The sequence below is a fragment of the Zingiber officinale genome, chromosome 1A (genome assembly GCF_018446385.1).
Source record: "Zingiber officinale cultivar Zhangliang chromosome 1A, Zo_v1.1, whole genome shotgun sequence".
Taxonomy (NCBI): Eukaryota; Viridiplantae; Streptophyta; class Magnoliopsida; order Zingiberales; family Zingiberaceae; genus Zingiber; species Zingiber officinale.
In genome coordinates, this window is record NC_055987.1 from 166421462 (window position 1) to 166565640 (window position 144179).

Consider the following 144179-nt stretch of genomic DNA (forward strand, 5'->3'; position numbering starts at 1 on the left):
AAGTGGCATCACTTGTTTGTTTGAAATGTATGAACAAAGACACGATTTCTCTAAGATGTTAGGAAGTCTTGATTGCATGCATTGGGCTGGCAAAATTGTCCGGTCATGTAGATGACATAGAACACACCAAACGATCATGGCTACTCAACAATTGTGCTTGAGACGGTCGAATTTGTTGATTTGTAGATATGACATGCCTTTTTTAGAGTTACTGGGTCTCATAATGATAGTGTTGGGACCGATGTGCCCACTAGAGGGGGTGAATAGAGTTTTGTCGCGCTTGCGTCGGTTTGCTTCGTCTTGTTGTTGTGCAGCAGAATACTCGAAGACAAACACTCACAATGCTAACACCTAGGATTTACTTGGTATCCATCTCAAGAAGAGTGACTAATCTAAGGATCCACACATGACACGCTATCTTCACTAATGAAAACCTCCTTCTCGGTCGCAGCCGGAGGCGGAGAAGCCTCGTACAAACTCACACACAACAACACAACTCACATAAGAAGAAAATACAAGATATAAATGAAATACACCCTTCTTCTTGCTTACTTGTTGCTTGTTGTTGCCTCTTGAACCTTGGGAATGCACCCAAGCGCCTTCAAGAACTGATGGTGAAGATCGGAAGAAGCTCGCGTGAAAATCGCTGAAGATCATAGGAGAAGAACGCAAAGTTCTACGGAGAAAACGCTCCGCAACGGCTATATCCTGTGCTCCCAATCGATTGAAATCAACCCCAATCGATTGCCACGTCAGCTCCGCACAATCCCAACCGTCCATCACCTGCATCCTGCGTAACGGTCATTTCCCAATCGATCGACTGATCGATTGGGACTGCCTGAATTGATCACTCGATTGATTCAGCACCTTTCTGTGCTCTCGCGTCCGCGTGAGAGCTTTTGCTGCCCAATCGATCGACCGATCGATTGGGAAAGTCTCTGTGCTCGCGATTTCATATCCCAATTGATCAACCGATCGATTGGGCCTTCCCATAATCGCAGCATAGTCCAAATCGATCGACCGATCGATTTGGACCCTGTTCAATCGATCGCCCGATCGATTGAACACTCTGAACTTGACTCAAACTCAAGTCCAAAGTCTCAAACCCAACTTCCGGTCAACCGTGACCTGTTGGGTCTCCATGCCTAGCATTTGGCCACACCCGACCAACCTCGAACTAGCCTTCTACCTCCTCCATCAGCCTTGCGTCCCTCGAATATCTCCCCATCCTTCATGCCTTTCCTTCAGGAGCTTCCTTCGGCCTCATCCTAGTTGTCGGGTCTTCCTTGCCAAGTCATACCAGGACTTACCTTGTCAAGACCACATGCTTGGACTTTCCAATTGTCTGGCTCCTCACCAGGACTTTCTCTTTTGCCAAGATCACACTTGGACTTCCCAACTGCCTGACTCCTCACCAGGACTTTCTCCTGCCTAGCTCCTCACTAGGACTTTCCATTGTCTGACTCCTCACCAGGACTATCTCCTTTGCCAAGATCGCACTTGGACTTTCCAACTGCCTAACTCCTCACCAAGACTTTCTCCTGCCTAGCTCCTCACTAGGAATTTCCCGTTGTCTGGCTCCTCACCAGGACTTTCCAAATGCCTAACATCCAGTTATGACTTTCCCAGTTAAGTCTCCTGTCAATCTTGACCTACTTGACTTGTATTTTCATCAACCTGGTCAACCCTTTGACCATCTTCATAACCGGACGATTTCTCCAGCAATCTCCTTATATTGTCAAATATCAAAACTCAAATCCTGACTCAAGCTTGACTTAACTCAAGCTTAGTCAAACTAGTCAACCTTGACCTAGGGAAATTGCCCCGACAGATATCAATGTGCTTAATGAATCACCTAATTTTAATGACATCTTGAATCGAAATGCACAAAATATTTATTTTTATCATGAATGGTACATAATATACAAAAGGGTACTACTTAACAAATGATATATATTCAGAATGGGTCACTTTCGTCAAAAGTTTTTCCTCCCCCTAGGATCCGAAAAGAATGAAATTTAAGGAAAGACAAGAGACTGCAAAAAAATATGTCAAGCAGGCATTTGAGGTGCTTCAAGCTGGTTGGGCAATTATAAGAGGTCTAGGGTGACATTAGTGTTGGAGCAATCCCAACGGTCCGTGCGACCATGTGTTTTGATATTTGGGCAAAGGGTTTAAGTTAGGTTCACCCTTGTATTTGATATGTGTATTTGAGTTGTACAGGTTTACAGGATACACATGTGACTCAAGTTGATGACTTCGGGTACGGTGAAGGATGGAGCATCCGAGGGACCGTGGACAAGGTAGCGAGTGTTGGTGCAACCTTAGGTCAAGGTTGACCTGGTTGACCTGACTCGAGTTGACCTGACTCGAGTTGTATTTTGATGTTTGACTTAGGAAGATTGTTGGTGCAACCTTAGGTCAAGGTTGACCTAGTTGAGTTGTATTTTGATGTTTGACACTCGTGGAAGAGTTGTATTCTTGATATGGGACAAGAATAGATGTTTGGGAGATTATTGGTGCAACCGTAGGTCAAGGTTGACCTGGTTGACCTGGTTGACCTGATTCGGGAAAAAGTCCAAGTATGGAGACTTGGCAACGGAAAAGTCCAAGCAGGGAGCTTGGCACTGAAAAAGTCCAAGTATGGAGACTTGGCACTGGAAAAGTCCAAGCAGGGAGACGCGAAAAGTCCAAGTATGCAGACTTGGCACGGAAAAGTCCAAGTATGGAGACTTGGAAAAGTCCAAGTATGGAGACTTGGCTGGAAAAGTCCAAGTATGGAGACTTGGCGGAGAAGTCCAAGCGGGAGCTTGGCACGAGGGAAAGTCCTAACTGGGATGTTAGGCGGTTGGAAAGTCCTGGTGAGTGAAGCGGGGGGAAAGTCCTAAGTGGGATGTTAGGCGGTGTGGAAAGTCCCGGTGAGTGAAGCGAGGCAGGTGAAAAGTCCTCACTGGATGCTAGGCAATGGGAAAGTCTTAAGCGGGATGTTAGGCGGTTGGAAAATCCTGTGGCACGGAGAAAGTCCTAACTGGGATGTTAGGCGGTGTGGAAAGTCCCGTGAGTGAAGCCGGGCAGAAAAATCCGGATGGATCAAGGGTGATCGGACATCCGTGTGGAGAAGTCTAAGTGGGTCAAAAGGATTGGCCGGACAATTAGCGGAAGTGCTAGCGGTCGAGGGAGTGACCGGATGCTAGGAATGATGTACCAACAGTCGAGGTTGACCGAATGTTGGTGTGGAAGCCTTAGGTCTAGGGTGAGAAGTTTCTGGTGACCGATCCGGTGATCTGCGTTTGCCCCGATCGGTCTGGTGATCGATCAGAATCAGATCAGTGGCTCACTGATTGTAATCTGATCGGTCTGGAGACCGATCAGGAGGCAACGCAACCTCGCGAGAAGAAAGCCGTGGATCGGTCTGCTGACCGATCCACCCATGGCCTGATCGGTCTGTGGACCGATCAGGGCTTCGATCGCGACACCTGATCGGTCTGGGGACCGATCAGGTGACAAACAGAAGCTTCATGCGCCTAGGCTGATCGGTCTGCAGACCGATCAGGGTTCTAGCCGTTGCGACGCAACGGCTAGTTTCTTCGCTGTCTTCTTCGCAGGTATAAAGGGGTCGAGGGCTGCTGCTGCACGACTACTTCTTCTTCTTCCTTCCTGTTGCGAAGTGCTGTTGTGCTTGAGCTTTGTTGAGCTCCTCCTTGTCGAAGCTTCGCGTGAGCTTCATTCCACGACTGGATCAGCTGCTGCTGAGTTGCTACTTCATCCGGGACCCCAGTCGACGAGAAGGCAAGCTACTGTGTTTACATTCCTGTTGTATTTTGTTCTTGCTATTCTCTTGTACTCTTAGCTTGCTGTTGCAAGTGATTGTGGCGAGGTTTCTCCACCCACAAGGAGTTTGATTTAGCCGGTTTTCCGGGGACTCATCCACCGACGGATTGATAGGCTTCGTCCACCTTACGGACACGCCGAGGAGTAGGAGTTTCATCTCCGAACCTCGTTACATCCTTGCGTAGAGGTTTGATTTCTTCTCCTGTTTTCTTTCTGCATTTAGTTTCCGCTGCGCTAACCCTAGTTTGTAGAAAGAAACACGAGCAATTGGGGTCGGCTATTCACACCCCCCTCTCTAGCCGTACGAAGAGATCCTAACAAGTGGTATCAGAGCAAAGGTTTGCTCTTCATCGGATTAACACCCGGGGAGCACGAGCTAGAGGATGGATCTACTCGGAGAAGATGTCACCATTCCACCATTCTACGAATGCGGTGACTTCGCGTATTGGAAGGTAAGGATGAAGTACTTTCTTATGACTAACATAATAAATTGGTTTTGTGTACAAGAAGGTTTTACTCCTCCGGTGGATAAGGAAGGAAAACCTCTTGAGAAGAAGGAGTGGACCAAAGAACAAATTCACAAATCCGAAATCAACGAAGTGGTAACGAGAATAATTGAATTTTCATTGCCTACTAACATCTTGTGTAAGATAGGTTACAACAATGCCAAGGAATTATGGGATAACTTGGCCAAGTATCATAAGGAGAGCTCCACTTCAAATCATGAAGAGGAGACAAGTGAGTCATCAAGTAGCTCACATCATGGAGGAGAGGAATTAGAAGTTGAGGGTTACTCAACATCTAAGGACGAAGAGGAGGAGAGTTCTTCTTCAAGTTCGGAGCAAGAAGAAGAAGCTTCTACCTCCGAAAGGGATGAAGAAGAGAGCTCGCATCCACCCTCAACCCTAGGTAACTCAAGCAATTTAAGTTCAATTAAATTACACATTATGTGCTTTGAGTGTAGGGAACATGGACATTACAAGAGTAAGTGTCCGAAGAGGGTAAGAAAGACTCCACCGGCGCCAAAGGTCAAGGAAGCCGGAGTCCCGAAACGCAAGGGCAAGGAGCACATCGTGTGCTTCCAATGCAAGCAAAGGGGACACTATAGGAGCCATTGTCCGAGGGGGAGGCAACCTCACAAGGGCAAGAGACCGGGCACATCGATAGGGGGAGCTAAGGCAAACCCTAAGGTAACCTCTAAGGTTCATTTTTGCAATTCTAATAAAATGCATGCTAGGAATTTTATTGCACTTGTCGATAATAACAAGCATGATAACCTTAGGAATCAATACATGTGCTTAGGAGCTAAACATGTGAGTCTAGATAAGGATAATTCTAGAAAGGCTAACCCTAGGATCAACCCATCTAAGGCTAAGGATAACCTAGGTAGGAATCCTAAATCAACTAGACATATGCCTAAGAATACCTCAAGGAAGAGTGATAAATCAAAAATTGAGGTATTAGAGAAGGAGAATCAAGTCTTGAAGTCAAGACTTGATACTTTGGAAAAGACTCTTAAGAACATGGAGAAGTCATCCCTAGGGTTTAAGGGTCAAAAACCAATGTCCAAGGACAAGAAAGGTATGGGTCACAAACCTAAGTCCCAAGTGGTCAAGCCCACCTATCATGATGTTCCATTCGATTATGGAACAAAACCTAGGGCTAGGAAGACCACCAAGGTCACAAGGGGAGTCACCCCTAGAGTTGATCTTGATGAGTCCCAAATGACCAAGGCTTCAAAGCCTAGGAGGGTCATTAGGAGGGTTGCTAGGGAAGTCATCCCTAGTGAATATTTAGTGAACCCAATGAGCTCACATAGATATTGGGTTCCTAGGAGCATCTTCTCTATCCCATAGATGGGTTAGAGAGTGTCAACTCCAATTAGAAGGGTAGTTAACCCAACTTTGAGGAAATTGACACTCAAGGAGCATTTTCAAGGTTTTGATAACCTTTGAAAATGAAAAAGAATTATTATTTACTCCTTGAAGAGTAAATTGTGCCATATTTGAAAAATATCGATTTTAATATTATTTAGCACAATTTAAGAAAACCTAGAGAAATACCATAATTGGGATTTTGGTTTTCTCTTAGGGATATATGGGCAATCTAGGGTTAGATTTTAAGTTAGCTAAGGCTGAGGATACTTAGATAGGGAATTTAGGTATTTTATTTGTGCTAACTTGCCATGATTGGTTGTCATATTCCATGCCATGACATCATATTTATTTTATTATCATTTGAAATGTCATGATAATGCTTAGGCTAGTTTATATGTCATGCTTTATTTAAGTTTTCAAACTTTATGCCATGACATCATGACATTGGCACATATTTTTACTTATGATATCATTATATGCCATGTCATCATCTCTTGCATTATAATCAATGAAATTGATTTGAGGACAAACATATAATTTGATATTGAGATCAAATTGGTGTTTAGAAAATGCATGAGAACTTAGCCTAAGTTGACCTTAACCCATATCTCACATCAAATTGACTTGAATGTGGTTTGATACACCTTAGATGTGTGTGAGATATTAGGATCATGAGTTAGGATCAAGGTGCATTGTCCTTGTACCTAGATGACCCTAATTCAAGAAATTAAGGATCATAGGGAAAGCTTGTGTACAAGTCATGTACATCTAGCCCTAAGATTATGGTCCTAAATTCAAATGGTTTTAAAAGCATTTTAAAATTGATTTGAAAAACCTTGATGAAGCTTTCCTAGTGATAGCATTCATCATTGAACATTGTGATACAAAGTTGAGTTAAACTTGAACTATTTCAAAGTTTTTGAACTTTGTATCAAGATTGAAAAATGGAAGTTATTTTCATAGAAAACTATTTTTCCATGATAGTATATGTTATGAGGAATGTATCCTCAAAATTTCACAATTTTTCGAATTTTCTGGAATTTTCTAGGAGTTTCTGAATTTCGGGAAGGAAATTTCAGAAATCTGCCTATCAGAGTCTGGATCGGTCTGGGGACCGATCCAGGTAAGTCCTGATCGGTCTGTGGACCGATCCAGTGAAGCATGGATCGGTCTGCAGACCGATCCAGTAAGAACCAGAGAGCTTGGTGCGATCTGGTGAAGGCCTGATCGGTCTGGGGACCGATCCATGGGGTTTCTGATCGGTCTGGGGACCGATCAGAGCGTGCCAGTTTCTGATTTTCAGCTGTTGGTCTGAAATTTCAGCTGGAAGTTGGGTTTTGTGGATTTCTAAAGGTTTGGAACTCACAAAGACATTGTTGGTGCAATGGTCAAGGGGGAGTTAACCTTTAGGGGGAGTTTTACCTAATTGTCAAGGGGGAGTTGACTGTTAGGGGGAGTTTTTACTCCTTAAGACTTTTGAGGATTAGTGATATGAGATTATCACTAAGCTGATTGTTGAGTTTAGTATCAAGGGGAAAATTAAGAGTTTCAATGAAATATATGGGACTTTCATTAGGAAGAAACTCTTGACCTTGATACCCTTTTTTTTTCCTTTTTGATGTGTGTCAAAAAGGGGAGAGTGTTCATTGGAGAATTATTGGAGAACCCAAGTTAGGTTATCGGGTTAACCTAAGCTAGGGAAAGAATGTCAAGGAATGTTCAAGAAAAGAACATTGGAATTCTTTTTGATGTGTGTCAAAAAGGGGGAGAATTATTGGAGAACCCAAGTTAGGTTATCGGGTTAACCTAAGGGGAGAATGTCCAGAGAATGTTCAAGGAAAGAACATTGGACATTGGAAGATGGTTGGAAAACCTAAGTTAGGTTATCGGGTTAACCTAACTTGATTATGGGTTTTGTCAAACATCAAAAAGGGGGAGATTGTTGGTGCAACCTTAGGTCAAGGTTGACCTGGTTGACCTGGTTGACCTGACTCGAGTTGTATTTTGATGTTTGACTTAGGAAGATTGTTGGTGCAACCTTAGGTCAAGGTTGACCTAGTTGAGTTGTATTTTGATGTTTGACACTCGTGGAAGAGTTGTATTCTTGATATGGGACAAGAATAGATGTTTGGGAGATTATTGGTGCAACCGTAGGTCAAGGTTGACCTGGTTGACCTGATTCGGGAAAAAGTCCAAGTATGGAGACTTGGCAACGGAAAAGTCCAAGCAGGGAGCTTGGCACTGGAAAAGTCCAAGTATGGAGACTTGGCACTGGAAAAGTCCAAGCAGGGAGCTTGGCACGCGAAAAGTCCAAGTATGGAGACTTGGCATGAGAAAAGTCCAAGTATGGAGACTTGGCACTGGAAAAGTCCAAGTATGGAGACTTGGCACTGGAAAAGTCCAAGTATAGAGACTTGGCACGGAGAAGTCCAAGCAGGGAGCTTGGCACGAGGGAAAGTCCTAACTGGGATGTTAGGCAGTTGGAAAGTCCTGGTGAGTGAAGCCAGGCAGTAGGAAAGTCCTAACTGGGATGTTAGGCAGTGTGGAAAGTCCTGGTGAGTGAAGCCAGGCAGTGGAAAAGTCCTAACTGGGATACTAGGCAATGGGAAAGTCCTAACTGGGATGTTAGGCAGTTGGAAAGTCCTGGTGAGTGAAGCCAGGCAGTGAGAAAGTCCTAACTGGGATGTTAGGCAGTGTAGAAAGTCCTGGTGAGTGAAGCCGGGCAAGGGAAAAATCCAGATGGATCAAGGGTGATCGGACATCTGGTGTGGAGAAGTCTAAGTGGGTCAAAAGGATTAACCGGACAATTAGCGGGAAGTGCTAGCAGGTCAAGGGAGTGACCGGATGCTAGGAATGATGTACCAACAGGTCAAGGTTGATCGAATGTTGGTGTGGAAGCCTTAGGTCTAGGGCTGAGAAGTTTGGATCGGTCTGGTGACCGATCCAGTGATACTGCGTTTGCCCTGATCGGTCTGGTGATCGATCAGAATCAAATCAGTGGCTCACTGATTGTAATCTGATCGGTCTGGAGACCGATCAGGAGGCAACGCAACCTCGCGAGAAGAAAGCCGTGGATCAGTCTGCTGACCGATCCACCCATGGCCTGATCAGTCGGCAAGACCGATCAAGCATAAGCCTGATCGGTCTGTGGACCGATCAGGGCTTCGATCGCGACACTTGATCGGTCTGGGGACCGATCAGGTGACAAACAGGAGCTTCATGCGCCTAGGCTGATCGGTCTGCAGACCGATCAGGGTTCTAGCCGTTGCAACGCAACGGCTAGTTTCTTCGCTGTCTTCTTCGCAGGTATAAAGGGGTCGAGGGCTGCTACTGCACGACTACTTCTTCTTCTTCCTTCCTGTTGCGAAGTGCTGTTGTGCTTGAGCTTTGTTGAGCTCCTCCTTGTCGAAGCTTCGCGTGAGCTTCATTCCACGACTGGATCAGCCGCTGGCTTCTGTCCGTGAAGTTGCTACTTCATCCGGGACCCTAGTCGACGAGAAGGCAAGCTACTGTGTTTACATTCCTGTTGTATTTTGTTCTTGCTATTCTCTTGTACTCTTAGCTTGCTGTTGCAAGTGATTGTGGCGAGGTTTCTCCACCCACAAGGAGTTTGATTTAGCCGGTTTTCCGGGGACTCATCCACCGACGGATTGATAGTCTTCGTCCACCTTACGGACACGCCGAGGAGTAGGAGTTTCATCTCCGAACCTCGTTACATCCTTGCGTAGAGGTTTGATTTCTTCTCCTGTTTTCTTTCTGCATTTAGTTTCCGCTGCGCTAACCCTAGTTTGTAGAAAGAAACGCGAGCAATTGGGGTCGGCTATTCACACCCCCCCTCTCTAGCCGTACGAAGAGATCCTAACAGCGAGGACAAGGGCCAAGGGAAGCGACTTCGAGGCATACGCGAAAGATGACATTGGGACGAGCCGCGAGCTTGAATGCATCCGAGGGACGAGAGCCAAAGGAAGTAGGCTTGAAGGCAAGAGGTCAAGGCTGCACAGAAGCATCAAGTGAGTCATAAGGGTGAGAGTACGAGTGCACGAGAGATTGTATTGGAGTAAAATCCTAGTTTTAGGGTTTTACTGTAGCGTACTATAGCAGTACTGTAGTGCTACTGTAGCAGTCGACCGCACAGTCGACTGGGTACGAACAGAATGGTGCCAAAACATGCAGTCGACTGCAAGTTTTAGCAGTCTACTGCAAGTTTTAGCAGTCGACTGGCATCGAGTCGTTGGGATGTAACGGTCGAATTTCCACAGAGGGCAGTCGACTACATGTTTTGGCAGTCGACTGCATGTTTTGGCAGTCGACTGGTAGGCGTGGTTTTCAACCCGCGACCTATATAACCAAAGCTTGGGAGCTTGGTTATAGTTGACGAAATAGAGGTGGTTAATCTCTATTAGTAGTCTACATGTGCCCTAGCTTGTAAAGAGTCCTTGGTGAGAGTTGTGGTGAGGTTTCTCCACCCATAAGAAGCTACGTGAGCTAGCCGGAGGTCTTCCGGGGAGTAATCCACCGACGGATAGGGATCGTCCACGTCAAGAACACGCCGTGGAGTAGGAGCTTTATCTCCGAACCACGTAAATGATCGTGTAGTTTGGTTTGCATTCTTTCTTGTATTTAGTTTAATTTCCTTTAGCTTGTTTGTTTTATATATTCCGCTCCGCATACTAACAAGTGTAGGAAGATCAATCGATTTGGGGACATCGTCTATCCAACCCCTTCAAGTCGGTCATCGATCCCTTACAATTAGTTCATGGATAAATACAAAGAAATAATGTATACGTGCATTATTTTTTACACAATATGATTGTGGAGGACAAAGGTCATGCAATATTGATTTGGGATTGCAAAGAACAATATACTATCACAACGAATTAAGGCTCAACCATTGAATTTGCTGAATACATTCGAAGAAATTCTAAGTTATGTGATATTCAGGTGTATCATTAGTTTTGTCACGATTTGGTTGAACACTTCTTGAAAATATATCGTTGTGATGGGTGAATGACTAATTTTAATCTATGAAATATTTAGTTATTTCAATTTTAAATTTGTGAAACATTTGTATTTGTATGTTATTCTATTTGTTTAAAATTGATATGTCCTATATTGTACTGTTTTGTTTAAATAGAATATTAATATTAAATTAATTATATTGAATAATTATATGTAGATAAATATTAAGTAAACAAAATCATAACAAATTATAGATGAAATATATTAAATTTAATTAAAAAATATAATTAATTTTATTAAAATATAAAATTAGATTTAAATTAATTAAATAACAAACTCATAAATATTTGGTTGGTAAGATATTTGATTATGAAATTTAGGATATTTAAGAGTGAGATATTTGATAGTGTGACCCATAAATATTCAGTTTATGGTTTATTTTATTTGAAGAGTGAGATATATTTGATTGATAATAAAAATCACAGATATTTGGTAGAAATATTTGCTCTCATTGTAGATGCTCTTAGTGTTTAAGTTTTTTGTTTGCTTTAGAATTTAGATAGTTTACTATTAAATGCAAATAAATAAATTTGTTCATGATGATCAAATAAAAATAAGGATGAGTATTCGGTTAAAAATTAAATTGATAGAACTTGCAACCTAATTAATCAAATCTTTTTTTTTCAACAAATTCAACATATCAAACTTTGCTACTAAATATGAATAAATCATACCGATTTAAAATCGCTTACTTCGATCGACTACTAAATTAATCAAACTATTATTATTAGTCAATTGATAATGCCATAATTCGATTGCTATTAGACAGTCGAGTCAATTCAATTTATCAATCAATCAATCGATTTGTACGGTGGTTGTCCAGTTCAATTATAATAGTTGATAACTCACCACATAACAATTGATTGATATCAATTCGATTTAATCAATTTATTTGAATTGAACAAATCAAAACTATACTAATAGAATCTTTTTTGGACAAATTGAACGGATCTAGAGACAGATATAGGAATTAAAAGTGGATTGAGTTGATTCTGAGTTGGCCGAGTTTGTCAAGGATGTCGTAGAAGAGGTACAAGTTCACTTAGTACAAGTGCGTTGTCATCTCATCTTTTCCTATATTTTATCAAATTTTAATTTTTTATTGAATGTATATTTTATTATTATTGATGAAATTATTCCCTGACATTAAAAAGCGTACCACTGATAGTGAGATAGAGGTAGTCGGTAAGTATATATATATATATATATATATATATATATATATATATATAATAATGGTTGGCTTTGCATCGTATTTAACCAAATAGGAAGTTGTTGGCACCAAATCGAAACATACCTATATAAAAACTTTTTGTCCTCGATCAGTTGTGTAGATTTTTTTTTTTTTAAAAAAAGAAAAATTAGTCATATTATTGAATCCAAAATTAATTCTTAGAAATACAGAGTATAAGGTCTTATATAGTTTAGATAAGAAACCATAAACTCTAAATATAAAAGGAAAAAAATATCAAATTGCCCTAAAAAATATAAACAAATTAATATATATAATCTAACAAGTTGGTTAACAAATATCCTTTGCTCTTGCCCATCCCAATTCCCTTTCTTTTCCACATGATTGAATTGACTGCTTATCGATTGCTTGTTCATTGACAGGATAATCTAGAAATTTAAATTAAAGAAGGCTTAAATTTAATATAATAAATTATCGGAGGCGCCTCCGCCATGAGAGGCGCCCATGGTGGTCGCCCACTGTGGGTGTGTAGGGTAACCCTGCACTATATATATGTACACACGCACAAGAATGATACCCTACATACTCTTATCTGAGCGATGGTGACTGGTGAGCGACATCCAACGTGGATGATAGGAAGCAACCAAATTTTTTTTTTGTCCGCTCTCATCTGCATGCAACTATCTTTTCTCTCCTACATGTAAGGTGATATTTTTTTTTATAAACCAACACTGAGGTAGAACTGATTTTTAAAGACCAACTCCAAAATGTTGCTCTTTAAAGACTAACATCAGCACGTTGGTGTTGGTTTGCGCAAACCAATACCAATGTGGTGCAAACCATCACCAATAGTGGTGTTGGTTTATGCCAATCAACACTAGTACGTAAACTAGAACCAGCAGTGGTACTGGTCTTCTGTTGGTGTCGATCTTTAGTGCTAATTTTTAAAGACCGACACAAAAAATGGTGCTAGTTTACGCAAACCACCACCAAGGTGGAGCAAACTAGAGCCTCAATTTGGGTTGAGCTGTCCTGCCAAATAATTTAAGTGGATTGGGTTAAAATTTTATTTGAAGAGCCTATTTGATAGTGTGACCCATAAATATTCAGTTTATGGTTTATTTTATTTGAAGAGTGAGATATATTTGATTGATAATAAAAATCACAGATATTTGGTAGAAATATTTACTCTCATTGTAGATGCTCTTAGTGTTTAAGTTTTTTGTTTGCTTTAGAATTTAGATAGTTTACTATTAAATGCAAATAAATAAATTTGTTCATGATGATCAAAATAAAAATAAGGATGAGTATTCGGTTAAAAATTAAATTGATAGAACTTGCAACCTAATTAATCAAATCTTTTTTTTTCAACAAATTCAACATATCAAACTTTGCTACTAAATATGAATAAATCATACCGATATAAAATCGCTTACTTCGATCGACTACTAAATTAATCAAACTATTATTATTAGTCAATTGATAATGCCATAATTCGATTGCTATTAGACAGTCGAGTCAATTCAATTTATCAATCAATCAATCGATTTGTACGGTGGTTGTCCAGTTCAATTATAATAGTTGATAACTCACCACATAACAATTGATTGATATCAATTCGATTTAATCAATTTATTTGAATTGAACAAATCAAAACTATACTAATAGAATCTTTTTTGGACAAATTGAACGGATCTAGAGACAGATATAGGAATTAAAAGTGGATTGAGTTGATTCTGAGTTGGCCGAGTTTGTCAAGGATGTCGTAGAAGAGGTACAAGTTCACTTAGTACAAGTGCGTTGTCATCTCATCTTTTCCTATATTTTATCAAATTTTAATTTTTTATTGAATGTATATTTTATTATTATTGATGAAATTATTCCCTGACATTAAAAAGCGTACCACTGATAGTGAGATAGAGGTATATATATATATAATAATGGTTGGCTTTGCATCGTATTTAACCAAATAGGAAGTTGTTGGCACCAAATCGAAACATACCTATAAAAACTTTTTGTCCTCGATCAGTTGTGTAGATTTTTTTTTTTAAAAAAAAGAAAAATTAGTCATATTATTGAATCCAAAATTAATTCTTAGAAATACAGAGTATAAGGTCTTATATAGTTTAGATAAGAAACCATAAACTCTAAATATAAAAGGAAAAAAATATCAAATTACCCTAAAAAACATAAACAAATTAATATATATAATCTAACAAGTTGGTTAACAAATATCCTTTGCTCTTGCCCATCCCAATTCCCTTTCTTTTCCACATGATTGAATTGACTGCTTATCGATTGCTTGTTCATTGACAGGATAATCTAGAAATTTAAATTAAAGAAGGCTTAAATTTAATATAATAAATTATCGGAGGCGCCTCCGCCATGAGAGGCGCCCATGGTGGTCGCCCACTGTGGGTGTGTAGGGTAACCCTGCACTATATATATGTACACACGCACAAGAATGATACCCTACATACTCTTACCTGAGCGATGGTGACTGGTGAGCGACATCCAACGTGGATGATAGGAAGCAACCAAATTTTTTTTTTTTTCCGCTCTCATCTGCATGCAACTATCTTTTCTCTCCTACATGTAAGGTGATATTTTTTTTTATAAACCAACACTGAGGTAGAACTGATTTTTAAAGACCAACTCCAAAATGTTGCTCTTTAAAGACTAACATCAGCACGTTGGTGTTGGTTTGCGCAAACCAATACCAATGTGGTGCAAACCATCACCAATAGTGGTGTTGGTTTATGCCAATCAACACTAGTACGTAAACTAGAACCAGCAGTGGTACTGGTCTTCTGTTGGTGTCGATCTTTAGTGCTAATTTTTAAAGACCGACACCAAAAATGGTGCTAGTTTACGCAAACCACCACCAAGGTGGAGCAAACTAGAGCCTCAATTTGGGTTGAGCTGTCCTGCCAAATAATTTAAGTGGATTGGGTTAAAATTTTATCAACCCAAGTCCACCGTGAGTTGACCCGCCTAGGCCTGCGACCCATGCAGATCAGCCTACGATGACCTTTGGTTGGCTCGCGGGTTGAAAAACATATGTAAGCCAAGTTTTATGTCAATTTATTATCTTTCTTTATTCTAATTTTGAATTAAAAAAATACTTTTCATCAAACATAAGTGTTAGAACCCCAAGGTAGTTTTGATATGGTCAACCAAGTTCAATTAGGTTCTGTTGTGTTTGATCCTTATGTCTAATTGTGCAAGAGGGCGCAGCTAGCGAGAAGGACGGTACAGAAGAGAGCCAACGGGCTCGGAGCGTCCAATGGACGAGGTGCTGCGGAAGAGTACATCGATGGATGAGAAGAACGTGTGCGACGTTCGAGGAACAAAAAGATGGGGAGAAAGTCTACTACTCGAGAAGAAGGTCGAAAGATGAATCCGGATGAGCCCAATTCCGGATGGACGAAATCACCAAGGTGATCGGAGTAGCGGAAGAGGCAATGGAGAGCTGCGGAGCTACTGGAGGCGCCCTCAATTTGGTTGGAGGCACCTCCACGCCTTTTTATGGGAAGGCACCTTCAACCACCCATGGAAGGCGCCTTCAACTCTTTGAAGGCACCTTAGACTGGGCAAAATTAACCGTTAACGAAGATAAAATCTTATCTTTGCTTGCCTCGTTGGAGGTGCCTTTCACCTTATTGGAGGCGTCTTTCAACCTCGGATAGGATTTTTCAGGGGCTATAAAAAGACCCCTTGACTTAGGAAATAGTCAACAACTCAAGTATTCATTTCCTAGTAACTTTCTGAGCGTTCAACGAGTGTAAGATGCTTCTCAGCCTTCACTGAATAAGATCTTTTAGTGCTTTCTTTTACCTTGGATTAAGAACCACTTAGGTTGTAACCAAGTAACTTTCTGTGCCTCTTTATTTTATTAGTTGTTAAACTGCTTTAAGTTAATTGTGTTACTAATCTTATTTGAAAGATCGAGAAAGGTCCATTTGTAATTTACATGCAATTCACCCCTCTGACCTCTCCTCTTGTTGGCTCCACGAGTCCTAACAATAAGTACTCATTTATGTCTACTTATATTTAAAATACTTATTTCTGGATACATTTGATAGATGAAACTTATCTGAAGTAAAACGTTGAATATATGAAATATTTTTTATTTTTTTTTAAAAAAATTGATGGGTCCATGGGTTGACTTGCCTAACCTGTAACCTGTCTTGGATTGGATTGAGGATTTCCCAATCTGCCAAGATAATGGATCATCCTGTCCAGCCTCACCAAATGACTGACCGACAACGAGTAGACTCACCCCACCTCGAGTTGGCCCGTTTACCGCTCTGCTGCAAACAAGCACCAATATTGGTGTTGGTCTTTAAAGATTAACATATTAGAGCTGGTGTTTAAAGATAAACCTCACCAATAACGGTCTATTTTTTTTTAACAACGCTTTTAGTGAAAAGCGTTATTTTATTATTTTCTTATTAATAGACAACGCTTTTCTAAAAACCGTTGTCTATTAATGATTTTTACGGGTTAAAGATAACGCTCCGTAAAAAGTGTTGTCTATTAGATTTTTTTTAGTGTCTACGACTACGTTTTTTAAAAAATATTGTCTATTATTAAGTTCTCATCTAAATCTTGATTAATACAAACGGTTGGATCTAAGTAAGAGTAGAAAACCCTAAACCGTTGGCCGGCCCGCTTGTCGCCGCTAGCTTGTTGCAAAACATTCTCCAGGTCATCTCCGTCATGTTCGTCAGCCACCTCGGCGAGCTCGCTCTCTTCGGCGCCTCCATGGCCACATCCTTCGCCGGTGTTACTAGCTTCAGCTTCTTGGTACGTCAAGTAGTATTTTCAATCCATGCCTCCGCTCTTCTACATGTTTACATTTCGCGTCTGATTGATTAGGAAAACCAGTTCACCGACTCAATCATTCCATTCTTCAATCTTGTTTTAATCTTTTACTGATTTCCATGGCAATCCCTATATCACAGTTTTGTGAAAACGATGAGATCTCTCATCCATCATTTTGGTTTTGCCCAAATCGGGTAAAAATCAAATCACTCCTTGCCAAAGATTACCTATCCATCCATAACTGCAAAACCCTAGTGCCCTCATGCGCACTAAACCCATGAGCAAGAACAATTTGGGTGGTTGGAGTGAGTTTGATTGTTGGAAATTAGTTTTCCTAACCAATAAAAAGGAGTAGAGATATATGCACTATCTACATTGCAAGAAAATTATCGTAAATGATGGAGGAAACCACAAGTATCTCGGATCAATGCACAATCAAATGAGGGCACTGGCTCGTGTATGAGCATGGTTCATGGGTGTGAATGGCTAAATGCAATGCTTACTCAACTATGTGTGAACATTAATTCTCATTGAACCAACATGAAAGGGAAAAGGAATTGTGTAAGGGACATCCAATGGATGTCAGTTGGTTTTATTCTAAATGAGACAAGAAAATAGGATTCTTCGTGCTTATTCATCTTTTGATTTTCCAACCATTGGAGTAAACAGATTCTTCGTGAACTTATGCTCAAACTACTCTTATGATCTTTTGCCTTTTGATATCTTGCTCTGCAAGAAGTGATATCCTGCTCTGCAAGAAGCGATACGGTAGAGTTCTGCTTTTGTAGTTGCCTTCTTTTATATTGTAATTGATGTCTTATTCTTCATAGCTGGGAATGAGTACAGCGTTGGATACTATGTGTGGGCAAGCTTTTGGAGCAAAGCAGTACCATATGCTGGGCATACACATGCAGAGACACAGGCTCAATTCTTAGTCTGTTTGGTCAAGATCCAGAAATAGCTGCAGAAGTTGGAGCCTATTCTCGATGGATGATTCCCACCCTTTTCGCGTATGGCCTCATACAGTGTCATAACAGGTTCCTCCAGACACAGAACATTGTGTTCCCAATGATGCTGATTACAAGTGTTACCGCTCTGTTGGATCTAATTAAACGTTGTTAACTTCTCAACGTTTTTTAAAAAGTGTTGTCTATTTATGCAAGATTTTGGCAAGCTTTAAGTCTATCAAGCATGTTAAACTAAAAATTCTACAAGCTTTCTTTAGGAAGTTGGCAATTTTCCACTATTAGTTAAACTCATATTCTAATCGTCTCAGTGTTTCAAAATTAGTTAACTGTTTTCTTTTCTTCTGAATTAACTTTGGGCACAATGTTTGAATCTCCAGTTTATTGCCTATGATTATTGAACCTACAAAGTAGTAAATAACTAATGGAAAAATGAATTATTTTTTGAAATGTGATTATTGTACTTGCAAACCAGTAAATATCACTGAAAAACATTCTTATTTCATTACAATTTCAAATTGTCTTCTAAATTATTCTATTTGCAATTGCAGTGTTTTCTACTTGCTTCTCTCGTGTCATTTGTGTGGGCACTGGGAACAATATAGCATGGTTGTCAATATTGGTATCAATATCAGGCATTCAAAAAACTTAGGTATCAGCTATATTGTGTCTTGTGTCTTTTAATTGCATTTCGTATAATATTGTGTAATTAAATCTTTAATTATATATCAGTGATATTTATTATTTGATAAATTTTTAATCTAGATCAATTCATTGTTAAAGACTTCTGTTGCTGCTTCATTTTTTTACTCAGGTCATGGCTTTTGCTAGCCAGAACTGTTACTTGTATAGGTCGCATTAATAAACGTCCATTCTTTTAACCCAGAACTATTCTGGGGTCCCAAACCTATCCGTAGTTAATCCAGCTTGTCCTCAGGTTTATGTTTTCTTTTCATTTCTACCCTTTCTGAGCCTGCCATTGGTTGAGCTGGGTTAAACTCAAATGATGGAGTTACGCTGAGGAAACGTTTGATTAGGTTACAAATAACTAAATCATAGTTGAAGGTCCAGTTATAGAAATGCTGGTGGTTCTAATTAAATAAGGTATCACATTTAGTGAATACACCATATTAAATTGGATAGTGTCCACAGCATATTTGGCTATAGTACAATAGACAACCCAAAGCTTCCAAATACTGTGTTAAATTTGTTAAACAAACCATCCTTACTAAATCCCAAAAATTTGTTTAGTTGGAGCCAATAAACTAGTTTGAATCTCTGCTAGGGATACTCAAAGCAGAGTAGCAAACAGAACATTTGAGTCCTAAATTTAAAGGCATTGGACATGATATAAAAGAATTATCATAGAGATATTATGTTTTTTACCTTCTATCTGTATGAGACATATTGTCTTACGTAAAATTCTGCAGCATTTGTGGATGTTTCTCCAGAAGAACTATTTCACAATGAACGTTCCTTTATGAATGAGGTATCAAAGGCAAGCCCAATGGAGACTCAATCAGCTAAGGAAGTAAGTATGCAATGCTAGGAATAAGCTATGTTGTATTTCAGTATTATTGTTAATTTATTACTGAATTATTATCTTGTGTCTATTGAAGATACAAACGAATGGAACTGTAAAACAGAATGCAAGTTCTTCAACCGAACAACCTTATTATCGTAAGTGACATTGGATGATTTTTTTTGAACTGCATTTTAGAATGCAGTTTGAAGAAACGTTGCCTTTCTGCAAGCCAAACTTTCTTTCTGCAAGCTTTATTTATGCAGTTTGAAGAAACGTTGCATTTCTGCAACAACAGTGCTTTTTGCAAGAAAGCGTTTGCAGAGAAGAAAGCGTTTCATTTCTGCAAGCTTTCTTTATGCAGTTTGAAGAAACGTTGCATTTCTACAAGCTTTCTTTCTTTCTACACGCATTTCATTTCTGAGTAATGAGTTTTTGTTCATTTATAGAAAATAGCTAGTAGAAGTAATTTTTTGGTTCAAACTATTGACTGTAATTTTTTGTTTATATTTCAGGCCAACTGTTCAATCTGTTCAAAGCTCACAAAGATCCTAGACAAAATCCAATTGCTTATTCATGTAATAGATTGAGAAAGACAAGCTACTTCTTCTGTATTGTGGTAGTAATTACTGTACTGTTTTGTCCCGTTCTCAAGCCGATAATAATTTTTGAGTGTAGCTAGTAGAAATAAACAGATTGTTGGCTTCGAGGTCGGCTAGTTATTTTATGCTCTTTTGTTTTATATGTGAATATCACTAATGTCATAATTCTATTATTTTGGTATGAGTTTGAAATCATTAGCTAAGTTGATTATATGTAAAATTCGAATCTAGACATGGTACAAGAAAAATAATAGTTCTGTGATTATAAAAATAATAATTTTTAAATAATTTTTTATTATTTTTTTCTTTAAAACGACAACGCTTTTAAAGCGTTGAAAAAAGTGTTGTCTTTGTAAAAAATAACAACGCTTTTAAAGCGTTGTAATAGTGTTGTCTTTGCAAAATATGACTACGCTTTTAAAGCGTTGCAAAAGCGTTGTCTTTTCTACCAAAAACAACGCTTTAAAAGCGTTGCAAAAGCGTTGTCTTTGATACAAACGACAACGCTTTAAAAGTGTTGTCGTTGAGCAGACTTTTAACAACAGTGCCTTTAACAACGCTTTTTCAGGCACAAAGACAACGCTTTAAAAGCGTTGTCTATTAGCTTTTTTCTTGTAGTGGTGAGAGAAAAATATGATGAAAGAGAATGATGAGAGAGAATGTATGATAAGAGAGAAAGTGTGATGAGAAAGAATGAAGAGAGAGAAAGTGTGATGAGAAAAAAATGAGAAAAGAGAGTGGGATAGAAGAGAGCAAGATGAGAGAAGATGAGAGATAAAATATGATGGGAGAGAATGAAGAGATAGAAAATGTAATGAGAAAAAATGAGGGGAGAGAGAGTGTGTGATGAGAGAGATTGAGGAGAGAGAAAGTATGATGAGAGAGAAAGTGTGATGAGAAAAAAAAAGAACAGTGAGTGTGATGGGAGAGATTGAGAAGAGAGAAAGTATGATGAGAGAAAAAGTGTGTTGAGGAAAAAAAAAAGGAGGGAGTGTGACAAGAGAGATTGAGGAGAGAGAAAGTGTGATGAGAGCGAAAGTATGATGAGAAAAAAAAAGAGAAAAGAGAGTGTGATTGGAGAGATTGAAGAGAGAGAAAGTATGATGAGAAAAAAGGAAGAGAGTGTGATGGAAGAGATTGAGGAGAGAGAAATTATGATGAGAGAGAAAGTATAATGAGAAAAAAGGGGAAAGAGAGTGTGGTAGGAGAGAGAAAGTGTGTGATAAAATGATGAGAGAGAAAATATGATGAGAGAGAACAAGGAGAGAGAAGTGATATGAAGAAAAAATAAATAAATAAATTTTGATATTTGATATTAAGGGAGAAAATTTTAGTTTTAAGTCAAGGGTATTTTTGGAATAAGAGAATATTTTGATTGATGAAAATAGGGTAATGACTCATTGAAGGGGAGGTACATGGGAATGAGCTATTACTCAATTTCAAGGATTCATTCCCTTATTTGTATTCCTATTCCTATAATCCAAACATTAACAATGGTAATTAATGATTCTCATTCTCATTCCCCACTCCTATTCCCCTAAACCAAACGTCCCCTTAATTTCGTTATATTTCATCCTTGCTCTTCCTTGGCATCCTTGGAGTAGATATTGCGGCAAGCTCTTGTTCTCCCCCTCCAGTTCCATAAATTTTCAACCATAAGGTTGGGCTATAGCCCAAGACAGCCCCTCTTTGGATCCATCCATGAAGGGACCGAAAATTACTATTAACACTGCATAAATCGTACTGATATAAAATTCATTATTTTGATCTACTACTAAATTAATTGAGCTTTTTTAAGTAGTCGATTGATGATGTTAAGTCAACTGTTATTAGACACTTGAGTTAGTTTATTTTATCAATCAATCAATTAAATTATATGATCGTTGTCTTGTTCAAGTATAATCATTTATCTTCTTCGTGTTAATCATAGGACGGATTAATCATAGGATGGATTGACGAAGATGTTAGGAAGAAACGTATTCATCTTTATCATCATTAATCGAACTTATTAGCTTAAGTTGAATAGCTGATAACAACTAAAAATATATATATAATTGTCAATAGCTTATAACATAGCAGTCGAATGATATAAATTAAATTTAATTGGTTTAATTGAATTCAAATTTTAAAATTTAAATCGAACCCAATAAATTATTTTTTTTAAAAAAAAAATCCAATTAATTTGGTGATACAAGGCATCTCTATATGTGTTAATCTTGGTTGATTTTGTTCACCTGCCAATAACATGACACTTGACTACTACCTTTATCAACTAAAGAAAAGTAAATTAGATTGTTTACCGTTGACTTTTAATTAAGCAGCAAGTGCCTTTGTCACCGTTCGATTATTTCCGATTTGTTGCAGCCAATCATTTCAAATTTGGTTGTGAAAATTTACACTTTTATTTTATTTATTTCACAAAGAAATATCTATCAAATTCAAAACTCTCCACAAAATTCTTTATTTATTTGTTTTATTTTAAGAGCCGATGGAATAATACGCAATGACATTTTTTTTAAATATAAAGATTAAAAAAATTAATTTAAAATTTATTAAAGAAATTCAGGACTGCTATAAATTGACATACGATATAAATTTATTATGACCATATTCCGAGCCAAATAGCCTCCGCGCACGCAGACAACACAACCCCTGCTATAGTCCCCCCACCCCACCCTTCTCCTCTTCGGCCCTCGCCCCAAATCTCCCAACCCCTGCCGTTGCCGCAATAAACCGAACACTTCCATCGCATCCGATCCCTAGAGAACGATCGATCGATCGATCGATCCTTCTATCTCTTCCACCTCCATGATTCCTGCTGCCGATCTCCACGACTCCATCTCCTCCTCCTCGGCCTTATCTTCGGCCTCGACATCGGGCCCCTGCCTGGAGCCCTGGCGGCCCGCAGCCGCATCGACCTCGGCGGCACCGGCGGATGCCCCCGTCCCCAGCTCTCGAGACGCCAGCGGCGGCGATGCCGTCGCAGTGGAGCGGCGCGGCGACCACTCCGCCGTCTGCCGTTGGACAATCCCGCACTTCCCCCGAGCCAAGGCGCGCGCTCTCTGGAGCCGTTACTTCGAGGTGGGCGACTACGACTGCCGCCTCCTCGTCTACCCGCGCGGCGACTCGCAGGCGCTCCCCGGCTACCTCTCTCTCTACCTCCAGATTGTCGACCCCCGCGGCGGCGGCTCCTCCTCCTCCGGGAATAAGTGGGACTGCTTCGCCAGCTACCGCCTCGCGGTGTGCAACCACCTCGATGACTCCAAATCCGTCTCGCGCGACTCCTGGCACCGGTTCTCCTCCAAGAAGAAGTCGCACGGCTGGTGCGACTTCGCTCCTTGCTCCGGCGTCCTCGATCTGAGATCCGGGTTTCTCCTTCCGTCATCGGATTCCCTCGTCGTCACCGCCGACATACTGCTACTCCACGAGACCGTCGCCTTCAGCCGTGACCATGAGCCGCAGCCCACCCCGGCTGACGTTCTTGGCGGAAAGTTCTCCTGGAAGGTCCATAACTTTAGCCTCTTCCTCGATATGATTAAGACGCAGAAAATCATGAGCCCCGTGTTCCCGGCCGGCGATTGCAACCTCAGGATCAGTGTCTACCAGAGCTCCGTCGCGGGGGTCGACCACCTCTCTATGTGTCTCGAGAGCAAGGATACAGAGAAGACTGCCAATAACGTGGTCACTCCTGCTGCTCCTGCTCCTGATCGTAGCTGCTGGTGTCTCTTTCGAATGTCGGCCCTGAACCAGCGGCCTGGGTTGAACCATGTGCACCGTGACTCCTATGGACGCTTTGCTGCGGACAATAAAGCCGGTGACAACACCAGCTTGGGGTGGAACGACTACATGCGTATGGAGGACTTCGTCAGTGCAGATGCTGGATTCATTGTCGATGACACTGCTGTGTTCAGCACATCTTTTCATGTCATTAGGGAATCGAGCAGCTTCACAAAGAACTCTGGGTCTCTAGTAGGCATCAGTGGGGGTAGGGGGGTGGCAAAGAAGTTGGATGGGCATTTCGGCAAATTCACATGGAGGATTGAAAACTTCACAAGGCTCAAAGACCTGCTTAAGAAGCGCAAGATCACGGGGCTCTGCATTAAGAGTAGGAAGTTTCAGGTTGGCAATAGGGACTGCCGTCTGATTATTTATCCTAGGGGTAAGCTCTTTCTATAATGCTCTTTTCCCTTGTGGAGTTCTATCAGCTTCTCATTTTATGATACTGAGGTCCAATTTGGTATCCTCTTATTCAGAAGTGAGGCTTTTTTTCCTGGTTGTGCAGCATATTTACTTCTTTCTCCCAAATAACTATCATTTTGTTCTGTGATAGTTTGGCCTCTCTATGTTGTGGGTGCAATTTGTGTATTATTGTCCTTCTGGTAATGGTCTCATTTTGCTGCTAAATATTGTTATTCTTCGCTAGTTACCCTTCTGGTAGTAATAAGTTACTTGTCTGTCAGTTTCTATTAATATGTAATGCAACGTAATGCTGACACCATCTAGGTCTTTTTAGACGCTTATTAGTTTCTGGCATATGCCAATTTGGATCATTTCTATTTAATTGATGCATATACAATGGTGGAAAGTGCACTTGCTGATCATGTTCACCTTTGTTTTCTTTACATCCACAATGGGCATCAGGGCAGTCTCAACCACCATGCCACCTCTCTGTATTTCTGGAGGTCACAGATTCCCGCAGCACTACAAGTGATTGGAGCTGCTTTGTGAGTCACCGGCTGTCAGTTGTCAATCAGAAAATGGAGGAAAAATCTGTCACGAAGGAGTCACAGAATCGCTACTCAAAGGCTGCAAAAGACTGGGGTTGGCGTGAGTTTGTGACTTTAACCAGTCTCTTTGATCAGGATTCTGGGTTTCTTCTTCAGGACACTGTTGTTTTCTCTGCTGAGGTTCTTATATTGAAGGAAACTTCTATAATACAAGAATTTGGTGTATCAGACTCTGATTCACAGAATGTGCTTGCAACATCTCAAGTTGATGCTATATGCAAGAGAGGATCATTCACATGGAGGGTGGAAAGTTTTTTGTCGTTTAAGGAGATCATGGAAACACGCAAGATTTTTAGCAAATTTTTTCAAGCTGGGGGTTGTGAGCTCCGAATAGGTACATTGTGAATCTAGGTTTCTCAATAGGCGCACTTGGTTTCATTTTACTGAGTCATGTTGCATTTTTTGCCCCTTTGATCACATTGCAGGTGTCTATGAATCCTTTGACACTATTTGTATATACTTGGAGAGTGATCAGTCATCTGGAACTGACCCTGACAAAAATTTTTGGGTTCAGTACAGAATGGCTATTGTTAACCAGAAAAATCCTGCAAAGACTGTGTGGAAGGAGTCTTCGATCTGCACCAAAACTTGGAACAATTCTGTCCTGCAGTTTATGAAGGTTTCAGATTTACTGGAATCAGATGCAGGATTTCTTGTTCGTGACACTGTTGTATTCATTTGTGAGATCACTGATTGCTGCCCCTGGTTTGAGTTTTCTGATCTCGAGGTAAGACTGAATTCGGGAATGCACTTCAACTGTGATAAAGTGGGACTTGTTCATCTACCATGATTATGTGTCTTTCTGACATTAAAGTGGAGCACACTACCTCTTTCTATGTTTGCTATACTTTGTGCAAGCAACAATCTGTTAATGTCTCAAACTTCCTAATGGACTGGGTTTTCTAAATGGCTATCTAGTGAGATCAAGTTGAATTAGAAATAGCAAATACCCTTGTCATCAAATCAGAAACAAAATCTACCAGTAAAACTGCAAAATTTACTATCTTAAAGTTTTCTTTTGTTGCATATTCGGAAGTCCAACTTTTACAAGGAACTACTGTGGCTGGGTGAGTTTTGAAATAGGTTTACAAAATGTGAAAATGATCATTTTCATATTCTTAGGCAATTGATGATAACCATTAAAGCTTTTAGTAAATATTAATGTCAGCGATGTGCTTAATATGATGGATATATGTCAATTTAATGCTAATCACATTAATTATTTGTACTTGTTTCTACTTTCTGCTAACATTCTTAACCATATTTTTTGCTAAAATCACCATGTTTTGTCAGAATATTATCTGTGTTCGGATTTTGCTTTCCTATGTGATCTGTTTATGATTGGAAACTGTGTAAGATGTAAAATGAATTTCTAGCATTTGCATAGATTTTTTTTATATTTTTTGCCCTGTCTTATGTTAGGTTAACTGTAGACTTATGTACACTTTGCTGATATTCGGACTATTCATCTATCCCCTTTGGAAACCCATCTCACAAGTATTGACACTTGATCATGCACGAGTCCACCCTTGTTGAATACTTCTACCTAGACCTAGTGACATAGTAGTTCACAACAATAATGCTTATTGAAATTCATCTACCATGTGTTGCATGGACAAATTGTAATTACAGATGTTGATATATGACATTGTTCTGTTTACCTAATATTTTTGTAGTAAAGCATGTACATGAGCTTATCTAGATTGTGCACTTGCATATGCTCCATCAGGCTTCTGACTTCATTTTGTCAGGTTTTGGCCTCAGAAGATGAGCAGGATGCATTATCAACAGACGCTGATGATCTTATTGAGTCTGAAGATAGCGAATGTATTAGTGGAGATGAAGAAGACGTGTTCAGAAATCTTCTTTCACGAGCAGGTTTCCATCTGACATACGGAGATAACCCTTCCCAACCCCAGGTTACTTTCAGGGAAAAGCTTCTCATGGATGCTGGTGCAATCGCTGGATTTCTGTCTGGTCTGCGTGTTTATCTTGATAACCCTGCTAAAGTCAAGCGCTTGCTTCTTCCTACCAAAATATCTTCAGGTGGCTGCAGTAATAAGGATGCTTCAAAGGGTGATGCCAATTCTCCAAGCTTGATTAATTTGTTGATGGGTGTTAAAGTTTTGCAACAAGCTATCATTGACTTACTCCTAGATATTATGGTGGAGTGTTGTCAACCATCAGAAGTGAGAACTGGGTATGATTCTTCTGAAGCAAGCTCAAAAAATTCTCCTAGTTCTAATGAAGCTAGCAGTCCACCAGAACCCAGTGGTGATAATGAATTGTCAACAGAATATGCAACATGTGACTTTTATGAGAGATTGGGACATGAGGTTGAAGAAATCAAAACCACTTATGGAGTACAAAGCTCATTATTGAAAACATATGAGAGACACAAAAGTAACCAGGACCAATCCATCTCTCCCCCTGAGACTTCTGCTGGCGATCAACCAGCAGATGATCTATTTATTGAAGTTCCTAAGGTAGTATCTTAATCACATCTGTAAGCTCTAAAAGCACTCAGGTTTATATTCTTTATTAATGTACTATACTGTTAAATTCTTTTTAGACAAAATGGCCAGAGCAATCCGAGGAGCTTTTGGAATTGATTGTTAATTCACTGAACACCCTTGACAGTGCTGTGCCTCAAGGTTGTCCTGAACCACGAAGGCATCCTCAAACAGTCCACAAGATTATTCTTGTGCTTGATAAAGCTCCAAAGCATCTTCAACCTGATTTAATTGCTCTTGTGCCCAAGCTGGTTGATCCTTCTGAACATTCTATAGCTGCTTGTGCACTTCTAGACCATCTTCGGAAGCCAGATGCTGATGACTCGCTATGGTTACTGGTATTGTTCATTTCTTCATGGTCATGTTCATGCTAATTATATTCTTATTCTCTCTCATAATCTATGGACTTCTAGCTAGTTTTTTGGAGAGAAAATTTTACTTTACACAAATGTGGTCTTTTCTTTTTCTATTTTTCCTCTAATATTTCATCTTCTTTTTAGGTTTTTCGTGCTCTATTTCAGTTGGAGTTTGACAATGAGTTGGTGGAGCATATCCTATATCAGGTTTTTGAGCTGTTGACTGACTCCAATGATGAGCCTCTTGTAGCAGCAATGGGTTTTATTTTTAAAGCTGCATTGCAATGTCAACATCTTCCTCGAGCCGTATGCATTTTGTTTCTTACATAGTTTGGTTAATCTCCACATGCTCTATAACATTAAATACAAATGATAGACCCATTTTGATTTTCTTTTTTCCATGTAGGTCGAAACATTCCGTTTAAGACTTAAAAGCCTTGGTACTGAAGTTCCACAATGTGTGCTGGATTTTCTGGCACAAACTGTGCATAGTCATATTGACTTAGCTGAAGCCATTTTAAGTGGCATCGACTCTGATAGTGAGTTTGATGATAATTGCACCACATCTTATAGTTCTTATTCCTCTGTGGAAAATAGCCTTTCGCCTGATGGGCATGTGAGGAATGATCAGGTTGTTCATGGATGTCATCATCACACCGATGTTTACATTTTGGTAGAGATGTTATCCATACCTAGATTGTTTGTTGAAGCTTCGCAGGTTTTTGAAAGAGCTTTAACTCGAGGAGCCGTGGGGTTGCAATCAGTTGCTCTGGTCTTAGAAAGGCGTCATTCGCAGAGATTGAATGCCAAATCTAGGTCTGTTGTGGATGATTCACAGAACAGGCAAGACTTAGTAGATGCAGACTTTAATTCATTGCCTGTCCAAGAAGATGACTTCACATCAGTTCTTTCTCTCGGCGAAGTATTATCTCTTTCCACTGATACAAGAGTCCAGGACTTTGTGAGGATGCTTTATGCGATAATGTTTAAGATTTATGCTGACGAGCATTACCGATTTAGGATGTTGAAGGGGCTTGTAGAACGTGCGACAAATATGCCCAATAATTGCCACACAGTTGATATAGATATGGATGTCTTGATATTTCTTGTCAGGGAGGAAGATGGAATAGCTAGACCAGTTTTAAACATGTTACGTGAGGTTGCTGAAGCTGCCCAAGTTGACCGTGCCAACCTTTGGCATCAGATATGTGCTGTTGAGGATGAAAATATTCATCTTCGGGAGGAAAAGCAAGATGAAATTGTTAACTTTACTAATGAAAAAGCTTTTTTGTCACAAAAGCTAAATGAATCAGAGGCAACCAACAATCGTCTTAAGGTCTGTTCTTTTTTACTTACTGGCCTACATTCAGTTGTAGACCCATTTATTTGCCCTCTGATTAATTTGTTGGTTATTTTCTTCAATGACAGGCTGAGTTGAAAGCTGAATTAGAGCAATTTGCCCATGAAAGAAAGGAACTAAATGAGCAGCTATTGGAAGTTGAGAATCAATTGGAATGGCTTCGATCGGAGAAAGATGAGGAAATTGCAAAGCTCTCTGCTGACAGGAGAGTTCTTCAGGAACACCTTCATGATGCCGAGGCACAACTGTCACAACTAAAAGCCAGGAAGCGTGATGAGTTAAAGGTACTGAATGTTTGGTTCAGAAAGATAAAACTTTCATTTTTCAATATTTTTACTTGGCAGTTGCTTTTGGCTCATCTTTCAGATATTTAGAGTGCTTTGCTAATTTTATGAATTATTGAATTTTTACTCTCCTTTACGAACAACATTTTGCGACATCAAACCCACCGTGAATATCCATTGATACTTGAGTTGCCAGAAGTTTGTTCTTCTTTCATTATTTTTGCAGACATTACTATTAAAGTTTTTAGCATTGGTAAAACTATACTTTGTCGAGTACGAGGAGTATTCATCAAGTGTTATTAGTTGAAGTTCTATTGCTTCAATGATGAACCATTGAGATTACTCTCCAGATGACAGGCTTCAGCACATCTTTCTTTGCATAAATAAAGCATTTGATCAACCGATAGAGACATGGAGTTGTCTTTGTGTAGATGGTTACAGATGCTAATGTGTTGTTACACAAATCAGAGTTGCGCTATTTACCTAATAAGACCAGACTTTCAGTTATGGAACATAGTATAGGCTTAAGTCTTAGTGTTTCAATTTGGTTTTGTCATAAGAATATCAAATATAGGTATTATTTATTGAATAAGACAATGGGGGATATGGTAAAGTACCTCTAAATTTTAAAAGAAAGTTATACAAAACCTTAATTAGACCTGTTATATTATATGAAGTTGAATGTTGGGTTATGACTCGAGCATAGAACAGAAGATGAAAGTTGCAGAGTTGAGAATGTTAAGGTGGGTGTGTGGACATACAAGAATGAACAGAATAAGATGAGAGCATTTGAGAGAAGGTCGGAATTTCATCTATTGAGGGAAAACTCCAAGAGACGTTTAAGATGGTACGGGCATGTACTTAGACGACCAATAAATGCTTCATTTAGGTGATGTGAAACTATGACAAACACGCATATCAAACAAGGAAGAGGAAGACTAAAAAAGACTTGGTTAGCAACAATAAAATAATATAAAAAATTTATTTAAGTATAGATGATGATTTAATAGGAGATAGAGCTCAATAGCGTAAAAGGATCCCTATAGCCGACCCCATCTAGTGGGATGAAGCTCGATTGTTGTTTTGGTATAGTGGGGGATAAGTATTGAGAAATGAAATATAGCCGACCCCATCTAATGGGATAAAGCTTGATTGTTGTTTTGATATAGTGGGGGATAAGTATTGAGAAATGAAAGAAGAATTTGCAGCTAACTATTTGTTAACTTAGAATTTTATGATACTCTTAGGTGTCGTGGCACATTTTAGAAAAAAAACTAGAAATTATATCAATGATAAAGGACATATGGATTATGTAATTATTGATTTTAATGCTACTGTGGTGCAAAAAAAATGATTTTTTATATTACTTCATGTTTGCATAAAATGTTCACTCTATAAACAGAAAATGAAAAACTGAATGTCATCTTGGTGTATGTTATTCACATGTGATCTTGTGCTATTAGATGAAAGTATAAATAAAAGAAACTGGAAACTTGAATTGTTAAAGAAATTTTGATTAAAAATTTTAAGTAGAATGAAGAAATTTAGTTTCAATTTTCAACAATAAAAGAAGTGCGAGAGAATTGTTAATATGGATGGATAGGAAGTCTCTGTTTACTTGAGTTTTAAATAGTTTCATCTCAGATCTATTATTTAATAAGGGGAAATCAATGAAGCTATTATTGAGAGGATACAGTGGTGAAACATAGATTTTTGGATTTTATTTTGGTGACCATTATGTGCCCCTTATAATTAAAAAACCTATAAGACTGATATAGACAACTATGCTCTACTGGTTAGAATATTAGATAGTTAGAGAAAAAAAACGTCAAAATTTAGTATAATAAGGGTGATAATGTTAAAATGAATGTGCACGGTTAGTTACCCGCTGCTATTGAAAAACAATTAGATGTAACTCTATTATATGGTAAAATAAGCTAAAAAAAATGAAAAAAAAAATGGTTGCTATATACATGTTCAAAGATGAGCAATGGATTATAAATTGAATACTCCAAATCAAAGGAAAACTCTAGCTAAAGTTATTTAAAAGATCTAATATGTTACTAATGATATAATGTTACATAAATTAATGATAGGATAAGATCCATATAGAAAATAATTGGGATTTGTAAGATCACTTGAAAAATATAAGCATCATCTTATTTTAAAAAATTTATACTATATTGTCTCAATTGTTATTTTGATCTACTTTCTTTGCATAAGCTACTAGATACTTTTCATATTATATTTACTAAAGCATCATCAAGACGTGTTTGTCCAAAGTATTTAACACAATAATATTCAAATCAATTAACTCAAACATGTTTTTACTATATTTTGCTTATTACAAAATTTTAATTGTGCTCAAATCCCTGCATTTCCTCGTCATAAGATTTAAATTTCTTATATTGCCTGTAGTATTTTGTAGATCCAAAGCAAGGCAGTGGTACTAGTTATAAAAAAATAACTCGATGTAATGATTGATGCAGAAAGTAGTCAAGGAGAAGAATGCCCTTGCTGAAAGATTAAAAAGTGCAGAAGCTGCACGTAAAAAAATTGATGAAGAATTAAAGCGTAATGCTACAGAGGCAGGGATTAGGGAGGAAATCAGGCAATCACTTGAAGATGAAGTGCGGAGATTAACAGAAACTGTTGGGCAAACTGAGGAAGAGAAAAGGGAGAAAGAAGAACAAGTTGCACGATGTGAAGCATATATTGATGGAATGGAAGCAAAGCTGCAAGCGTGCCAGGTTTGTTTCTTTGTTTTAATTTCTTTACAAGTTTTAAGGATTTTGGTCCATGCTGCAGTATAGTTAATGACCTGCCCTCCTCTAAGATCTATATATTCTGATATTGTTGGATTTATGCAGGCTTAATAATTTGATTTTCTTTGTTTACTAGATACCCGTGAAGTCACTTTTGATTTATAAGATAACATTTATTATAAATACAGCTTGACATGATTGGTTCATTGAAGTCTATTTATAACTTTTGTTATCACAAATTATCAAGCATGCATAATTATGGTTAGCAGAAAAGAACAAGAGTGACAAAAGTGAGGTTGTTGTAATTTGCGTGGTTGCGGATGTGAATGTCTATTTATGAACCAAAAAATTAAAATGCTAAAGCAACCAGTTGTAAGTTTAATAGGCAAGCAATTAAATGAGAGGAAATATGTTACGATGGTAATATGGTAAAGATAATGAACAGATTCTATAGTTAGACAAGTTGAATCAATCAGATTTATATGTCCTAGTAATTGAGACTCATGGTTTTTTAGTGCTTCATTCTGCTTTAAAATTCTTAGATTTAATATACTTAACATATTGTGTTTATAGAAAAAGTTTTTCAAGAGTGAAGGTGACACACCATGTCATTCTATGTATAGAGATATTAAATAGTTAATCAATCCTATCAGTAAACTTTAGGGAAAGGTGGTTAAGAGAAGAATATAAGATGAAACAAAAAAATTGAAATCAAGCTTGTTTTATGCTTGGAAGATTAACTATAGATCTTATTATTTAATAAAATAACAATTTATAATTTTCGTATTGATTTAGAAGAAAAGCTATGGTTTGAATCCCTAGATAGTTGTGAGGAAATAACTAAGGTATGACACGTTCAAGGAAACCATTTTGAGAGCTCCAGAAATATTTGGAATAGTGCACAATCTATTTTACAGACAATATGCGTTCAGGTACTTCAACAAGTACTTGTGACGTATGCAACTTCTGTACAAAAGTATTTACAACTCCTTTTTGATACCAAAGAATACACAACAACAACTAAATCTTATCCTACTGGACGAGGCCGGCTTATGATACCAAAGAATGATCATGTAAATTTCTTGGAGGGAGTAAATCAAGCTTTGGTCCTTGGGAATCCAAATTTTCTCATACTCACTAATTAGAATTCATTTCCCCCTTATATTTTAATGAATTTACTTGTTTTTTTCCACTGTATATATTCCCATAATGGTAATGTTTCTCTAAAATAAAACTTTGTTGTTTGACACTTTGGACTGACCATCCCTTTGAAGTGACTGTCAGAAGAGCATCAATGTTTAATGATATCGATGTAGAAGTGAGTTTCTGTAAATTGTAAGTTTTTTCTTGATCTAGGTCCTAAGATATGTGATGCATATGCCATTCCAAAATGATTTATTAGCCTGCTTGCAAGTCATTTCTAGTAGTTCCACTTTGAAAAACCAGACCAGCTCCTTTAACGTGAATGAAAAATCATTGTTGCATTTCTAGTATCCGTTTAGTGAGGTTAGTTCCAAATTAGTATTTCTAGATTGAGTTTTATCATGAGTCAATATATATCTGTGTAATAATTGTTTCATTAATTAGTACAATCTAATATTTTCCCTATATTCCCAACTTCTACAAATACATATAATGTGCAAAAGAAATTCATGATATGCAATGGCACTGGCTTTCTCCAGTGGAAAAACTTGTAGCCAACTAGCCATTATATGTATATCTGAAGTAGTTGTTGGATGTTAAACCTATCAGATAGGAAACTCAACAATTTTCAATTTAAAGTGTCTTAAGTAATGCCTCAAGAAAAAAATAGGAAGAAATAATAGATGGTGTCCTTGTGATTGTAGCCATATCTGAATTGAATTAACTTGTTATGCCATCAAAAACAGTTAAGCAACTAGCTTACTTATCTATAAGTTAGAATGTGAAATTCAACAGCGGAAAAATCTATGGATTGATGTATTTTCTCTTTCTACTATTATTAGTCTTCTCTTGTTGATCTTAAAATGAAACTTACATATCTATAAGTTAGAATGTGAAAAGTGAAATTCAACAGCGAAAAAATTTATGGATAGATGTATTTTCTCTTTCTACTATTATTATTTCTGTCTTGTTGATCTTAAAATGAAACCGGTAGTGTTCATGTAAAAGAGCTACATGGCTTTTTCCTTGCACATTTATTTTCTTCGCATTGTCTTGCTGGAGTTAATGTCCATAAAAAATTATGCAATCAAGAAGGAACTTCTATCTTTCTGTTCTCCCTTTAGTTGTATATTTCTTTTAATTAAAATTGTTTTTAACATAATTTGAAATTTTCTTGAACTCAAGGTTTGTTTTCTAAGTCCCATAGATGATTGTTTGGCAGCAATGTATACATTCACTCGAAGCTTCACTACAAGAAGAAATGTCACGCCATGCCCCACTTTATGGTGTGGGTGTGGAAACCTTGTCGATGAAAGAACTCGAGACACTTACCCGCATTCACGAAGATGGGCTTAGGCAGATCCGTGCCATTCAAAAGATAAAAACTAATGGCCATTCTTTGGCGGCTGGTCATCCTCTTTCACAAGCGCATGGCTTGTATTCTTCAGCTCCTCCAGTGCCAATTGGTATTCCTCCATCCATAATCCCTAATGGAGTAGGAGTCCACGGGAATGGGCATATCAATGGCGGTGTGGGGCCCTGGTATGGTCCCAGCTAAGAAGCAAAAGATGTCTTTGTTTAGCTACTTACCAGCTGTCAAATATTTGGTATGATAGCTTTATCCTCACTTAAAGGTCTTCTCCAATTTACCTTTTCATTTGAACTGGTAGAACTATCGGATCATACCTGATGCCAATTTGCTATCCTGTATAAATAAAAATAGAAGCAACAAGTTTAGTTTTGTAATAATTGAAAGTAAAAGCAAATCCGATGGAGCTAGCAGTTACAAATGAAATATTTCCTGTGTATTTCGTGTCGCAATCTCTATGATTCAGTTTTGCTGCTAGGCTTCTTTCCCTTTGAATGGCTCTTTACATGTCTCAATCTATTCTAATCAGCTAATTCCATGTTGGATGACCATGTTTACTAGAATTCCCTTCGTTGTAGCGACTGCATGAACACTTAAGACCCAGCAAACCCATGTATTGATAAATGATTAATACATGATTTCTTCTTGTCTTTCCAATCAAAGGATTGCCAAATATATGATTGGGATATCTATGCATGTTATAGTCGGTACTTTTGATGTCAAAATTAGGAACTAACTAAAGTTCAAGTATGGCTTTTGATATTTCCGACATTGTTTCTCTGACATTGGCTTTTGTTATTTGCTAGTGTTCTAAGTGCTTAATATTGGTTGCATCTTATGTGGCAATTACTTAGTAAGACCTGTTTTTGTCCCTTGTCCAAAAGTTCAGTCGATTTTTTTTTTTAATATTTTGCTCAAGATTAAAAAAAAATCTATATTATCATTTATTTATTGATGAAAATACTTTATAGAAAGCTAAACTAACTAGTTTCAATTTTCAAATAGATTATTCACATGTTCGTATACTTTAAAAGTCTGATGTTTCTTTTATTCTTCAATAAGCCATGGAAAAAAAGAAACCCGCAACAGCAAGCTGTTTAGGTATTGTAATTTAGTCCTTAACAGCATTTTATTTACATTGTACCCTTCGTAACTGTATAAATCTTTAGTTGAAAAATACAATCTGACCCGCAATTCATAACTTCACTCTTAATTATTACAATTTAGAACTTTATGTAATTTTTTTTTGTCTTTTCCATACTTTATTAACTAATAACATTAGAATTTTACATTTAGGATTTAGTAATATTATAATTTGATCCTTAAAGCTTTTAAATTTCCAAATTACCCTTTAAATTATTGCAAGATGACCCTTAAGTATTAATAGTTTTTTCTTTTTCCAATTAAATGTTTGTGATTCTCATAAATAATGGATAATTTTAAATATATTTACCAAGAAAATAAGAATAAATGTTAGTCAGTTTTTAGTTTTAAAAATAGTGGATGGTTAAGAGAGTATAAATTGATTAAAAAGAAGTTTAAATTGAATTAAAAAATAGAAAGAAAAAAAAACTGTTTGCTGGAATTGTAATGGTGATTGTTGGAGACAAGACAGATGGTCCAGGTCTGCATGATTTCTGTTCGACCGGCCCGTTATTCGGAGACCATGGTTCGGTTCAAAAACAAACGGTCGATAATTTGAACGTTAGAGAGTCAGTGCGTTGGTCCACTAAAACACTAACTTTATTGGCCTGTTGTTTTTTGCACTATGCATAATAAATTATTGAAAATTTCGCTTCGCCACTGGGAGTTTCCAACCGTTTCATTGCTCTCCTCCTATTCTTCATTAAATTATATTTTATCCTTTAATTAACCCTTGGTGGGAAAAGAATTTAGAGTCTAATTTACTTTAACTAATTAAATAAGTTAAATTATTTTATTTGAGTAGTCGAGTCGTTTCATTTAAATAGATGAAATCCATTAATTTTATATGTGTTTTTTTGAAAAATTATATATATAATGAAAAATACATTTTAGTTAAATTATTTTACTTTTTAGAATGAAGGATATTTTAGTTTAAAAAATGATATTTATTGGAATATTTTGGAATATAAAAATATTATTTAAACATTGACGTTGTCAAGGGTAAAATTGGAAATTACACATGGACGGGTAGAAATAGCGGCAGCAGCAGCACTTTGAGCTGTCCATTTTCGGTTTCTATTCTTCGCTTGCTCCACTACCTTCTCTAAGGGAGTGCGCCTCTCCCAATATCTCCTTGGATTGCGATCATCAGAGATCGAAAGATGTTTGATTGCTTAGTGGGCGGCAAATTCTCCGTCGGATGGTAATCTTGTGTCTCCTGTTCTTTTCTTCCTCTTATTTTGGGCGATACGGTTGCTCTGGCTCATTTTTCTTTCCGATCAAAAAAGAGATTTATTTGATGGTTGATTTGGCATTTGTTCGTGCAATGTTGGCCACGCTTGATCGCAGCAAGCACGCGGTGAAGCGTATAAGGCTGCGTATGGACGCGATCGTGAAGAAGAAGCAGGCCACGGTGAGGCTACTCAAGAAGGACGTCGCCGACCTCCTTGCCGCCGGACACGAGTCTAATGCCTTCGCCAGGGTATGCCTCTTCCAAGTTTCGTTTTCATCTTTTCCTTGATCAGCATCTTCCTCTCGTCTTTTGGAATTGGGGTATTAGTTGCTTTTTTGCTTAGTCGGTCGCATTTTTTCTGCTAAACAAGATGCAAAATTTTCACTGTGCTTGATGGAAGTTGTTTTATCGTCTATTGGAAATGATGGTTCAGTAGTGGTTTTAACTGAGTTGGTTGCGTTTTTCTTTTCACTGTGCTTGGTGGAAGTGATTTTCAAAATAATGGAATTACTAGGGTTTCACTGCTCAAAATCTGCCAATTTTTTGGTGAATAATTTTAGATGAATTTGTTTGAGTTTTTCTTGTTTTGTGTTGATTATTTCTTCTCCTACTGCGCGAAACAGATGGATGCACTCATATGTGATATAAACCGAGCATCTTGCTATGAAATGATTAATCGGTTTTGTGAGGTTGTCTTGAATCAGCTTCCAACCCTACAAAAGCTGAGGTACCAAGATAAATCTATTTTAGTTGTTATCTAGGATCATCAACATTGATAAATAGTTCTCTTTCTTATGATAGATTGTTGGGTATACTAATTCAAAGTGGATGAAGAGTTTACTTGTATGGTTATCTATTTTTTTCAATTCATCTGCAATGCATATAGTATGAGAAGAATGGTTCATTTACAAGCACAAATTCAAAAGAATATTATATGAGATTTTAAATCTGAGGATTTAACTGGAAGCTTTCGTGAGGATCATCTTTGAAGCTCTTGAAGATGACATCCTTGAAGTCATATCATATTTGTTCTTGAGCATAATTCATGGATTAATCAGCCTTTACTTCATGACTAGTCTCGCTATTCCTATGAGATTTTTGGATTCTTTATTTTTGTTTAGCAAAAGCAGAAATCTAATTAGGATCATAAATGAAAAAATCTAGAGCTGTCAATTTGGGTTTGGTCAGTTGAGTTGGCCCGTCCAACAATTTAAGTGGGTTGAAATTTTATCAACCCATTTAAAAACGAGCCTAAACTGGCTAGCCCGCGTGAGGTATGGTCCAGACTGGCCTGTGGTGGACTCAAGTTGGCTAGCAAACTGAGAAGGATTTTTTTTTTCCAAAACTTAAAACTAGAGTCAGGTCGGCCCATGGTGGGGCGGGTCGATTAGCCAAAATCCTTCATCTAGTGAGGTAGGGTGGGCTGACCTATCATCCTAGCAGACTTGGAAATTTCCAACCCACTCAACCCATGGTGGGTTGCGGGTTATATATATATTTATATATATATATATATAATTCATGGAATTTGATCATTTAATAAATAAACATTTCTAAAAAATCCCCAATAAAATTTTTAATTCTTGAATTCACACTTATACATATTAGTCAAGCAATTGACATAAAAAAAATCACAACTTTCACTTAAAACATATATCACCGTAATCCATAATCCATAATCCATAATCCATTCAAGCAATACATGTAAATGATCACCAAAATTCATAATCCACACCAAACAATAGTCCACATATCATTTATTACATAACCAAATAGTTCAAGAAAGTAATTAAAAATTAGAGTTCATAAAGTAGAAAGTTCAATGAAATTTATGAAACTAAACAAATAATACAATGTTTTATAATTTCATCAATCATAACATCATTCATATCAAATTCTTCTCCTCAATCTCCTTTCTCTTTCTCTACATCATTTGATCTATGCTTGGACAACGTTGTTTTAATAGTTACACTGTCTTCACTACCTTTATCTACATATAAAATACACAAAGATGAAGGTAATTAAAAATAAAATCACAATAAACTAATATATTAACTAAGTCAAGAACATAACTAAAAATTTGTAAACAAAATTACGAATAGCATAACCATGTAACCAATTGCGAGTGCAAATAAGAGCTTGCACTTTTTCAAGAAGAGTGCAACTTCTATACTTGGTAAGCACATGAGCACCAATGGAAAAAGCCAAAACATCACATGCACTTCAAGAACAATACCGATGCTTTTGATTCTTCCAATGCTCCAAAACATCTAAATCTTGATAATATGCAAATTCAAGTTTTGGCTTCTCCAAATAGAGTTCCAATTGAGATTTTCTAGCACTTGTAATATGTCATCATTTCCTACATTAATTGGAATAGTAGTGACAAGAAAATATAAATCAATTAGAGAATATAGGAAAAAAAATTAGAGTACTTACATCATCAAAGATTTTGTTAAACTCCTACACTTTGCTGAGGTGTATGTGTGGTAGAAGAAGATTGTGGTTGTGAAGAACTTAGTCTTTTTAGTATTAGAATATTAGTCAAAAAGCTTGTACAATTTTCTTGGCATTTAACACAATCACTTTCAACCTTAGAATAAAAAAATTGCAACATCAAAAGCTTTATTCATCGATCAACAAGCACCATGCTATATTTAGTCCAATACTTGTCAAACTTCTCCATCATTCTTTTACACATATAGCTTATCCTCATATTCATTTAATAAGTGTTCCTTTAACAAAACTTCAATCATCCAGACCTGCATAAAATACAAATTTGATGTAGGATAAGAAGAACTAGAGATCAAATTGGTAGTTCATATATTTTTTCTCTTTTCCACTCTTCACTTGAAGGACCATATTTATAATTATTGTCATTGAATTGAAGAGAAGCAAAAGCTTTTTTATATTTGATGGCACTATCCAACATTACATATGCTGAGTTACAACTAGTAGACACATCTAATTTCATGTCAATACTAGTATCAATGTTACCAATTGCCTATGCACATTTGTCAAACTTCTTCATCCTAGTCTTTGAACCTTGAACATACTTGACCGACTCTCTAATTTTATTCAAAGCTATAATAGCGATTTTCAAACCTTTTTGGACAATTAGATTCAATATATGAGCAGAGCAATGAATATGAAAAAACTCATCGTCACACAATAAATTGTCACATAAAAAGAGTTGCTCTTTCAAATGAACTTGCATGTTGTCATTAGTAGATGCATTAATATCAAAGAGAACTTTTTTGTAATCCCCCGTTCCTTAGAAAATGCAAACAATTTTTCAATTAATTTAACTCTTGAGTGTGGGGATGGCATATGAGAAAAACTAAGTATTAAACGATTGAATTTTCAATCATTATTAACAAATGGGCAGTCAAGTAAATATAACCTTCACTAGTGCACACCTGAAGCTAAACAAACTCTATTTTGAATAGTAGCCAAAACATACTTAAGTTTTTTTCTCCCTTGAATAGATTTGGTTAATATCGGAAACAAGAATATTTCTAGAATACAAGCAACATCAGTATTTACGCACTTCATCGAAGCTCTAATACCATCATACTCAACAAATGAAAATGATAAATCATGTTTAATGATTGCAGAAGCTAGTATACTCACGTAAAATCTTTTGGTCTATTTTCTTAGACCTCATCTTCCCATCTTGATCAAGAAGCATTTATCCTACATCATGGAACTTCAATTTGTCACAAGTTTTAAGATGACGCCACAATGTAGAAGTCTCATAATGTTACCTCCATATTTATACTGTTTTTACCTCCATTACATTTAGTTTTATCTATACTATGTCTATTAATTCCTTTGATTTTCTTAAAATGTATCCAAATATCAGAGGTTTCTCTTTTAGTTGACCCTTCATCGTTCTTAGTACTTTCCAATTCATCTAAATTAATAGTTTGATTTTGAGAAACAAAATTCATTTCAAAACCAATCTCTAATAAAAAAGGGAAAAAATAGGTTTCAGTTTCAGACAAAATCAATCAAACATAAAAAAATGATTGAATAAAGGACCATAAAAATGCCAAAATATTTTGTTATGCATCTAGTAATGACAACATTAAAAGTTGCTCTTTCAAATAAACCAATTATTGAATAAAGAACAATAACACAAATCTTGTAAATACTTTTTTACTTTAGCTTTATTGGAGCCCTCTTATACTTCAAGATGCAACATTATGTTGGATCGAAAAAAATTTAGATATCTCCACAATGGTATGATATTGTCCACTTTGGGCCTAAGCCCTCATGGTTTTGCTCTTGGGCTCTCTCCAAAAGGCCTCATACCAATGGAGATATCTTTTCTCTTATAAATTCATGATCTTTCCCATCTGTTTTCAATGTGGGACTATGTTTGCAACCTTACAACCCCAACAATCCCCCCTTCAAACAAAGGACTACAGGCTTTCCACGTCCGATCCTCGACCTACCAGGTCTTGCTGCCCCTCGGTCCACCCGACCTACTAGGACTTCCTTGCCTAGCCGCAACTAGGACTTCCTGCCTGGTGTCTGGTCCTCTTGATCCAAACATAGGAGCCCCGACTTTCTTTGTTCGAGGTCAATATTGTACCCACATGGCTCAATCAGACCATAACTCTTATGCACAGTCGGCGGTTAAACCTTTTGGCAGTACGGGCTCTGATACCAATTGATAGATCGGATGCGAGCGATAGAGGGGGGGGGTGAATATCGCGCTCTTTTTAAAACTTTTCTTTAACTTTAAAATCAGAATTGTGCAGCGGAAAATAAAAAATAGACAAATTCTTTTACTTCGTTCGGAGCCTAGCTCGACTCCTACTCGAAAGTCCGCGGTCCTTGACCACACCGATGGGCAATCACTATAACTCTTCTTTTTGAAATCCTTCGGAAAGAAGCAGATCGTACAGATACAAAAATATAAGATAGTAACAATCCTACTATATTATTTGTATTTAAATGCAATACGAGTAAAGTATACCGACAGTACTAATTGAAGGTTGAAGCACGGTCGGTATTTCCGGACGGAGTAGTTTGCACAGCTGATGATGACTTGTAGCACTATCCGTTTGTAGAGAAGAACTTTGAGATGATCAATAGTCAGTAGTATTCAACCTCAGACTTCGATCCTCCTTTTATAGGTGTACTGGACGTTCGGTCGACCGATCCCCCTGTTCGGTCGACTGAACACGCTTCCCTCCTTCCTGGTCGAAGTCTGACGCTGGCTCGATATTCTGCATTAACTGGTCTTTAATGGTTCGGTCGACTGATTCATCTTTTCGGTCGACCGATTCATCTTTTCGGTCGACCGAACAAGCTCTTTCCCTATTTGTCGAAATCTGCCGAGATCTTTATTTAATGCGCCTTTAATGTTGATTGGATCGGTCGACCGATCAATGGGTTCGGTCGACCGATCAATATAGTTTCCTTCTACTCTGATAGTTGTTGTCTGTGCTGAGTCATCAGGGTTCGGTCGACCGATCATAAGGTCCGGTCGACCGATCAAACTTTGATCTGACTCGGGTTGTTCTGGTCTGATTGGAAAACTGGTTTTGAATTCTTCTTGTTCGGTCGACCGATTCTCCGGTTCGGTCGACCGATCTAGCCGGCCCTACAAAACAGTGTCAGAAAGAAACTCCTACAAGACAGATGTTAGCACAGTAATAATATTATAATGCATGAGTAATATATAAAAGACAGTAGACCTGTCTTGATCTCAACTTAGAAACCTTCCCGGTTTCTTCAGTTGGATCAGCGACCTAAGGTTGTCCCCTTCGGGAACCCGACCTCACTGTCGCTCCTCCAGTTGTTTACCTCAACCTACCTGCCAAACTTAGATCCTCCAGATCTAGTTTGAACTTTTCACTTAGCTTTGATCGGCTCGTCAAGACTTTTCCTTTGATCTTTGGTCCTCCAGACCTCTCGATCGCACCGCCAAGCATCGGGTTCCCTCGACCCACTTGGACTTGCACCTGGGTTCCGCGATCTGCTAAGATTTCTCCTGCCTAGCCTCCAACTAGGTCTTTTTCTTGGTTGAGTAAACAGCTTGCACACTCAGTCAACTTGTTAGATCATAACAAGACTTAACTTGAACCTTTGACAACATCAAAACTTAGGTTTGATTCTGGTGCAACTTGCACCAACAATCTCCCCCTTTTTGATGTTTGCCAACCAAGGTTCGAAGTTAAGTTAAAATAAGCAAAAATTAAATAGACAAGCAATTTAATTTTTAATTCTCCCCCTGAGTTAAACAACTCCCCTTGAATTCACTATCTCTTCCCCTTTGACACACATCAAAAAATAGGGAAAGACATACAAACCAAGAATCAAGTAATAGTAAGATTTATTTAATAAAACCAATAATTTTGAAACTGTGAAAAAGTTAACACTGTTTAAAAATATAACAAGTTTTATAAAGAGAGTTAACCTTTTGTTTGTAAAAGAATTTCACTAACAACTCAGTGTAAAAAAAATTTCAAGGTTATAGTAATTTTTTAAAAGGTTACCAAGTTATAGAAAGACCTTTTAAGGAATGAAAAAATGATTTGAAGATAAGTGTTAAAAATCAAACAAAACATTTGAAAACATATCACAGAAAAATAATGATATTATTTTTTTTGTAAAGATTTTACTAACTATTTTTGAAAATAGCTCCCCCTAAAATTGATATTTATCCTAAAAGTCCAAGCATGGTTAGGCAAACTAAGGAAAAAAAAATCCTTATGATGAAATGTTCAACTGTTGTACAAGGCTAACTACCACAAGATAGTAACTATTGACTCAGGTTGGTCAATTTGAGTGTTTAGGACTAACTAGGTTTTTACTAGCTAGTTAACTCAAATTGATTCATGTATGTTGTTTAAAGCCCAGATTTATAGCAATGCACTGACATAAGCATCTGAAATCTTAGGCTAGGTCTTAAGCATCTCACCCAGTCTAAGTTATCAAGCAAGGGATCCTACTGTGCTTGTGAGATGCTGGCTCCTAGAACTATAGGAACATGCAATTCTACGGTAGAACCTAGGCTACTCTAGAAAATTAAAATATTTTGAAAACCAAAATTTTGAAGGAGGGATTTTTACAAAAATAATTTTGGAAAAATAAAATAAGTAATAATTTTCAAAAAGAAAAGAACCTATTCTATAAAATTTACCAAAAGACATTAGTAACTGAAAAGTACTTAAGACCAAACTTAGTCATAATCCAAGTCAATAGATACAAGTTATAAGTAATAAATCCTAAAATCACTCCTCCTCATCCTCATCATCTCGAAAATAGTCAAACATCCTCCGCTGTTCCTTTTCTAAAGCATCAGTACGATCCATCATCTCTTGATGAAAATCTGCAATTTGACCCTGAAGAGAGCTGTATTGATCATCCATCTTTGTCTCTAAGGAGTTAAATCGACTAAAAATATCATCACGAAGATGGGTAAAAAAGTCACTAGGCGGAGGAGGTGGTACATATGAACTGCTCTGAGTAAAGTCAAAGTAAGGTGTCATGGCAAATCCTGGATCAATAAATACCGGAGGAGGCACAGAGACTGGATCATCTTCGGCAATAGGTTCCTCGATAGCCGGTTGAACGTAATGTGGATGAGTCCGTTTATACACAAGGCCTTCGGCGCTAGTCTTAATCCCAGCCAAAGACAACTGCCTAATACCAACAAAATCGAAATCAGATAACTCAATTAGTTCACCACGGTGAACTCCGACCCCTAAAGAGGCAATATAGGCAGTGAGAACATGACACTGGATCATATAAACTTTATTCGAGGTGTTGTACCCCGAATAATAGATGATGGATCGGAATACCCAGTATCCTAAGTCAAAATCTAGTCTATGTCGCAATGCATACATCAGAAAAAAAATGAACTGGTCGTAAAACACCCTGATCTCTAGATGATAGGGGATGAATGCAAGAAACAACCATCTTATAAAAAACATTGTCTGTCGGACTAAGGGGTAAAGTAGACATCTTTTTAGGACGTGGCCCCTCAAAGAAGTCGACATACATAAGATCAAGAGTAAGATGTGAAAATGGAGCAGGTAATGGATCTGGATGAGAAGCACTAAAAAATATACGGTTCATCGAGGGTCGGATCCGTAGAAATCGAAGAAACATATCTAGATCAAACAACATCTCTCTGGTGGCTACTCTAGTCTTATAGTGATGATGATCAAGTTCACGAGATTATAAGCATGCCGACAGAAGACTTTAGGATTGTTACTATCGTATTGCATTTAAACTTTGATCTGACTCGGTATACTTTAGGGGTCGGAGTTCACCGTGGTGAACTAATTGAGTTATCTGATTTCGATCTTGTTGGTATTAAGCAGTTGTCTTTGGCTGGGATTAAGACTAGCGTCGCATGCCTTGTGTATAAACGGACTCATCCACATTACGTTCAATCGGCTATCGAGGAACCTATTGCCGAAGATGATCCGATTCCAGTCTCTGTGCCTCCTCCGGTATTTATTGATTCAGGATTTGCCATGACACCTTACTTTGACTTTGCTCAGAACAGTTCATATGCACCACTTCCTCCGCCTAGTGACATTTTTACTCGTATTCGTGATGATATTTTTAGTCGATTTAACACCTTAGAGACAAAGCTGGATGATAGTACAGCTCTCTTCAGGGTCAAATTGCAAATTTTTGTTAAGAGATGATGGATCGTACTGATGCTTTAGAAAAGGAGCAGTGGAGAATGTTTGACTATTTTCGATATGATGAGGATGAGGAGGAGTGATTTTAGGATTTATTACTTATAACTTATTGTATCTATTGACTTGGATTATGACTAAGTTTGATCTTAAGTACTTTTCAGTTACTAATGTCTTTTGGTAAATTTTATAGAATAGGTTCTTTTATTTTTGAAAATTATTACTTAGTTTATTTTTCCAAAATTATTTTTGTAAAAATCCCTCCAAAATTTTGGTTTTCAAAACTCTTTCAAAATATTTTAATTTTCTAGAGTAGCCTAGGTTCTACTGTAGAACTGCATGTTCCTATAGTTCTAGGAGCCAGCATCTCACAAGCACAGTAGGATCCCTTGCTTGATAACTTAGAATGGGTGAGATGCTTAGGACCTAGCCTAAGATTTCAGATGCTTATGTCAGTGCATCGCTATAAATCTGAGCTTTAAACAACATACATGAATCAATTTGAGTTAACTAGCTACTAAAAACCTAGTTAGTCCTATACACTCAAATTGACCAACCTGAGTCAATAGCTACTATCTTGTGGTAGTTAGCCTTGGACATTTCATCATAAGGATTTTTTTAGTTTGCCTAACCATGCTTGGACTTTTAGGATAAATATCAATTTTAGGGGGAGTTATTTTCAAAAATAGTTAGTAAAATCTTTAGAAAAAATGTATTTGAAAAACTTTTTCAAACACTTTTTATGTTTCGAAATTTTTTAAGTGTTCAAAATTATTATCTTTATTTTTTAAAACGTTTTCAGAAAATTTTTATTTTTCTGTGATGTGTTTTCAAATGTTTTGTTTGATTTTTAACACTTATCTTCAAATCATTTTTTCATTCCTTAAAAGGTTAACCTTTTAAGTGTTTGATTTTTAACACTTTCTATAACTTGGTAACCTTTTAAAAATTACTATAACCTTGAAATTTTTTTACAAACAAAAGGTTAACTCTCTTTATAAAACTTGTTATATTTTTAGACAGTGTTAACTTTTTCACAGTTTCAAAATTATTGTTTTTATTAAATAAATCTTACTATTACTTGATTCTTGGTTTGTTTGTCTTCCCCTATTTTTTGATGTGTGTCAAAGGGGGAGAGATAGTGAATTCAGGGGGAGTTGTTTAACTTAGGGGGAGAATTAATTTTTGATGCTTGTCTATTTAATTTTTGCTTATTTTAACTTAACTTCGAACCTTGGTTGTCAAATATCAAAAAGGAGGAGATTGTTGGTACAAGTTGCACCAGAATCAAACCTAAGTTTTGATGTTGTCAAAGGTTCAAGTTAAGTCATGTAATCTAACAAGTTGACTGAGTGTGCAGGATGTTTACTCAACCAAGAAAGACCTAGTTGGAGGGTACATGATTATAATTTGTTTTGTGGAAATTTTGTTTTAGATTTGGTTTTGATTTATAACTTAAATCTAGATTTTGTGAGTTGATAAAATTATTAATAATGTTTTCTAATTTATCAATTTTATTTTTTAAAACATTATTTAGTTTTTCTAGTTTTCTAAAATTTGATTTTGTATTTAATTTATAGTTTAGTTTTTATTTTTTAAATTTTTAGTTAAATTTTCTTTATTGTTAGTTAATTTTAGATTATTATTATTTTGATTTAAATTCAAATTATCTTGAATAAATAAATTTTGATTAACTAGATCTGGGTCTTGATTAAGGTTTAGGTTGTTTTGTTCAATTTTAGTTTTATTTGTAAGTAATGTTAAGTAATGTTAATGTAGGATTTTCATGCATTTTTAATTTCATAGTACAATTCAAACAAGAAGGATCTAAAGCATACAATTTTTCATGTAACATAAATTGTTTTACCTTAATTTCTCCCCCTGGATCCTTGGATCTTGTTTCTGGGCATTGAGATTTGTAGTGTCCCGTCTTTTTACACTTGAAACATTCGATGTGGTCTTTCGTTTTCCGGACTTTAGGCATCAGTTCCTTCTTTGCCTCTAGTTGTGCAGATCGATTCATCGGGCATTTACTTTTATAGTGTCCTTTTTCACTGCATTTAAAACATGTTATATGGACCTTGAATTTAGAATTGACAATTTTACCTTCTGAATCCTCATTAGGATTCTCCCCCTTGACCATTGCCATTTCAGATTCAGGCTCGTGCATTTGGTTGGACTCAGGTTTGGATTTGGACACTTGTTCTGACTTGAGTTCGGATCCATCAGCCTCCTCCTCAACCACTAGTGCGATGAAGTTGATTTGGTCTTGTTCTTCTAGATCTGGCTCTGAGGGTAGCTTTTCAGATTCGGACTCGGATTCGAACTCACTTTCGTCTTGATCTTCTAGCCTCGACGGAGTCTCGTGAAGCTCGATCAATTTGGTCCACATTTCGAATGCGTTCTTGTAATCTTCTAATTGACACAAAACATTATTAGGCAAAATATTAATTAAAATGTCTATTACCTTTGTTTTTGCTTCTGAGTTTTGAGAAGGTTGTCTCAGTACGATCCAGTTGTCGATATTGTTGCTTCCAACGAAGCATTCCATCATTTGCCTCCGGGAATTGAAATAGACTTGATCGTACGGTGGAGGGTCATAGATACTTCGCCCTTCTTGATATGACATTGGCATTCTTGCAATCAAAGAATTAAAAGAAAAATATTTCCAAGACTTTCGTCTTGGGATTAGTAGTGCGGGAAAAAGAGAATGAAAGAAAATTCAAAAAATAAATAAATGAAAGAAAAGTTTTAAAAAGGTGCTTTGAAAAACGGTTAAGTAATTTCAGAGCTAACGAGGCTCTGATACCAATTGTTGGATCAAAAAGAATTTAGATATCTCCACAATGGTATGATATTGTCCACTTTGGGCCTAAGCCCTCATGATTTTGCTCTTGGGCTCTCCCCAAAAGGCCTCATACCAATAAAGATATCTTTTCTCTTATAAACCCATGATCTTTCCCATGTGTTTTCAATGTTGGACTATGTTTGCAACCTTACAACCCCAACACATTACATTTAATATGTTGGGTTTTGAGGAAGGTTCTTGTCTTGAAATTTGAGATTCATCTATGGTAACTAGTGTAAAAAGGGATGAGCAAAATTCAGAATAGTAGATACCAAATTAAAGTGCAAGCAACACGTCGACAGTGTTGAGATGGGCCACTGGTGGGTAATGGTAGCGTGTGGTGGTGACTTGTGTCATGTGGTGTAGACGGCAAAGAAGTGATAATTGAGAAGAGATACAGCGTCGACTAGTCGGAGAAAACAGAAAAGAATTAGGATTTTGAGCCTTTGAGTTTTGAGAGAAAATAATAACCGAACAGCGGAACAAGGGAGATTTTGACTTGAAGGTCATTTTAAGTAGAGTCGTCATTTTAGATTGGCCCATCCCGCCCTGCCAAAGTGCCAAACAAGTTAAGCGAGTTGAGTTTTTATCAACCCATTTAAAAGCAAGCCTAAATCGGCCAACCCATTTAAAACCCACGATCCTAATTCTTTTCCCTTCTATGCGATTAGCCGATTTTGCCTCTCTTTTCAGTTGTCACTTCTTTGTAGTATGCACCACAACGTACTAGTCACCAAACGTCTCTTGGCACCCACTAATGGTATTGCTGGCCCATTGCTTACACTTTAATGCAGCATGTACTATTCTGATTTTTGCACATCTCCCTTCTAATGTTGCATCTTGAATCATAAGAGGTGTCTAATAAAGCTAAAGTAAAAAATATTTACAAGATTTGTGTTATGGTCCTTTATTCAATAATTAATTTATTTGAAAGAGTAACTTTTAATGTTGTCATTACTAGATGCATAACAAAACCTTTTGGCATTTTTATAGTCATTTATTCAATTATTTTTTTGTATTCAATTGATTTTTTTTGAAATTGAAACTTTTTTTTAATTACAGATTGGTTTTGAAATAAACTCTTCTTCTCAAAATCAAACTATTAACTAAGTACGACGAGGGGTCAACTAAAAGGTTTAGAGAAACTTCGTATATTTAGATGCATTTTAAGAAAATCAAAGGGATTGATAGACATAGATAAAACTAAATGTAATGGATTAAAAAATAGTATAAATATAGAGGTAACATTATGGGACTTCTACATTGTGGCGTCATCTTAAAACTTGTGACAAATTGAAGTTTCTTGATGTAAGACAAATACTTCTTGATCAAGATGGGAAGACGAAGTCTAAGAAAATAGACCAAAAGATTTTACGTGAGTTATTTATCATTTTCATTTGTTGAATATGATGGTATTAGAGGTTGGATGAAGTACGTAAATACTGATGTTGCTTGTATTTCTAGAAATACTTTTGTTTCTGATATTAACCAAATATACTCAAGGGAGAAAAAAAAATTTAAGTATATTTTGGCTACTATTCAAAATAGAGTTTGTTTAGCTTCAAGTGTACACTAGTAAGGGTTATATTGCTTAACTGTCCATTTGTTGATAATAATTGAAAATTGAATAGTCTAATACTTGGTTTTTCTTATATGTCTTGAGTTAAATTAGTTGCAAAATTGTTTGAATTTTTGAAGGAATGGGGAATTGAAGAAAAATAAATCTCTTTGACATTAATGCATCTAGTTATTCAACATGCAAGTTCATTTGAAAAAACAACTCTCTTTGCATGATAGTTTATTGTGTGACGATGAGTTTTTTTATATTTGTTGTTCTGCTCATATTTTGAATCCAATTGTCCAAGAAGGTTTGAAAATCACTATTCTAACTTTGAATAAAATTAGATAGTAGGTTAATTATGTTCAATGTTTAGAGACTAGGATGAAGAAGTTTGAAGGATGTGTACGAGCAGTTGGTAACATTTATACTAGTACCATCAGATATAAAAAAAGGTTTTGTTTCTCTTCAATTCAATGACAAGAATTATAAATATTATCCTTCAAGTGAAGAGTGAAAAAGACGGAGTACCTCATCTTCCCATCTTGATCAAGAAGCATCTGTCATACATCATGGAACTTCAATTTGTCACAAGTTTTAAGATGACGCCACAATGTAGAAATCCCATAATGTTACCTCCATATTTATACTGTTTTTTACATCCATTACATTTAGTTTTATCTATACTATGTCTATTAATTCCTTTGATTTTCTTAAAATGTATCCAAATATCATAGGTTTCTCTAGACCTTTTAGTTGACCCCACATCATTCTTAGTACTTTCCAATTCATCTAAATTAATAGTTTAACTTTAAGAAACAAAATTCATTTCAAAACCAATCTCTAATAAAAAAAGGAAAAAATAGGTTTTAGTTTCAGACAGATTCAATCAAACATAAAAAAAATGATTGAATAAAGGACCATAAAAATGCCAAAATATTTTGTTATGCATCTAGTAATGACAACATTAAAAGTTGCTCTTTCAAATAAACCAATTATTGAATAAAGAACAATAACACAAATCTTATAAATACTTTTTACTTTAGCTTAATTGGAGCCCTCTTATACTTCAAGATGCAACATTACATTTAATATGTTGGGTTTTGAGGAAGGTTCTTGTCTTGAAATTTGAGATTCATCGATGGTAACTAGTGTAAAAAGGGATGAGCAAAATTCAGAATAGTACATACCGAATTAAAGTGCAAGCATGTGGTGCGGACTGCAAAGAAGTGATAATTGAGAAGAGATACAGAGTCGGCTAGTCGTAGAAAATAGAAAAGAATTAGAACTTTGAGCCTTTGAGTCTTGAGAGAAAATAATAGCCGAACAGCGAAACAGGGGGGATTTTGACTTGAAGGTTATTTTAAGTAGAGTCATCATTTTAGATTGGCCCATCCCGCCCTGCCGAAGTGCCAAACAAGTTAAGCGAGTTGGGTTTTTATCAACCCATTTAAAAGCAGGCCTAAATGGGTCAACCCATTAAAAGCCACGACCCTAATTCTTTTCCCTTCTATGTGATTAGCCGATTTTGCCTCTCTTTTCAGTTGTCACTTCTTTGTAGTATGCACCACAACGTACTAGTCACCAGACGCCGCTAGCGCCCACCAATGGTATTGCTGGCCCACTGCTTACACTTTAATGCGGCATGTACTATTCTGATTTTTGCCCATCTCCCTTCTAATGTTGCATCTTGAAGCATAAGAGGTATCTAATAAAGCTAGAGTAAAAAATATTTACAAGATTTGTGTTATGGTCCTTTATTCAATAATTGGTTTATTTGGAAGAGTAACTTTTAATGTTGTCATTACTAGATGCATAACAAAACCTTTTGGCATTTTTATAGTCATTTATTCAATTATTTTTTGTATTCAATTGATTTTTTTCTAAAATTGAAACTTTTTTTTTTAATTACAGATTGGTTTTGAAATAAACTCTACTTCTCAAAATCAAACTATTAACTAATTACGATGAGGGATCAACTAAAAGGTTTAGATAAACTTCTTATATTTAGATGCATTTTAAGAAAATCAAAGGGATTGATAGACATAGATAAAATTAAATGTAATGGATTAAAAAACAGTATAAATATGGAGTAACATTATGGGACTTTTACATTGTGGCGTTGTCTTAAAACTTGTGACAAATTGAAGTTCCTTGATGTAGGACACATGTTTTTTGATTAAGATGGGAAGATGAGGTCTAAGAAATAGACCAAAAGATTTTACGTGAGTTATTTGCTTCTGCAATCATTAGACATGATTTAATCCATCTTGAATTGGGCCATGTTGGAGATTTCCCAGTCCACCAAGATGGTGGGCAAGCCCACCACCAGATAAGGTTTTTGGTTGGGCCAGCTCATCAAACAACTCTAAAGAGATCCACCTAGTCACACACATGAGAATTTACTAAAGTAAACATTTCAAGTGAAGGATTTTTCTTGCTACTCTATGCCTTTCATCTACATGATGATCTAATTGTGCTTTCCTTCATAGAGAATGCCTTTCATTTATGTGATGATCTAATTGTGCTTTCCTAAATAGAGAATGCCTTTCATTTATGTGATGATCTAATTGTGCTTTCCTAAATAGAGAATGCCCTCAAGGTGCAATGGAAGCAGTGTCAACTCTTATTTTTGCAGCGGCTAGATTCTCTGATTTGCCAGAACTATGTGATCTTAGGCGTATGTTTACAGATCGATATGGGAGTCATATGGAACCATTTGTGAATGCTCAGGTGATTGTCGCATGACCTTTTCTAATTACTTTATTGTTGTTATCAGATTTTTCTCATCATAGAGAATGATGTTTTCCAGTTTGTTGAGAAAATTCAAAAGAAGGCATTTCCCAACGAAAAAAAGATGCGTATGATGCAAAATATCGCAGAAGAGTTCTCTGTTAAATGGGATTCTTGGACATTTGAGCATAAATTATCGAGTTCTCCTGCAACCAAATATGTGAGTCACAAAAGATACTGTATTCAATTCGAGTTTCTATAAAAGAAAATATTGTTAATTCATTATCCTTCATTTCTTGAATACATTTGTTTTGAGCCGAATTACATTGGCTAAGAGTTTATTGTCTTAAATTCAGGAACAACCTGAGACAGTTGCACTGGATCCTGTGGATGATGCAACTCCACTAGTGCCCAATAAAGGCAGAAAGGAGGAGACTTCACCAACAAAAAATCGTGAACGTATGGCTTTTGTGCGGCGGCACAAGCAAATGGAGTTTAATGAGATTGAAAATGTCGAACCATATCTGACCAGTTCGGTGGTTCCTTCATGTGGTAATCAAATAAGCAATCAGAAGTATGACAATGTCGGTAGTTGGTACAATAAGGTAGCGAAGGATCGAAGAGGCTCTGAGAAGCAAGGAGTTTTCACAAAATCTCCAAATGAGAAACCAACAACTATCCCTTCGTACGGCAAATCAAATGGGAGCAAAAGTAATAGCCGAGTGATGGAGAATAGTGGAAATCGAAATGGCTCACAGAATGATCATGTCGAATGGATGGGTCATACCGAAAAGGGTAGAGATCCAAATGGATCTGTGGATCAGAAAAGTAGAACAACCAGAATGCTACCTCCACCTTATGTAAAGCCAAAAGTCAATAGTTTTGTTACTGCTGATCAAATGATAGAAAAACCGAGTTTTGCTTGCCCTGCCAAACCTTATGGCACTTGTGATGACCAGCAGAATGGAATCATTGGCGATATGGAAATGAAGCCTACTGCTTTGTGCAGGAAGTCACAGCATTTAGCAGTCAGTAATGCCAATGATAGAGTGTTCACTGAAATAAGTGATCAGATCATCTATGATGACAACTACAGAGCCGAAACCCCAAGAGAAAGAAGAGGAAAACATAAGAGCAGGCAAACTTCTGGTGTCGTCAGTGAGTACTGCAATGAGGGAAAAAAAATAAAGAGACATCAATATGAACCTATTGACGATCAAGCGGACGATAGAAGACACCACAAAAGTAGGCATGTTATTGCTGGTGCTAATCCTGATTACTATAATGATGGACGCCCTAGAGAATTTATTGAAAGTGAGAAGGCTGAAGGAAGAAGGCAAACAAGCAGGAAGAGTGCTAGCACCGTTGAGGACTACTATGGTGTGCGGAAGTCCAGAAATACACATTCATTCGAACCCTTTGACGATGGATTGGACATCCAAAAACAATTCAAAAGTAGATATGGTGCTGATAACTATGGTTATTACTATGATGATGGGAAAGCTTTCGACAATGAGATGGACAACCAAAAACGATATACAAGAAGGAATACCTACAATGAGTACTATAATGAGAACACTAGAGATGCACATCCAAGCGAACCCATTGATGAAAAGTTAGATAATAACCAGAGCCGACACAGAGGCAGGAAGGATTTCAGTAAAAATGGTGCTTACTACAGTAAGGAAAAGACCACAACAAGACAAGCAAGAGAACATTTTGATGGTCTGATGGATAACCGAAGGAGGCATTCAGGATGGAAGAGTTCTAGTATAACTAGTGAGTTTTATGAAGAGATGGGCACTGCCATAGAGCATGACAAACTTGATGTTAGAACACCAAGCAGGTCTGAAATGAGCCGAGGCAGACATAATGCTTCTATCTACAACGAGTACGATGATGAAGACAAAATTATGGATAAGCTCTTGATTCATTATAGCAGAAAAGGAACGCCAAAACACAAATCAAGGAGAAGCAGAACTCCGCTGAGGGATCATGTCCTCAGTTCTGAACGACCAAGAGTATCTGCGCCTATTGAAAGAGCAGTACCACTGTCACCTGAGCCAGTTAGACCTCCTGGAGATTCTAAGGTTCCTACTCCAGCTGCATCAATACAGCCAGACTCGCGAAGTCCTAATGGAAGACGAGTACATCCCAAACTACCGGAATATGATGACTTAGCTGCACGTTTTGCCTTCTTAAAGAAGTTATGAGACCTTCCTTGGAGTACCATTTGTGTAAGATTTTCATTTGAGATGCATAGTATTTTCTAGTCTGCAGTATCTGGCTTTGTTTCAAATATTTGTTAAAATTCACCATGCAGTATTAGAAGTTTCAGATTTTCTATTTGCTTTCTTGTAAATGATGATTATGATTAGTAAGCATTTGGATACGTCTATCAGGATCCCGTTTGGCGGCAAACAAATAATTCAGAGGTAATAAAAACTAAACTACATGATCCTGTGGCTCGATTGGTATTTTAAAATTCCCATTGGTAAATTATAACGTACGAGGGATTCTTATTCTCGATTTTTCTTCTTCTTACAATTGTGCTAACAAACACTTGTTAAGCTAATTGAAGAAAAAATCTCTTTTTTACTAGGCTGTTTTTTTCTTCAAATAATAGAAATCATAACGGACTTCTTTCAGGAATGGAACGAAAGTAAGACAATCTAATGGGCGGCAGCAATCAAAGTGGTGGGAATGATCAATTCAATCGATTCAAACTTGCATTAAAGCATGCAGAAACATATATCTACTCGTTAATAGGGTTTGACCAAGCACGTATTTGCATCCAAAAAGAGTCTCCCCGAGTGGAAGGGGGAGACCACGATCTACTTCTATGATTGTTTGAATCTAATAAATTGACAAATCAAACTAGACTTCCAGAGCAGCTTTGTGAGCCATGGTCTCCTTGTGTATCTGGTGGCAGCTCATCTCAACAAGGTCAAGTATATTTTCCAAAGCACACGATTCGCATGGGCCGGTCGATCCTCGGAACTAAGGCTTTTGATACAACTATGTCACATATTTGCTTCTCCGCCTCCTGAAACGCAGAAGATGCTTCAAATTAGGCACTAGATTTAAGAGCAAACTGTACCATTTTATCAAGGGAAAAAAAAACACTACATAGTGAAAACAAAGGTCACTTGGGTTTCATAAGGAAAAGAGAAATGATATGCTCAAGGAATATGGAGCACGAAAACCTCAAGGAATGACTCAACACTTCCTACGTGGAAAAACACAAGAAATAAAAAAAAAAACATTTCGTATTGCACAACCCAGCTTTTGCCTTAAATCCCGCGGCTTCTCCTTTCCCCTCCACCTGTGACGCGATTCTCGGCTCGACTTCTCCCTTCTCCTCCGCTATCGCTTGTGGAGGGATTTAGGGCTTTGAGAAGCTTCGAGGAGCTTCACAGCGTGGATGAGCTTGGAGCTTTGCCGCGTGGAGTAGAGGATGAGCTTCTGCTGGTGGAGGACGGCTTTAGGGCTTCACTTGTGGAGGACGGCTTTAGGGCTTTGCTGGGGTGGCGTCTTAGGGTTCGGTTGGCCGTCGTCGTGGGTGGAGGAAGAGGGAGAAGCAGTGATGGTGGAGGAGAAGGGAGAAGTCGAGTCGAGAATCGCATCGCAGGTGGAGGGGAAAGGAGAAGCTGCGGGATTTAGGGCAAAAGCTGGGATGTGCAATACGAAATGCTTTTTTTATTTCCTATTTTTTCCACGTAGGAAGTGATGAGTCATTCCTTGAGGTTTTCATGCTCCATATTCCTTTTACGAAAACCTCAAGGAATGACTCAGCACTTCCTACGTGGAAAATCACAGGAAATAAAAAAAGCATTTCGTATTGCACAACCCAGCTTTTGCCCTAAATCCCGCGGCTTCTCCTTTCCCCTCCACCTGCGACGCGATTCTCGGCTCGACTTCTCCCTTCTCCTCCACCGTCACTTGTGGAGGGATTTAGGGCTTTGAGAAGCTTCGAGGAGCTTCACGGCGTGGAGGAGCTTGGAGCTTCGCCGCGTGGAATAGAGGACGAGCTTCTGCTGGTGGAGGACGGAAAAGAGAAATGATATGCTCAAGGAATATGGAGCACGAAAACCTCAAGGAATGACTCAGCACTTCCTACGTGGAACAAACAGGAAATAAAAAAAACATTTCGTATTGCACAACCCAGCTTTTGCCCTAAATCCCGTGGCTTCTCCTTTCCCCTCCACCTGCGACGCGATTCTCGACTCGACTTCTCCCTTCTCCTCCATCGTCGCTGTTGGTTGCTACTCGGAAAACCTAGAGGTTCCACTGTACAAAAATTTTGTACAAAGGTCTGAACTTTTTCCTAGCTACCATGTGTTCTTTTAAATTAAATTTTGGATCGCCTGCGGAACTTAACACGTTTGATCCAAAACTTAATCTATTTGTTCTTTTAGATTTTGACTTGGATCTCCTGCGGAACTTAACACGTTCGACCCAAGTCACCTTAAGTTATTAATTCCATTAAATATTAATTTCCATAATTGGTTCCCAGTACTGACGTGGCGAGGCACACGGCCTTCTTGGATATGGGAGCAACCACCACCGACTAGACAAAACCTTTTATGGAAAGCTAATATTTAATTTCCTAAAATAACTTTAGGTTAATCGAAAAGAACAATCAAATCACAAGGATAAATAAAACAAAAGAACACAACATCGAAAAACATATTCGAAATACTAGAATCGTAAGCCTCTTGTATTTGGTATTATTTCCAAAAATAACTAGTATGATGCGAAAAGAAAAATTACTAGTTATACCTTTTAGAAAGACCTCTTGATCTTCTACCGTATTCCTCTTCTAACCTCGGACATTGTGTGGGCAACGATCTTCCGAGATGAGAACCACCTTTCCACCTTCCTTCTAGATTTCGGCCATAATAAACTCCTCCAAGGATAAAGAATTTCGGCCACCACCAATGTTCCAAGGGATGCTAGAGACGAGGCTTGCTTTCTCTCCTTCTTCTCCTTCCTTGATCCGGCCACAAACAAAAGCTCCACCAAGAGATAAGTTTCGGCCAACAAGAGGAGAGGAGAGAAAAAGGGTCGGCCACCAAAACCAAAGAGGAGAGGAAAGAAAAAGAATAGAAGTTCATCCAATGAAGGCTCCTCTACCTCCTCTTTTATAATCCTTGGTTTTGGCAAATAAGGAAACTTTAATAAAAACTTCCTTAATTCCTTTGCCATGAAAAAGAAAATTTAATTAATTAAAATCAAATTCCTCTTCTTAATCAACATAGCCGGCCACACAACAAACCTCCAATCAAAGGAAATTTAATTCAATCAAGAATTAAAACCTTCCTAATTTGTTTCCGGAAATTTATAAAAATTTCTCCAATAATTTAATCCCTTCATGATTGGTTTATAAAAAGGAAATTTAATAAATTAAAATCTTTCTTTTAAACATGTGGATAAGAAGAAAATTATTTCTAAAAATTAAAATCTCTTTTAATCTACAAATAAGGAAAGATATCAAATCTTTTCTTAATCTTTTGTAGAAACTAATAAAAGAGAATTATTTTTTAAACTTTCTTTTAAATCATGAACATGGTTAAAAGGAAAGTTTTTACCAAAATTAAAATCAACCTTTTAATCTACAAATAAGGAAAGAGATTTAGCTCTTCTCTTAATCTTTTGTAGAATCTTATAAAAGGAAAGATTTAAATTTTTAAACTCTCTTTTAAAACATGTTATCCACATAAGAAAAATTTTAAAAAATAAAAATCCTTTTTATTTTAATTTGGGTCGGCCACACCAAGCTTGAACCCAAGCTAGGGTCGGCCACCTTGAAGCACCCATGAACCTAACTTTGGTCGGCCCTAGCTTGGTCTCCAAGCTAGCTTGGCCGGCCCCTTATGGGATGGGTAAGAAGGTGGATATAGGTGAGTATAGTACTCTATAATTAAGAGGCTACGATAGGGACCGAGAGGAGGAATTGGTTTTGGTCTCCCGATAAAATTAAGCATCCCGTGTTCGCCCCGAACACACAACTTAATTTTATCAATAATAATTCATTCCACTAGAGAACTATTATTGAACTACCGCACCAATCTCAAATTACATTTTGGGCTCCTTCTTATTATGAGTGTGTCAGTCTCCCTATGTTTAAGATAACAAATGTCCACTAATTAAGTAAGTTACTGACAACTCACTTAATTAATATCTAGCTCCAAGAGTAGTACCACTCAACTTCATTGTCATGTCGGACTAAGTCCACCTGCAAGGTTTAACATGACAATCCTTATGAGCTCCTCTTGGGGACATTCTCAACCTAGATTACTAGGACACAGTTTCCTTCTATAATCAACAACACACACTATAAGTGATATCATTTCCCAACTTATCGGGCTTATTGATTTATCGAACTAAATCTCACTCATTGATAAATTAAAGAAATAAATATCAAATATATGTGCTTGTTATTATATTAGGATTAAGAGCACACACTTCCATAATAACTGAGGTCTTTGTTCCTTCATAAAGTCAGTATAAAAGGAACGACCTCAAATGGTCCTACTCAATACACTCTAAGTGTACTAGTGTAATTATATAGTTAAGATAAACTAATATCTAATTACACTACGACCTTCCAATGGTTTGTTCCTTTCCATCTTGGTCGTGAGCTACTGTTTATAATTTATAAGGTACTGATAACATGATCTTCTGTGTGTGACACCACACACCATGTTATCTACAATATAAATTAATTGAACAACTACATTTATCACAAATGTAGACATTTGACCAATGTGATTCTTATTTCTAGATAAATATTTTATACCAAAAGCTAGGCTTTTAGTATACATTCTAACAGTCGCTTGTGGAGGGATTTAGGGCTTTGAGAAGCTTCGAGGAGCTTCACAGTGTGGAGGAGTTTGGAGCTTCGCCGCGTGGAGTAGAGGACGAGCTTCTGCTGGTGGAGGATGGCTTTAGGGCTTCGCTTGTGGAGGACGACTTTAGGGTTTTGCTGGGGTGGCGTCTTAGGGTTAGGTTGGTCGTTGTCGTGGGTGGAGGAGGAGGGAGAAGCGGCGACGGTGGAGGAGAAGGGAGAAGTCGAGCCGAGAATCGCGTCGCAGGTGGAGGGGAAAGGAGAAGTCGCGGGATTTAGGGTAAAAGTTGGGTTGTGCAATACGAAATGCTTTTTTTATTTCTTGTTTTTTCCACGTAGGAAGTGCTGAGTCATGTCTTGAGGTTTTCGTGCTCCATATTCCTTGAGCATATCATTTCACAAACAAAGGTCACTTGGGTTTCATAAGGAAAAGAGAAATGATATGCTCAAGGTGTTGGTTGCTACTCGGAAAACCTAATGGTTCCACTGTACAAAAAATTTGTACAAAGGTCTGAACCTTTTCCTAGCTACCATGTGTTCTTTTAAATTAAACTTGGATCGCCTACGAAACTTAACACGTTTGATCCAAAGTTTAATTTATTTGTTCTTTTAGGTTTAGACTTGGATCTCCTGCGGAACTTAACACATTCGATCCAAATCACCTAGGTTATTAATTCCATTAAATATTAATTTCCAAAATTGGCTTCCAGGACTACATGGCGAGGCACATAGCCTTCTTGGATATGGGAACAACCACCACCGCATAGACAAAGCCTTTTAAGGAAAGCTAATATTTAATTTCCTTAAATAACTTTAGGTCAACCGAAAAGAACAATCAAATCACAAGGAAAAGAAAAACAAAAGAACACAACATCGAAAACAAATTCGAAATACTATAATTGCATGCCTCTTGTATTTGGTATTTTTACAAAGAAGTAAAACTAGTATGATGCGGAAATTAAATATTAGTATACATTTTCTTTTGCAAGTAAAAACCTCTAGGTCTTCTACCGTATTCCTCTTCTAACCTCGGACGTTGTGTGGGCAACGATCTTCCGAGATGAGAAACCACCAAAGCACCTTCTTCTCCTCCTTGCAAGGTTCGGCCACAACTAGAGCACCTCCAAGGATGAAGAGAAACCACCACCAATGCTCCAAGGGATGCAAGCTTTCTCTCCTTCTTCTCCAAGCTAGAATCCGGCCACACCTTGATCTCCAAGAGAGAAGAGAGTTTCGGCCACAAGGATGGAGAGAAGAGAAAGGGAAGAGCCAACCACACCAAGGAAGAAAAGAGGGAGAAAATAATAGAGGTTATTCACCTTGAAGGCACCCAAAACCCCCTCTTTTATAATCCTTGGCTTTGGCAAATAAGGAAATTTAATTACAATAAAATTTCCTTAACTTTCCTTGACATGAATTAATTAAGAAAAATTAAATAAAATTTCCTAATTGATTATATCATGGTCGGCCACCTCATGGAGAGCAAACAAGGTAATTTTCAATCAACAATTAAAATTCCTTATTTGTCTTCAGAAATTTTTTAAAAAATAAAATTTCCCTTTAAAATCCCTTCATGGTTGATAAAAAGAAATCTCTATAATTTTAATTTTTCAACATGTGAATAATTTACAAAGAAGAAAAATAAAATATCTTTCCAATCTACAAATAAGGAAAGAGATTTAATCTCTTTCTTTAATCTTTTGTAGAACCTTATAAAAGAGATATTTTAATTTTTAATCTCTCCAATAAATTATATCTTTCACATAAGAAAAAATTAAAATTAAAATTCTTTTTTAATTTAATAGGGTTGGCCACCTAAGCTTGGGTTCAAGCTAGGGCCGGCCACCCATGGACCAAGGCTTGGCCGGCCCTAGCTTGATCCACAAGCTAGCTTGGCCAACCCCTACAACATGGGTATGAAGGTGGGTATAGGTGAGTATAATACTCTATAAATAAGAGGCTACGATAGGGACCGAGAGGAGGAATTGATTTTGGTCTCCCGATAAAATTAAGCATCCCGTGTTCGCCCCGAACACACAACTTAATTTTATCAATAATAATTCATTCCACTAGAGAACTATTATTGAACTACTGCACCAATCCCAAATTACATTTTTGGGCTCCTTCTTATTATGAGTGTGTTAGTCTCCCTGTGTTTAAGATGTCGAATGTCCACTAATTAAGTGAGTTACTGACAACTCATTTAATTAATATCTTAGTCCAAGAATAGTACCACTCAACCTTATCGTCATGTCGGACTAAGTCCACCTGCAGGGTTTAACATGACAATCCTTATGAGCTCTTCTTGGGGGCATTATCAACCTAGATCACTAGGACACAGTTTCCTTCTATAATCAACAACACACACTATAAGTGATATCATTTCCCAACTTATCGGGCTTATTGATTTATCAAACTAAATCTCACTCATTGATAAATTAAAGAAATAAATATCAAATATGTGTGCTTGTTATTATATTAGGATTAAGAGTACACACTTCCATAATAACTGAGGTCTTTATTCCTTTATAAAGTCAGTATAAAAGAAACGACCTCTGATGGTCCTACTCAAAACACATCTAAGTGTACTAGTGTAATTATATAGTTAAGATAAACTAATACCTAATTACACTACGACCTTCCAATGGTTTGTTCCTTTTCATTTTGGTCGTGAGCTACTGTTTATAATTTATAAGGTACTGATAACATTATCTTCTATATGTGACACCATATACTATATTATCTAAAATATAAATTAATTGAACAACTACAAACAAATGTAGATAATTTGACCAAATGTGATTCTTTATTCAAAATAAATGTTTACAAAAACTTAGACTTTCAGTATACACTCTAACACAAGGAATATGGAGCACGAAAACTTCAAGGAATGACTCAACACTTCCTACGTGGAAAAACACAGGAAATAAAAAAAGCATTTCGTATTGCACAGCCCAGCTTTTTCCCTAAATCTTGCGACTTCTCCTTTCCCCTCCACCTGTGACGCAATTCTCGGCTCGACTTCTCCCTTCTCCTCCACCATCGCTTGTGGAGGGATTTAGGGCTTTGAGAAGCTTCGAGGAGCTTCACAGCGTGGAGGAGCTTGGAGCTTCACCGCGTGGAATAGAGGACGAGCTTCTGCTGGTGGAGGACGACTTTAGGGCTTCGCTTGTGGAGGACGACTTTAGGGATTTGCTGGGGTGGCGTCTTAGGGTTCGGTTGGCCATCGTCGTGGGTGGAGGAGGAGGGAGAAGCGGCGACGGTGGAGGAGAAGGGAGAAGTCGAGCCGAGAATCGCATCGCAGGTGGAGGGGAAAGGAGAAGCCGCGGGATTTAGGGCAAAAGCTGGGATGTGCAATATGAAATACTTTTTTTATTTCCTATTTTTTCCACGTAGGAAGTGCTGAGTCATGTCTTGAGGTTTTCGTGCTCCATATTCATTGAGCATATCATTTCTCAAACAAAGGTCACTTGGGTTTCATAAGGAAAAGAGAAATGATATGCTCAAGGAATATGGAGCACCGAAAACCTCAAGGAATGACTCAGCACTTCCTACTTGGAAAAACACTGGAAATAAAAAAAGCATTTCGTATTGCACAGCCCAGCTTTTGCCCTAAATCTCGTGCTTCTCCTTTCCCCTCCACCTGCGACGTGATTCTCGGCTCGACTTCTCCCTTCTCCTCCACCGTCGGTTGTGGAGGGATTTAGGGCTTTGAGAAGCTTCGAGGAGCTTCACAGCGTGGAGGAGCTTGGAGCTTCGCCGCGTGGAGTAGAGGACGAGCTTCTGCTGGTGGAGGACGACTTTAGGGCTTCGCTTGTGGAGGACGACTTTAGGGCTTTGCTAGGGTGGCGTCTTAGGGTTCGGTTGGTCATCGTCGTGGGTGGAGGAGGAGGGAGAAGTGGCGACGGTGGAGGAGAAGGGAGAAGTCGAGCCGAGAATCGCATCACAGGTGGAGGGGAAAGGAGAAGCCGCGGGATTTAGGGCAAAAGCTGGGATGTGCAATATGAAATACTTTTTTTATTTCCTATTTTTTCCACGTAGGAAGTGCTGAGTCATGTCTTGAGGTTTTCGTGCTCCATATTCATTGAGCATATCATTTCTCAAACAAAGGTCACTTGGGTTTCATAAGGAAAAGAGAAATGATATGCTCAAGGAATATGGAGCACGAAAACCTCAAGGAATGACTCAGCACTTCCTACTTGGAAAAACACTGGAAATAAAAAAAGCATTTCGTATTGCACAGCCCAGCTTTTGCCCCGATTCTCGGCTCGACTTCTCCCTTCTCCTCCACCGTCGGTTGTGGAGGGATTTAGGGCTTTGAGAAGCTTCGAGGAGCTTCACAGCATGGAGGAGCTTGGAGCTTCGCCGCGTGGAGTAGAGGACGAGCTTCTGCTGGTGGAGGACGACTTTAGGGCTTCGCTTGTGGAGGACGACTTTAGGGCTTTGCTAGGGTGGCGTCTTAGGGTTCGGTTGGTCATCGTCGTGGGTGGAGGAGGAGGGAGAAGTGGCGACGGTGGAGGAGAAGGGAGAAGTTGAGCCGAGAATCACGTCGCAGGTGGAGGGGAAAGGAGAAGCCGCGGGATTTAAGGCAAAAGCTGGGTTGTGCAATATGAAATGCTTTTTTTATTTCCTGTTTTTTCCATGAGAAATGACATGCTCAAGGAATATGGAGCACGAAAACCTCAAGGAATGACTCAGCACTTCCTACGTGAAAAAAAAAAGAAATAAAAAAAGCATTTCGTATTGCACAACCCAACTTTTGCCCTAAATCTCGCGGCTTCTCCTTTCCCCTCCACCCGCGACGCGATTCTCGGCTCGACTTCTCCTCCACCGTCGCCGCTTCTCCCTCCTCCTCCACCCATGACGACGGCCAACCGAACCCTAAGATGCCACCCCAGCAAAGCCCTAAAGTCGTCCTCCACCAGCAGAAGCTCGTCCTCTACTCCACGCGGTGAAGCTCCAAGCTCCTCCACGCTGTGAAGCTCCTCGAAGCTTCTCAAAGCCCTAAATCTCCTCCACGCGGCGAAGCTCCAAGCTCGCTATGAAGCTTCTCGAAGCCCTAAATCTCCTCACACGCGGCGAAGCTCCAAGCTCCTGCACGCTGTGAAGCTCCTCGAAGCTTCTCGAAGCCCTAAATCTAATCCACACGGTGAAGCTCCAAGTTCCTCCACGCTCTGAAGCTCCTCCACGCTGTGAAGCTCCTCCGCTAGTGAAGCTCCACCACCAAACATCCACCAGAGAAGCTACTCCTGGCAGTATCTCATTCTTCCTCCTGCCCTTTCCATTCTGGTAACTCACTATATCTTCTCTTATGTTTTAGTTAAATGTCATGGTGATGATTGAATCATTCATGAACTTTCTTGTTTATTTTTGATGTAAAGATTTCTTCCTATGCAAAGAGGTTCCAATGTATAGGAAGTGGATTCACTCACTATATCTTTTCCTATATTTTAGTTAAATTTCATGATTCATTATCCTGCTTAAAGGGGTACCTTGATTGATGCTTTGTTGTTTTTCACAAATCTGACATCAATAATGCGTGTTGTTTGTTTCTTGTTATTGATTACAATGATCTTCTGGAGGATGTGAACAACTCTGTTACTATAAAGTTGAGTGATGAAATATGTTTACTGAATAGGAAGTTTAGAGTTGCTATCGTTGTAGTTGTATTACTTGGATTGTGATGATTTTAAGGTGATTGATGTAATTTGCTATAAGCAAATAACTTTAGATGTAATGAAAGATGTTTCTAGTTTTTAATGTACCTTATCAGTGTTTTATGATTTAATGTACCTTCTCAGTTATTCTTGGTTGTTCACTCACATATCCTTTCATGTCCTATGAGCTTATTCCAAGCAGCTTTCAAAATGTAATGGAGAAATTAAATTTTCAAAGTGTATGAGTTTATTTCTATGACGATCAAGCCACCTCTTTTCATTAGCAGAAGCTGTTTCAGTAACAAGGTTCATTTTATTGGCATGTAAACATGCATAAATTCTACACAAGATGTCATCTATTATTTGTTGGAACCCCAAGGTGTTTTGATGTGATCAAACAAGCTAAGTTAGGTCCTGCGTTTGTTTAACCCTTGTGTCTAAGTGTGCAGGAGCTTAGGAACACAGGAAGTCTAGCGGAAGACGCGGCTAGCGAGAAGGACGGCACGGGAGAGAGCCGACGGGCTCGGTGCGTCTGAGGGACGAGGTGTCCGCGGAAGAGTACACCGGTGGACGAGAAGAGCGTGCGCGGTGCTCGAGGGACGAGAAACCGGGAAGGAAGGCTGCTCGAGGAGAAGGCCGGAACATGGGTTCGGGTGAGCCCTATTCCGGAAGGCCGAGATCACCCAAGCTAGCGGAGCCGGAGCGAACAGACCCGGACCGAGACTGGGACTTAACGGAAAAGTGATCCCGGACAAAAAGTCAATCGTAGTTGACTTTTTGCTCCGGGGCGCCCGGAATGCTTCCAGGCGCCCGGAGCATGATTTTGACCAGAATCGCGATTTTCGCAATCTGACCGTTGGGGGATAAAGTTTATCCCCCCGGGGGCGCCCGGAACTACTTTCAGGCGCCCGGACCAGTACTATAAATAAAGTACTGATCCGTACATTAAATGCAACTACTTGTAATTCAGTGCTTTCATTTGTGTTATTTCCTTCTGTGCTCTCAACGCTGTAAGAGGCTACTCCGCCCAGAGGAGAATCAATTAGTGCGCCTTCTTTGCCTTGGATTAGCAATCCTCTGATTGCAAACCAAGTAATTCCTCTGTGTCTATTTTCTATTTTAATTAGTCTCTGCTTTCTTAATTACAAGTTCTTTTAAGTTAGTTGAATATCCGAGAAGGGTTTTTTTTTGTTTTATTTTGTAGGGCAATTCACCCCTCCCCTCTTGCCGGCCTCCAAAGGGACCAACAAGTGGTATCAGAGCAAGGCGCTTCAGGAGGACTAACCGCCGATCGAAGCAACAAAGATGGCCGGACCAAGCATTGTTCCACCAAAATTCGAGGGAAACTTCGCAGACTGGAAGCGTCGTATGGAGGTATTCCTAAAAACAGATTTTGAAATTCGGTTTATTATGAAATATGGTTTTATAGCTCCAATAGATAAAGATGGAAAAGAAAAAGAAGAGAGCGATTGGACAAAGAAGGAGCAGAATGAGTCGGTAGCTAACAGCCGTGCGGAACATCACCTGCTGAGCGTGTTACCGCCTCAAGAGGTCAACCGCATCGGAAACTACTTATCTGCTAAAGAACTTTGGGAGAAGTTCTTGGAACTCCACGAAGGCACGTCCGAAGCAAAGCTCGCTAGAAGGGACATTCTCCGCAATAAACTGATGAACATCCGTCTGGAGAAAGGTGAGAAAGTAGCTGGTTTACACGCAAAGGTAAAAGAACTAGTTACCGGTCTCAAGAACCTCGGTGAAACGGTAACAAACCGGGACACTATACGCTACGCGCTCAACGCGTTTCCAAGAACTCCGGAATGGACATCAATCGTCGACGCCTACTACATCTCAAAAGACCTGGAGGTAAGCACTTTAGAAGAGTTGTTTTCTACTCTTGAATTGCATGAAACCAGGTATGCAGGAACGACAAAGGATACAACCCAGACTATGGCGCTGAATGCAACCCAGAAGGATGAACTCGAGTCAGACTCCGAAGACGATCAAGAAGCATACATGGTAAGAAATTTTAAAAAGTTTTTTAGATCTAATAAATTTAAAATGCAGAATAAAAGGAATCAAAAAGGTGGAAGAAAGGTGCGGTGCTACCAGTGTCAGAAGGAGGGACACCTAAGAGAAGACTGCTCAGAACTCAAAAAGGCCAAAAGGAAGTCTCCCAAGAAACACAACCTAAAAGCAACTTGGGACGACACTTCTTCATCCGAATCAGAAGCTCAAGAATATGCCGGAATAGCACTAATGGCAAGCTACGATAGACAAAGTATATCAGAACCTAGCATCGATGAAGGGGGAGCGACCTCAGATGAAGGCAGCGAAGCAGGGGGAGATTTAGGCTTCAAATCCAATATGGTAAGTGAGGTATGCCTTTTACCCCCTGATCAACTCTATTCTGGGATTAAGGCAATGACTAAATCCATGTATAAATTAGAAAATGAAAATATCAAATTAAAAGATGAAATTTTTGAAACAAAAAGAATTTTAGCAAAATCATGTCTTATAGAGGATTTTGATAAATTGAAAATTGAAAATGAAAAACTAAAAGAAGAAATAGAAAGATTGAAAAAATCTAATGGTTCAAATATTCCTACTTTTAGAAATTTAAATTGGTATTATAGATTTCATCAAAGTCAAATTAGAAATATATCAAAAATCTATATACGTAGGAAATACTTGGTTAATCCTGTAGGTAGGAACCTTTACTGGATTCCAAAAACCTGTTTAACTTAAAATTAAAGTCAGACTTAGCATTTTCAGCAAGGAAATTAAACAACTAATTTCTTTATGAGGCTTTGTCTAAGGAAGTGGTTGTTGCTCCAATAACCAAGAAGGCCTAGTGCCTCGCCACGACCTGGAAGCCAACTATCGAAATGAAAAGTTTAATTGACTAACTGAAAAAGCATTAATTTAAATTACTTAATGCTTTAAAAGGGTTATTCAATTTGTGTTAGAAAATATTTAAAAACTTTCTAACTTAACTTAGAAATTTTTTTTTATCTTAGAAATTTTCATGAAAATTGACTTAGAATTTTTTTTAAAGTTAACTTAGATTTTTTTTAAAAATTGCCTTATCATTTAAAAAAAAAAATTGACTTAGAATTGTTACTTATGAATATTCACTTAGAATTTTTTTAAAATTTTGAAAAATTTTTTTTGGGAATGCTGAGATAAGTTTTAAACTTAAATTTTTTTATGACTGTTCTTATCTGCAAAATATTTTTTGAATTTACCTTAGACCTGTTTATATCCCCAATTTTTATGTGATCAAAGGGGGAGAAGTATGTTAAGTCTAGGGGGAGGTACTATAATTTTTCAATTGAAAAATATTTGGACTTATTTTAATATAAATTGTCTTTATTGCATATGGTAACCCTAACTTAACTTGGGTTGCTCACATCAAAAAGGGGGAGATTGTTGGAACCCCAAGGTGTTTTGATGTGATCAAACAAGCTAAGTTAGGTCCTGCGTTTGTTTAACCCTTGTGTCTAAGTGTGCAGGAGCTTAGGAACACAGGAAGTCGAGCGGAAGACACGGCTAGCGAGAAGGACGGCACGGGAGAAAGCCGACGGGCTCGGTGCGTCTGAGGGACGAGGTGTCCGCGGAAGAGTACACCGGTGGACGAGAAGAGCGTGTGCGGCGCTCGAGGGACGAGAAACCGGGAAGGAAGGCTGCTCGAGGAGAAGGCCGGAACATGGGTTCGGGTGAGCCCTATTTCGGAAGGCCGAGATCACCCAAACTAGCGGAGCCGGAGCGAACAGACCCGGACCGAGACTGGGACTTAACGGAAAAGTGATCCCGGATAAAAAGTCAACCGTAGTTGACTTTTTGCTCCGGGGCGCCCGGAATGCTTCCGGGCGCCCGGAGCATGATTTTGACCAGAATCGCGATTTTCGCAATCTGACCATTGGGGGATAAAGTTTATCCCCCCGGGGGTGCCCGGAACTACTTTCAGGCGCCCGGACCAGTACTATAAATAAAGTACTGATCCGTACATTAAATGCAACTACTTGTAATTCAGTGCTTTCATTTGTGTTATTTCCTTCTGTGCTCTCAACGCTGTAAGAGGCTACTCCGCCCAGAGGAGAATCAATTAGTGCGCCTTCTTTGCCTTGGATTAGCAATCCTCTGATTGCAAACCAAGTAATTCCTCTGTGTCTATTTTCTGTTTTAATTAGTCTCTACTTTCTTAATTACAAGTTCTTTTAAGTTAGTTGAATATCCGAGAAGGGATTTTTTTTGTTTTATTTTATAGGGCAATTCACCCCTCCCCTCTTGTCGGCCTCCAAAGGGACCAACATTATTAGCTACAGTATGTCATCAAACGCCTCAAATACATCTATACTTGGTTGGTGGATTGTGCAAACAACAGTTCGTCTAGTGTCAACTGTGTTCCTCACAATTCTCATGCCAATAGTTGCAGCTCTTGCATCAAGACCAGATGTCGGTTCATCCATGAAGATGATAGAAGGATTGGCAACAAGCTCGACTGCTATTGATAGTTTATTTCTTTGTTCAGTGGAAAGCCCTGTGATTCCTGGAAGACCCATTATGGCATCCTTAAGGTTGTCAAGCTCCACTAGGTCCATCACTTCATCAACAAATTTCTTCAAAGAAGGAAGACCTTTAATTCATTGCATTCTCAATACCAACGTCAGTACACACATACAATGCTTGTGAAAGTTATTTAATACATACCTTTTTTAGAAAGGAAGTAATTTACAAAATATAAATTTATCCATTTAAAAGGGAAGGAAAGGAGTGAGGAAGGATAGAGGAAGAGAGCAAAAGTAAGCAGAACATTCTTAGATTTGATGAATGGACAAAAACTAATGGCCCATTTTGTATATTTATGTCTAGCAAGTTCTACAATTATATATGTCAATTACATGTGGCAGAGCAATAGCACAATATAACTTCTACAATTTCATTACAATTGTAACAAGACAACAAATCCAGTAATCTCAGAAGGAACAAAGTTTTTGAAGTTCAATAACAAGACAACAATTCTAGCAATACACAAAATTTAGAAGTTCAATTGCATTACAATCTTCTATTACATTTCGGTAGCAGCATTTTAATTCTTGCCTTCATGAAATACTTTATCTCCATTTATAATATGGTGGTTTGGAAGTATAGTGATCATTTCCCACTTGATCCTGGATAATCATTAATCTCAAAATTCATCTTTGCACTTTTGCCTTCCTGGAACAAACAGAGAATCATAAGCATCTACCATCAAGCCAAGGATTGTGAAAAAATCTTTTCCAAAATTTGTGTCTTACTGGATAAGAGAAGATACCTTGAACAAATAAGCAAGCATTTGTAACAAATCAATAGGCTTCTCAAGAGATCTTGTTCTCTCCATTGTCTGCACATATGTTCACACACTTGACCATTTTCTTTCCAAACCAAATGTTACATAGAAAATACAAAATTTTGATACAAAGGATGAGGTTGCATGATAGTTACCGATAATATGTCAAACATTAGAAAGTTTAAAGTGAAAGAAGCAATAATGATACCTGAATAATATCATTAGGAACCAACAGTTCTTTATCCAATCTAAACAATCTCTGACTCTCTATAAGAACAGAATCGTCACGTAGATTTAACAAAAAAGCTGGAAATACAATAAATGAAGAATCTACAATCAAACTTGAAAATTTATCAATTTGTTCAATGTTTGATAACTCATCTTGCTTTCTATCAATTATAGAACCCTATAGACAAATGTACTTACATAAAGTATCAACATAACATAACACCAAAGTAACAAATTACACCCAAATATACAAACCAAACCTTTTTTCGAGACTTTGCCTTTGCCCTTTTCTCAATTTGCTCAATTTTGGATTGTTTTCTTTTCGTCGGTGGACGTCCACGAGACCTTACTTTCAGTGGACTGTGAAACTTTTTGCTCTCAATTCTTGATTCCTCATGTATTATGTTGTTATCATGATCACCATCTAATGAATCACTAATGTTGGTATCCATAAACCTTTTTTTTGTTTCTTTTAATATCCCTATTAAAACAAAGCACCTCTTATCATTTTTTGACCCAAGTTGTCCCACTTCCTGTAACAATGGTTGAAGATTATTATATCTTCGTCTTTCCTCTGCATGCTGACAAGAATCATCATAAATATTGGTGATTCCATGATATCCACGTTTAATGTCTTTGCACCATCGTTCCAAAATATAATGTTCTGGAACTGTAGTGACTTTTCTTTTTACCAGAACAGACATCAAATGTCTACAGACAATTCCATGAAACTCAAAGAGACGACACAAACACTTCATCTGACATTGTAACTCACTATATTGTACCCAAAAGGCAATCTCTTTTGGAGTTGTTCCATCTTTTTCATATACAGTTTCCATCACCTCAAAAAACAATGTTGATCCTTCTTCCTTCACAAATGAAGTATTACAAAACATCAAACCTCGTAGTTTATTTTGAAACAACTTAAATATCTTGTTAGTGTAAACACTTTGAAATTACTTTTCAATTGGATTGCCACTGATGACCGAAATTATTGAATTAAAAGATACAAAATCAGAATTATCTTCCTTTTCAATCTTGCTTTTCAAAGCATTGTCATATTGTCAACAAACTGTTTTAAAGTTATTTTTGAATGAACATAATCATCAAAAAAAACATTCATACTTTCACTTCTTTGACTTGTCAACATTCCTATCTAAAATTTATCTTTCACATACACTTGCATCCACTTATGACGAATTTCATATAAAGAATTCAACCAATCATTTTTCTCCAAGTTAAATTCTTTGATAAATTTTTTCCAGTTGCTATCACATTCTATAGATGTCAAAGAATTTCAAGTTTCTCTTTATCAACTTATAGTTGGCATGACTACTAAACTTAGCTGGAAGTTTTTTCATATATGCCAAAGACATAAACGATGATGAGAGTCCGGAAATACCTCAAGAATTGTAATTTTCATGGCTTTGCATTTATCCGTAATAATAGCTCGTGGAGCTCTTCCTCTCATGCATACCAACCATGATTTAAATAACCAAATGAAAGTTTCTGAATCTTCTTTAGATATCAAACCACAGCCAAGTATTATGGATTCACCATGATGATTTACTCAAACAAACGGAGCAAATAACATATCATAACTATTGGTAAGATATGTGGTATCAAATGTAACGACATCAGAAAAAGAATCACATGCATCCCTACACCTTGCATCAGCCCAAAATATATTTCTGATGTGAGAATCTTCATCTACATCAATTACATAAAAGGAATTTGAATTTCTACTTTGCATATGACAAAAGTAATTATTCAAGGCTTCTGCATCACCATTCCCAAGCCTTAATCTTCGTGCTTCAGCCACATAATTTCTACACTTTCTCTCATCAAATGACAAATTTTCATAACCACCAGCTTCAACAATAAATGATTGAAAACTTCTACTCAAAGTTATTCCTACTTGATCATTCAACTCTAATTTCCTCTTAGTTTGTGGATCTAACACTTTATTGCATCTGAAATGTCTTGACTTCCTTGGACTTAATGCGTGATTATATTCTAGTTGAATACTAGTAATAAAACATGATTCATCATTCTGAACTGTAATATTAATCTTTGCTTTACAATCCGTTTTGCTACAAGCTCTAGGATAAAAGGAATTTTTCACTCTAGGAACGGTCTTACCATTTTTAGAGCATCCGAATGAAAAATACTTTATCTGGTCATCATCTCCTTTTTTGGAACCCAACTTTGAAATCCCAAAACCAAGACCTTGGGCATATGATTTGTAAAAAGCACGGACTTCTTCAGATGAAAAATACATCCCAACTTGTGGAGTATCAAGTGTATTTGAGCTTGACGAATCACCCAAATTTTGCACATCACCCTCAATTAATAGTTCTTGCTCCATAATAATTTTACAACCTAAATTCAAACAAAATATTTATTGGCAATCATAAATAAATAATAGCACAAAGGAATATTTAAGAACATCATTAGGAAAAAAAATTGAAATGAGAATATAACAAGGAAGATACATAAATAAATAATTCAATATGTTTCTTTTGCTGTTATGAATACACATAACTTACAAAATAGCAAGAAATAAACAACACGCATTATTGATGTCAGATTTGTGAAGAAACAACAAAACATCAATCAAGGTACTCCTTTAAGCAGGATAATGAATAATGAAATTTAACTAAAATACAAGAAAAGATACCGTGAGTGAATCCACTTCCTATACATTGGAAACTCTTTGCATAGGAAGAAATCTTTGCATCAAAAATAAACAAGAAAGTTCATGAATTGTTCAATCATCACGATGACATTTAATTAAAACATAAGAGAAGATACAGTGAATTACCAGAATGGAAAGGGCAGGAGGAAGAACGAGATACTGCCAGGAGTAGCTTCTCTGGTGGATGTTTGGTGGTGGAGCTTCACTAGCGGAGGAGCTTCACAGTGTGGAGGAGCTTCAGAGCGTGGAGGAACTTGGAGCTTCACCGCGTGGAGGAGATTTAGGGCTTCGAGAAGCTTCGAGGAGCTTGGAGCTTCGCCACGTGTGAGGAGATTTAGGGCTTCGAGAAGCTTCACAGCGAGCTTGGAGCTTCGCCGCGTGGAGGAGATTTAGGGCTTTGAGAAGCTTCGAGGAGCTTCACAGTGTGGAGGAGCTTAGGGCTTTGAGAAGCTTCGAGGAGCTTCACAATGTGGAGGAGCTTGGAGCTTAGCCGCGTGGAGTAGAGGACGAGCTTCTGTTGGTGGAGGACGACTTTAGGGCTTTGCTGGGGTGGCGTCTTAGGGTTCGGTTGGCCGTCGTCGTGGGTGGAGGAGGAGGGAGAAGCGGCGACGGTGGAGGAGAAGTCGAGCCGAGAATCGCATCGTAGGTGGAGGGGAAAGGAGAAGCCGCGGGATTTAGGGCAAAAGCTAGGGGTTGTGCAATACGAAATATTTTTTTTATTTCCTGTTTTTTCCACATAGGAAGTGCTGAGTCATTCCTTAAGATTTTCGTGCTCCATATTCCTTGAGCATATCATTTCTCTAAGGAAAAATAGCTCTATGAGATATTCTATACAAGAATATCAAAGGGTTTGGAATGAGATTCATTCTAATTGATAAAAGGTCACCAAACTAGAACCGATCGTGAAAGATTTCTGGCTCATATTTGTCACATGCATCTTATTGTTTCAGATTATAAACAAATGGTGGACTACCAGCGAAAGTTTGACAAATGTATTTGATAGAATGTGAAATTCATGAATCAAGATGTCAAGAGAAAAAAAAAACGGAGAGAGAGAGAAAAGACTAACATATACAAAAAATCTTTGTATGCCTCCTAAACTCGCTTCGCTTTTGTGCATGTCTTGCTTCTAAAATCCCTTATTAATAATTTTGTTCATTTAAAATGATTAGGATCCATGTAAACAAGTAGATAATGTTCATTCTTTAACACTTTCATTTAACTAGAAAGTTTTGATATTTAATGAGAAGATTTTTCTTTTCTCAGTTGATAATGGTGACCAATAGGTATTCTTTTATTTTTTTGTTTAATGCACAATTTATAGTTTTGATATAGTTCTTAAATTATAGGTCTTGCATTCGATTGCATAATTCTTATATAATTTTTATCATTATAGATTTCTATATCATTTTTTTTTTTCCAATTCTATAGTTTGAGAGTTTGTATAATATGATTTTTTTATCTATCACATTTTATATTTTGCTTTTCTAAATTATAGTTTTGGAATTTGCCCTGAACCGGCTCAATCCGTCGTCGGCTCCGCAATTCGCAATTAGCCTGCTGAGCCGATCTACTCAGCGACCGGGCCGGTCTTCCTCATCTTCAACCGCACGATTTTGATCCAACGGATAAAATGTCAGCTCAGTTATCCTATTAATATCGTTTGGCAATGAGCGATCGTTGCAGTGGAAGGCGCAAGGGAATCAATCCATAGCAACCAGAGCCGGACTAGGAGCTGCTGCAGCCGCCATGGCGATGGTTTCTCGTCTCCTCTCTCGATCCCGACAGGTATACCATCGCATCTCGCTGTCGTAATCGTTCTCGTTCTCGTTCATCTCGATCGGCGTTTCCCCATGTGTTTAACCCTAATATGCGTTCTTTGGCATGGTTTCGGTGGAATAGGCAGATCTCATCGGATCTGATCGATGTCGATGGTCGTCGTCTCCGATGATCGTTTTCATTATTTACGCTTTGCCTATTTTTCCATCTTTTAAAATCTCTTTACGACTTTGTGGTTTTGGGATTTGATCTTTTGACATCACGAAACCCTAGTTGTATGCTGTGATCCAGCATATATGTAGTTTTGGCTAATTCTTGAGATCGTCTCTTTTTTTTTTAAACTGTGGGATTGGGTTTGAAACAATAGCGTTTTTATTGCGATAATGTTGCAGAATTGTCACGGAACGATCAATTTACATTCTTTGCAATGTAGTTTGAGGTTTGAGTCTATATATATTGATCTTATAATGAAACCAATGATGACACAATTTCTGAACGGTTGTGTTTTGTATTACTAATAAAAACATCATCTTTGTATTTGTCCCAACTAGTTGTGTAAGCTACATGGATGATATTCCTCAATTTAGATGTACGCTGAGGTTTGATTCCGTGCAGACTTTTGTTCTAGTAAACAGAGGATGACTAAACTTCTAAACCGTGTTATCATGTTTGTCCAAATTATTTGGGTTGGCAACATGAATCCTCTCCCTCAGTTGAGCTCTATGCAAGGCTGATGTAAACTAACATCAGGATCATTGCACAGAAAAAACTACCCTCATTGCTTGGTCATGCCAGCAAATCTAGCTTGGTAACTCAAACTTCTCTTACATGCCAAATGTCCATATTTCTCTGTTCAGGGAGACTTATAAGTTGTATTTTAGGTTTTCAAATTAGATATCCTTCTGCTTTCAAATATAGACTTATAAGTTCAAGAAATTATTGATTTTCTTTTGCAGTTATATGCTGGTCAGATATTTTTTCAGCACGATCATGGAATGCCAGTCCGATCCTATGCAAAAGAAGCTTCGGCTTCTAATCTTCCACCATTGAAAGGAGATGGTAGCATCTATACTGCTATGTTACTTTTAATACTTCTTTGAAGTATTTCTGAATATCTATTCCTCAGTTAAGCTTTTATAATCTAGCATAGATGCCTGACTAGTGTTTCTAGATTTCTGATTGATGGCCATTTCACTATTACCACACAACCTTCATTCTAGCTCTTACTTGAGCCGACACTCCATGTCATGATTTTGAGTTGGGTTATGATTCCTATTTTCTCTAAATTGGGGATTGCTGTTACTGTATCCTGTACTCTCTAAATATAGAGAAACATTGGCCTTGCAATGGTAAATGTTTAGTGTTGTAACCATGTTGAAGTGTTTACAAATTACATCCATGCATGTGTACGGCCTACTAATTGGTTTTGTGGTATGTTACTTATTTTCATTTTAACTGACATTTGTCACTTTTTAAAATACTCCACACCAGATAGAATGTTAACAGCTTTAAACGTTTTTGTCCTAACTTCGACATGACATAATTGATTTAAAATACTAAAGACTCTTAAACATAAAAGATGGTCAGAATATGATTCCGGAGACTCACTAGTTATCTCAAATTAACAATATTATCTGACTGCTAGATATCTGGCAATTAAAGCTAAAAGCATTATCCTATTAGCCCTGCTGACCAAGGGGTATTGATTTGCCTTCTGCTTTCCAAAATCATATGGGAATGAGTTAGGAAATTCAGTTTCTCATGTAATTATCTTGTTAAGTTGGTGTGTGTGCTTGACTCTTTTAGGCTGTGTTTGGGCTGCTAAACAATTTAGTTATTCTACATCCATTTACTCATTACCTCAATTGCTTATGTGTTTGAAGAGATGCTGAGGAACATCTTTTATGATGTCAAAAACAAATTTGAAACTGCCTTCAGTGTGCTTCGAAAGGAAAAGATCACTATTGATCCTGATGACCCAGCAGCTGTATCCCAATATGCCAAAGTCATAGAAACCATAAGGGAAAAGTAAGTTTTTTTTCCTTTTGAAGCACTATTTGTGTATCACGTGCTCCCTTTCTGCAAAGATGTGATTTTTTTTCTTTTATTGTTTGATATTTGTTGTGTTTTATTTTTTTTCAGAATTTAGGACTTATTTTATGTGATGCTTAGTTACACAAGATGGTCTTCAATTTCAGATGCTTTTAAAGATTGTTACATAATTTTGTAGTTTCGTTTCTTATCTCATCATGGTCATTCCATGTATGTTTTGGTTTGTTCTGTGTACCCTGTAAAATCTTGTACATTCTATCGTGACTATTCATATGCCACATCAAGTGGACTAATATTTTAGGATATTATGACTTGTGAACTAATGCATTGAAAATGTCCAATATTCTGCAGTGCTAACAGTCAATACCAATTTGATTGTATTGCAGGATATGACCTTATGACAGTTGTCCCTGTAGAGATATAGTTCTGTAATAAACCAAGGGATCTATAATGCAAGGATCTAGAATAATGCACACAGATTATGAATGTTTCTAACCCATATTATACATGATATATTGTTCTTGCTAATGTGAATTGAAAGGTGATATCAATATAAAATCCAAATGTACTCGGTGGCATATCCATAATTATCACATTTGTTATATCTAGCAATGCCATATCAAGATCAATCACATCATCAATATTGTTACTCAAATATTCAAAGGTGGCATTTCCATTTCTTCATCTGAAAAGATATGTTGATGTTCCTGCCCTGCTAAGTGTCAGATATATGTTCCAATTTGGATAAATTTTCTGTAAAAGGATTGTGGTGCTTTCTGATGAATGGTAATTTGTTTCATTATTTCTTTCATCATGCAACCCAACCAGTATACTTAAACGACAAATTGAATGTTATACGCTAAAAGATTTAGTTAAGTGCATTGACTTTCTAATATTTGTCTTGTATATGGAAATATGAGAAATAATGATTTGGTCTTCAACTATTCAGTTGAGGCTCCAACACATGGTTTTACATTTCATCTCTGTTGTAACCTATAAAATGCAATTTCGAATCCTTCACAATGTAATGCTGCACAAGGTTCTTTGTATTTTTGATATATCTGCCTGCATTTTCAATCTGCTACTATTGTTCTTGTTTAGTAACTCGAGTGATTTGTTATTCTGCAGAGCTGATCTGCTATCAGAATCACAGAAAATTAAGTACGCAATTGATCTACAGACACAAGATATTCCTGATGCTCGAACATATCTGTTAACACTACAGGAGATACGAATCAAGTATATAATACTTTTGGATGCCTTTTCAGCACAGTTGGTCAATACTATGATAGTCACCTAATGCATTAGTCTTTGTTGATTTTGTTGTTTCTCACAATAATATTTGGTATCAATGTTTGCTTCTGTTATGTACATGTTAAGCTAGAAATGATGTTACTTCGAGGATTGTATCTCATCATTCTGAGAAATTAACTTGAATTAAAAATCGTTGAACAAGACTAGTGCTAACAAAGAAATGAGTCCAATACCCAATAGCGCATGAAGTACTATCTTAACCATTCAACCTGTTTTTATATCATCATGTTAAGACTGCATTGCTTTAACAAACAATATGGGGACTGGTGAGTCTTTCATTAGGAACTTGATATAATGAAAATGATATTGTGAAAAATAAAAGGTTGCAAAAAAAATCCTTGTAATCATTAATCAATAGTTCAAGAGTCATATTGATTGTTACTTGTATGCAATATATTCTTTATAGATCAAACTAATAGTCAGCACATCCCTTCTTTTATTTGTCATACTTGGGTACAGAAATAGCACCTTGAGCAACATTCATGTTTGCCATTAACACCTCTTATTTTCATATTTTAAATTCTTTTCTGGCATACTTGTTTGTTAACAAATGGAGTATTGCTCTGAGATGGAAACTAGGAACCACCAAGTTTTTATCTTGGATCATGGAGATCATCCTTTACTGCAATGGTTAATTTTTGAAAGTTCAGAAGCAAAAAAATGGTTGCGTAAGATTATTAATTATATTAAGCTGAAAAAAAATGAAGAAATACTAGCGATAGCGTCATTAGTAAATAAATCTTTTTCCTTATATGCTGGTATTGTACTGAAATAAAGATATGCAAACTAGGAGAGGCAGTGGAAAAGTTTACTGGACTTGTGTTTGTTCTAATTATAGTTTAATGTTAATCGTTTCACTGCCTCTTTTTTGTGCATGTAACTGCTACTTTTATTTCACATCATGGTCACTCTATCCTTATGATATTACAATTGGCTTTCACAGGAATGGCCTTGCAGATGATATTGGTGCTGAGCCTTTGATGATGGAAGCTTTGGAGAAGGTTGAGAAAGAGATTAAAAAGCCACTGCTCAGGTCTGACAAAAAGAACATGTCTCTTCTCTTGGCTGAGTTTGACAAGGTCAACAAAAAGTGAGTGTAGTATATCGGTACTACTCCAATAATAGCTTTCAGTTTTCTTTTTCCTCTTTTCTTTTGACTAGCTTGTTGCTTGCTTCTGCATATTGTCGATATGCCTCTTTGAAGGTTTTAAATTTGTTATCTTGACATGATACTGCAGTCAAATTCTACTCGTTACTACTGACAATATAGTTTGCTACATTCAAATTCTATCCAATCAAAGAAAGCTGTAACATAGAGATGTTGTCACGACCTATGGGTGTTATTTTGCATACTAGGAGATACACTATCTGGTGTTTTTTCATATACAGGTCATACTTTAAATTGGCCAAAATAGTTTCAAATTAAGCCAATGGACAACCTAAAACTCAATTAGCTGCTTAAAACTTCTAAAGTTTGAATTACTAGTTGGGTTCAGCTTAGTAAGCTGATAAAATTATAACTAAATTTTGAAGAAAAAAAATACTGAATAAAATTAAATACATAGTAGTTGCAAGCTTCCTTTTGGCATTTAACTTATGATCTTGGTCGTTTATGTATCATGGAAGTTGCTGAAAAGTCTACTTTGTTAATCTACCCGTTGGGCAATTTTCCTAGTCATTCTATTCCAATGAATTTACGTACAAGCAAAGGACTGATAGTTATTTTTGTTTATATTATGAACTCTAATTTCTTAAACTTGAATTAGGCTGGGAATTAAGAAGGAAGACCTTCCAAAGTACGAAGAACAATTGGAACTTAAAGTTGCTAAAGAGGATTTGGATGGTCTGAAGAAGGATGCTATTGAAGCAATGGAGACCCAGCTTAAAAGGTCTCTCATTATAACTTGAGTAAAACATGCAACTATTTCATCATCTCATATTAAGTTTGCACTGATGACTCGTGAAACGCTTGCAGGGAGGAATTCAAGGATGAGGAGATGGTTGATGTCAAATCTTTGGATATTAGAAACTTTTTCTAAGATAAAGTTTCTAATATTATTGCCCAAACACTAAGGCTTCGCTTTCTTTTGTCCCTTCCTAGATGCATTATTTTGATGTCTCCTTATTTTACCCAAATAATGCTAAACACTTGAGGTGCACGCAAACAGAGACCATGGTGTTCATGCGTGCATGCGTGCATGCGTGCAGCGCAGAAGATTGGAAAACCTGCAGTTCAACGTACTTCCGCAATTCTCTAGTTTATCAGAAAATTGCTTTTCTTAGGAGTCGATGCTTTCTGTGAATGTTGCTCTCAAGAATGTGGTTTGTTGAGATGTGGACAAATTTCAATTTCCATTTCTTGGCTGAGTATGTATGAAGAGAATTAAACATTTCAAATAAGAAAGCCTATCACAGTATGCTCTTATTGTTAGTTTGGATGGTTTATCATAATCACGCACTTGTTAGTATGTGCGTGTCTGCGTCAAATGGGTGGGAATATGATTTCCCTGGTCCGACTCGAGCCCACAGGTGACTTCATGAGGCCTGCTGGCTATGGCTTGTAACATAGTGTAATTTGTGACTTAGGCACACAGGGAAGCAAGGGGAAGGGAGTAATTCGGACCCTTTTTTTGTTTATTGTTTTTATATCTGTAAGAGGGAAAAGGGTTTACAAGGTTCATTTAATTTGTGAATGAGAAAATAAATTGGGAATAACAAAATAATAAAGTGTTTAGTTTTTTTGGATTTTTTTTTTTTTTTTTTTTTTTTTGCCTTTTCTCCTTTATCATCAGTATTTATTTATTTTTTTAAAACTTTCTTTACTGAGCCACTAGTATTTTCTTTCTCAGAGATTATGTTGATTTCTGATATGAGATCATTCAATCCATCATGACAAATGTCATAATGTAACATGATATAGTCCTGGGATGAATCGACGATGACGAGACAAAATGTATTCATCTTTTATCATTATTATAATAATGCAACATGATAACTATGCTCTCTCGTCAAATGTCAAACACTCTATTTGCATATTGAGACAATGTTCTCAAGGCATCGAGTTCGAAGTAAAAAATAATATTTCAAACAAAAAGAAGACTTGTATAAGTCATCGAAATGGAAGTTGGCGGTCTGAAATTTTATAAACTAATTTGTATGCAAAATTTTCTTATATATCTTGTGATAAGTTTGTGAAGTTTCTTCGAATCAGCACGGGGTTAGTCATTTATATATGGTCCAGGAAAATTTTCAATCTTTCAAATTCCGTTATATTTTTTTTTTAAAAAAAAAAAGTTTACAGAATGTCTCATAGTTTTATGAGATTGATCATTTTTTTTTACATTTTTATTATTAATTATTTTTAAGAAATCAAGAATAGAAATTTAAAATAATAAAAAAAATTCCAAAACCGAATTGAGTGTGAATCAAAGAATTAGATTATATAATACTTCAATAAAAATCTTCAAAATTTACAGGTATTTTAATTACAAGAAACAATGGAAATCAAGAGCTTATTTTCATATAATAAAATTGACGATTGAAGTAACATAATATTGATAATAAGGCAATAAAATTTGACTTATGATAAAAAAATTTTGGTAGTCGTAGCTGTAGATGAGTGGCAAATAGGCAAAGAATGGTTACATTCTACTGAGTTCATCTTTGGTTCCAATTCAGCGAAAATAGACTCCGAAGTCATTTTAAAAAACTTTGAACTCATTGTTTATCGTTTTTATAAAAGACTAATATTGTTTGAATTCGAGAGATAAAACTAATATGAAGGATATCAAGATTCCTTCACAGACATTAGACCAAGATCTAATATGAAAGATTAATAAACTGATGCAATTTTTAATATAAATTCTCCAGCAGAATTTTAAGAATTTAATCTAGTTTTTGTTTGGGTAAAGAAATAGACCCATCATTTTCAAATTGTGGAAATGAGGGAAATGGATGAGGTAAAACCTACAGTTATACTAACCCATCATTAAGCAACTGTAAAGGCTTTTTGTTCCCATAGTGAATGAGAAATTGCCTCTTCTGTTTCCAAAATTAACAGTGATACAATGTTCTGTTGTGTATCGAAAAGATACTGCTATGAAAATCTCTGTTGTAGGTCAAAAAATAACTTATTGAAGTTGTGCAAAACTGCAGCTTACAGATAACTTCACACCATTTGGTGTCGGATGGATTAGCTATTCTCAAAATCTAAGGCCTCACTCATATCCCTGCAGATAACGCAAAAACTTGAAACATTTTTTTAGGGGGACAAAAAAAAGTAATCTCAGGTTTCCGAAAGTTTATTGCCTTCATGGGGTTTTAAGTGTGGCAGTTGAGTTCATTGTTGAGATAGCTATCTCAGGAAATGTGCTTTCCCGTAGTACCTGTTTATATATGATACCTGTGCATCACGAGCAATGTGATTCTCAGATAAATACAGATCAGTGATCAAGAAAATAAACGCCTTACAATAAGTGAAATCATTTTCAAAGAAATGATGGCGCACACACCTTGACCTGGCTGACATCGGGAGTATCAGCTGTTTGAACAGGGTAGAATTTGTAAAATTTCATATTTTCCATAGCATCTCTGGTTTTTGGATCCATGTCTTCTATAGCTTTTTTCCTGGCTTCTTTTGCCTGGAGATAACAAAAATTTGATAACCAATTAATTACATATATGCATGTATAATATGGCTGTTGATATTGGCAAATGCTTAGACAAACCCCTATGCTAACATATATAATCGAATGGAAAGGTAGAGACAAATATCTAGCTAATTTTATTAGTAAATCTAAAACATAACTTAATTTGCTAATTACAAATGATCAAGGATTCCACCAAACAATTTGAATAACTGAACTTAAATAGTTTTTTTTCCCCAAATATGTAAAAAAAAATTAAACGGTCAGTTGCCTCTTTCTTTAAAAAAAAAAAATCAGACACTTGGTCTTAAGTTGTATCATCAAACAGTTGATCCAAAGAATTAAGTTGCTTAAGAAAACAGTGGAGATTAATTTGTTCCAAAAAAATAAGAGTTGATTTATACATTTTGAAACATATAGGTCTCGGCTTCAACTTCTCCAAATATCAATGCCCCTATTTCTGTAATTGCTAGTGTGTGGGTGTATAAACATTCTTTTAACTTAATACCTGTCGCAGTGCATTCCTCCTTTCTCTAACCTGTTGCTTCACATACTCCTGATGAAATAAACACAAGAAATTTAGTCAGTGAAAATTTACAAGCAAAATTTCAATGGCCCTTAAAACTGTCTTTTTCTTCCTTTAAAAAAAAAATATTATTAGCTCTATTACCTTGAACTCATCTTTCTTATCTTCTGGCAAAACCTCCTCTTTAATAAGATTATCAATGAATTCCTGGAAATATTTGAACGAGCAAATGAAGAAAATATATGTAACACCATTTGGACTGTATAAGCCAACAACATTTTAAAAGATAACGAAGCTAGAGAATATGGACTCTCACACATTATAGTTTCCTATGCTTCCATATCAAGGAAATTAAGGATAAGTAATATAGTAGACCCAGAAGATCCATACCTCAATTTCATCCATTTCCCAATCAAAATCACAAACGATCTGCAAAATAGATATTATCCATCATCAACAAATTGAGACAAGAAACCAGTGGTATTAAATACAAACTCAGTACCGCCTTAGAAAAAAAACAATCCATGTTTGTCAATGAAAAAAATTCTGATGCTAGCAGATGGAAGCTCTTAAGTATAAATCATGACCTTAACTATTTATGGAATATGTTGGTCATCTTTGAGCATGTCTTCTCTGAATTTAACATCTATTAGAGTTCCAACTAGTTTCTAACATGTTCATATGACAAAAAAAAAAATCTAAAATGCATATTTGGTAATGTGTATATCTCAAATTTAGATGGAAATAAGAACTAGTAGAAAAGGAATTAAGACTAAGATGTGGCTCCTACACTTTGATATTAAAAAAATAACAAATGCAAATAATCAGATACTTGTCTTGATATATTCAGATTAAAAATTGGCATGGAAAAGAAATTTATTGCATTGCAAAACATTAAACTACACTAACTGGAATTTGAAAGTATGGTGCAATGAGTGTAAGGATCTTGACAGGAATCAATCTGGTTAACTGACCAGTCTCAGGCCAACTAACTTGGGTGATGCTTATGAACTCATGAATTGGAATCTAATCCTCCAATAGCGGACCGTAGCTGCAATTCTGCACTTATCCTCTTTTCTTATCATATATTAGGAATGCTCTCCCATTGTCTATCTCAGCTCATATCTCCTAGTCATTCTTCTCTCATTCACCAATAACCCTTTTATCTTCCTCCAAGATCTTTGCTATCTAATAGCTGGCTTGAAGTTGAAAAAGTTGGGGGAAAAAAATTTATTGACCTCATTTTTTAGCCCCTTAACAGTGTATCACGAACTGACCATCCAAGCTAACTCCACAAAGCTACATCAAACTAAAAACAAATTCTGTAGTCAATTAGGAGTGAAAAGACTTCAAAGTTATATTTATATCTGATCACTGACTAAGAGGTTATTAACAAGAACCAAGCTGGAAGTTGTTTACAACTACTACTAAGCATAAGTATGTATTCAAAACTAAAGAACCAAGTGAATCTAGTGCCAGATATATCAAACATAGAAGTTAATGAGAACTTTAGCTTACCGGAGGTTCTAGAGGAAACATGATATTAACCACTGTATCATCCTCATCTTCATCAGCTTTTAATGATTGAAGATCTGAATGCACATATGATGTTTAATTGTATTAAGAAAAATGCTCATGAGCCAAAAAATGATCCTTACCAAATCGATATGTAACAAGAGCAAAGTGGCAATTAAATAAATGAGAAGTTGAGAGCCAAATCTAACTCATAATATTTTTAGTATCTCACCTACAACAAATACACCTGCAAATCTAAATCAAAATTTTGGAATTATTGCAATATAATTATCATAGAGATCAAATAACAAGCTTGATACCAAATGCAGAAGACTGATTAATCATACCAAACTGTTGCAAATATCTCACTGGTCCAAAGAAGATTCAGCGGGATCTGATTGTATATAATTCCAAAATTATAAACATATCAACCTAGTTAACCTATTCCCAGACCGTGAGTATATATAAAGCCTTTTGCAATCCTATGTAGGATATTTTTTTTTCTTTTGGACAAGATTGAACATTTTGCTTTAAGTAGCCAATGGGTTTTGTATAGTATTATAAACAATTTCTGCCCAATACTCAGTCCATTAAAGCAATTTGTCATTGTCTTAAAGATAAAGCGAGTGACAAGAAACTAATGAATTGAAAGTTTTAAAGTTAAAAAATGCAAGATGATAATGTCTAACATTGCGTAATAAACATGTGTCTATTCTCCAATAAAATGAGAGTGTGAGGCTATTGATCCATGGCAACTAAATTAGAAGCAGAAAAGATATAATGCACTTGTGATTCAATAGGGACAATTATAGTGGTTAAGTTTACACTACCTCACTTGAGAAACCAATAATTTAAAAACTTAGCAAGGGCATTGAGATCATTCAGTGTTGCCTATACAAAAATTGAATTGTATCACTAACATAACTAAAAAAAAAACTGCGAAAGTGTCGCCTCAAGAAGAATGCCTAAAGCAACATTTAAAAAATAGCTAAGGCTTCTAGAAGAATACAATCTAATGGAATAAGTGTTAACTGGCAACAAACTTTAAACCAATGTAACAAGACAATACAACAAGAAAGGGGCAGAGAAAGGCAAAAAAGACTTACAAGGAAGGCAATAATCATATTGCTTAACACGCTCAATCCTCAGATGTTTTAAAGCAGCTCTGCATGATGATGTCAATTTTATTAGTGTTATAAATACCTATAATGTTTTAGAACAAAGCATCATTAACACAGAATGATAGTTCTGGAGGTATGATGATCATTTGGCAAGGACAGATTAACAAATAGAATGTTTTTCCAAACATTCACATGTGTGTCATTCAATTCCATCCTATAGTTTATAAATGATAAAAATGGAAGAGTAAACTCAAAGTCAAACTTCTACAAAGACAAGTGGAGGCAGATTCATGACATATTGACACCATAAAGTAATCAATCATCTAGCATTACAGGAACAATGATGTATGAATATGCCATTGAACCTACAATCTTAAAGAACTAACTATATGGCTTCCTTTCAGAATGTTATATTACTCTTATATAGCTACATTTTAAATCAGTTAGCATTTTATATACAGGTATTATGCATTGCACAAAACCTAATAAACACAAGTGTCAATTTCTATAGTTAGTCAGTATATAGAAAGACTACAAAGGAGTGAAGAAGGGTATGATGGTAGGTGCATGATCTAGATTGGGATGTCAGCAGGTTGTGCCCAAGTTGGTCTGGTTGAAACTGGACTGCGCATACAACATCAGCCCAGGCCCAGACATCATTGTCCCATGCTGTGTCCAGCCTGCCATATTGTCATGCTCAAGACAAACAGGTTGTGTTAGAGCCAGCGAATGAAAGAAAATAGAGAAGTTTTCAATATTATGATAGGCAAAGAAAAAGATACATAAAGAAGAGAGGAAAAGAAATAAAGCAAAAGGAGAAGCAAATGTAATACAAAGAAATACAATAAACCTGGAAAAGTCCAAATAATGCATCCATCAGTACCAGTATACAAACATATAAAGATAATGCACAAACATTCCAAAAAGTGCTCAGCTGCATATATACATGATTTGGAAAACATACAAATAAAGAAGAAAGTAACAACCTTCTTTGGGTGCAAGCCATTGTAAATATTTGAGTCTTCAATTTATCAACCTGACGTAGACTGAAAAAAAAGGAATGAAAACACGTCATCTATTTTGTCTTATAATAAAAATTGAGAATAGCTTGGAAATTAAGCATTGTCAAATAATCAAAGAACAAAAACTACATACCGATCTTCTAGAGGAATATATGGAATCCATTCCATTTTCATAGTCTTCATGGATATTACATCTTCTTTCTCCCTTTGAACAGATTTTACACCAATCTTATCAGATGGTGGGATTGGAGAATCCACCTACGAATTATCAACACAAACAAATTAACAGAAATAACCAAAATATCATCATTATGATTAAATCATGTTTGACCCAATTATTTGAGGTTTGCTTAGAATGAATTAACCTAGACATTTGTTGATAGACAGATAGCAAAATAAGAAAGTAAATCAATGTATTGCAACAAGTCACATAATAAAATGTTGTGAACTTATAGAAGACTCTAATACTAAAGAAGTAGCACAAACAATTGTATAATATACAATGCATTTTTAGGAGCATCAAAGACCTACTGATATATGTTATATGAGCCGAGACAAACTTATAAAATAATTTCAAGGCACAATAATTTTATCCACTAATCCAAGTAAATCTCAACTAGTTATCTTCTTTCTAGATAATGAAAACAAAACTTTATAGAATCAAAACTGCTCAGAAGATGAAGATAAATTCACTATTTAAATTGATAAAATGGGAATGCACATGATGCTCAGTAAGTATCACCATATAATGTCAAAAAAGGATAAGGAATTCCATTTACGTGCAAACTGTGAATTGCAGGAATCTTTCCCCAAGAGAATATCAGATAGAATCCATAAAAATATCAATTTTTGTTTGCTTCTCTTAAACTATCTTCCAATCATATCTTCTGTCATTATTTGATAGCTACACAAAACATGTAATTACAATGACCAGATACCCAAACCATATTAAATGATTAAATCTTCCCAGTCCATTATCATCCACAGATATGATATTGACACCGATTATCCTCATAATCACTTATTATTGGCACCAATTGAAGATAACGCGCATCAATAGTGCCATAGTGTTACTTCAGCATCCAATGACAACCCTACTTTTTGCTTGCTCAACTATTGGAGCTTTAGGTTACAAAAAATGCAATATGAATCAACTTACAGCCACCACAATGGGAATAAGCACAACTTTCTCAATGCCATTCACATTTAACATTTGAGCTGCAAAAGGATGAAAAATATAAGTATATCAACCAAATGGAACAGTTCAAACTGTCCAATGGATATGACTAGGTGCAAACAAATAAATAGTGGATTGAAGAATGAAGAAGCACCAAATACATATTGAAAGATGAGTTATAAATTCTCAAATGGACTATGCTACAAGTGATATGTTCTAACTGGAAAGGAGAATCTCATATCTTGGCTTACTATAAGTTATAAACATTGAACACATTAACCAATAAAAAAAAAATCATTGGCATGCTATAAATTTAAGTCAGTAATCTAATCATAAAAATACCCTCTGTGCTTCCAAACAAGTAGACTGTCTTCCCATGAAGCTCTCCTCCCTCATCACATGCACTCTGCACACCAAAAAGGAATCTTGATCACCATCAACACATATTATGCTGGGGATAAATAAAAGACAAGAAAATACCTCTAAATTTGAAAAACACCAATTTATCTCGCACAGTTTATCCATGTTATCCCACTGTTGAAAGAAAATGCTGGAAATTTTTAAGATTTCATACAACAGAAGTGATAAATCAATTTTTTTTACAGGAATTCTAACATCTTTCATATGAGTAAGCCCACAGTTTAAAAGTAGATTCGTTTTTGGATTTAGTTAAAAACATATATATTAATTAAAGAACGATGAAAATAAACCTCCGTTCCGACAGGAAAAGCTGCTTGCCAAAGATCTTCCTGCGTAGAGAAACATAGTCAGCGACGAGTAAGTACAAGTAGCCTATTAATAAATTAGTGGGAAGATATTTTTCTGCCTTTTGACAAAACACGCAGTTTCCCTTAATCTAACCAAAAAGGAGAAGTTTTTCAATAAAATAAAATGAAAACAAGAGCGAACAGGAGAATCCCGCTAGACGTACCATGTTTCTCTTCTCGGGGAAGTACTCAGTCTTCGGATTCGGCGCATTGACACGCCTCCTTTTGGCGCCGGCTCTCTTCGGCTCCTTTTTTATTTCCTCCTGCGACTCGCTCGGGCCGCCGATGGTGCCGCCCTCCTCCCTCTTCTCTGCATCGGAAGAAGCTTTCCTCTTCTTCGAGGTCGCCGCTGCCCTGCGCTTCGCCATATCCGATGACGAGGGTCAAGGTGGAGACAGGGATGACGTTAGGGTTTGAGGACGGACGGGAAGTGAGACGCAGAAATGAGAAATGGGAGCGTTAGATGAACGCGGACTCGATCCAAAATTTGAACTGGAAACAGAGCTGTGCGCGTATTTATAGCGTAGGGTATGTGCTGGAAGCGGGGGGATGAGATGGAATGATAGCCGTCCGATTTGGATCTTGATCTCAGGTCGTTTTGTAGCTTCACTGTTATAGACCGAACGTGTCTACCGGTTTAATTGAACCAAATGATCGGATAGGTATTTAGCTTGGATCTCTTCTTGTCCAGGCGGTCTAGCTCAGCAATTTTTTTATTTTATTATTATTTTTTCAGACCTACTAATATCACTTCAATTTCATAAAAAAAAAATTATCGACGAATAAATTTATAAATCTTACTATTTTATTAAAAATCTCCCCCCTTACTAACTAACTTTGGTGAAGCCTAAAATAAATTTACGTTACTGTCATTTTTTCTATTCACACTAAAAATAATTCCAAGGTTTATTAGTAATTTTCTTTGGTTGTTTTATATAAAAAATAAAGTTCTCTTTAGTCCCACATCTTAGAATTGATAACACTATGATCAAAAAAATTTCTATAAATATTTTAGGCCGACGATGTTAAAAAATATACTTTCCTTAGTTTCTTTTATTAAGATAAAATAAATATAATATTAAATTAAAATAATTTTTTTTCATAGAGAAGCCCATTACAATAGTTTATTGTTGGGATTCTTTAAACAATAGAAAATCCAAACAATTCGGATTTTCAAAAACCAAATAATTTATATATTATTATATTACACACGCAACGCGTGTATACGATCACACTAGTATAAAAAATTATTCCACTATAAAAAATATATATATCACTATATCAAAGTTGAAAATCAAAACGTAAATATAAAAAAAAAAATGACATAATCATCATAGTTTGGGAGCATCTAGCTCGGCATTTGTTATATTAGTTTTTAGAGGATCGTACCTGAGTATAGGCTCCATCGACACAAAATGAGCTCGAGTTAAATTGATGAAACTATAAACTCAAGTAGATAAATAAATTCATATATTTAAAATATATATTGTTGGTATGGTTAGCATTAACGATCTAACTCATTTTTTGATAAATGACAAAGTATATTAAGTTAAGTTCATTGTGATCTAACACTTTGACCAAGTGTGAAAGAGAAACTCAGATAAGTCGACGGGGCAGACCGGATGTCTGACACGAAACTCAGCTAGGTCGACGAGCCGACCGGATAGCTGGCATGAAGTCCAGACGGGTCGAATGGATGACCGAACGTCTGGCACAAAGTCCAGATGGATCAAAGGGCTAACCGGACGTCTGACAGGTAAGTTAAGGTAAGTCACTGGAGGGGAGTGACTGTGAGGATGTTGGTTGCTACTCGGAATATTGTACTGGTTCCCTTGTATAATAATTTTGTACAAGTCTCGAACCTTTCCTAACAACCTGTTGTATTCTTTAGAAATTAAATTTGGAATCGCAAACAGAACTTAACATTATTGATTCCAAATTCAACTTATTTGTTCTTAGATGTTTAGACTTGGATCGCAAACGATGCTTAACATTATTAATCCAAATTTACCCATGTTACAAAGTTAATTAAATATTTATTTCAGAGATCGACTTCCAGGTTAAACATGGCGAGACACTAGGCCTTCTTGAATATGGGATCATCCATCACTTCCTAGACAAAGTCTTTCATCGAAATTCAATATTTAATCTCTTTATAGTAACTCTATGTTTAACCATTAAGAATAATCGAATCACAAGATCGAAAAACAAAAGAAACATAAATTCGATTGCTTAGAATCGTTAGCCTCTTGTGTTTGGTAATTCAAAATCTATACAAAGAAAACTAGCATGATGCAGAATAAGACAACTAGTTATACCTTTTTTTTAGCTAAAAACCTCTTGATTTTCTGTTGTATTTCTCACCTCCTTTTTGAGTGGAAGGAATGAGGTTGTTTTATAAGGATGAAGAGTTATTCCAAGAGGTGAAAGGTTTTTTTCAAAAGGTGAAAGGATATGAGATGCATCTTTTCCCTTAAACCTTTTCATTTAAACTTGTTTGATTAATTCTATTATAAATATTAATATCATAATGATTAATCTTTTAATCAATCAATAAATTTATGAAATTAATTATAATTTCATACCTCTCAATAGTTCTACATACTCGAGTTAGTATTTATCCATGAATTCAACTTAGTATTTATCCATGAATCCAACTTGTATACGAATCAAATTTTCATCTGATTTTATCAGACCAACCTTTCATTAGATATTAATTTCTCATTCACTCGAGAAATTGGTTCACGATGGTCTACTCATGAAATAATCATCTTAACTCTATTAATCATCAAACTAATTTTCTAACACTTTATTGACAATAACTTATGTATTTATTACCGCCTTCGTTACTGCCCCTCTAGTAGATATTGATAATATTCATGAACTAATTTTTGGTTCTCTACTTTATAAAAATAATAATATTTTTTATTTCATTATTCCTACTTCCAAAGTTATAGGTTTATATTTTTAAACAATTTAAGAAAAAAAAATGATTAATCAGGCTGGGTAACGTTGAGCCTAGGACGATCGGCCTGGCTTTACGGAAGTTTCCCACCAGCTACCGGGGTAAATTGGGAAGCGCTCGCAGCGGACAGCCCAGGAGCCCATCATCCTTTAGTTGCGTGCCCTATTTGGAGGAAAAATTCCTGTAAATTCGTCATAGCTGGGGCTCGAACCGCGAATGCCTAGGTGACAACCTGAACGCCCTGCCACTATACTATACAATTTAAGAAGCAACATATGTTGGCAACTGGTTACAAAATTTCATCAAATACGAGGGAGAAAACACGAAAGTGTTTATACGTGCTCAGCTCGGTCCGAGCCGAATAACCAACTTATTCATGAATATTCCATTATTTACATCCTATTAAAACTAACTATTCAGTCTTCGTACCAGGGATCTCTTAGTCCATATTTGTATGGACTAAGGGATAGATCATATGAAATTACGATAGAATCATGATTACGATTCAGTCACAATTGGTTGTGATCCCTCCTTGAATTCACTTCCCTCTCATATTATAGTTTGGTTTAAAATGGACAACCGATGGCTGTCCAAAAGTTATTCCTCGCTCGACGTCCAATAATCTAACCACTCATCCATTAATTATGATTAGATCGCGACCATAATTCAACTACAATTTTATTTGATCCATCCCTTGATTAAAAAAATGTGAATAGGAGATTTCTGCTCCTCTACAACACGGAATATTCCAAGTTTATACGTGTTTTCTCAATATATTTATATTACTTTTTTATTTGAAGATTTTCATGATTTATTTTTTTTATTCTTTTACTCGATGTATATTCGCTTATATACAGTTCGACGATTTTTCATAATTAACCTCGTGTATTTAATTTTTTTGAACCGATTAATCCACGACGTCCATCAAAATGAATCAGAATCGGAAGGTACTCATGATGCTCTATCTAAACGATCCGCTTTTATGAGCTTTACTATTTATTAGAGGAAAAAAACTTTTACAATTACTCACAGCTAAATCTTAACTTTGAAATTATCTATGTAATTTTTTTTTAGTTAATCTACTAAAACTCGCTCCTCCTCCAAAGCCAGATAAATCATCGGTAGATGTGTGGTAGGTTGTGCAAGCGATATCTTAGCTCATATAGCCTCCAATAAAAGGGGTGCCAAGCAACTCAATTTCCTGAGATAAATAATTTCAATAAACATTTACAAATTCAAGTATGATAAAAAAAAGCAAATATTATAGTAAAACAGTAGTTATACTCAGCGTTTCTTAAATAATCAACTTATAATTAATCATCAAATAACTAAATGATGGAAGGAGTTTTCCCGGGACAAATAATTAAACATGAGTCTAGGTGTTAGCAACCGTTTAGGAAGAAGTTCACTGGTTAATAAAAACATATAGTTAAAAGACCAACACAAATACTTTTCAATTAAGGAATTGAGAGGGCAAAACTAACTGGATGCCTTACTATTTAAAGAAAACACATCACCAATTATTGACAATTGAAGAGTCATAATCATTGTCTCAATCCTATTGTATCTACCTAAATTAATAAGGCCTCAATGAGAGACCTCTAAGTTCATCATTATTTTTCATCCTTGAAATTAAATGATAAGTTAAGTTCATCATTTTTTTTGTATCGCCCAAAAAACATATGTATTAAGAGAAATATCTCTCGTAATTTATTATTTTCTAAGGGCGCATAACTGTCAAGAATTTAATTAAAAATATATTTTATAAAAAATAAATTGTGTTCTTAATTTTAAAAAAAAGTTAGGATTCGTAGGATGTCTTGATCGGACATTTGATAAGAATTCAAGTGTCGGTGATGGTGTGAAGTAAACAGGAAGATCGGTCCTTACAAATCGTAAAGGACACGCGTCAATGAAATTAACAAAATAGTAACTATATGCGTCGATCTCTTCACGTGTCAAACGGTAACGGATTACAAACGACCACGCTTGCATCCGTCGTGACTCGTTAATTACCGTTCATCACCGTGCTACGATTGCATCGGGCGGTGAAGATCGCACGGCCTTCACGAGCATCTCGTCCTCCGCCGCCCACGAACCACGGAACCAGTGCGTCGTTCAATGGGTTCGCTTCAACGTGAGGTAACGTTAGACTCACCGCCGCGGTTTTCTAATCGAAATATATCCATCCCCTTCCCTTATTCCACGCACTGATCAAGCACAAATCCTAAGGCGTCCAGCCGCGCTCTCCTCGGTGGATCGAAGGCGCGGGTGCTTTGATTTCCACCCTTCGGCTCACGCATGTGATTGCGCTTCTTTTCCGGGAAATCTGGGGGTAGACGCAAATCTTTAAGCATTTCGATATATTTCGGTACAGATCTACGCATCTTGTATAGTAAGTGAAATTTCGATTCTTTTGTTTGTCGCCACTGTTTTTCCAGTTTCTCTTGGTATGCAAATCTGTGTTTTTGGTGCACAGGGAGTTGAATTTCGCATAGCCGTGGCATTTGCTGCAATAGAGGGGAACTAGGGTTTGACGACGAGTTGAGGCAGAGAAAGGAGACAGCTTTCTTAGGCACGAATGAACGGATTGGGAAAGCCATCGATCCCAGTGGAAAGTGATGAACTTTCCAGCGATCGCAACCCTCTGCTGCCGTCCCGTCACGAGTGTTCTGAATTGGTAGACTTGCCCCAGGGAAATCACGGCAGAGATGAAGATGGAAGCTTAGAAACTGCTGTACTGGAAGTCAATTTTTCTGGCGCTAACAGATCTGATCCCTTTGTAGATACGGCAAGCATCGAGAAGAAACATGATTCAGAGGAAAATGCTATGAGTAATGATTGCTATCACTCAGAAGTGGCTCCAATGAGCACTGGATACTTCAATGCTTCCAGTGGTGTTCTTCACGAGGGCACCAGTGTTCAAAAGGAATGCAATGGCCTGGAAGGGGCGTCTGTAAGTGCCTTGTATTTTAATGGTTCAGAAGTGGAGCCAATTGCTACTGCGGATGTTAGTGGCAATGTTGGTGTTCCTGAGGAATGCAATGGTTCGGAAATCCTATCAGCGTGCTACGATGGTGTAGACGCTATTGAAAATGTTGATCATATTAACGTTGTTTCTGGAAATGAATCTGGTAATGCTCTCACACCGTCTACTAGTTATGGAACAGCCAAGGCAACTGATCATTTTGCAGAGAACGAGATTGATCAAGAAGTAACTGATGATTGCTCCATAGGTTCTTTACCTGAGAATGCCACCACAAAAAAGGTTAGTAATCTTGTGGCTGCAGCAATGAAGAAATACGCCGCACCCAGATCATCCAGTTATCATGGAGTTACTAAGTGAGTCTATGGGCAAGATAGTCAAAGAGAGCTTTCCATCTTGACTAAAGTTTTTATTTTTGAAACTGTATGATGATTCGGTGGTACCATGATTACAGATTAAAGTGGAGCGGAAAATTTGAAGCACACCTCTGGGACAACACAAGCAGAGTTGAAGGAAGGAAGAGGAAAGGCAAACATGGTACATCTTCTAGTTCACGTACCTTGTTGATTCCATTGTATGCTGTTCATGAATGTTGCAGAAGCAAACAAATTGAAGTATCTCCTTCTAGGTTATGGTATTCTTAAATCCTAATAGAGAAAGAAATGTGAAATACCTTTTTCTTATAAGATTTTAGGAAATTGATTTTATTTTTTAAGAAAATTAGAATATAAATTGGATATGCGTTTGGCTCTCCAATATGGCGCAAGAATTGATCTTGTCAATTAAACTTTGACATGGTGGTGGTTGTCTACCACCAAATACAGGCCTCACAGTACCTAATATAGGTACTTACTAAGAAAATTGAGGGAACACAGTGATAATGTTCTGTAGCTATTCACAATAAGTGTGCTAACAAATTGTTATTTCAAACTGTCTTTTATTGACAAGAAAATGTTTCCAACCACTGAGCTACTATTCTGGAGCAATGAGTTCTTTTATTTATTGTGCAAGCTTGTAGTATAATGCATTCTGTTCTTATCTTCGCTGGTCCTTGCCCACCGTTATCTTAATTAGCGATTGAAAATTTCTGTCATTGCCCTCCTATCTATATGTGTTTTGTGGTGTCCATTTTCTGAATTCATGCCCAAAGTTGTGCTCATTGCAGCACCATGTCAGTGCCCATGTCTTGTAATGGCATCTACATTTTTTACCTCAAGCACTGCCATCTCTCATACAAGTCACTTACACCACATTTTGGTTGGATATAAGTCCTTTAACTTTAATGGCTTGGAGCCAGTATGATGGCTAACTAGAGAAATATCATGTGCCACAACCATGCAGATTATATTTAGTATTCTAGTGGACTTAAAAGACAAAAAAATAATGTTAACTAGGTGCTAGGCGATATAGATATTGAAATAACACAATGTCTCCTTCCGATCCAAGGTTTGTTGACATTTCATGCCTCTCCACCATTTTTTTGTCCTAAATTAAGTCTTCAACCAAGTGTCTGTCCTTTTTATATCTCTCATGTGCCTATACTTGATTATGTTGCTTAGGCAACAATACTGTATGGGCTGAACCTTATGCTACAGTTCACATATTTAGGGACTCTGTTGACCTAACGTATGGGCTTCCTTGTTGATCAGCTTAATTGTTTGCCTATTTTTTCCCAGGAGAATTTTCCTTCCCATAATTACTTTGGGCTTTTTGCCAAAGTTATTGGCACATTAGATGGTTTTCGTATTTATAATTACTTTAGTGGATAGAGTGATGCACTTTGTATATTCTAGTTTCTAGATTGTTTATTATTCATGAATATTGGTTATAAAGATTAATAGTTGGCAACTAGACGAAACTGGAGAATCCTTTTTCTTAATCTAACCGTACATTATTGGATACTTACCTCCATGAGTTGATCAATATTATCAATTTGGACTTTATTGGATATGAAGCCATGTACACAGTCATGTGATGTGTAATAGATAAACATCTTGATATTATCTATATTATAATGTGATCTAATATAGTCAATCTAGGTCATCTTTGTATGGTGGAATTGGGAATGGTTCATTCCTCCAAGATTTCATTCCAATATGTAAAGGTGGCATGACCATTCCAAGCAACCTACCTTCTGTTCCTTCCATTCTATAGTGTAAGAGGTAGAATGAAGCATTCAACCTCTACTAAATTTAGTAATATGTATTATTTCAAATATAAAATATAGACAAATAAGGTTGGAAGATCAGAAAAGTTTGATTGACAATACTAGGCAGGCTACCTGGACTAAGCGACCTGGCAATAATGAGATGACAAACAAACCACAGTGGCTTGGTGGATTAAGCATGATGGATGGATCTGCTGGCTGGGCAAACTGAGTGTCAGATGAACTTGGTGGATTGGAATGGCTGAATGGGTCATATGTGTCTGTTGATCAGATGGACCAAGCACAATTTTCATACCATTTCTTAATTCACCTAAGAAAGGAATGGAACAGGAATGAAGTTGAATGGATTGCTAAATGGATCAATCCATTTCATTTCCTCTTACCAAACATAGCCATAGAAGATATGTTGATATTTTACTTTTCCTTAATATTCTACCATGAAGCACAACAGTATGATTTACATAAGAGATGCTACATGTTTCTTTTATCAGCATTATGATAGAACTAAAACATCTCTAATACTTTTTTTTCTCATTTGGTCCCATGTATTCTTGGTATTCTGTGAACTGAGTTGTTTTCTCTGTTCCCTTCTATGCCAGTAATCCAATATTACAATTTCCATTCGACTTATCATCTACATCTCATTTTGTTCAGTACAGATTTAAAAAAAAAAATCCATGTGGCAAAACTATGTTGTTTTTAGTAGTTTGATAAGCTTGAATTTATTTCTTACCAGGGAATGCACCATTGTCCAGGATATTGACTTGTGGTGTGGGTAGGTGAAGGATTCAGGAGCATATCTATTTAAACAAAAAAATTATCCTTTAGTCCAGATGAAATCATGTTTTAGACCAAGTTGAATTGTTTTCTTCCAAAATCTTCAGTTTTAATGCTGGTGATTAGATTTTCCTATTCTAGTCAGGCTTTAGCATCCTGTCCATTTTTCTGCTCTGTAGAACTCCAGTTCCTGAGTTGAGTTTAGATCCCTTTTCCTATACTTTTGTTTCTCCATACGGTTAGTGTTCAGATACCAGGTTTGAATGTGTGGTTTATAAAACCTCTTTTGTTTCAAGCATATATAAACCTTTTTGCTCAACAGAACTCTGTTCCTCTCGTGGTCAATGATTGATCCAGATCTGAACATAAAATGATTCTCAAATATATGATAATCAGAGAGTACCATCTCTTATGATTTTATCTGCTTTATATAATCCAAATACAACTTGCTACTTTATATTACAGCAGCTGCAATAGTTACTAGAATTCACAGTTGTTATTGTAGGATGCAGCATTTCTTCACTGTTTCACTCTATGCTCTACTTATTAGTTCAATCATAATACATATTCACTAGCTAGGGATACTTATTCTGTCTTTTTTGTTTCCATTGAAATTCTGGCACGCATTATTGTTTCTTATGGCTGCTGCTACCACCGTGGTTCAGTGTATCTAGGTCAGTATTGTGAATATTGAAACTTCTTCAGTATACCAAGATTTCATATAATACATATATGTTTAATGGTTCTGAGAAGCTCATGCAGGCAGCTATGTTTCTGAGGAAATGGCAGCACGTGCACATGATCTTGCTGCTCTTAAATATTGGGGTCCAGGACCATCCACTAAGCTCAACTTCCCTGTATGATATGTTTTTTTTCCTGTTATTTTTCTTGCCAAAATCCTTGCCGAAGTTATCAGATTTTTTTACTTTGATGCTCCTATCTTTAATTTCAAGGTCTCTGACTACGAAAAAGAACTTGAAGTGATGAACACCATGTCTCAAGATGAATTTGTTGCTTATGTGAGAAGGTAGGCTAAACAAGCTGAAAGATTTCTAGTCAGCTGAATATTATTGCATCTCCTATCCTTTTTGTTTTGTTATATTGGAATTTGTGATGCAGAAAAAGTAGCTGTTTCTCTAGAGGAGCATCCATTTACAGAGGAGTGACAAGGTTACTTTTTTTTTTTCATTCATGCCATGTAATACCCTCTCAATACTGCAAAGATAGCATTGATTACTGACCAAAGCTTCACTGCTGCCTCTAAGGCGGAAAGATGGCAAGTGGCAAGCCCGAATAGGTCGGGTTGGAGACCTCAAGGATGCCAAAGACATCTACCTTGGAACTTTCGGTGAGGAATCTTTTAGCTTTCATCTCATCAGCATGTGGTTTCTTATGGAATATCAATTCCTGATCACGTTCAAAAGCAGATACTGAAGAAGAGGCTGCTGAGGCATACGACATTGCGGCCATTGAACTACGAGGGCCACATGCAGTGACAAATTTTGACCTAAGTAACTATGGTGAGGGAGGTATTAAAAGGTTTGAGATGTGAAGTGAAATAATTAGACCCATCACAGAATGCGATATTTTTTCTTTTTTATTCTTGTTTCCTTATGAGTCTCTACCCTTATCCAATCAATTAGCTTCCTAGACTTTTTAGGTTTTGATTGGGCGGTGTCTCATGGTGGCTCTTTTATCTTTTGGAAGTTTTTTTTATAGTGCTTATAGAGTTGGCGTTTGTAGCATTATTGACAAAATAATCGAAATTTAGGATTTTTTTAATCAAGATTGCATGCAATGCAATTTGTTCAAACCAATGGGAGCAAGTCTCCTTTTTGGAGAATTGAAGCTGCTTACGGATTTGGCATTTTTGCCATTGAATAATTTTTTTGTTGCAATTTTCTCCCAATCTGCTTTACATAATTTATTAAGGGAGCACAATACTGATCATGAACAGAGAAGTATCCCAATGAATGGGAAAGATATAGCATAGATATGTAAAATGAAATACAAGTCTTTTTCATTGGCAACGTTGTCAATGAGGATCAGCAGATACAAATCAATAATTTAGATATTGCATTGTATCATGAATGTGTGAAACATGCATTGTAAGTCATTTAACAAACCATGCATTTAATTCCATAAAGATATCAGATTCAATATGTGCAATTAGAGAAAAGCTGTCACTCCGGAAGAAAGATTTCTTTAATCAATCCAGGCGTAGAAGATTGGAAAAATAATGACATTCGAGAGTGTTTTTTGATTTATCAAGTAATAAAAAAATCCTCGAGTAGTTTAGATGGAGAGGATAAAAATTTTTAGATGAAATTTCCTAGTGTGACTGATTATCTTTAATCTGCTGTGTTCATCAAATATGTTTGCTTACGGATGCATCAAATCATCTTAATTCATTCATAAGCAAAACACAAGAATAAAGACATGCCATACCTTCTAAATTATTAATTTGGTAATCTAAATATTATCACAATAAGTATCGTTGGCCTTTTCTTGGCTCTGCAAGCGTCGAAGCTTGAGGGAGGGCAGCCGGCAGTCGCTATTAAATTGGGCCTTCGTGGGCCTCTCATTCAGCCTTATAAACTCGTAGGATACGGAGCCTAGCAAAGTGCCCAAAACCGGGCCGATCACGTAAACCCAAATCGAATCGAATCTCCTGCTCGCGATCGCTGGTCCAATCGTCCGCGCCGGGTTCATCGAACCGCCCGAGATAGGTCTGCACATAAGAAAAAAAAAAACCATTCTTTTCCTATTTCATCTTAATTAAGTGGGAAATGAACATTTCTCATAGAATTAGTAAAAAATTTAAGATATATTTTAAGTATTTTTTTTTTAAAAAAAATAGATACCCAGCTAAAATGGATGTTATGCATACGGAGGAACCAACAGCTAAACCCGCTAACTCTCCCACCTGTAGATATCAACAACACCATTTATTCGAATAATAAAAAAAAAATCACAGATTTAATTAAGGATTATTATTGTTGTTATTGTAATTAAGGACTTACAGCCCTGGTATCAGTTGCTACCGCAGATGTTACAAACATCATACAAAACGTGACGACGATTTCCACGACCAAAGCTTTCGTAGCGGTGTCGCTCGGTGTCGTCGTTCCAAGGTTTCGTATCGGATATAGCACTTCTCGGAGCACAAAGGACGCGACCGTGGCACCGGAGATTTGGGACACCATGTAAAAGGGAACCTATAGGTATTCATATATAATCCAACAAACGAAGTTGTTACTATGTGGACAAACAAAAAATCTAGTCAATAAAAAGAGAAGAAATGGAAGGAAACAGAATGTACTCAAATAAAGAAAAATAATTATTTTTTAAAAGTAATTACTGGAAAAATATTTTACGAATATAAATTATCTTCTTAAAAACAATATGAGTAGCATGAAAAACTAAAGGCTCCATTAAGAAAAAGTAATTAGGCCTAATTACATTATATATATGTGATTTGAGTTGGTTTGACATGACAGATTCTTGGCACCGTAAACAATGATCATGTGGCAATGAAAGATTATATTTTCCAATATGAAATTGTGGTTAAAAATTTAGATTTTTTGGTTGAAAATAGCAAAAAAAAAAAAGAAAAACCTCGATCACTCATCATCGATTTTTAATCGTTGTCACCTTCACCCTTTGTCCTATTTGATCGACCTATCTCTATTTTCATTGGGACCAGTATCCTCTAAGCTTGAAAATTATTAAAGAAGAAAACACTCAAAAATAATTTCAATATGCTTATCAATCGATATGCTTGAGCATGAGTATTAAAGTTGGAAGTTAATTAATTAGTAGAAATTAAAAGCAAATCAAAAGGATTGAATTCAACTTGTAACTAATTAACTAAGTTTTGCATATAATATGGGAATAGCAAAATACTTGTATCCATGGGAAATGCCTAGAGACGGCGAAGGCAAGGGTGACGGCGGGGTTCATGTGTGCCCCGGAGATGTGTCCGACGGCATAGATCATCACGGTGACGATGAGTCCTCCAGCGACCGAGGCCCCGAGCTGCGAGACCAAGCTCGGGTCGCTCTTGCTCAAGGCAGCGGAGCCACAAGTGACAAACACAAGCATGAAAGTGGCAAGCATCTCAGAAACCATCTAAAGAGAAATAAATAATTAATCGATAAATATGATAGTAAATATATATGTTTAAACAAGGATAAAATGACAAATAAGGCGATTAGTGAACCTTTCTTGCAAGGAAGGGAGGGAGGTGGAGATGGAGGTAGGGAGAGGGGAAGGGAGAGGGAGAGGATTCGGAAGCGACGATGTCGGTGTCGTCGATCTCATTGTGGGAAGCCATGGTGAAACTTTAGTTCTAAGAGCACATTTGTGGTCCTTCTCTTCTCTTCAGAGGTGGTGTATTTATAGATGGATAGTTGGGTTAATGGTTTGGCAATAGGTCGCACTAGAATTTTCTATATAGTGTTTGGTGTGGCCGAGAGATAATGATTTAAATTAGAATTGTGAATTTAATTGGACTTATATGTAAGAAATAATTTCGATTTACCCCTTTAAAGGTTCCTTATTTTGGCAATAATTTTTTTTTAAAGAATTTCTTATACTAAATGTTAATTTTATATTACTTCCCCACACTTAAAAAAAAGTTATATGATTATTGTTAATCACATTGTAGTCCTATTTAGTCATAAGATTAGATGTATTCTTTTTAGAGCTTTTCCTTATTTTTGGTGCTCAATATAAATACTTAAAAAAAATTAATCTAGTATTTTTTTAATTACATGATAATTCAGTAGATTTATATTTAATCACGACAAATGTATTTTTTTTTCCTACATAAAGTATAATTTTTAGGGTTACATTTGATCATAATATAATTTTAAATTTCACCTATTTTTACTATATAAAATATAAATATTAAATATATATACATGTTATCTGTGTTGGCAAAAGGTGAAGTTCCTCCAGTACAGTTCCACATATTTTGAGAGGGATAGATCATGGAACTTATTCAATCTTAGCCAAGCGACACCCTTCCTAGATAAGGGCACGAGATAATTAACCTAATTAAAATAACATTTGTACTTGTCGGAAATTAAGTACCGACTACATCCACATGGACGAAAATATATACATGTTATCGAAAGTATTATATCTACTTGTTGTAGAAAGCTTAAATTAAACATCAAGTTAAGCTATAGTCATTGTGACAATATATCAATTCATTCATCAATTTTATGTAGTTTTGATAGACTTTCATATGATTTAACATCGACATTTAACTTCATGTAGGCTTGCAAGCTTACACAAACAAAATTGCTTTAGCCTTTTGAATAGAGTCAAATGATCGACTTAATCATTCATAATCATTCTTTTGTGTCGTCAAAAAGATGACTAGAGGATTTCTTATCATGTATCCATTAAAGCTTTTTGTCATATCAAAACCGCAAGAACACCTTAATCATTTAGCAATTTGATTTGATCATTCTCTTGTCGAATGCGGATGTTTAAAACATAATTAAGACAACCTAATCAATTCAATCACTTCAATTGCAATATATCGTATATTTATTTAGATAAAAATTACAGATAATACAAGGATTTAAGTATGTAGTGAGTCTAAATTATCTTCCCACTAAAGAAAATTAATTCTACAATATGCGACAGTTAAGAATTAACATGTAAATACCTAATTAACTATGGAAATATTTTACCATTGTATGGTAGCCGGGGCTGCTTTTTAGCCTTTAATAGACTCAAATCGACTTAATCATTCATAAATCATTTTGCTCGTGTCTTCAAAAAAGGTGATTAGAGGATTTCTTATCATGTATCAATTAAAGCTTTTTGTCATATCAGAACGGCAAGAGCACGTTAATCATTTAGCAATTTGATTTGATCATTCTCTTGTTGAATGCGGATGTTACAGATAATACAAAGATTTGAGCAAAATATATATTTGATGTAATAATGATAACCAAGTAATCTTACTGGATCAGTTATACAAATTCTTCTTCTATGTTATTGGACTCTATCTCTTATTATATTATCATTTATACTTAAATAGATTTTATCTTATTTTATTATTGTTAACTAAGTCTTTTTTAATATTTCTCAACATCGTTTAATATGTATATTTGTCGTAGTTTAATATCACCTAAATAGAATATTTATTGATCATCTAAATACATATTTATATCTTCTTAAGCATATTTTTCTCTCAATAGGTATGTTGGGTTATTGACGTCCGCTAGAGGAGGAGGAGGAGGAGAGAGAGGGGGGGATAAATAGCGTCTCACTAAAATCGTCACTTCCTATACTTGTTAGTACGCAGCGGAAAACAAAATACAAACTAACAAGAAGAAAACTAAACTCTATAAACAATAAGGAAAGACAATAAATCAAAAATAAATTGTAACACAAGGCATTTACGTGGTTCGGAGATTAGGTCTCCTACTCCACGACTGCCCATAAGGTGGACGATCCCAATCCATCGGTGGATAACTCTCCGGAAATCTCCGGCTAGCTCAAATCTCCTTCTCGGTGGAGAAACTTCACCACAACCTTGATCCAAACACTTTTAGATCATAAGAAGAGCTTGGAGGCTATGGAAGACTAATAATACGGGTTAACCACCTCTATTTCGTTAACCATGTCCAAGCACCCCGAGCTCTATTAAATAGAGCTTAAGAGGAAAACACTAAGTTATTTTCCCGCTACTAGTCGCCTGGTGTATGCACCAGTCGACTGGTCCTTTAAGTGAAGTCGATCGTTACCCAACGATCGGCTACCAGTTGACTGCTACAATATATCAATCGACTGCTACAGTGTACCAGTCGAATGTTACAGTAATCAGTCAACTGCTACAGTGATGCTATAGTGTCGCAATAGTATTGCTATAGTGTCGCTATAGTACTGCTACAATAAATACTGAAAACATAGGATTTTGCCCTGAGCATAACCACTCAACACTCGTCCTCGCCCGATCAACCTAGACTTACCTCTAGCCTCCTCCATCAGCCTCGCGCCCCTCGGATGTTTCCTCATCCTTTACGTCTTGCCTTCTGGAGCTTTCTTCGGCCTTGTCCATATTGTCGAGTCTTCCTTTGCCAAGAGACTCCTCACCTCCGGGACTTCATCCATTGGCAAGTCACACTTGGACTTACATTGCCAAGACTACATACTTGGACTTACATCGCCAAGACTCATCTTTGAACTTTCCTCCTTTGCCAAGATCACACTTGGACTTTCCTTGTTGTACCTATATCCTGCACACTCATAATGCATATCAAATACAACAATAAATCTAACTTAAACCTTTACCCAAACATAAAAACCTAGGGCACATAGATTGCTCCAACAATCTCTCCCTTTTTAATATTTGGCAACCTGTTTAAGTTAGGAAAACATAAATGCAATAACAATGCAAATAAATAGAACATGTAGACATGCATAACCCTAGGCTCCCCCTTCACCTAAGCTCCCCCTTGAGTTAGGATTTCTCGCAAAGGTAAACTTCTTCCCCTTTGCCTGAACAATCGCTCCCCCTTCACCTAAGCTCCCCTTAGCTAGGATTTCTTGTAAAGGTGTGTAGGTTTCTCACTTAAATCTAAATTTCTCCCCCTTTGCCATACATCAAAAAGAGCTCCAACAATATCCCAATTGTTGAAAACTTGTCATCCAAATTGACTCTAAATTCATGTATTTATCCCTCATGGATCTCATACATCTAAATGAGTTGACACGATCAAGAACAGTGTTAAAAAATACTTTCAGGCTGGTATCAGTCGACTGCACTAGGTACCAGTCGACTGCCCCCTTCGATTTCCACTCACAGAGCCCTCTGTGTTCGAAATACACTATTACCAGTCGATTGGTATCGGAACCAGTCGACTACCCTTATCAAAATAAGCTTACAGAGACATTCTGTGCTCAAAAATACTATTATCAATCGACGGGTAACTGTACCTGTCGATTGGTACCTTATTTCTGTAAAAAATCAGCCTTCTCTGACCAACTTCAGAAATGCACCAAAAATTCCACAGACCTCCAAAAAATCCCAAATTTTATGGAGAATTCTATTTTAACCTTATTTACTTGGGAAAAATATATGTAAAAATACATTTATCAAATATCTCAAGAATGATACAAAATTCAAAACTATCTAAATAGTTTAATTAAACCTTGACTTAAAATTCTAGTTTTCGCTTCCTCTTGATATATTTACCCATACTAAACCACAATGCATCCCTAACATTGGTTTATATGACATATATACATTCAAAAATAATTTTCATGCAATATGAATCCTTTTTCATATTTTCATGCATAATACTCAACCTAATTATGTCAATTTCTTGGATTTGAGACTCAAGTCTGTCTCTAAACCACTTTGACACGTTTGATGACCCATTTTGAGTCCCAAGCATGGTCCTCTTGAGATTTATTTACCATATATCCCAAAGACTCTTTGAACTCCCCCTAGAGCTCTTAGTCTTAGCCACCTCTCTAGATGACTCATCCACTATGACTAGGCTGTTAGGATGTATACTAAAAGCCTAAATTTTTGTATGAACATTTATTTTGAAATGAGAATCACATTGGTCAAATGTCTGCATTTAGTAAAATATAGTTGTCCATTTAATTTATATTGTAGATAACATGCTAGCGATTTTGTGTATCGATTTTATGTTTTGATCTTGTGCTTCGATCGAGGTCTCTTTAGTTAAACCTAAGATTTATTGTGAGGAGTTTAAGGGGGCGTTTGGTTCTTTCCTAAGAATAGGAATCGGAATGAGAATCATTGTATTGTGGAATGAGAATAGGTATGAGCATGGATATCACTCTTAAAAGCAATGTTTGGTTAGTTGCATATTTTCTATCGAATTAAATCAAAATTTCCTTTTTTACCCTTAAAGGAAAATAAGAGAAAAAAATAGATGTAAGAGAAATATGAATGTGAGAGGAAAATATGATGAAAGAGAATGATGAGAGAGAAAGTATGATGAGAGAGAAAGTGTGATGGGAAAAAATGAAGAGAGAGAAAGTGTGATAAGAGAAAATGAGAAAAGAGAATGTGATAGGAGAGAGCATCATGAGAGAAGATGAGAGAGAAAATATGATGTGAAAGAAAGTATGATGGAAGAGGATGATGAGAGAGAAAATATAATGAGAAAAATGAGGAGAGAGAGTGTGATGAGAGAAATTGAGGAGAAAGTATGGTAAGAGAGAAAGTGTGATGAGAAAAAAAGAGAACAGTGAGTGTGATGGGAGAAATTGAGGAGAGAAAAAGTATGATGAGAGAGAAAGTATGTTGAGGGAAAAAAGGAGAGAGTGTGACAGGAGAGATTGAGGAGAAAGAAAATATGATGAGGGCAAAAATGTGATAAGAAAAAAAGAGAAAAGAGAGTGTGATGGGAGAGATTGAGGAGAGAGAAAGTATGATGAGAAAAAAAAAGAAGGAAGAGAGTGCGATAGAAGAGATTGAGGAGAGAGAACGTATGATGAGAGAGAAAGTGTAATGAGAAAAAAAAGGAAAGAGATTGTGATAAGAGAGATTAAGAAGAGGGAAAGTGTGTGATAAAATGATGAGAGAGAAAATACGATGAGAGAGAATAAGGAGAGAGAAGTGATATGAAAGAAAAAATAAATAAATATATTTTGATATTTGATATTAAGGGAGAATTTTAGTTTTAGATCAAGGGTATTTTTGGAATAAGGGAATATTTTGATTGATGAAAATAGGGTAATAGCTCATTGAAGGGGAGGTATATGGGAATGAGTTATTACCCAATTTCAAGGATTCATTCCCTTATTTGCATTCCTATTCCTATAATCCAAACATTAGCAATGACAATCAATGATTTTCATTCCCATTCCCCACTCCTATTCCCCTAAACCAAACGCCCCCTAAATATTCAATTTCTTTGAAAGATTTTGTCTAGGAAGTGGTGGATGATCCCATAACCAAGAAGGTCGAGTGCCTCGCCAACGACCTGGAAGTCAATCCTTGAAATAGATATTTAATCAACTTCTGTAATATGGTTTAATTTTTGAAGAATACATGAGTTGAACTTGGAGTAAAAATGTTAAGTTTCGTTTCCAATCCAAGTTTAACTTACGAAAAACACATGGTTTGAACTTGGAGTAAAAATGTTAAGTTTCGTTTCCAATTCAAGTTTAAGAACACATGGGTTGCTAGGAAAAGTTCTGTGCTTATACAAATTTTGTACAGACCAAGTAGCACCCAACAAATGTGTCAATTTTTTGGATTTGAGACTCAAGTCTGTCTCTAAACCACTTTGACACATTTGATGACCCATTTTGAGTCCCAAGCATGGTCCGCTTGAGATTCATTTACCATATATCCTAAAGACTCTTTGAGCTCCCCCTAGAGCTCTTAGTCTTAGCCACCTCTCTAGGTGACTCATCCACTATGGCTAGGCCACTTTGGTGTACCTCGGGTAACACTTGGCCTACAAAATTCACCTTCTTAATTTTAAACATCTTGTCTTTGATTAATTTCTTCTTGTCCTTAACCTTGGACACATCATCTTTGTCGTAATTATATGTCACACTAGCATATTCCTTCTTATTGGCCTAGGATGACTTTTCTTTGTCCTTGGTCACTTCTCCCTTACCAATGTTATGTGTCACCTTAGCATTTGACCTCATTTTGATCTTGGGGGACCCAATTTGATATTTTTGGATCTTTGACCACCCAAATGTTGGCGCTTGGAATTCCGTTCTGTGTAAAACCCCTGTATAAAAATTTATACAGGCACAGAACTTTTTCTAGCAACCTACATGCTCGATCAGACATGTGTTTGATCAATCAAGCAAGTCCTTGATTGATCAAAACGTACCTTGATCGAAGCACAAGATCGCTTGCCTCTTGTGTTGGTGTTCAGGATCCATACAAAGAAAACATAACTAGTTACGTTGCGGAATAAATAATTAGTTGTACCTTTCTTCGTAGACAAAGAGCTCTTGATCTTCTGTTGTATTCCTCTCCTCTTCTTGGACGTCGTGTGGGTGACGATCTACCAAGACAAACCACCTGAACCTTCTTTTGTTTCCAAGCCGTCTACCATCAAAAGATGCAAAGAAAAGGGGTGTCTCCTCCTCCTTCTTCTCCTCCAAACCGCTTACCACCTAGGGTGGTTCTTCTCTTTTTCTTCTTCTCCTCCAAGCTCCGGCCACCAAAGGAGATATGCGTCGACCCTAGAGGGAGGAAAGGGAGGAAGAGATGAGAAGGTGGAGCGTCGGCCCTAGGAGGAAGAGAGGAGGTGGGCGCCGGCTCTAGGGGAAAAGAAAAGAGAGAAAAGAAGAGATGAGGTGCCGACCACAAGCAAGGGAAAACAACTCAAGAGATATTAGGTTATGGTTGCATGACCTCCTCCCTTTTTATAACCTTTGGCACCAGATAAAAGAGGAGAAATATTAACAGAATTTTTGTTTAGAAAAAATCTCCAGAACAGAATTAACATAATTCTTTTTAGAAAAATTTTATAAGAAAGAATTAATATAATTTTTTTTAGAAAATTTTTAAGAAAAAATTAACATAATTCTTTTTAGAAAAATCTCTAATTCTGTTGAGAAAAAATCTCCTTTTTACAATTCTTTTTTTTCTTCCTTTTCTTTTCTTTTGGTTTGGCCGGCCTCTTGCTTGGGCACCAAGCAAGGCTTGACCGACCTCTTTCTTGGGTAGGAAACAAAATTAAACGAATGAATGCGAGGCTATGCAGAGGCTACAACAGGGACCGAGAAGAGGAATTGGTTTTGGCCTCCTGATGGACTTGAGCTTCCTGTGTTCGACCTAAACACCCAACTCAAGTTCATCAATAATAACTCATACCACTAAAGAGTTATTATTGAACTACCGCACCAATCACATATTACAATATGAGCTCCTTCTTATCATGAGTGCGTTAATCTCCCTGTGTTTAAGATATCGTATGTCCGTTAATTAAATGAGTTACTTACAACTCACTTAATTAACATCTGACTTCAAGAGTAGTACCACTCAACTTTATTATCATGTCGGACTAAGCCCACCTACAGGGTTTACATGATAAACCTTATGAGATACTCAAGGGGACATCATCAACCTAAATAAATATGACAATTTCCTTTTATAATCAACAACACACCGTATAAATAACACTATCTCTCAACTCATCGGACGTATTGATTTAATGAATAAATCTCATCCATTGATAAGTCAAAGAAATAAACACTAAGTGTGCGTGCTTGTTATTATATCGGGATTAAGAGAACGCACATCCATAATAACAGAGGTTCTGTTCTTTTATGTAGTCAGTATAAATCGAACAGCCTCAAATGGTCCTGCTCACTACACACATACGGTACTAGTGTAATTTTATAGTCAAGACAGACTAATACCAAATTACACTATAACTATTCCAATGGTTTGTCCCTATCCATCTCGGTCGTGAGCTACTATTTATAATTTATAAGGAACTGATAACATGATCTCCCTGTGTGACACCACACACCATGTTATCTACAATATAAATTAAATAGACAACTGCATTAACATATAAATAAATATAAAATGTAACATTTGACCAAAGTGATTCTCATTTCAAAATAGATGTTCATACAAAAAGCTAGGCTTATAGTATACATCCCAGCACCAAATACATGTCAAGTCCTTTAGGTCCAATAATGAACCTTTCTAGGACTTTCTCCATTTCCTCAAGCTTTGCCTTCAAGGCTTGATTTTTCAATTCTAGGGTTCTAACCCTAGAATCAATATGTTCATTATGGACATTCCTAGACCTACCCTTCCTAGGCATATGTCTCCCCTTCTTGGGATTAATACCTAGGTTTTCAACCACCTTCTTCTCCTTAGGCAAAATAAGTTGTTTCCTTTTAAGTATATCATTTGAAAATGATTTCCTAGGGTTATTACCTACATTAACTCTATTCCTATCATTATATCTAAAACCATAAATATGCATGGGCAAATTATTCATATTATTTCTAACATGCATGGAGGAATTTGAATTTGAACTTGAATTCAAGTTAGGGTTTACCTCCCTTACCCTTGAAGCTCTCTTCCTCTCTCACTTCCTTAAGTGTGCTAATTTCTTGAGCTCTCCTCTTATTGGGCACTTTGTGTGGTAGTGACCCCACTCACCACATGTGAAGCATCGAATATGCTTCTTCTCATTCTTCTTCCTACAACTCACATGAGTTTCTAAATTAACTTTAATGAGTTTATAGCTTACCTCTTTTACCTTCTTGAGTGAAGGACACCTACTCTTGTAGTGTCCCATCTTACCACACTCAAAGCATTTGATGTGTCTCTTCTTGCTCTTCTTGGTAGTTGAGGTTGAGGGTTGAGCTTCCAAGACCTCCTCTTCTTCTTCTTCACTTGAAGATGTGGATGGTTCCACTTCATCCTCCCATAAAGGCATCTTCCTTCTCCTCCTCGGATGTTGAACCCGTGTCAACATCCGATTGATCTTTCTCTTCTTGGACCAATGAGTCCTTCTCCTTGGCTTCCTCCTTTTTTTGGATTTGTGTAGGACTCTCATGAAGCACAATTACCTTTTTCCAAAGGTTGCTTGCATTCTCGTATTCACCTACATTCAATACCGCATTAGGAGATAATAAATTAATTAAAATTCTAATTACCTCCTTGTCCATCTCCGATTGCTCCCTCTGCTCCTCGGTCCAATATCGAGGTTAGAGACACTTTCCCTTCTTATCCGTTGGAGCTTTAAATGGTTCTTCCAATGCAATCCATTGGTTCCAATTTATTTGGAACCACATCTCTATGCGCTTCCTTCAATAGTCGAAGACCTCGCACTCGTATGGAGGTGGGATTCGGATGTCCCATCCTAGTGGACCTTCCGACTCCATCTTCTTCCTCTAGCACTCGCTCCCTTGGCCATTAGTCCAACAAGAGCTCACCTATCTCTAATACCACTTGTTGGGACCTTGACATTCGCTAGAGGGGGGTGAATAGCGTCTCACCCAAATCGTCACTTCCTACACTTGTTAGTACGTAGCGGAAAACAAAATACAAACTAACAAGAAGAAAACTAAACCCTATAAACAATAAGGAAAGACAATAAACCAAAAACAAATCGTAACACAAGGCGTTTACGTGGTTCGGAGATTAGGGCTCCTACTCCACGGCTGTCCGTAAGGTGGACGATTTCAATCTGTCGGTGGATGACTCCCCGGAAACCTCCGACTAGCTCAAACCTCTTTCTCGGCGGAGAAATCTCATCACAACCTTGATCCAAACACTCTTAGATCACAAGAAGAGCTTGGAGGCTTTGGAAGACTACTAATAGGGGTTAACCACCTCTATTTTGTCAACCATGCCCAAGCACCCCGAGCTCTATTAAATAGAGCTCGAAAGGAAAACACTAAGCTGTTTTCCCGCTACCAGTCGACTGATCTATGCACCAGTTGACTGGTCCTTTAAGTGAAGTCGACCGTTACCCAACGGTTAGCTACCAGTCGACTGCTACTGTATCGCTACAGTACTACTACAGTAAATCCTGAAAACATAGGATTTTGCCCTGAGCACAATCATTTAGCACTCGTCCTCGCTCGACCAACCTAGACCTAGCCTTCTAGCCTCCTCCATCAGCCTCGCGTCTCTCAGATGTCTCCCTATCCTTCACGTCTTGCCTTCTGGAGCTTCCTTCGGCCTTATCCATATTGTCGAGTCTTCCTTTGCCAAGAGGCTCCTCACCTCCTGGACTTCATTCATTGCCAAGTCACACTTGGACTTACGTTGTCAAGACTACATGCTTGGACTTATACCGCCAAGACTCATCCTTGAACTTTCATCCTTTGTCAAGATCACACTTGGACTTTCCTTGTTGTACTTATATCCTGCACACTCACAATACATATCAAATACAACAATAAATCTAATTTAAATCTTTACCCAAACATCAAAACCTAGGACACATAGATTGCTCCAACAAGGTGCAACCCCAACTTTTTCTCTAATATTTTTATTTCTTATCTTGCTAATCCTAGTATACCCGCATATCCAATTTAACATTCTTATCTTTACAATTTTCATCTTCTGTTCAAATATTCGAGTGATATTCCAACATTCAGTTTCATATAATATAATATATCTAACTATTATTTTGCATCACTTAATCTATTTAAGATATCTTTTAATTTTTCTATTTTAAAAAAAAAATTATAAATACTTAAAACTCTCACTCATCATTTTATTTTTTATTTTAACAATTATCTCATTATTTTTAATAATATTACTAAATTTAAATTTTATATATTCTATATTTATTTTATTAAATCTAAAATATTTTACTTTCGGTCAAAATTCGAATTTAACATTTACTCCCTCAATAATGTTTTTTTATTCACTGATGCTTGAGAGGAGTATCAAAATCATGATGCTTGAGAGGAGTATCAAAATCATGTTCCCTATGCATTAGTGGTTGTGCAGTCCAGTGCAGAATGATGAGTTTCTAAGCCTATTAATGTGGATGATGTTGCGTTTCAGATACCTTCCAAATGCCATCACTAATCTCCACACTGGTGGTCATAATTAACTGAGTCCACAGTGTGCATTTTGGTCAGGTTATTCTTATAATTAATGACATATCCTTGTCAACAGAGATGCCATCAAACTTTTACATGTGGAGCCAGTCACAGTTGCCAAATGCAAACAATGTAGCCATCAAATATACAAAGAATCAAAAGCTAAATCATTCAGGCAATTGTTGATCCAGTAACAATTCCTGTGGCGAAAAACCTTGTGGCCACAAAGTTTGTAAAGCAGGTTGTGTTTTGATGGAGGAGGGCATGAGACATGTTCCATCTGGGTGTCTATGTGGTTCAGCTTTTTGAGGTTATCAATCTCTGATTTGAATGGAGGACTGTAGGTCAAGAATTCCGACATGTTCAATAAGGGCTTCGCAAGGGGAATCTTGCATCGCGAAGGATCATTCGCTTGGGCGATGATGGGTTCGAGAGCGACCTCGGATTGTCTTTAACCATGAGGTATCCTCACACCATATAAAAGAATCCCAGACAGTCTGATTTGAGTTTAGGAGGCATAATTTTAGTTATCATGGAATTCTCCGATAATAGGGAAAAAAACATACAAAATATAAAATAGCAAGGTTCAATGCTACTAGAATCTTTGATTTAAATGTGAAATCTCAAAGCTATCTTGTTCTAATTCTCAAGGCTTTTGATCGGCTTAATTATATATATAAAGGTATATTTAAGAAGAATGGTACCTTCCTATGAGATACAAATCAACTTCCTGCAGTTTATTCATATGAAATAGCACCTCATTCTATTGTTTTTTTTCTTTCTTTCAGTAAACTAATGCTATTTTGTTTCTTCTTCCTGCCAGAACTCACATCTAAGTAGGTTTTATTGTGGTCCAATTTCGATACAAAACGATATTTATTTATTTGTAGATCCATCCCACATGTTCGGTCCGATAAATAAGCTTATCGATGAATCAATGGCCTCAACCATCTCAGTGTTGATGCCTCAGTCCCTCCTTGTCCCATCCCCTTCCACCCTTGAAGCCTACTTTCTCCCCACCCTTCAATGAAACCACAATCTATGTGAAGCTTTGGTCGTCGACTTCACTTTAGTCCTCTCCTGTCTCTCCCTCTCCCCTTTCTTCGTCGAACCTTGGCATTTTTAGCAACAGTGCCATAGTTAAGCCCTTCGGAAACTAACTCATTCTACTACTAAATCAAACACCTATTGCCATTCTAAAGATCGACATTTACCTCCCTTCCATTCTGACTGGTTCAATTGGCAGTCCCTCCAACTCCAAGGAAATCTATGAAGCTTCTTGCAGCATCACCAGCATTTACATTGTCGAACACTTCCTCGACATAGGGCAGTGTCTCACTGGCTGAAGCATTGCTTGATTGCTGCCTTGCCAAGCTGACGGGAGACATCTGCTTCAGCTCATCAACCTTGGCACATTCGTCTGCAAAGTATTAGGAAGAAAAAGGGTTTAAAATATTAAAGCATAGACATGCATCTAGATGAACACACGTCATCGATTGTAACTATTTTGTGGCAATTGATACTTTGAAAATATTTGTACCAGAGAAGAAATCAAATGGAGTGTTTTGAGTAGAAATCTCCCAGCTGCGATCCAAGTCAATGGAAGGGAAGTAAGGAGATGGCAATGCAGCATCTTCCTCAAATCTGAACCTCCTCTGCGAGACCATGGATTGCTCCCTGTACTTCCTAGCCATGATGACATGCCAATGGTTCTTAATGGCGTTGTCTGTTCTTCCGGGGAAGAGCTTCGCAATCATCACCCACTTGTTGCCATGCATTCTGTGAGCAGCCAACAGCCTCTCCTCCTCCTCCTCGGTGAATGGCCTCCTGTTGATCCTCGGATCCAGCTGGTTGAACCACCTCAACCTGCAACTCTTCCCTTCATGAACACACAACAGCATAAGAAAAGAAAGTTGAAAATTTTCAATAGAACTCGTTTCGACTAAACATTACCTGATCGGCCTTCCAATTCCTCTGCAATGAGGTTCCAGTTCTGCGGGCCGTAGAGCTCCACCAGCTCTTTAAGCTTGGAGTCCTCGGCTGGCCTCCAGTGTCCTCTGCCACTTATCTTCGACGGACCATTTGCACTTTCACAATTGCCCACCTCACTGCTCCCCTGAGAGCTTCTCTCCTGCAAGCTGAGGCAGCACCCTGTGGAGGGAAAGGCAGTGGCCATGGCTTCAACTTTCAGCGCAAGGAAAATAATTGGAGACATGAACAGAAGAGGTTGTTCTTTTACCGCTTGCAGGCTTTGCTCCGCACGTGTGGGCGTCTTCTTATAACTCGTGCAAGAATTGGAGCAATCAATTATGAATTTCGATTGTTTACCAAAACGTTGTCTGCTTTTCCTCCTCCGAGTAACCTGGTAAAAAGCTGTTTCCTTCCTCCCTCCCTCGACAAAAGAATGAGAGCTCATCATGCATCCACACCGAATCCGACATGATGATCAGAATACAACCACCGCAAGGGACCTATCACAAGAGTTAGGACACTATTCAAGCTCTGGATCCACAAAATTTGGGATTTGCTTCTTTTCCTTCACTTGCAGGTTTGAAGCATAACTTTTGCTTGTCTCGGTGCAATTAAATGAGACTTGGTTACATTGAAGAGGGCAGAAAGAATGTGCTCTTCCAGACAATAGAACACACAGTAATGTTTCCAAAGTTTATGATCCCTACACCAAATCTGATGAATGCATCAATCCTTGAATTTTAATTGGTGGCACAATTCCATGATGTAGTAAAGCAATGCATAAAAAAGTTGCATGATTTTGTTTGGAAGGTTCACAGTTTGGTGCTCCAAAACTTTAAAAACAGCTATCAATTTCAATTGATGAAGGGTGTCTATCAATCCCAATCCATGTACTCAACTAAGATTACTGCTGAAGGGATGAGTACCCAAAAAACAGGTTTCCTTTTCTCCTCATATGCATTCAGTTTCAGTTTTCAGGAACAGTGATGGATTGCCATAACAAGGGAGTAGTTGTAACGTTACTGTAATAGAAGTGATGCGAGTACACCAAAAACATGGACACTAGCATTATCTGCTGTACCTAGCTACAGAACAAAATGCTTTACAAGAGAGGAGCATGTCTCTCATCATATCTGTCTGCACCTTCACAAAGAGAATACAAAGAAAGGGCATTATTTAAAACCATCCTCATGGATCAAAGGGTAAGATAAGAATAATCACCTATGTGGTTTCAGACAGATGCATCAAGAAAGAGACACAAAGTAGCTTACACATAAGAGAAATTTTCATTTTGCCCCTATAATATTTTTTTTTTTAAAAAATGTTCCTGAATCTCTTTAAATCATCATTTTGATTTCTACACTTTATTTCTATGCTCAAATTATCCCTCCACTATTAAGCTCATTCTATACAAGAGGAGTAATAAAATATATATTTTTGATGCTATTGAAACTGACACACAGTTAAATAAAATGATGCAAACTAATTCTAAAATCATCTTGCAGTCAAATTTTAAAAGATTATTTTCCTAGGTTCCTGGATGCAAAAGTATTTGAAAATGTACTCTTTACTCTCTAAACCAAAGAAATCAGTTTGCACCACATGCGGTGTATGTGTCTAAGATAACGGATGGGTTGTCAGCGGAAGAGTATTCTAAATAAAAATAAATAAATAAAAATTTAAGGGCTGAAATAATGATTTAAAAGCCTGATGGCCATTTTTGAAAAAGTGGGCAAAATGAAAGTTTATCTACCTGTAATATTCAGTCGTGTGAAGTGCTGATCACGGGATATGGATGCAACACTTTTCATGCAACGCCAATTTAAGTCCAGCTTGCGTGACTAGGTTGGTTGCAAGTGATAAGAGGAAAGGACTGAGCAGACATCAAATCAGTCATCATCACCAAATATTTAACAGTGCGGTAATTTTCAAGGAGCCAATGATCTTTAACTTACCTACCCATTTGGGGGCATTCCGTGTGAAGGAGGCAGCACGGAAGTGGCAGTGGTAGCGACAGTCGTAAAATTTGTGTCAGAGATCTGGGAGACTGCCAGCCACAGCTATCAGCTAAATATCTTTCCTGCTTCCTCCTACTCCCTAGCTGCAATCATAATGCATTCATCTCTAGACCATGAATCATGTCTTCCTGGAGTAAAAACAATCTGCACACGAACAAAGAGTGAATGAACTGATTTTGAGTAGGTGAAAGATGAGATATTATATTAGTGTTCTTGAGTAACCTTCAGACACTCATGAGCAAATAAAAATCAGCCAAATTTGGAGTTCTTCTCCTTGAAAAGATGATGCACTAATTCTCCAGAAAAGGTGGGGACCTGAAGCAGTTGCCAAGAATCAAGTTGTCATACAAAGTGCAAGCTTCATGAATACAATTATGGTAGAACTATTTGTATCCAGCTTCGCAACTCATTCCAAAGTTCAACAAAGGCAGTCCTGAATTTATACCGACTGTGCTGCGCAGAAATTTCTCATTCGAGTTTCTCTCCAAACTGCAACACTTTAATCTCTCTCCATGGACTTTTACAATATCGAGAAGACATTTTAGTTTTATAGGGCACATCACAACTCTGAAATATTCTAAACTCATGAAGTTAGATCACCAATACTACAGAGGTACTCTACTTGAGTTCAGCTAGTTGACTACGTGCATGCGCTGGGTAGGGTTTTTTGATCTGTACTCATTTCCACAGTAAAGGGATTATTAAACATTGCAACATTATGACTGACGGTTTATCAACAAAAAAAAAAAAAATTAACAGTTTTAACAAGTGCACTTCCAACATAATATCCAAGTTCTATGTATCAATATTAATGCAATCGCCAAGGAGTTCTGGAGCTATCAACCATAGCAAATCATTTAGACTCAAAACTAGAATGCATGTGGTACTGCTGTAAAAAACTCAAGGCAGCAAGAAGCACTGGACTCATATAATTTTGAACGAATCTATCATATTATATTTAATTTTGCAACAAATTATCCTTCATTATTCTCCAAACACTGTTGAGAAGAAGACATGGCATCAAATAATATAAAATATAACCCAGTCCCGAAAGATACATTAGATGACATCACACTTGAGACAAGTAAGTGGATGAAAAGGCAAACAGGTACAGATGTCGTAGAATCAGTGTCAAATAGGATTAGATTTGATAATATCTGAAGTTAAATTGTAATTTAGTAATTAACCAATATAAAAAGGAACATTTTACGAGTAGCTGCCTACTACTCTGTGCATGTATCTATCTGAATAATGCAGTTTGAAAATGGATAGTTCAACGTTCCACATTTTACTCTTCAACAGGATAGAGCCATACATCTTTCACATTATTAACTGGAATACCCGGAACTAATTACAATAGTAATTTCAGTAAAAAGGAATGAGAAAGCAACTTGTAAGTAATTTCAGTAAAAAGGCATGAAACAGAAACTTGTAAAAAAAACACAGAATTCATCCCAGAAGAGCAGAAAAATAGTTTGCGATACCAACTCACTTCTTCAACTACAATCAAAGAACAAGTAAAACCAATAGGACAGCTATATCTCTGAGCTCACCATTTAGCAGAAAGCTATAAGAACCAAAATCCACAATGTAATTCTTAACTCAGTGTCTTGATTTTTCTTTTCCTTTTGCACAAAGATGGAATCCAATTTCCGGTAAAAATCACAACAGTACCCCTTATTTTGAAAACCATCACCACTCCTATTCTGATTATAATTTGATTAAAGCTTTACCTCTGACCTATCAATTCTTATAGCTAGTTTCTCTGAGAATCTAAGATCCACCAAAGTGCAAAATATAGTAGCTTAAGCAAGATTTTTGAGCAGTTTAATTTGCGGCTACTGATAATCATATAGTGTGGATCTGTTATATGAAGATGAGAGATTAAATTTAATGCTATTTTTTGGGATCTGCATTGAGTAATGAATTCAATTTGATGTGAAGTTTGACTTATTCTAACAAACTAGTTTCTTAAGTTTGGTAGGCATATGATTAAGATTGCTTCCCCACAAATGAAAGAGCTACTTCCATCTTAATAGGACCCAAGCACCTGAAACATATGCTATTCTAATTGAACGATGAACCAACACTTCAGAGGGAAAAAAAAAACTTGAATTACCAAATTGTTAATCCACAAGGAACCAAAGGGCCAGATAGGATCCCTCAAATGCCTTATGAACTATTCAAGTCCTGTAAAATTAACTGCAGGAAGATTTAACAGTGTCTGATGAAGTTCGTCAGCTCTCTGTCAATCAAGCCTGTGGCGTATATAATGTATCATAGTCCCTCAAGGTACCACAAAACTACTTGCTAATTAAGACACTGAAATACAAAGGAATTATCAACCATCTAGAGAAGTCCAACAACACAAGGAAGGTGAAAAAGGAGTCATATATATCCTAATTGTTATTTGAGATTATAAACAAAACATAGATACATTAAAAGTCGCAAACTAGTGATGCAAAAATTAACCATTTATTGGAAAGATGGATTGCTAATCTTTATTTGCAAATGAAAGTTAATAGACATCCAACTTTCCAAAGAACATAACATTTAATCTTCAAGTAAAACCAAAAATTAGTGAGAGGTGAAAATACTGAAAGACGACTTAATGCACTGCCTCATATCATATGGTTGTCTGAATAAAGCTGGAGTGAAGGAACCCTTCATTCAAAACTATGTGAAGGCTCCCAATCCAGCTTCCGAACCCTACATCATTTAATCCCCGACCTTACTTTTAGCAAGCGGGCTGTCATGGATTAAAAGAACAAGAACCAGTTGTTGGATATTATGGTCCCTTCACGCGCGCATACATGCCTATTCAGGGTCTCGCCATAAAAATTGCCATGATAACTGCCGATAGCCACAAAAGAATGTTAATAAAGAGTAAAGACTGACACTAAATTCAAACTATTCCACACGACAAACCACTGAAATCCCTCTATATTAGTACTTGACTTATGTAACATAAGAAGCATGGAAATTACAAGATATGTGAGCTAGCTTCAAGCATAATGTGTGCCTATTAATTTGATTCATCTTCTAATATTGACCAGTTTGAAGACATTCTCTCAACACCACCATATGCAAGATAAATTAAACAATGCTCTACAACATGACATACGAATTTCAAAGGAGAGAATTTTAAACATGCAACTCTTTCCTACAGAAAGGTAGAGAAAGTTGTATTTGCATTTGACTTTTGGATCAACCGGGACAGTAAACTCCGTCTAACACAACCAACTAATGACAAAGTAAAAAAAAAAAAAAGAATGCAGAGAAAGATTTCTACTTTTCTTTGACGCATTTCAGTTGGACAACCAATTTGGGCATTTCTACATACATCTAATAACACAATGCATAACAACTTACATAGCGAAAGTTACAGCTTGTCGTCAACAGAACTTAATCTCATGTCCAGCAACCGAGCCAAGAAATCCCCATCGCTGACCTTGAGCATCTTGGAGAGCGGCATCCACACCCGTCTCTCCGTCAACAAACGATGTCGGGGCTTGATCTTTCGCTCCAGATTAAAGGAGAAGTACTGCGGAAAGTCCCTGAGTTCAGAGAGATCTCTGCCCATTTCGTGGCGCAAAAACTCAACCTTGGGCTCGAAATTGTTCTCGATGCTGAAGGTAAGCAAACCGGGCGAGCGAAGCACCATGCTGCGGGTTTCCCGATGGGAGAATCCAAGGCCACGGAGGTATTCAAGCTTGGGGATGAAGGTGTCCTCGACGCTAGAGACGAGGAGGACGGTGGTGCGACAGGTGATGCGGTGGCGGCCGACGAAACCGAGACGGCGGAGGAAGTTGAGTGCGGGGAGAAGCCGGTCGGGAACGCTGGAGACGAGGAGGCGGGGGCAGCGAGCGACGGCCTTGCGAATGTCGGGGAAGGGAATTTCCACGGGACCGAGGAGGAAACGGAAGACGGGGATGAGGTCTGCGCTTGGTTCGCAGGTAAGGAGGGACGGGTACATGGCGAATACGCGGGAAGCATCAGCGTAGAGGAGGCCGAAGGATAGGAGGGCATCGACGGCGGAGCGGATGGCGGAGAGGGGGGCGGAGCGGAGAGAAGGGTTGAGGTAGAGGACGCGGGAGGAGTCGAGGCCGAGGTCGTGTTCGATAAAGAGGAGTTTTTCTCTGAATCGAAGGCCGGCGTCGGAGGAGGATCCCGGGGAGTCGAGGAGGGTAGGGGGGAGCGGGGGAAGGGGGGAGGAGATGGTGCGCAAGACAAGGTTGGCGCTGGGATGAGGGCTAAATCTGTGACCGATAAGAATGGGGGGAGAAGGATCCGGAATAGGCGGCACCGGCGGATGCTGAGAAAGGGAAAGGCGGAGGCGGAGAAGCATGACGGCCGGCGGCGCCGGGAGGGAGAGAACCACCAGTCGCCTTATCCTATTATTTTATTTCCATTCGAACCTTCATGCAACCTGGAGCTTATTCCGGCCCGGTTCGGCCCAGCCCAGTAGCCAGTAAATTTATACATATTTCAAATTGGCTAGAGTTTATATATATATATATATATATATATATATATATATATATATATTTTTTTTTTTTTGGGCAGAGTTTCTATATACTTGTACTGTATAGAAGTTTGATATAGGCCTTACGTTGTATACCTTATATACATTTATATATATATATATATTTTTTGGGCAGAGTTTCTGTATACTTGTACTGTATAGAAGTTTGATATAGGCCTTACGTTGTATACCTTATATACATCTAAAATTTTTTTAGATTGGAATTTTTTTTATCTTTCATATTATAACTAGGGGCATAGCCACCTGAGGAGGGGCGCCCCTAGATTTTTTTTTAAATAATATTATATATTTGAAAAACTCTTGTCGTTATTTTGACCAATCGATTTATCATTGTTCATCATCAAAAATTGAAATTGATCATATATTTAGAAAACTCTCAATTTAAGCTATTCATTGGTACTATTTTTACAATAACATATCATAATTTAAAATGTTAAATATTAAATTTTAAAAATAAAATATATAATAATAAATAGATAAATTAAATATAGAACAAAAATGAGGATGCTAAATTAAAATTGAATTGGATTCAAATTAAATCCTACATAAAAGTGTGGAGATAATGATTACATTGATTCAAACTTAAATTGATTTGGTGTTAATGAATTAAATTTAAGGTTAAAATCAATTATGGTATTTTTAGTAAACTTTCTCTTTTATTTTTTTTTTCCTTTTCTTCCTACGCATATTGCAGCTCCTACTATATCATAAGTCATCATCTTACCTTCCCCCTATATCTCCCTTCTATTTTTTTTCCCTTTCTCTTCTTTCTCATTTCCTTTTTCTCTTTCTCTTCTCCACGACAATAAACATGTAGTTTTTTTTTCCTTTCCACTTCTCAAGTATAAAAGCTTTCTATTCTTTCCCTTTCTCTTCTCTAGCAAACAAGAAATGTAACAACCATTACTGTCCTCTTTTTCCTCTTCTCATATTTTCTAAGATTTTATTGGCACAACAAGAATAACTCTACTTTGCCTTGCTCTTTTTGTGTCGTTGCCAAACTCATCTAAGATAGTTGAGATTGCTAACGAATCATCTTCTCTTCTCTATTTTCTTTTCAAAAGCAACGGTCTTTCTTTTATTTTTTTTTCCAACAACCAACCCTTTACAAGCAACTATTTTTCCACTTTGTTCGATCACAACAACAAGAGTAGTAAATTGTTCCTTTCTTCTTTTCGATTTCATTAATTGAAGGAAGGAAAGAGAGTTATAAAGTATATATAAACTTTATTTTATCATGTTACTAGTTGCGATTATTTAGATCGAAATAGAGTTCTCATATGTAGGAATGCTAAATATTATGGGGAAGTGAGATTATAAATGATTTTTTGACTTAGGGTTATAGTAAGCTACAAGGAGAAGATTGTTGTTTCAACTAGAATTCAGGATAAAGGTTAAAAATTTTGAATTTAAGTTCATTCCGAAGGTCTTAAATTCGAAATTTAGATTTTTAGATTATGAAAATTGACTTATGTTAATGTTTAAAATTTTTGAAAATCACCCCTAGTTTAAAATTATGGTTACGCCACTGACTATAGCCCAACCCCTAAACCTTAAAAATAAAACCTTATATGGCATAATTGCAAACTAAAACAATAAACAAAAAATAATAAAAAAGCTCTATCACGGACGAAGTCCGCACCATAACATCCGAGTTATATATATATACACACACACACGTCCCCGTGCACATATAAAATTTCTTTTAGTCTGTTTTTTTTTATATTTAATACTATAATCTAACATCTAAATTCTAAATATAAAATCCTAAATGGCAAACTCACAAGCTAAATAAAATAAACAAAAAATAATGAAAAATAAGCTATCACGGCTGAAATCCGAGGCACAACATCCATAAGATTGAGTCAATAAGATTTTCTCTCTAGGGTTTAGGCTTTCCTCTTGGATTATAGTATTCAAAATTAAAAATTTTGGATACTCACGGGATATATTATATGTATTTAGGGTTTAAGATTTTAAGATTTAAAGGTTGGGTTATAATGAGTTTAAGTTAATAAGATTTTCCCTTTAGGATTCAGGCTTCTTTCTTGGGTTATAGCATTCGAAACCAAGTCCTCTGGTCCAAAAAAAAGTGGACCACTTGCAATTGCGGCCAGATTGTGGTCGCTATCCAGTCGTAATTGATTGCGATTCCTCCCTGGATTCACTGTGTTGGTGCAGTTTGCACTAACAGCCTAACTCAAGTTTTGATGAATGACAAATGAATTAAGTTAGGTGTATTTGTGATCTAAGTACTTTACCAAGTGTGTAGGAATTGATGAGTCTGAAAGACCTGATGTCAGACTGAAATCCAGCTAGGTCCAAGAGATCAGATAGCTTATGCGAAATCCAGATAGGTCTACAGGCCGACCTGGTATATGGTTATGGTGAGAAGTCTAGTTGGGTCTTCTGGACCTGACAATCGACAGAAGTTTAGTTGGGTATGCGGACCTGACAATTGGCAAGAAGATCTGGTGGTCAAGAGGCTAGTCAACTGACTACAAAGTGGTAAGTAAAGGTAAGTTACTGGAGGAGAGTGACTCGGTGAGTACGCGTCCTGGTTTAGGGACAGTAGGCATCGGTCCAGTTTAGATCCATTTAGGACTCCTAAACTGAGACTTTGACTAGATTCTGATCTCAGAGAGATGGAGTCTAATTACTACTCAGTATTATTGTGCTAATACTTGTCTTGTAGGTTATTATTTAGTTTATTGGAGTAACACACTTTATAGGGTAAGAAGTGCACAATAAGCCTAGGGTGAACAGTACCCAAGGCACCTTTCAAGGAATGGAAGGCGCCTTCAAGCACTGAAGGCACCTTGGCACTGTTCATAGAAGACATCTTTAGTGCATGGAAGGTGCCTTCCGTAGAATAAAGTTCAGAATTCGTCAAAGATAAAGATCAAACTGTTCGGAATCAGAATTGTCACATTGGAGGCACCTTCAAGGCCTTTGAAGGTGCCTTCCATGCTCAATATAAAGGAACTCACCCAAGCCATAGAAGTATACACTCATATGAACATCTGCTCTTCCGATCGGACTTCCGAACTCTCCAGCTTCCTGCTACAACTCTACTGCGATGTTGCTACACTCGTCTACTACTAAGAAGCCGCCCAAACATCGAGCTCAAGCCGGCCATATTGAAAGAGTGTTTGGTAATCTTTTCATTTTTATACTTAATTATTACAAAAGGATAAGTGCAGTGTGTTGCACTTGTTTTGAATTCTTTTATACTCAATTTCCTCTTCCAGAGGTACCAGAAGAGGTATTTTAGTAGATTATCCATCAATAAGTCTGCGGGACCTTGGTTTTGGGATAGGAGCTAGGTTGTTAAAGGCGCGCTCGAGGCGTCAGGCGCACAAGGCGCGCCCAAGGCGTCAGGCGCACAAGGCGCTAGGAAAAACGCCTTCTCCCCCGCGAGGCGGGCGTTGTTCGTCAGGCGCGCGCCTAGGCGTGCCTAGGGCGCCTTTGCGCCTCAACGAAGGTGCAATTAAAGCGCATCGCGCAATCGTTCACCTTTACGATTTTCGGATTTCTAACCAAAAAAACATTCCAAACATAATTTGGTTTGGAATTAGGACACGGAGAAGAAAAGGAAAAAAGGGGAGAAGAAAAGGATAAAAGGGAAGAAGAAAAAAATGGAAGAAGAAGAAGAAACCTGAATTTGAAGAAGAGTCACCCAGGTATTTCCTCCGCTGCCGTCGCTGTTGCTGAGTCGCGTAGTTGCCCAGGTATGTGTTTTTTCCATCTTTTTTTTTGTTTTTCTATTCTTGACTTCATCTTCTTCTTCTCTTCTTCTTCTTTTGTAATCTTCTTATTCACTTCTTTACTCCTTCACTTCTTCTCTTCTTTTTCTGTTATTTCTTTTCTTCTTCTTCTTCTTCTCTTCTTCGTTTTCACTGTTCAATATTTCAACATTTTTTCATCACCTTCGTTTCCTTCTCTTTGTTATATCTTCTTCCTCTATTTTCTTTTTTTTCCCCTTTCTGTTGACAGCAAAACTGCTGCTGTTGTCCCATTTTTGTTCTGTTCTTCTTTTTGTTTTTTGTTTCCTGTTGTTAGTACTATAAAAAAATTGTCATCCAGTTTATTATATTGTTGTTAGTTTTTCTTTTTTTTTTCTCTTTTCCTTTGTTTTTCTTTTTTTTCCTATTTTCTATTGTTGGTATCAGTGGTACAATACTTTTCTATTATTGTTGGTGCTAGGTACAATACTTTTCCATTCCATTAATTCATTAAAGTATTTTTATTTTGTTTTTAATTTTTTAGGTTATTTTCTCGTTCAATTATCATGGAAGGTAATAGTGATACTCCAACATATATATCAAAAGACCCGGCATGGAATTATTTTCAAAGAATTAATCCGAATAACAAAAATAATTTGATTTGTAACTTTTGTCAAAAAGTTACGAAATGAGGTATCTATCGTGCAAAACAACATCCTGTTGGGGGGTTTCGAAATACTACGACTTGCAAAAAATGTCCGCCTCATGTATGTGAAGAAATAAAAAATTTCATGGAAAAAAAGGCAGAGAAAAGTAATCTTTCTAAACTTGCGACATTGGACTTTGAGGATTTAAACCCTCTTGGTGATGATATTGATATAGATGATATTAGAGCTAAAGTTGTACTGCTTATAAATACAAGTACAAGTTCTAGATCAGTGAATATGCAAAAAAGGTCAAGATAAATAGGTCCAATGGATGCATATTTTGCTCCTAATGTGCAAAAAAATGTTGAAAGTAGAATGAGTAAAGAGAGGCAAACTACGATAAATGAGGCATACAAGAAAGAATTGAGGGAAAAAACTTATATGACTATAACTGAGTGGATGTATGATGTGGCAATTCCTTTTAATGCCATTAACTATTCAAGCTTCAAAAGGATGTTGGACTTGGTTGGCCAATATGATGTAGGTCTAAAAGGACCTAGTTATCATGAGGTGCGGGTTCCTTTTCTAAAAAAGTCTATTGATAGTGTGACTAATGATTACATTAAGTCGTGTGAAACAGAATGGACAAAGTATGGTTGTAGTTTGATGGCAGATGGGTGGACAGATAAAAGGCAAAGGACCTTGATTCATTTTTTTGTGAATTCTCTTAAAGGTTCAATTTTCATCGAATCGGTTGATGCTTCTAATTATGCAAAAACTGGAGAGAAAATATTTCAGTTGCTTGATCAATGTGTGGAGCGTGTAGGAAAAGTAAATGTTATTCAAGTTGTTATGGATAGTGCAAGTAACAATGTGCTTACTGGTAAGAATTTATTTAATTTTTTCTTATCATTATGCTTTTACTTATATATGTTAAAATTATCTAGTTTTCTAACTTCTTTTGTAGGAAAATTATTAGAAGCAAAAAGACCACACTTGTATTTGACTCCTTATGCTGCTCACTGCGTCGACTTAATCTTAGAAGATATTGAGAAATTGCCTGATTTTAAAGCAACATTGAAGAATACAATGAGTGTGAATGCTTACATTTATGTTCACCCTGGCATGGTTAATATGTTGAGGCAATTCACAAGACAAAAAGAGCTTTTTCGGACGGGTGTCACAAGATTTGCTACTGCTTTTCTCACTCTTGAAAGGATGCACCTACAAAAGTAAAATTTAATAAAAATATTCATTTCAAAGGATTGGACAGAGAGTAAATGGGCAAAAGAAGCGGCGGAGAAGAAGGTAGCTAAAATTATCATGACACTTAGATTTTGGAGCAGTATTATGCATATTTTAAAGATATATATCCCTTTAGTACATGTTTTGAGACTGGTTGATAGCGAAAGAAAACCTGCAATGGGCTATATTTATGAGGCTATGGATAGGGCAAAATAAACAATTATGAAGGCCTTTAAGGAGAAAGAAGAGAAATACAAAGAAGTGTTTGAGATCATTGATAAGAGATGGGAATGCCAACTTCATCGGTCTCTGCATGTTACATGACATTATTTGAATCCAGAATATTTTTATTCATACACAGATTCAAATATCTGTGGAGAAGTAGTGAATGGTTTGTTTGAAACTATGGAGAGATTGATTTCAAACGTTGCTGAGCAAGATAAAATCACTGTCCCAACTCTCTATATATCGAAAGGCAAAAGGGTTATTTGGGAGGAATGTGACAATTAGACATAGAAGAACATTATCTCCAGCAGAATAGTGGGAATGCTACAGAGTAAATATCCCAGAATTGCAAAAGTTTGCTATTAAAGTGTTTAGTCTCACTTGTAGTGCTTCTGGCTGTGAGTGCAATTGGAGTGTATTTGAGCAGGTATGTAATAAATATAAATGTATAATACTATTAGTATGTTATTTTTATAAATAGAAAATATTCTTTGCTATTTTATTATACTTAATGTAATTTTTTATATTTTGTAGATTCACAATAAAAAAAAAGGAATAGGCTAGCTCAACAGCACTTAAATGATTTAGTATTTATGAAATGCAATCGTGCCTTAAAACTTCAGTATGATGCCCATGATAAGATTGACCTCATCTTTTTGACAGATATTGATGATAATAATGAATGGTTGATGGGTATAATGGATGGAGAAAGTGATAATGAAGAAGATGAGTTGGTTTTTGAAGGTGGTGACTTGACATGGGATGTCATTGCTAGGGCTAGTGGAGCTGAAGAGCCTGAATATTGTACTAGAGGAAAAAACATTGCATCCATGACCTCTAGTTCACATATTAGGCCTAAACAAGTCGAGAAGGGAAATACATCTTCCTCTATGACTAAGAGACACTCATCTCTAATACTTAGAGATGAAGAAGAAGAAGAAGAAGAAGAAATTGAATTTGAAGGAGAAGAAGAAGAAGATAAAGAAGAAGAAGAATACAATGAGGATGATCTTGAGCTTGATGATTAATTTGACTTATTACGCTTGTTTTGATGAACTTCATTAGTTTATATTAGAAAGTTGAAACTTAAAAGTTTGAAACTTTTATTAATTTTATCATGGTGTTGTTTTACTTGTCATATTTGATATTTGTGTGTGTGGAATATTAATAGTTATCATATTTGACATATTATATGAGTGTGAGTTTGTCAGTAGTTTAATAATCAACCTTATGTTTAAGAGGCGCGCGCCTCGGGCGTGCCTCGCACCTCGGGCTCTAGGAGCCCTTTGTGCCTCAGTGCGCCTCGCGCCTCTAACAACACTAGGTAGGAGTTGCCGAAGGACCTGAATTAAGTAAAACCAAATGTGTGATCTTTTACTTGCTTTTCTATTTTACTTTCTTACTCAGTTTTCCACTGTGCACTTTGTTTTTAAAAACGAAAAATATTTTTTTTTGAAAACTACGTGATTCACCCCCCTCTCATGTGCGACTCGATCCAACACACCATCCCTCTCCCAGATTATAGTTTGGGTTAAGGCGGATAACCGAAGGTTGCCCCTCGCTCGGCGCTTGACAGTCTAGTCACTTGCCCACCGCCAGTGGTCTCTGGGTGGCCTCGAACTACCCACGTTGACCCAAACTATAATCTGGAGGGACGGTAAATCCAAGAAGGGATCACAACTAATTACGGCTGAATCGTGAACACGATCCGACCACAATTGTAAGTGGTCTATCCCCTGATTTACTTTTTTGTAGAGTAGGGGATCTGACATCATAGTGTTCAAGATTAAAAATTTTAGATATTTACAGGGTATAGTATTTCTTTAAGGAAATATTATTTTTTTAAAAAAAAATTGAATCCAAATATCTGGATTGGTGGGTTATATATATAATTTGGTCCTATAAAAATTTGGTATCTGCCATTAAAATAAATTTGAAAAACATATATAGATCTGGATAGAAATCCAATATCACGAGTGATTGGAACACTGTAGGTACGAAAAGTTTATATTAGACTACTTAGTACGTATTGATTTACATGATTCATATTAATTTGAGTTTATTTTTCTTATAACATACATAATATCAAATATATGAATAGGTTGGAATAACTCAGGAATAAATATGAACAAACACATGTCAATATTCATCAATAAAAATTATAAATTATTCATAAATTAAATAATATCAATAAAATTTATAAATTATATTCATCAATATTTTTTTTATCAAACTTATAAATAAATAAATAAGCTTTTCAAATAAATAAATAAGTTTATAACATCAAACTTAATAACTCAAAGCTTTACTCAGTCTCATTTACTGCCCTATAATCCGATCCATCCTTATTTTTACAATGTCAAATAATTCACAGATTTAATTAGGCAAGAAGCGACACAAGATCATCCAACGACTTCAATGTCTTCTCGTAGTAGAGATACGATTCATACACCTTCGGGCTCCGGATATGGCGATCCAACTACATCCAAATAACAGTATTAGTAATCAATCATTCACCAACAATTATCATTAGTTAGAAAATGGCGACGATGAATGGATGAACGGCGAACTTCGCTCATGTTGTCGACGAGCTCGTTGGCGGTCTTGACGTAGGACTGGCGGCGCGCCTGAGGGACGGTCGCCATGGCGTTCTTGAGGTCGGCGTCCAGGTACGCCGACTTCAGCCGCACGTAGAACAGCACGTAGCGCCAGGACATGGTGTCGAGCATGTGCCGCATGTTGCGCATCCCCTCCGCCGTCTGCCGGATCCGCGCCGCCGCCTCCTCCGGCGACAGCCCCGGCTCGAAGTATTTTTCCCTGAAGAACGACCTCGTCCCCCACCTCTGCTCCACCTCCGCTGTCGCCGCCCGCGGCCGCAGGCCCAGCGCCGACGAGGCCGTGAGGACGGTGGAGAGCAACGTCCACCGGCGCCGCGTCGAATGGAGTCGATCCTCGGCGACGAGGGGAGGTGGAGGGGTCAAGGACGGTGGCGGGCGGTGCGGCTGTTGGTCGGAGGTTGGGATGTGGCAGAGGATTATGTGCTTGGCGAAGGTGCCCATGGAGAAACAGGGGAGGCGTCCAAAGCAGAGCAGAGGAGCGGTGTGTTTGGGGATGCAAAAGATAAGGAGCCTTTTTTCTACCATGTCTTAATTTAATTAATTCTGTCTTTTTCCACGTGGAAATTACTGGGAAAATAATTCATTTTGCTCACAAATAATATATAGAAATCATTTTTATGTCAAATAATATTTAATCAAAATTATTTTAATATTTTTTTCATAGTTAGTATAAGAGTTTAACAATTATTTTTCTTACAATGTTGTAGTCTCTAATTAATTAACTGATACAGTAGGTTGAAAATAATTTTGATTAAATTGAAACAATTTTAATCAAATTTAAATAATTTTTATTAGTTTGATAAAAAATTAATATAAAAATACTCTCTATATTATTTTTATATAAATTTATTTTAACACATTATAGAAATTACTAATTAATTGTTACAATAGAGCTCGATAGGGCAATGATGAATAAAAGAATAGATGGAGAATGGATTTCGAAGTTATGTTGAGTTTTCCTCTTCTAGCTATTTATTAGATCATGCTTCATGTAGTGTATCAATTCAGACTGATCAACAACGGATTAAGAACCCTTTCAAATTCCAAAATATATGGGAGGGTTGGATTATACATAGGGTCAAGCGTTCGTGAACAAGTTTGATGTTCGGCTTAGAAATAGCTTGTTTATATTCGTTAAATATACACAAGATTAATTAAATAAATAAACTTAAACAACTCATTAAACTAAACAAACAATTTTGAACATATATGTGTTCAACTCGTTAACGTTCGTGAATAATATTCGTGAACAATGTTCACGAATTATATTCATTAATAAAACTCTTATCAATATGCTAAATAAATAATAAAAATAAAATAAACAAATAAATTTAAATTATCAAGCTTAGTAACCAATCAAATAGTTAAAGTTTTCAAATAATCAAGTAAGCTTAAATTGAGAGCTCGATAACATCTAAACGAACCAAGTTTGAACTAAGTTCAAGTCAAGCTCGACCCAAGCTCAAGTCAAACTTGAATTGAGAGCTCAATAATATCTAAACAAGCCAAGCTCAAGCCAAGCTTCAAACAAGTTCAAGCTCATAAAAAATAAACTATGTCAAGTTTGAACAACCATTTTAAAAACTTGATTCATTTTAAGCTCGGTTGGAGTCGGCTCGACTCGGTTATTTTATCAAATAAACTTGAACACCTTAAAGCTCGGCTTAACTCGACTCGTTTATAGTCCTACTGATATACAACTTGGTACAGCACAATATCGATTGAAAATTAAACAGAATGCACTGAAACACAGATTGAAAACCTTGAATCAACTGTATTACCAACATATAATCGAGAGAACACAATAAACAAAACCGACATTAGAGATGTAAAATATTGGATTGCACATAGGGATGTTGGGAGGAGATCATAAGGAAAAACTAGAGCAAACAAGTAGATTAGCTGAAGCTGAACCCTCAATTTACTCTCAGTGTGTCAAAATCCAATACCTCAAGGAGTGTGATGGAAATACAAATTTTTCTCATGCCTTGGTGGAACGAAACAACAAACGAAAGGAAATTGTAGTCATCCAAAAGGGCTATGGTGAAGCTACTATTTGCTAGGCTAAAATTGTAAGTGAATTCACAACTTATTTTGCAAACCTTCTTGGTATTGAAACTCCCAGATTAGCAATAGATCCTAGGATTTTTGCCCATGGTCAACTTATTATAGAAGGGCAGGGAGAGCAACTTACCCAACCAGTTAGTCGAGAAGGAATAAAAAAGCGTTGTTTAGTATCAGAGATCAATGAGCCCCAAAACCAGATGACTATGGACATTCATCTATGTCTTGACTATCTATATTAATAACTAGTAGTCACCCGTCAAATGATTAAAAGATGGAAGAGTCTTTTTTCCAGATGCCCCTCTTAGCTGACCGTCAAACGTCAAGTTCTATAAGCAGGCATGGAATGTAGTGGCATCATATTTTATAACATCTATCACTAAATTCTTTCAAACCAGCAGCCTCCTTGGAGGCTCATGTAGCTAGAGTATTAGTAGGTCGGATCCTCTGGACCGTTTTTACGATTCAGAGAATGCTTCCTTTGTATGTATTGGTGGGGATGTATGATCTCCACTTGTAAAATAGGTGGGGGTCATACACCCTCACTAATGTATGGAAAGGGGACATCCTCTGGACCGTAAAAAGCGGTCCAGAGGATCTCCTCTCGAGTATTAGAAGATTTCAGACTTATCTGGTGTTGTAGTATTTTTCACAAAGTCATATCCAAGATAATTGCGAGCAGAATGATGGAAGTTGTAGGACAAATGTTTCATCTAGCACAGACAATTTTTGTCAAAGTTGCACCCTAATCGATAATATCCATCTGGCATAAGAATTGTTGAGATCTCCCCCCAAATGTATCCTGAAAGTTGGCCTTCGGACATCTTTTGACTTAGTTAGCTAGAGCTTCTTGCATGATGCATTGCAGGGCTTGAGATTCCCATGATAGTTTGTTGCATTGATCAGGGAGTGTGTCAGTAGGATAACAATTTCATCCGAATTTGATGGCTAAAAATTTCATGAATAAAGAAGAGGATATTGGATTAAATGATGATGAGAAAGTGTTTTAACTTGTTAATATGGATGAAATGGGTAACAATAATAATGAAGAGATTTTTGAACCTCTCACTGTAGATGAATCCAATTTTTTTTGAGAAAGATGATATGCAAGTTCAACATGAAATTTTAAGTCAAGAGATTTGTTCTGATGATTCAAAAAAGTGGGATAATATTGATCAAAAAATTAGAAATTTTTTAGTAGAGAGAGGTCCAAAGAGAGATACTTGTAAGTTGTTTCCAAAAGATAGTACCAATAGACATTTTAATGTATTGCATTATAAAAGAATTTTATCAATCAGGGAGGAAAATGATAGAAGATGACTATTATATTCAATTTCTTTGGACAAATTTTTTTACTTTTGTTGTAAGTTGTTCAAAAAGCAAAAGAACAAGATTGATACTCAGTTAGCTAATGAAGGATACAATGACTGACATAATTTGAGTCATTGTCTTACAGCCCATGAAGCGAGTAAGGAGCATATGAAGATAATAGTTTAGCTAAGATTTTTACTTTTAAAATACTTTTATCAAAGACTTAGCTAAACTTATGAAGATAATAGTTTTGTTAAGTATTTAACCTTAAAAAGACTTAGTTTTTCAAAAAAATTGTTTTGATGAAATTTTGAGAATGCTTTGTAAAATACTTAGCATTTTCAGCAAAACTTAGCATTTCAAAACAATTGCTTTGAGAGACACTTATTAAAAAGTACTTAGCTAAATTTGAAAACTTAGCTATATATTCAGCTTAAAAATGATTGCCTTGAGAAAACTTCTTGCCAAATAGCTAAGTTTAGAGTATAGTCTAACTAAGCTTAGTTAAAGAAGACTTGATTAAGTACTTAGCTTAAAGAGGTTTTACATAAAGGCTTAGCTTTGAAAACATTCTAGAAGAGTTGTAATTTAAAAGTCAGGTAATAAATAATTTTAATTTTAAAGTTAAGTTAAAAATAACCTGAATTTTTGAAGATAAGTAAAAATAGTTTTTAATTTTGAGGTCAAGTCAAAATTTTATTTTAAAGAAAAACTAATTTTAAAACCAACTCAAAATCACTCCCCCTTAATTAATGCCTTAATAAATTCTTTGAGTTCAGGAGTCCAAGCATGAGAGGTTAAAAAAAAATTATTTTCTTATCTTTCCATCTCACTCATTCTAGATTAACAAGCATGTTTAGCATATGAGTGAGCGTGAGATGGAGTTAACTTTGTCAATAAAACTATTGAAGATATACATTTGAATTTCAAATATTAAACTTTGAGACTATAGTAGAAATTAACTGGCGTTAATATTTGCAATCATAATTTTATAATATGATTTGAGAATTAAATATTTTTAAACCCTTTTAAATTAATTAATATTTTGAAATTAATTGAATAACATTATGAAATTAATTGAATAATATTTTGAAATGATTTTCAAAATAATTTTTTAAAGGATTTTTAAAAGAATTTTTTTTAAAATGATTTTCAAAATAATTTTTAAAGGATTTTTAAAAGAATTTTTTAAAATGATTAAAATGATTTTCAAAATAATTTTTTAAAGGATTTTTAAAGTAATTTTTAAAATGATTTTCAAAATAGTTTTTAAAGGATTTTTAAAAGAATTTTTAAAATGATTTTCAAAATAATTTTTTAAAGGATTTTTAAAGTAATTTTTAAAATGATTTTCAAAATAATTATTAAAGGATTTTTAAAGTAATTTTTAAAATGATTTTCAAAATAATTTTTTAAAGGATTTTTAAAAGAATTTTTTAAAATGATTTTCAAAATAATTTTTTAAAGGATTTTTAAAGTAAATTTTTAAGTGATTTTCAAAATAATTTTTAAAGGATTTTTAAAAGAATTTTTGAAATTAAGTTTTAAAAGATTTTTAAAATGATTTTTAAAAGATTTTTGAAATTAAGTTTTGAAGATTTTAAAAATAAGTTTTAAAAGATTTAAAAGAATTTTGAAATTAAGTTTTGAAGTAATTTTGAAATTAATTTTAATTTGAATTAATTATCAGTTTATTTTTAATTACTTAGTCATCTCACCCGATCTAAATTTTCAATCAAGGAATCCTATAATTTTTGTGAGATGAATTGAGCTTCAATTTAAGGATTTGGTTTAACTTTGTGTTAGATTCAGGTTTAGCTTTGGGTTCAACAAGTAAACATTCTTTGGATAAACTTCTGGGCTATGGTGAGTCACAAGGAACTCATTAAAGTAATCATGCCTTCGAGGCTTTCCAAATAGTCCTACCCATTGAACTTAATACTAAACCTTGGTCTAACTAGTTAGGATCCATTTAAGGGTAGCTTCGGTCAGTTCCACTTGGCCAAATGCACTAGGTCGAAGCGATATCTTCCTAGACATGCGATGCCCAAGCTTCCCTAACGTACTATCATCCAAAAACTTCACCAGTACCGTGGGTCAAGTTAAACCTAACCCATTTTTTCTAACCTTAATTACCCTGCCGGGTAGTCTGCTCTTGTTTATCCATTTCGGGTAGATTAAGTTCAGTTACCCAGTCGGATAGTTTAGTTAGGGGTGCCAGCTATTCTGGATCCTCCTTCTAAATTTTTATTTGATTTAAGTTCGAATTTTAAATTTTGAATTTAATTTAATTTTGAATTTTTTAATTTATTTTTGAATAATTTTAATTTAATTTTGAATAATTTTAATTTAATTTCGTTTAATTTTAATGGTTTTTCTATTAACTCCCCCTGGATCATAGCCTCGATATGGCCTATCGAGGTAGTATATTTGATCCTTCGGGATCCAATATTGACCAAGTCCAACTTGATTAATCAATTTGGACTTGGGGACCCATACTTGAATTATTTTTATATTATTTCTATTAACTAGAGACAGATATGATTTATATTTTGTTTTGGTCTTAAATCCAAGTCCGGATTTGTTGTAAATGTCTCGCTGTTTTCCAAGAATTAAATCCAAATTCTTGGAACCCAAGGTGAACCGTTCCAACGTGTCTTTGAGTTCTTTAATTTGAGTTTTCAAATTAGAATTTTCTTCCTCAAGTTGTTGGACTTGAGTCGAACTTCCAATTTGAACTGGCTCAGTTAAAGCACTCAAGTCAGTCGCTTCCTTAAGGGTTGTTACCTCCTTTTGGAGCGACTTAACCCGAACGTTGGATTTAGCCAACTTCTTTAATAAGTAAGGAATTAAATTTTCTGAATCATCTAAGCTAATACTAGAAATTAGAGCACTTACAGTGGTTTTGGGTCCTTCAGAAACGGATAAGGATCCGTGGCTTCGCTCGGACTCGATGTCTGATTCGCTCTCGGTTTCTGAATCGGGCTCGAACTCGGACTCGGTTTCAACAACATGTGCTAGAACTGGTAGAGCGAGAAGGCTCGCTTGCTCTTCTTCTTCCGATTCGGATTCATCTGATGACTCGGACCAAGTTGCCTTTAGTGCTTTCTTCGTCTTGCTTATTCCTGCAAATAACGCAACACCTTCCTCGGTCGGAATAGCATTAGTCTGCTCAAATAATTTGTTTATTAAAACATACTTACCTATTTTCGTATCAGGAATACCTTCGTGTAGCTCAATCAGATTCTCCCACAGCTCCTTGGCGCTTGAGAATGGGCCGACGCGATTCAGCTCCTTATTCGTTAAGCCACACTAAAGTGTATACGTTACTTTTGCGTTTGCTTCTACCTTTTTGATAAGGTTCGCGTTCCAGTTCTCGTACAGTAGTGGCTTGCCGGCGCCGTCAGTTGGTAGTTGAAGCCTGGTTTTGATGATCATCCAGACTTCAAAGTGAATCTGGAGATACACCTCCATCCGACCCTTCCAATCTCCGAAATCATCTCCGGAGAAGAGCGGTGGGCGAGCAGTGTTGTAGCCTTCTTAGTAGCATTGCCCATGTAGACGGTAATCTCCCCTTCAGATAGTCGTCGGGTTTCCTGGAACCCCTGCAAGGAATTGCAGACATGATCAGTGGCTCCCGTATCTACACACCAGGTGCTGGTAGATAACACCGCTAAACATGTTTCAACAACCAGAGCATGAGATATACCTTTGTTTTGGTTCCTACGAGGACAGTCCGCCTTCCAATGTCCTGCCTGCTTGCAGATGAAGCACTTGCCCTTCGGCTTCTTCACTCTAGCTTTAAATCCCGTACTCTGAGATTTATTCACTTTCTTTGCTGAGCCAGCTTGTTTCTTCTTCTTCTTTCCTTTCGGTTTAGAAGTAGAACCATTTTCAGCAAAGTGAATTTGAGAATTGTGACGAAATAATCCTTCTGCTGCTTGAAGTTCTGTCAGTAGTTCCCAGTTCAGGCGAAACTGCTCAAAACTTCTAGGTAGCGTTTGGAGGATCATATCGATCTAGGTTCCCCCATCAATTTCTCCTCCAAGGATCTGTATCTCGTTCAGATAAGCCATCATCTTTAGGATATGATCCCTTACAGGAGTACCCTCTTGCATGGTGGCTGTCATTATCTTTCTCATAGCTTCTTGTCTAGAAGCCCTATCCTGATGACCAAAGAGCTCCTTGAGATTGTTCATAATATCATAAGTTGTTGGTAAATCTTGATGCTGATGTTGCAATACATTTGACATTGAAACCAAAATGTAACACCGCGCCATCTCATCTGCCTTTACCCATCTCTTATGATATTCAATCTCCTCTTGGGTAGATTCACCAGTGGGTGCATCAGGACAAGGTTCAGTCAGTACAAATTTATAGCTTTCTGCAGTCAGAACAATGTCCAGGTTTCTTTTCCAATCTATGTAATTAGGTCCAGAAAGTCTATTTTGTTGAAGTATGATGGACGGTGGGTTGAAAGTCATCCTAAGAATCACAAATAACTTTTGGTCGAACTCTAAATTTAGAATAATATTGATTCCTCAAACAATACTATTTTAAATTAACCAACACCTCATCACACCGTGAATTTTGTATGCCACGTTAGTGTGGACGTATACAAATTCAACATTTGTAAAGGAGGGTTTTAACCCATTAATTTTATTATCTTGTCAACCTAACTTTTGACAAATAAAATTAATAGTTGGTATTATTTGGTCACACAAATAATAATAGTGACTCCGTTGGGAGGATACTATTAGATGTGTCTAAGTGTATACCATTACTTGACACTAAGTCCATTAATAAGATTATGTCCCTTGGTTGGGGAAGATCACACGCTCTTAATTAATTTCCTATAGTCATCCAAAATGGAAGTCATTCTAGTGATCCACAAACAAGCTCATCCGTTATGGAGGAAGACACTCGAGCCAACGCAAGCTTGTTTGCATCACTTACAAACCGAATGGAGACCATGAGATTTATTTAAAAATCCCTCTCCCACTTAGTTATTTATAAATGAGGAATTTTAACTATACTAGCCTACTAAACTTGTAAACTAACATGCACACACAACACAATATAAAAGCAATAAATAGAAAATTTAATTTTCAACTATTATGGCTTTTATCTCTTAATTGTCCTCCGTGTGTTGTCATCCCAAGCTGCTGCCATATTTGGCCACCGCCTCCGGGTCTAGCTGTCGCATCCATCTTGCTCCTAGTTCCGCTGCGCCTCTGGTCCTTAGAAGGTTCCACGCTTTGCAAGATTCGATCTGCGACATAAATAGAATTTTACATTTTTGATCCTATATTCCATAAAAGGAATGTACATGTATCTAGATCAAAAATAAAATCCTAATAAAACTAAATACAGCTCCTGCTGTATTTTAATACAATCATGCACACACATATAAATTACCCTTGACATGTCCAAGGGTCCAATCACATACATAATTAACTAAAAGCCATAATAGTTGGATCCTGCATCCACAAAGTTAGCACATCCTACTATTAACCTGCCTAAATTATGTATGACATGTGCATAATTAAACTAAATACCAAATACACAGAGGCAAAACCCTAGCTCTGATACCAATTGTTGGTTGCTACTCGGAAAACCTAGAGGTTCCACTGTACAAAATTTTGTACAAAGGTCTGAACCTTTTCCTAGCTACCATGTGTTCTTTTAAATTAAATTTTGGATCGCCTGCGGAACTTAACACGTTTAATCCAAAACTTAATCTATTTGTTCTTTTAGGTTTTGACTTGGATCTCCTGCGGAACTTAACACGTTCGACCCAAGTCTCCTTAAGTTATTAATTCCATTAAATATTAATTTCCATAAAAGGTTCCCAGTACTGACGTGGCGAGGCACATGGCCTTCTTGGATATGGGAGCAACCACCACCGACTAGACAAAACCTTTAATAGAAAGCTAATATTTAATTTCCTAAAATAACTTTAGGTTAACCAAAGAGAACAATCAAATCACAAGGAAAAGAAAGAAAACAAAAGAACACAATATCGAAAAACATATTCGAAATACTAGAACGTAAGCCTCTTGTATTTGGTATTATTTCCATAAATAACTAGCATGATGCGGAAATAAAAATTACTAGTTATACCTTGTAGAAAAACCTCTTGATCTTCTACCGTATTCCTCTTCTAACCTCGGACGTTGTGTGGGCAACGATCTTCCGAGACGAGAAACCACCAATCACCTTCTTCTCCTCCTAGCTAGGTTCGGCCAACAAAGAGGAAGCTTCACCAAGGAAGAAAATCAAAATACTAACCAAGCTCCAAGAGATGCTAGCTTTCTCTCCTTCTTCTTCTTCTTCTCCGAGTAGTATCCGGCCACCACAAGAGCTCCAATGGAAGAGTAGGGTTCGGCCACCACAAGAGGAAGAGAGAGAGAGGTTGGCCGGCCACACCAAGGAACAAAAGAGGGAGAGAAATAATAGATGTTGTTTTTCATGAAGGCACCCTCACCCCTTCTTTTATATTCCTTGGCCTAGGCAAATTAGGAAATTTAATTACAATAAAATTTCCTCAATTTCCTTGACATGATTTAATTTAGAAAAATAAAATAAATTTTCCAAATCAATCTTCATTGGCCGGCCACATCATTGGAGAACAAATTGGACAAGTTTTAATCAACAATTAAAACTTCCTAATTTGTTTCCGGAAATTTAAAAAAATAAAATTTCTCTTTAAAATCTCTTCATGGTTGATAAAAGGAAATTTCTATAATTTTAATTTTATCAACATGTGAATAATTTTTAAAGAAAAAATAAAACATCTCTCCAATCTACAAATAAGGAAAGAGATCTAATCTCTTTCTTTAATCTTTTGTAGATCTTTTACAAGAGAGATATTTTAATTTTAATTCTCTTTAAATTATATCTTTCACATAATAATAAAAATTAAAATTAAATTTCTTTTTTAATTTAATTTGGCCGGCCCTACTAGCTTGGGTTCAAGCTAGGGCCGGCCACCCAATTTTATACCTAGGCAGCTAGCTTGGCCGGCCCCTATTGGGTGGGTTTAGAAGGTGGGTATAGGTGGGTATAGAACTCTATAAATAAGAGGCTACGATAGGGACCGAGAGGAGGAATTGGTTTTGGTCTCCCGATAAAATTAAGCATCCCGTGTTCGCCCCGAACACACAACTTAATTTTATCAATGATAATTCATTCCACTAGAGAACTATCATTGAACTACCGCATCAATCCCAAATTATATTTTTGGGCTCCTTCTTATTATGAGTGTGTTAGTCTCCCTGTGTTTAAGATATCGAATGTCCACTAATTAAGTGAGTTACTGACAACTCATTTAATTAATATCTAAGTCCAAGAGTAGTACCACTCAACCTTATTGTCATGTCGGACTAAGTCCACCTGCAGGGTTTAACATGACAATCTTTATGAGCTCCTCTTGAGGACATTATCAACCTAGTATCTCTAGGACACAGTTTCCTTCTATAATCAACAACACACACTATAAGTGATACCATTTCCCAACTTATCGGGTTTATTGATTCAACGAACTAAATCTCACCCATTGATAAATTAAAGAAATAAATATCAAATATATGTGCTTGTTATTATATTAGGATTAAGAGCACACACTTCCATAATAACCGAGGTCTTTGTTTCTTTATAAAGTCAGTATAAAAGAAACGACCTCAAATGGTCCTACTCAATACACTCTGAGTGTACTAGTGTAATTATATAGTCAAGATAAACTAATACCTAATTACACTACGACCTTCTAATGGTTTGTTCCTTTTCCATTTTGGTCGTGAGCTACTGTTTATAATTTATAAGGTACTGATAACATCATCTTCTGTATGTGACACCACATACTATGTTATTTACAATATAAATTAAATGAATAACTACAAACAAATGTAGACAATTAGACCAAATGTGATTCTTTATTCATAATAAATGTTTACAAAGCTTAGGCTTTCAGTATACACTCCAACAATCTCCCACTTATACTAATGACTAAGCTGCCATATCTTCTACCATACATCTTATTCCCATTCCCTCCACATGCCGATCGAAAGCTTTCGCCGGAAGGGCCTTAGTGAAAAGATCTGCCAGGTTATCCGCTGATGCAATCTTGGCGATGACAACTTCTCCTCGCTTCACAATATCTCGTATCAGGTGGTACTTGCGCTCTATATGTTTACTTGCCTTATGAGCTCGTGGTTCCTTCGAGTTTGTAACTGCACCACTATTATCACAATAAATTGTGATGATTTTGGGCAAACCAGGAATCACATCTAAGTCCATTAGAAAGTTCCTGAGCCATACTGCTTCTTTAGCTGCCTCGAGGCTACATATTAACTTCCATGGTTGAGTCCAAACGCATTTTCGCTTAACACTCCTCCATGAAATGGCTCCACCTCCTAAAGTAAACACATAGCCTGATGTAGACTTACTGTTATCCCTATCGATTGGAAATCAATCTGTAACCCACGGAAGCGGATCGTCCGCTTGGTAAACTAGCATATAATCTCTAGTCCTTCTCGGTACTTTAATATATGCTTTATCGCATCCAATGTCCTTGTTCAGGTTACTCGATATCTACGACCATGCCCACAAAACGGATATCGGGTCTCGTACATAAGATTGCATACATTAGGCTTCCTACACCAAGCATAAGGAACTGCTTTCATGTCCTCTATCTCTTTTGATGTCTTTGGAGACATCTCTTTAGATAGAGCTACTCCATGTCTAAAAGGTAAGAAACCTTTCTTGGAATCCTGCATGCTAAAATGAGCAAGGATTGTATCTATATATGAAGCTTGGGATAGACACAACATTCTTTTCTTACGATCCCTTATAACTTTGATCCCAAGAATGTGTGCACATTCTCCTAAGTCCTTCATATCAAATTGTTTGGACAACCATACCCTTACGTTTGATAATACCTTGACATTGTTGCCAATTAACAAAATATCATCTACGTATAGTACAAGAAATACCACCACGTTTCCGTTACACTTCTTATATACACAAGACTCATCCGGACTTTGAATAAATCCATATGACTGGATTACTTCATTAAACCGGATGTTCCAAGACCTTGAAGCTTGCTTCAGTCCATAAATGGACCGATTGAGCTTGCACACTAGATGCTCTTTGCCTTTTTCAATGAACCCTTCTGGTTGCTTCATATGGATGTTCTCTTCAAGACTTCCATTAAGGAAAGCTGTCTTGACATCCATTTGCCAAATTTCATAATCCATATGAGCAGCAATGGATAAGAGTATCCGGATAGACTTAAGCATGGCTACCGGTGAAAAGGTCTCCTCATAATCGATTCCCTCTTTTTGAGTGTACCCTTTTGCAACAAGCCTAGCTTTGAAGGTTTCTACCTTCCCGTCTGTCCCTCTTTTCCTTTTGTAGATCCACTTGCATCCAACAGCTTTTACACCATCAGGTGGTTCTACAAGCTCCCAAACCTTATTAGAGTACATGGACTCTATTGCCTTTTGCCAAGATGCTGCATCTATATCTTGGAGTGCTTCGTCATATGACCTGGGATCAGGTTCATGTTTACCCGGGATCAAGTCCGAAGACTCTCCCAAAAACATGAATCTTTCAGGCTGCCTCACAACCCTCCCACTACGACGAGGCACTGTCTGTGATTGTGTATCATGTGTGACACGTGTTGCAGTCTCTTGTGGTACTTCATCTTGTACTGTTGGTACTGAAGTAGACATGTCCTCTCTAAGTTCTTCTAAAACAACTTTACTACTGGGCTTGTGATCCATTATATAGTCTTCTTCTAAAAACTGGGCATTGGTGCTAACAATGACCTTCTGGTCTTTAGGACTATAAAATAAACCACCTTTCGTTCCTTTGGGATATCCTACAAACACGCGAACTTCTGTACGAGATTCTAACTTATCAGCATCTGGTTTCAGCACATGTGCTGGACTACCCCAAATTCGAATATGTCTTAGACTGGGTTTTCGCCCATTCCACAATTCTATGGGAGTAGAAGAAGCTGATTTAGAAGGTACTAAGTTCAGAACGTATACTGCTGTTTCCAGAG

The 144179-nt window shown here is 36.8% G+C and overlaps 9 protein-coding genes and 1 long non-coding RNA gene across 22 annotated transcripts; 5 read left to right on the top strand and 5 right to left on the bottom strand.

Moving 5' to 3' along the window:
- The first annotated feature begins 16561 nt into the window (after positions 1–16561).
- Positions 16562–20019, top strand: LOC122038317. Of its 2 annotated transcripts, none has more exons than XR_006127836.1 (6): positions 16562–16728; positions 17593–17783; positions 18263–18363; positions 19142–19242; positions 19331–19657; positions 19749–19951. XR_006127836.1 is itself a non-coding variant. In XM_042598005.1 (6 exons), the coding sequence occupies exons 1-6, from the start codon at positions 16642–16644 to the stop codon at positions 19913–19915; spliced, it is 708 nt and encodes a 235-aa protein (XP_042453939.1). In that variant the 5' UTR covers positions 16562–16641; the 3' UTR covers positions 19916–20019. The 2 variants fall into 2 exon arrangements, 1 of the variants encoding a protein (XP_042453939.1); XM_042598005.1 differs by having other exon boundaries at positions 19331–19391; positions 19749–20019.
- Positions 20020–22476: 2457 nt separating this feature from the next.
- LOC122038319 lies at positions 22477–34889 on the top strand. The gene is made up of 10 exons (XM_042598006.1): positions 22477–23994; positions 24477–24956; positions 25048–25349; positions 26374–27108; positions 27195–27473; positions 27636–27797; positions 27898–28827; positions 28920–29135; positions 31625–31885; positions 34266–34889. The coding sequence occupies exons 1-10, from the start codon at positions 22644–22646 to the stop codon at positions 34599–34601; spliced, it is 5052 nt and encodes a 1683-aa protein (XP_042453940.1). The 5' UTR covers positions 22477–22643; the 3' UTR covers positions 34602–34889.
- A 1734-nt stretch (positions 34890–36623) lies between these two features.
- Positions 36624–54999, top strand: LOC122038320. Its single transcript, XM_042598007.1, has 6 exons — positions 36624–36759; positions 36906–37038; positions 37413–37516; positions 52456–52600; positions 52680–52820; positions 52957–54999. Exons 1-6 carry the CDS (start codon positions 36719–36721, stop codon positions 54811–54813), a joined length of 2421 nt encoding a protein of 806 aa, XP_042453941.1. The 5' UTR covers positions 36624–36718; the 3' UTR covers positions 54814–54999.
- A 20036-nt stretch (positions 55000–75035) lies between these two features.
- On the top strand, positions 75036–80924 carry LOC122038321 (probable ATP synthase 24 kDa subunit, mitochondrial). The gene is made up of 7 exons (XM_042598008.1): positions 75036–75150; positions 76098–76200; positions 77025–77169; positions 78322–78432; positions 79451–79597; positions 80274–80396; positions 80483–80924. The coding sequence occupies exons 1-7, from the start codon at positions 75112–75114 to the stop codon at positions 80544–80546; spliced, it is 732 nt and encodes a 243-aa protein (XP_042453942.1). The 5' UTR covers positions 75036–75111; the 3' UTR covers positions 80547–80924.
- A 1458-nt stretch (positions 80925–82382) lies between these two features.
- On the bottom strand, positions 82383–89764 carry LOC122038322 (protein HEAT INTOLERANT 4-like). 2 transcript variants are annotated; one of them, XM_042598011.1, is made up of 15 exons: positions 89446–89764; positions 89225–89263; positions 88995–89048; positions 88857–88920; positions 88497–88555; positions 87471–87595; positions 87302–87361; positions 86301–86359; positions 85198–85271; positions 84070–84108; positions 83824–83886; positions 83662–83709; positions 83019–83147; positions 82816–82909; positions 82383–82736 (listed from the first exon to the last, which is right to left on the bottom strand). In XM_042598011.1, the coding sequence occupies exons 1-14, from the start codon at positions 89647–89649 to the stop codon at positions 82862–82864; spliced, it is 1065 nt and encodes a 354-aa protein (XP_042453945.1). In that variant the 5' UTR covers positions 89650–89764; the 3' UTR covers positions 82383–82736; positions 82816–82861. The 2 variants fall into 2 exon arrangements, with proteins under 2 accessions (XP_042453945.1, XP_042453944.1); XM_042598010.1 differs by having other exon boundaries at positions 82383–82909.
- Positions 89765–94414: 4650 nt separating this feature from the next.
- On the top strand, positions 94415–99962 carry LOC122038323 (AP2-like ethylene-responsive transcription factor AIL1). The gene is made up of 9 exons (XM_042598012.1): positions 94415–94641; positions 94726–95588; positions 95687–95769; positions 98842–98850; positions 98939–99033; positions 99130–99203; positions 99296–99346; positions 99442–99524; positions 99604–99962. The coding sequence occupies exons 2-9, from the start codon at positions 94828–94830 to the stop codon at positions 99726–99728; spliced, it is 1281 nt and encodes a 426-aa protein (XP_042453946.1). The 5' UTR covers positions 94415–94641; positions 94726–94827; the 3' UTR covers positions 99729–99962.
- A 603-nt stretch (positions 99963–100565) lies between these two features.
- Positions 100566–102577, bottom strand: LOC122012147 (aquaporin NIP2-1-like). The gene is made up of 5 exons (XM_042568600.1): positions 102399–102577; positions 102083–102307; positions 101200–101394; positions 101041–101102; positions 100566–100907 (listed from the first exon to the last, which is right to left on the bottom strand). Exons 1-5 carry the CDS (start codon positions 102510–102512, stop codon positions 100649–100651), a joined length of 855 nt encoding a protein of 284 aa, XP_042424534.1. The 5' UTR covers positions 102513–102577; the 3' UTR covers positions 100566–100648.
- A 12020-nt stretch (positions 102578–114597) lies between these two features.
- LOC122038325 lies at positions 114598–115097 on the bottom strand. The gene is made up of 2 exons (XR_006127837.1): positions 114955–115097; positions 114598–114852 (listed from the first exon to the last, which is right to left on the bottom strand). It is a non-coding gene; the product is annotated as an uncharacterized LOC122038325 (long non-coding RNA).
- A 458-nt stretch (positions 115098–115555) lies between these two features.
- LOC122038324 (transcription termination factor MTEF1, chloroplastic-like) lies at positions 115556–122134 on the bottom strand. 11 transcript variants are annotated; one of them, XM_042598018.1, is made up of 8 exons: positions 121102–122131; positions 118175–120582; positions 117952–118044; positions 117667–117873; positions 117465–117584; positions 115980–116854; positions 115694–115891; positions 115556–115606 (listed from the first exon to the last, which is right to left on the bottom strand). In XM_042598018.1, the coding sequence occupies exon 1, from the start codon at positions 122075–122077 to the stop codon at positions 121112–121114; it is 966 nt and encodes a 321-aa protein (XP_042453952.1). In that variant the 5' UTR covers positions 122078–122131; the 3' UTR covers positions 115556–115606; positions 115694–115891; positions 115980–116854; positions 117465–117584; positions 117667–117873; positions 117952–118044; positions 118175–120582; positions 121102–121111. The 11 variants fall into 11 exon arrangements, with proteins under 11 accessions (XP_042453952.1, XP_042453954.1, XP_042453951.1 ...); XM_042598020.1 differs by having other exon boundaries at positions 115980–116211; positions 116793–116854; positions 117952–120582; XM_042598017.1 differs by having other exon boundaries at positions 115980–116425; positions 116793–116854; positions 117952–120582.
- An 8272-nt stretch (positions 122135–130406) lies between these two features.
- LOC122012157 (photosynthetic NDH subunit of lumenal location 2, chloroplastic-like) lies at positions 130407–131229 on the bottom strand. Its single transcript, XM_042568611.1, has 2 exons — positions 130688–131229; positions 130407–130596 (listed from the first exon to the last, which is right to left on the bottom strand). The coding sequence occupies exons 1-2, from the start codon at positions 131174–131176 to the stop codon at positions 130498–130500; spliced, it is 588 nt and encodes a 195-aa protein (XP_042424545.1). The 5' UTR covers positions 131177–131229; the 3' UTR covers positions 130407–130497.
- Between the last annotated feature and the right edge of the window lie 12950 nt (positions 131230–144179).

Bases quoted from the DNA above. Each gene is read 5' to 3' on its own strand.
- LOC122038317 (XM_042598005.1), top strand. From the start codon at position 16,642: ATGTTCGTCAGCCACCTCGGCGAGCTCGCTCTCTTCGGCGCCTCCATG. The intron at 18,364-19,141 runs GTATCAGCTATA...AAAATTCTGCAG, and splicing joins CAGGCATTCAAAAAACTTAG to CATTTGTGGATGTTTCTCCA. The intron at 19,392-19,748 runs GTAAGTGACATT...TTTATATTTCAG, and splicing joins AACCGAACAACCTTATTATC to GCCAACTGTTCAATCTGTTC.
- LOC122038319 (XM_042598006.1), top strand. From the start codon at position 22,644: ATGATTCCTGCTGCCGATCTCCACGACTCCATCTCCTCCTCCTCGGCC. The intron at 23,995-24,476 runs GTAAGCTCTTTC...AATGGGCATCAG, and splicing joins TCTGATTATTTATCCTAGGG to GGCAGTCTCAACCACCATGC. The intron at 28,828-28,919 runs GTCTGTTCTTTT...CTTCAATGACAG, and splicing joins CAACCAACAATCGTCTTAAG to GCTGAGTTGAAAGCTGAATT.
- LOC122038320 (XM_042598007.1), top strand. From the start codon at position 36,719: ATGTTTGATTGCTTAGTGGGCGGCAAATTCTCCGTCGGATG. The intron at 36,760-36,905 runs GTAATCTTGTGT...GCTTGATCGCAG, and splicing joins GGCAAATTCTCCGTCGGATG to CAAGCACGCGGTGAAGCGTA. The intron at 37,517-52,455 runs GTACCAAGATAA...TTTCCTAAATAG, and splicing joins CCAACCCTACAAAAGCTGAG to AGAATGCCCTCAAGGTGCAA.
- LOC122038321 (XM_042598008.1), top strand. From the start codon at position 75,112: ATGGCGATGGTTTCTCGTCTCCTCTCTCGATCCCGACAG. The intron at 78,433-79,450 runs GTATATAATACT...TGGCTTTCACAG, and splicing joins CTACAGGAGATACGAATCAA to GAATGGCCTTGCAGATGATA. The intron at 79,598-80,273 runs GTGAGTGTAGTA...AACTTGAATTAG, and splicing joins TTTGACAAGGTCAACAAAAA to GCTGGGAATTAAGAAGGAAG.
- LOC122038322 (XM_042598011.1), bottom strand. From the start codon at position 89,649: ATGGCGAAGCGCAGGGCAGCGGCGACCTCGAAGAAGAGGAAAGCTTCT. The intron at 88,556-88,856 runs GTATTTTTATGA...ATCCTTTTGCAG, and splicing joins CTTGTTTGGAAGCACAGAGG to CTCAAATGTTAAATGTGAAT. The intron at 87,362-87,470 runs GTATGTAGTTTT...CTTTTTTTTCAG, and splicing joins TATATTCCTCTAGAAGATCG to TCTACGTCAGGTTGATAAAT.
- LOC122038323 (XM_042598012.1), top strand. From the start codon at position 94,828: ATGAACGGATTGGGAAAGCCATCGATCCCAGTGGAAAGTGATGAACTT. The intron at 95,589-95,686 runs GTGAGTCTATGG...CCATGATTACAG, and splicing joins AGTTATCATGGAGTTACTAA to ATTAAAGTGGAGCGGAAAAT. The intron at 99,525-99,603 runs GTGAGGAATCTT...GTTCAAAAGCAG, and splicing joins CATCTACCTTGGAACTTTCG to ATACTGAAGAAGAGGCTGCT.
- LOC122012147 (XM_042568600.1), bottom strand. From the start codon at position 102,512: ATGGCTTCCCACAATGAGATCGACGACACCGACATCGTCGCTTCCGAA. The intron at 102,308-102,398 runs GTTCACTAATCG...ATTTCTCTTTAG, and splicing joins CTCCCTTCCTTGCAAGAAAG to ATGGTTTCTGAGATGCTTGC. The intron at 101,395-102,082 runs GTATTTTGCTAT...GAATACCTATAG, and splicing joins GGCATTTCCCATGGATACAA to GTTCCCTTTTACATGGTGTC.
- LOC122038324 (XM_042598023.1), bottom strand. From the start codon at position 122,077: ATGCTTCTCCGCCTCCGCCTTTCCCTTTCTCAGCATCCGCCGGTGCCG.
- LOC122012157 (XM_042568611.1), bottom strand. From the start codon at position 131,176: ATGGGCACCTTCGCCAAGCACATAATCCTCTGCCACATCCCAACCTCC. The intron at 130,597-130,687 runs GTTCGCCGTTCA...ATTTGGATGTAG, and splicing joins TCGTCGACAACATGAGCGAA to TTGGATCGCCATATCCGGAG.